Source organism: Sceloporus occidentalis, unplaced genomic scaffold, assembly GCF_023333645.1.
Source record: "Sceloporus occidentalis isolate IW3139 unplaced genomic scaffold, rSceOcc1.0.p SCAF_11, whole genome shotgun sequence".
NCBI lineage: Eukaryota > Metazoa > Chordata > Lepidosauria > Squamata > Phrynosomatidae > Sceloporus > Sceloporus occidentalis.
In genome coordinates this window covers 10821893-10958164 of record NW_028316991.1, presented here as the reverse complement: position 1 = coordinate 10958164, position 136272 = coordinate 10821893, and the positions used below count along the sequence as shown (strand labels likewise).

At 41.2% G+C, this 136272-nt stretch overlaps 5 protein-coding genes across 8 annotated transcripts; 2 read left to right on the top strand and 3 right to left on the bottom strand.

The window, feature by feature from the left end:
• Nucleotides 1–4776: 4776 nt before the first annotated feature.
• Nucleotides 4777–23129, bottom strand: LOC149305557 (putative C-mannosyltransferase DPY19L4). The gene is made up of 20 exons (XM_089477572.1): nucleotides 23050–23129; nucleotides 21252–21385; nucleotides 19159–19272; nucleotides 16163–16287; nucleotides 14941–15031; nucleotides 14132–14253; nucleotides 13347–13492; nucleotides 12600–12723; nucleotides 11338–11472; nucleotides 10973–11104; nucleotides 10664–10762; nucleotides 10480–10553; nucleotides 9696–9854; nucleotides 9412–9531; nucleotides 8415–8535; nucleotides 7941–7997; nucleotides 7360–7442; nucleotides 6673–6805; nucleotides 5311–5469; nucleotides 4777–4941 (listed from the first exon to the last, which is right to left on the bottom strand). Exons 1-20 carry the CDS (start codon nucleotides 23127–23129, stop codon nucleotides 4777–4779), a joined length of 2373 nt encoding a protein of 790 aa, XP_089333698.1.
• Nucleotides 23130–42035: 18906 nt separating this feature from the next.
• On the top strand, nucleotides 42036–42569 carry LOC149305556 (GSK-3-binding protein-like). The gene has a single exon (XM_089477413.1). It carries the CDS (start codon nucleotides 42036–42038, stop codon nucleotides 42567–42569), a length of 534 nt encoding a protein of 177 aa, XP_089333539.1.
• Nucleotides 42570–64572: 22003 nt separating this feature from the next.
• Nucleotides 64573–96246, bottom strand: LOC149305555 (epithelial splicing regulatory protein 1). Of its 2 annotated transcripts, none has more exons than XM_089477344.1 (15): nucleotides 96112–96246; nucleotides 95576–95701; nucleotides 91637–91750; nucleotides 82956–83070; nucleotides 77063–77161; nucleotides 76751–76805; nucleotides 75312–75422; nucleotides 74816–74948; nucleotides 74693–74735; nucleotides 74029–74330; nucleotides 73417–73635; nucleotides 70487–70685; nucleotides 69206–69377; nucleotides 65718–65871; nucleotides 64573–64656 (listed from the first exon to the last, which is right to left on the bottom strand). In XM_089477344.1, exons 1-15 carry the CDS (start codon nucleotides 96244–96246, stop codon nucleotides 64573–64575), a joined length of 2061 nt encoding a protein of 686 aa, XP_089333470.1. The 2 variants fall into 2 exon arrangements, with proteins under 2 accessions (XP_089333470.1, XP_089333471.1); XM_089477345.1 differs by having other exon boundaries at nucleotides 70499–70685.
• Nucleotides 96247–110450: 14204 nt separating this feature from the next.
• Nucleotides 110451–126265, top strand: LOC149305554 (protein virilizer homolog). 3 transcript variants are annotated; one of them, XM_089477440.1, is made up of 25 exons: nucleotides 110451–110513; nucleotides 111246–111361; nucleotides 111607–111693; nucleotides 111933–111981; nucleotides 112398–112572; nucleotides 112744–112869; nucleotides 113001–113003; nucleotides 113618–113902; nucleotides 114386–115514; nucleotides 116110–116601; nucleotides 116927–117081; nucleotides 117378–117460; nucleotides 117950–118043; nucleotides 118573–119117; nucleotides 119769–120004; nucleotides 120395–120644; nucleotides 121241–121458; nucleotides 122528–122660; nucleotides 123022–123171; nucleotides 123329–123489; nucleotides 124109–124205; nucleotides 124549–124712; nucleotides 124793–125124; nucleotides 125334–125474; nucleotides 126111–126265. In XM_089477440.1, exons 1-25 carry the CDS (start codon nucleotides 110451–110453, stop codon nucleotides 126263–126265), a joined length of 5439 nt encoding a protein of 1812 aa, XP_089333566.1. The 3 variants fall into 3 exon arrangements, with proteins under 3 accessions (XP_089333566.1, XP_089333565.1, XP_089333567.1); XM_089477439.1 differs by having other exon boundaries at nucleotides 124793–125128; nucleotides 125308–125474; XM_089477441.1 differs by lacking the exon at nucleotides 113001–113003.
• Nucleotides 126266–127282: 1017 nt separating this feature from the next.
• LOC149305553 (RING finger protein 151-like) lies at nucleotides 127283–131365 on the bottom strand. Its single transcript, XM_089477165.1, has 5 exons — nucleotides 131160–131365; nucleotides 129194–129333; nucleotides 128384–128546; nucleotides 127989–128109; nucleotides 127283–127519 (listed from the first exon to the last, which is right to left on the bottom strand). Exons 1-5 carry the CDS (start codon nucleotides 131363–131365, stop codon nucleotides 127283–127285), a joined length of 867 nt encoding a protein of 288 aa, XP_089333291.1.
• Between the last annotated feature and the right edge of the window lie 4907 nt (nucleotides 131366–136272).

The following is a 136272-nucleotide window of genomic DNA, read 5'->3' as shown; positions in this document are numbered from 1 at the left end:
ATGTGTATATACAGATTATATATAGTTTGTCGCACTTTATTGAAGGTTACTGCAGAGCTCTCAAAAAGGATTTACCCTTCCTGATTTCTTTTATTTTGTCACATTATCAAACTAATTTTCATATATATGCATTTTTGTACACCCTTCTAGGCAGAATTATTTTAATTCAGCCACATTGGAGGGTTGAGCATCTCAATCAGATTCAAGTGAGGACTTGGCCTCCAAACCTTCGTTCTGTTTCATTTCAGCCATTCAGTGGTAGACTTGCTTGTGTTATTCAGATCATTGTCCTGCTGCGTAACCCAACTGCGCTTGAGCTTTAGGTCACAAACTGATGGCCAGATGTTCTCCTTCAGGATTTTCTGGTAGAGAGTAGAATTCATGGTTCCATCAATAATGGCAGGTCGCCCAGGTCCTGAAACAGCCAAGCAGCCCCTGATCATCACACTACTTCCACCCCTGCGTTAGACTGTTGGTATGATGTTCTTATTGTGGAATGCTGGTAGTATTAGGTTTTGATGTAACAGGACTCACGTCTTCCAAAAATATTATCCCATAAGTCTTGGGGGTCATCAATGCTTTTTTGGTGAAAGCAGAAGGTAAGCAGGGGGGGGGGGGAGAGAATTGGGGTTTGTGGTATTTACTCTTTGTAATAAGGATACTACAAACTAGGAGCACTTAATCATAAATCAACATATGGAAGTTATCTATGCATGTGGCCAATAAACCTCATCTTCTTCATGAGCCATTACTGAAACATTATAACCCAACATGCTTGTCTTATAATACACGGCCCGGTGTCAGAGAACTAATAGAAAGGATTACCAGAAAACCATTTCCCACATACTGCATCCCCCTCCAGCAAATACACTTAAAGGACTAATATGTAACGTTGGTTTCCCAGGCTGAACCGAAGGGTTACAGAGACCGGCTGCTTTGTTCTTGAGACGTGGAAATATTCTTTTACGCAACGGACCCACAATACCAAGCTGCTCTGTTCCATTATGAGGAATTTGATACATGGTATTAAAATGAAATTAAATTCTCCGTTACCAAAAACAAGCTTGTTATATGAGAAGCCACACAGCTCATACATCACAAATGTGATTACACTGAGAATCCTAAAGCGGCCGACGAGAATGACATCATTCCCAATACGTTTATATGGAAACGGAGACCTATGATGGAAAAGAATCAAAGTTTTTTATTATGTTTATCAGGTTAAAGGTCGGCTGATACATATAAATACATAGCTATATATACGAAAATTCCTACCTCTTGAATTTTATTCATTTCTTCTGAAGCAGAGACCTCCGAGGTTCCAAAAACATATGTTACTGTACATCTTTTTCTGTGCTGGCCCAATGTATGGTATCAACCAATATATCATATTGCATCATTTCCAGGTTTCTGTTGACGACAAACAGTATTACAATAGTCTATCGATCATGGAAAGTTGATACGTGTCTTATGAGCATTGTCAAAGCGAGTGAAAACGGGGCTATCACAGAACAACTGGGGCGGCTATCCCAGGACAAGGGTTTCCTTAGGGGCCCTCTGGGGTGTCCACGTTGACTGTGATTTCCAGGACACGCATCATTTTTACAGATTACAGACCAGCATGTAAAGTACTGCTTCCCACTATACAGTGGCAGAGACCCATTTTAAGAGGCCATGTTCTGAAATCAAATAATAGATTGCATGGAGTAGTTGGCACAGAAGACCTACACACAGCTGATTAGATTACACAGTTTGCTATATCAGCTTCGCTTCTTGAGATAACAGCTGCTATTAAACATGGCAGAGGTGTCTATAAAAATAGCGGTTGTGACTTTGATCATGGGGTAAACACGTGGAAGAAAATATCTTGGATAATTAACTTGAGGACAATTGTATACAGTACTGTGCGAAAGTTTTAGGCAGGTGTGGGGGAAAAAAAGGCTGTAAAGTAAGAAGGCTGTCAAAAATAGACACGGTAATAGTTTACTTTTATCATTTAACAAAATGCATTTGGTGTGACCACCCTTTGCCTTCAAAACAGAATCAATTATTCTACGTATATTCGGACACAGGTTTTAAGGAACTAGGCAGGTAGATTGTTCCAAACCTCTTGGAGAACCAACCACATCTCTTCCATGGATTTATGCGCTTCAGTAGCTTCTCTCTTCATGTAATCCCAGACAGATTAGATTTTTGAGATTAGGGCTCTGTGGGGGCCACACCATCACTACCAGGACTCCTTGTTCTTCTTTACACTGGAGATAGTTCTGTCATAGACATGACTTTGTCTGTATCTTTGAGGTCCTGGTCATGCTGCAGAATACATTTGGGGCCAAACAGATGCCTCCCTGTTGGTATTACATGATGGATAAATACCTGTGCTACTCGGCATTGAGGAGACCTTATATTCTGCCCGAATCCCCAACTCCATTTGCAGAAATGCAGCAAAAACTTGCGAGGAACCTCCACCATGCTTTACTTTTGCCTGCTCGTTCTTGTTACGCTCTCCAGCCCTTCTGTAGTCGGAGAGCTTTATTGTCACTCATCCTCATTCACTCTCTCATGCTATTTCACACTCTCACTCACGCTCTCTCTGAATATCTCCCTACCTTCACTGCCTACCGCTTCTGTGTCCATCTCCTTGACACGCTTCTTCTCTGTCATCTTTCTGTTCTTCTATCTTCTTTCCACATCCGCTGCTCTGTGGACATGGCCTCCCAGTGAACTACCACAAAAATGGCGTAGCCTCCAGATACAACCTCCCTCCTGTTTCTCCAATCTGGGGAGAGGGTTCCGACATTTTGCAGAAGTTAACCTGGAGGCCAGAATAATGAAGACATATTCACCGAGAAAGGGAAGCATTTTTGCATTATTTTGGCCTCTCTGTGCACTTAGGTAAATGGGTGGAGCCACAGGGACAGCCTTTCCACGGTTCAGCCAATCAGGGGACAGGGTGCATCTGTAGGTTCCACCCTTTTGCGAAAGTACACCAGGAGGCCAGGCTCATGGAGAAGCGGACGAAGAAAGACGTGAGAAGAACAAGACAAACAAGAAGATGCAAGAGGACAAGAGGACGATGCAAGAGGAATATGACGGAACACAGAATTAGTTGGTGGCGAAGGTAGAGAGGCATTAAGACACAGAGTGTGAGAGAGAGCACATGAGTGTGGGAGAACATGAATGAGAGTGTGAGATAATTGTACAAGCCAGACAGCCAAAGACATATTTACCCCTGGCGGGTACAAGTAAACAACATTATAAGTGTAGATTAATAAAAAAAAAAAAAAAAGTTTATTGGAAACCATTCATTTCTGGTTTTTAAAACACAAACGTATATGGTAACAGGCTGTGTGTACTGCAGGCGGCGTTGGTATCTGATCAGACGTATCTCAGTACCATTTTAAAATATAAACGCCATTCCATCACACCGATACAAATACATTTGCGGCAGGAATGTCCCCCAATGCTACCTTCCATGCATCATTTCTATTCTTGCAAGTAACATATGTGTAACACGCATGGTTTTAGCTTTGACAAAACACTTTGGTTGCTGAGCCAATGCAAGTATTTATAATTATTCTTTCCAAAGAACATAAGCTCCATATGTGAGAGTCCATTAAAAAGATCACACAGCTATCCGGTCATTCATTTAAAAAAAAAAAAACAAAAAACTACAGTATCAAATCAATATCATGTTTAGTTATCTAATAAAAGGCAGCTTGAGATAATGCAAACATAATAAAAAAAGAGACAATAACAGCAAAACAGTTGTTTCAGTGCAAAAAGTCGAGTTTCCATGAAGAATAACGTTTTCCAATCGGATGCATTGATCTTTGGGTGTTTTCGGGAGGTAGACAGGGTAGATAAAGCATCGGGGTTAGGGTAACATGAGATCCTCCAAATGATTTTCAGACTGCAACTTTGTTAAAGATGATAGCAGAATAAGGTGGCAAGTAATCCATAAATCACTTAAGGACCAGCAGTCGATTAATCACCGGAGTGATGGTTAAAGCCGCAGCATTGGTTGCTATCACCACTTTGCAACCAAATTACCGCCAAGGTTTACTGACCATCATGGGTGATGCGGTTTAACAAGAACTAAAGATACATGTGTGACCAAGTTGAAAAACGTAAATAAACGCTTATATTACAGAGTTTGTAAGAGAAAGGAAAAAAAGGAAAAAAGCAGGGACTGGTCCAAAAAAAATAAAATAAAAAATAATCCTAATATATAAATTAAGATTTCCCTAATAACAGCCTGACGGTCTAACACTATCTTAAATATCCCAACAGGTAACAGACGTAACCGTCTCTCAAATGCTGGCCAATCATGCTGCAAAATATTATGCTTGTGAGTCCAAAAAAAAACAAAACATGTAATGGTAAATTAAAAGAAAAATAAATAAAAACACTCAGGGTTAGTCTACAGCAAAAGTTTTAAAAATGATGCTCAATTTTAAAATTGCACAATTAATAATTATTAATCATCTTAACGTTTGGAGTATCCACACGGGTCCAGAACCTGTTCCTGGGCTCCTGAACTATACAACCCACCAAGATTTTTTTTTTTTTTAAAAGAAGCTTTTTTGTTATTGACGAGGAGGATGGATCCCTTCGGATTACAGCTTTGTTGTATTTTTTTTCTCATCTCGGTGCGAACAAAAACACCATTGCATAAAGGTTAAGGGCCAACAACCAAGCACAATCTACACCGATGTCACTCCAACAATTAGAGGGCAGGCTACTCATGTCCCAAGATGAAGATCCGCTTTGGTTTCAGTATTGGAACGATATCAATGTGTTGATTTTATAAACAGAATAAGATTTGTTCCAGAAAATCTTTGTGAAGTAGTTGACGTACGGAGAATAATTCATTTTAATTTCTTGGCAAAACCGTCCATACTTGGAATAGGAATACACATCTCCATCTTCAGTCACCACCTGTTTGAATTAAAAGGGCAAACATTACAGATACGTTTATGCTGTATACCCGTTATTTGTAAGGAAGTACAATATATATATATTACGAGAAGTTGCAGCTCCAGATCTGCAGCGCACCGCCCCGCATGGTCTGGCATTTGGGCCACTTTTGCAGGAGCTACGAACGTTAATTTAAGGGGACAGTCAGCTATCATACGCATTAAAGTGCATACGATGGCTTGAGTGTCCCTTTAAAGTGTTATTCGTGTTAGTACTCCATTCTGAAGCAGTAGTAAGTGCTGGGCTGGTGCCACACGTGAAGCAATGGAATTGTTCTACATTTTAAGCTACAAATTCATATTTGCCACAGAGACACAAAATACAACTCACGTGGTCATTGGCAACATCCAGCAAATCCTTCACCCGGCAGCCTTTCATTCCTGCCACGTCATTGCAGATTGAGTCTTCAATGACGACATATGTGGCCTTATAGGAGGCGAGGATCTTATAGATGTCTTCAGCAGACCTCATGCCATAGATTTGATATATCTGGAGAAAAAGAAAAAACTACTCTTTATGCCCTTTTTAATAGCAGCTTGGTGGAGAAATACTTTATATTCCTAGAGTAACCATTTAATTTCCTATAACAAATGCGTATAAACAGAACGAGGTGTACAAAGTCAAACATATACATCTTAAAATAGGAAGAGTCCAATGACTGACTGCACTCCCTCTAGTGGCCACTTAAGTGAATACCAGCTACTATATTCTTACTTTTAATCCAAATAAAATAAAAACCCTGAAAATACAAATTACCATATTACAACAGCTGATTTACAACTAGGGGTTTAGCTCGATTTTCAGAAGAATGGCAATTTCGGTCGGGTACTGACCGAAATTCACATAATATATCCTAACACCCCAAACAGCCCTCTGTTACCCCCCTCTTCCAAAATAACCGTTTAACCGTTTCCTAGAAAATTCTCCTTTAATTACGCAACTGAAATCAATGCAAACATTGACCTGCGACATAAATCGGTCATTGCAGCGGAATGTTTTGTGCCGAGGCTCTGATTCACGAATCGATGTTAAAGCCTCGTCTCTGAAGGTCAGTGCTACGGGGAACAAACCGGCTCAACCATGATAGAAGACCGGCTAATACACAGAGCAATGCTACAACAGTAACTGTGTTAGTTCATGTTTAAGGGAGTGTGCCTCTACCACTTATGATGGGAGGCTGTTCTATCTATCTGCCACCCTCTTGGTAAAGTAGAAGTTAAATTACATCAACATATATTTTCATTCATACACAGTAACTGTCATTCTCCCCTAATGGCTGGGGTAAGATTGTTTTGTAGCCGGTGTGTAGAGAGGGTAGGAGTGGAAGATCAGAGCAGAGGGACTCTCAGGGAAATAATAATTTTACATTTGGAGTAACTTTTAAGAATAAGGAAAACGGTCAAAAATGTCTAAGATAGTCCTTAGTAGAAGCTGTTACCTTTGGTTGGGCCAACATAAGATGAAGAGATCTATGAGATCCTGAAAGCGTATATACGCGATTCTACATCCGACGGCCCAATGAAAGATTTCAAGTTTATTAGAGTGCCAGCAGATTTCCTATTATTATTACCTAAAAGTCACTACACAAGGGGCCGATAAAGCCCCCATTATTATTCCACCCCACCATGTAAAGCAAACCCCGGCCGTTCATTACACCGCAATGTTGCACAACCGCACTAGTCAGCGACTCACATTTTCATTCCTTTTCATGAGGTCTTCGTCATTATAAACTGGCAGACTTGTCACCATCCATCCGGTGCATAATCTAATGGTGCCCATTAGCTGGGGACTACCGGCAAACACCGCTGCAAGGGGAGCGTGACTTCTGTAACGGGAAGAAATGTGTACGTCAATGTATATGCACTGATTGGGCTGAGATAACAGCTAAAATACATACGCATGGCTAATATGCAGCTATTAGAAAATGTTAAATAAAACCGGTATTTGTTTTAAACAGAAACAGTAGATTTTCTACTTTTTAACACATTGGGTAAGGAATAGAAAACTATTTGGAAGAATGTCCATAAGGCATAAGAACTTTTTATTTTGCATAATGCTATACTAGCAGTAAAAATGGCGGGGAGGGATTTCCCCCAACAATAAACACCGAGATATGGTTATTCTTGATGATTTCTGGCTCCTCTGAATGACTCGACAGACAAACATTGATGTGTTTTTGACTTGATTCGTGGGTGAGAACGGGGTAGGTGTTACTAAATCCTGCGCTTACTTTAGAACGACTTGTTCGCTTATAATAAACTTAAAAAAACAAGGTATAGAAAACAATCTATAGAGTTCAAACATATGGATTCTGTCATTCAGTGTGAGCGGAGTATTCAGCAGGACTTTGCCTCTCGTCACACATAGATCCTCACTTACTTTATCCAGTTCATGAGCTCAATTGTGTCGGACTCATAGTGCTCCTCCAGCTCGGAAAGCTCTGTGATGATCTTGGGTAAAAACTGTCAAAAAAAGGCAGACATACAAGAGTGACAGGCAGAATGTTTTTTTTTTTGGTTTTTTTTTTTAAAGACAACATAATTACCGTATTTATGCTAACATTCCCAACCATCTCTTTGGGGTTTATTCACTAAAGTTGGAGTCGTCAGGAGAGCTTGCAAAATTGTGGTTTCAGCTCCTATTACCAGACCACATAAAATCCCCCGACCCTCTCAGTCTTTAGTGATGAGGGTCTAAACTAACCAGTAGTCTGTCCCAAATCCAACACATACACTATGGAAGCAATAGAACGGTGTTAATGGACACATTTTCTCTCTCCCCCTCTTTATACATCTTAACTTAGTTTTTTCCAAGATTTGCACAATTATTCCTTCCATGGTCTTATATTCACCCTATCGATAAGTTGCTGATTGTTGGTTATTGGTTAAGCATCCAGCGTCTATAACACGACGGCACAGATAGGGTAAATTCTATGAGAAAAACACCCGCTGATATCTCACCTCTCTCCATAAGCTGAAGCCAATTACAGTGGGAACTGCGGTGCTTAAAACAAGAGCCTAGAATAAGAAAAAAGAGGACATATCGGTGTACATTTTGATTGGTGCATTGGAAATACTGGTGTTTATTCACTAAATGGGAGTTTGTGTGTACCAATAAATATTTTATTTCACTGATGCATAATGTAGGGAAAACCCTGTAGAGTCAGCCCCGTGCATAGATAAACATATAAATGTTACAGATTTAACATCTGCTGCTTGAAATGTCTCAAGTCACATTTTAGGGACTACACGCTGATGTTTCCGATTCATTTTCCCATCATTAACTGAAGAGGAGAAATGCAGAGCCAGATTGTAAAAGCATAATATTCATTTAAGGACGTCTGCCTGAGAACTGTGTTTGTTGCCTGCTAAAAGTAATTACATGCCATTCTCTGATCGGTCACTATTAATGAACACAAATCCTCATTTCATTACCAGCAGGACCGGGTGGATGGCTTTCAGACGGATCCATTTGAAAAGCGTTATCCAAAGTTCAGGTGAACAAACCCCAAACGCAGCCAGCATGCACACATATGGTGTCCAAAGGTACTTCATGCTGAAAAACAGTAAACAAGGGTTAAATCGATTTGGAATGGCACAGAGATGCTTCTTATTAATATTGGAACCTCATTTTTAAATATATATCCACACGCTCTGGGGAAAAAAAGATCAGTATGTTTTATGCACGTCTGTACACTGCTATACTCTCTCTAATCTCTCTTGATTTTATGTTAAATGGATTTGCTCTAGAAAATACCCCTCGTCTTATATTAGAGATCGTTTTATAATCCGAGTTCAAATAGAGATTTGACTTTAGGACTAAGATCCAGATCCCCCGCAGCGCTGCAGGGACCTGGATCCTCCTCTCTGGCAGCCTGTGGATGTCTGAGCGATGGGCTTCTATGACGGAGCACCAGCGTCACATTAGCTTCTGATGCTCCATCACACGAGCCCCAGTGGAAGTGCCAGCAGAAGCGGAGGTTGTCTAGGCGCACAGTCTACGTGCAATGGCCACCGGCTGCCCCCACTAGACACCAGGGAGTCTGGAGCACGAGGGACAAGTCTGGGGATGCATTGGTAAGTTTGGGGGGGCAGAGTGGCATATAGGGTGGTATAAGGCATATCTGGAGGGGCAGATGTGCATAACTCAGGCGCAGGTTGGCAAAAGGAAATAAAAACAAAAAATGCATTTTTCTCAGTCATAGTTTTTATTAAATATGAAAAAATAGTTTACATGTGAATTAATATTTAGTAGTAAAACTTCTTTCCTATAGGGTAGTCTTATATTCGGGCTTTTTTCCTAAATTAGTATTAAAATTTTGGAGGGTCGTCTTATAATCAAGTAAATACAGTAATTAACCAAAATGATCGTCTCTTGTGTAATGTCAGAGCTGAACGTGTGTTAAGGCTGCTCACATCAGAATCAGCTTACCCTTCAAAAAGCATCGCTAGTGAACCCAGCAGGAGACCCTGCACGACATGATACACAACTTCCGGACGTTCTCCTATTCGACCCTCCTCGAGCGTCACTTTGGTGCTTGCTGGAATGCCTCTGCACGTGGGTAAATGAGAAAGAGATGTAAATGAGAAAGAGACACACACACACACACAATGTACTGTTCCATCTTTTTGTGATTCAGAGCAGTAATTTTTTTTTTTTGTAAAAACATTTTGAATGATTGAAGCACAGAGAAATGTTAGGAGATGAGTACTTACGAAAGCCTTCTATAGATGCCCTGAGATACAGAGAATAGGCAAATCAGCAATACCAGGATATAGAAAGGCAAGAGCGAGGACTGTGTCAGCCGTAAGATGTATTCCTGGGATGGAGGCTGAAAGGATTCCTGACATAGCAGCCAATTTACTGTGAAGTTCCTGGATTGAAAAGACACAAGATTTAGGGTTTGGTTTTTTTTACATTTCGCAGCGTCGGTGACGAGACCCATCGACAGGACCGACGAAATCGCTATAAACAGTGATTGCCAAGTGTTCTCATTTTGCAACCCAAATCCCCTTTCCTACGGAATCAGATAGTTTGATTGGTATGAGTGCATCACCACAGTATCCTGTCCTAAAAGTCACGAAGAATAATGTTTAATTGTCTAAATAAATAAAATTATAAACAACAATATCAGCAGGTCACAAAGTTGGGTAAGAAAATGTTGGTAAAGCCCTGCCCCTAGCCATGCGTTCAACAACATGCCCTGAAATAAAGGCGACCCTCTTTAACCATTTGAAACGACTGCAATGATGATAAAGATGAAAACTGAGTTTATATTAAAGACTTATATTAAAGCTATATTAAACTAACCACGACAGCAGGTCTTAAAGCAGTTTCTCAACACTTTTATAAAAAAAGAAATGTACCAATTTACGATCACCTTACATCTTTAACTGAAAAGTATATTAATCACATTTAGGTAGTAATTTAGAAATAAATAGTAAAATATTTTCTGTCTTCAGACTTTTATAGCAGAGATATATAACATATATAACTCACTTGGTCATGTTCAGCCCAAATTTTACTTGGAGGAATCTCAAAAGTTGTCGATTTTCGTTGTGAGGAACAACAGTCTGTGAGAGGGGGGAAAAACATTTCATTTTATAATAAAAGCAGTATGAGTTTTACCTTAACATTTCCCCCCCCCAAAGTGATCTAAAATATACTTTACAATGTCACCTACCCTCAATAAAAAATGAATTGATACCGCAATCGTAAACGCCAGATAAAAGTACATGATCTTCATCACCTTCGCCCGGAATGTGCCCTTTTTGACAGTGATCTATGAAAGCAAGGAACACTTGGTTAGCGTGGGATGGATCACAGAGATGCCACAGAGACGACTGCAGAGGTTTAGGGGTTCTTTATATACAGTAGTTTTAGAAAAAGAAGTAGTGACGCAATCAGCAGGAAGATTACACTGGTTTCCGTGGCGATTGCTGTAAACCTCATTCTCGAGGTGCTCTATGCACATTGTCCCATGGAGCGTTACCTGGAGGCTTCTAGCAATCATTGATCCCACAACAAGGCTTAACAACGGCGAGGTCAGCAGGGCCGTGTTCTCAAACTGGAGCAAATATCCCACCGCCGCAGAGAAGACATACATTTTATGGATTTCATGAACCTGCAGAACAGAAATAATACCCATTATATGCCTATTTATGCAACGGTTAAGCCAAGTATCAGTAATAACCCGCTTTTGGTACATAAAAACTATAAAAAGTGTCGGTGGCTATTCTGGAACATGTACAATGGGTAAACAGGACATAACAGTTGGATTTTGATTTACTGAAAGAACATTTAAGGATCCAGAAACCCGCCTGGCACCACGAAGCCCACCGTGACCGCTTGTCATACCTTCTCCCTTTGGACTAGCGAGAAGCCATCTAGAAGACACAGAGTCAAGGCCTGTATGAAGAGCAAGTAATGGCTATACTCCCACATCATTATGAACGTATAGGTAGAGGCGCTCATCAGCAAGTAGCAGAACCTCTGAAAGAAAAATCAAAAGGGACACAAATCAGGAACTACGGCCAGGAGATCTGGATCATGCGTGTTCGTTTTCCCATCGTATGTAAAGGAGAAACACAAGGTTTTACAGTACGTGCGACCAAACAGTAGGGGAACATAACCACAGCAAATGTATAATATTTCCACACCAATAATTATATATTTCAGATCTTTGGTGTTATATATGTAACAAGCAGGACCAATACACAAGCCCACATAATGGAAAAGGATCCTATGTTTCTACATCAATTTTTAAGCAACACAGTGATGTCCCCACTTGTGTAAACAACTTAATATAAGTGATTTCAACAGACCTTCCCGGCTCTTAACTTTTTTGCCGTCTATATATATATATATATATATGCAATGGTAATCTAAATATAAAAAGATTCAGAATATAAGTCGATACAAAGAAGGACGATAATTACATAGTATATATAAGTCAGTGGTTGCCATTATAGATATGACAGAGCACTTTAGCCATGATCAGCTGCTGTGCAATTACGCTGCGGTTCTAAAAAGAGATAACGGCTTCTTATAGCAATGAGCGTCCAGCCATTATTAGGTTAACATCACATCCACGGCTGCTTAATGATAGCGACGGACTGCTTGGAAAGGGTTATGCGGCCCAAGCGTACGACATTCGCGGGCCAAATCCAGTAATAATAAACATAAGAGCGTGATATGCTGCAAAGGGGAGAATGATACAATGCAATTCTGTCAGGTTTTATAAAATTAAAATTAGCCGATCGAGACAGCAAGTTGTATAAATGTGCCCTTTAAACTTGTATGTCTTGAGATTGGTTACTATAATGTATTGTTTTATATAGCGCCATCACATTCCGTAGCGCTGTACAATGTTTCAACTAAAGTATGGGTGTATTAACCCTCTGGCTCTCAAAAGGTTAAAATTGGGGACAACTTTGAAGATGAATTGAACTTTGAATTGTAAAGTATTTAAAGCTTTCCATTTTTATATTTTAATGCAAATGCCTGCTACTGGTGATTAGATAAACACCCAATCGTCTTTCAAAAAGGCCCCTTAGCGCGATATTTATAAATAGTACATGTTCGAGCAGACCTGCCAGCTGTTGCAGACACGCTTTTACCTCCACAGAAAAGGTGACGTTGGTTTTTAAATAGGCCGTGAGAGCCGCGACTTGGCAGGCAAAATACGGCAAAGCCCAGTTTTCTCGGAGGGGAAGGGACTGCTCCATTCGGGTGGTATCTGTCCTGAAACAAAGGGCAAAAGACAATGATAAATTAACAAACAAATATGAATTACTTATTCCACAATCTTTTCCTCTAAAACTCCTGTCTTGGTGTTTCTTCTATACGCAGGCATTTATTCAGCGCTACAAGCCAGAGCAACAGAGCAATAGTCTTGGAGGGCGTCTAACAGGCCGCCATTTTTTGCATATTCTGGCTTGAGCAGAGGAATACCAATGAAAAGTTCATCAAACTACTGGTTTGGAGTCCTGCACCCCTGGACTACATTAAGCTACGGGTGCAAAGAAGAACAGCCTGGCGGGAGAAGCCGGAGCGGCAGATTGTGGTTGTGGGTTCATTCCTTACTGCAGAAAAACCAGATGGGTTCTCATGATGGTCACTCTTTACGGCACAAGACATGCAGAGTAAAAAGCCACTGTTTTACAATCGTTTTCTACAGACAGAGTCAAGCTCTGAACTCTAGAAAGACATATTTTGTTTCTATTTGAGAAACCTAATATTTTAGTATTTTTGGAAAAAGTAGGAATAACGAATAATGTCATCCTTGATGCCAAATACAGGATGCCATGTGAGTTTGGAGCTATAGGAACGCATAAGCAATGTTAGAAGTTTAGCTCTGCTCATACCTATTAATGATAAACCAGGCCACCGTCAGCATGCCCGCCAGCCAGCTTCCGCTCATTATCCAGCTAGTCACAAACAAGGCACTGGCGTAAATTCCTTGCAAGCCAAAGAGGATCCCGATATAGAAATACACGGGATCGACAGCACCCTGCAAACAGCAAATAAAAGTTATATACATGTTATAACACCCCATTTCTCCATTCACTGAGGATGATGTGGGTTGTAGTAACATTATTTTCTCTAATTGGGATGTCCTCTGAATCAAAAACACATAACATTATCTATGTCAAACATTGTTGATTTGATCCATCGCTAAACAAGGAGCCAGGTCTGGGAATCGAGTGCAAACCAGACATTCCATTTACCCAAATCTGTAATATATGATTTACGCGTGTCCGAGTTACTGAGGCGCAGAACAGATATGAGGTGTTACTGGTTTCCATGTGATTTACGCTGTATTGTAAGTCTCTGAAGACAAATGTAGTTTAGATATCGCCCTAATTGTTGGACACAAAGAACATGTAGGGGGGCTACTACACGACTACTAAACTAAACCCTAAAGCACTTGATCTCCAAAGACATGCTTAATACATTATGTGCCTACAACCCCCCTGGCACAAGCTAGGAGCGTATGTTGAGTCTGTTCCTTTCCCATAGAGACTTTAAGAAACTATTAAAGAAAAGACAAATAGATAAATAATTAAACACAAAATAAAAAAAATAAAAAACACCCAAAGTTTCAGTTTTCAACTAAAGAAAGAAAAATGAAAGTGCCAGCTTGGTTCACCTGGCTGCTGGACATCTGGTAGAGCGCGCTGGCTATCAGCTCTGGGTACAGAGACATCTGCTGCACAGCGTTGATGGTTTTCAGTGACACCGTCTTGTTGTTGTAGGCCAGATCAAACACACCTGTCAGAAACATCGGAACACGTGAAGCACAGGCGTACAAAACACTGCCGAGGGCCACAAAATAATATTCAGCAGCTTGGGATTCCAGGTATTTTTTCAGGTATGTGTTATGCCCTTTTTTAGTATTATTCTTGTAATGTCCTACAACAGGTAAATCAGGCGATTGTATTGGATATGTGGGGCACGTCTTCCCCGCACCCATCACTCACTTTTACCGTCTACTCACTTATTTATTAAAAATGTTTGGAGTCGAGGTGTTCGCTACTGTCCCAAAGACTGCTTTGATTATAAGAATATGAGATAAATATATATTATATATATATATGTTATATTATATATATATATTGGAAAAAGGCAGAACTATTTGCCGCCAGCTATGTCCTGCCTTACAATTCCATGACATTAGAGACATACGATTTTTTTTTTTTTTATTATAAATGGTTATCCATTTGGGATAATCTGATCTATAGTACTGCAGGTTTGTGTTCATGTCCCGTTGGAAGTGACCGTCGAAGCACATGCACAGCTTTGTCTTTCAGAGACAATGAGAAAGTTATAGAAATGAACACTAATGTGGTAAAATTGGCTTTGGGGGCCTAATTACGCAAGTACCACGCAAGGGGAAACTCTATATCGTGAGCTATATTAGACAATTCGGCTTGTTGAATAAAAGCAGAAAGCATATACCTCTTTCAAAGGACGGAGCCCGGAGCATGTCTTTATAAAAGGAATAATATACAGCACCATCTCCTTGAAAGGTTATTTCTCGTTCAAGGTCCTTAAAAAAAAAAAAAAGAAAGAACAGAAAAACTAAAATATTTGCTTGACGTACAAGCTTTTTGTTCTTGGACTCTTCTTCCATGGAGAGGAAAAAAGGAACCCCCTGGAAATCCTGAGTGAGCTCTGGAGCTAAATGGGAGCGAGTAACTCACACGTGTCCTCCGAGGGCCAGGAGTTGGAGAAACATCTGGAACGTGTTCTGAGGAATACCTCTATGCATTTGGAGTACCATTAAAAGGAAAACTATTACAATACGGGGCCCGTCTGGACAACGATAGCGAAAAAGGAGAGTTTAAATGCACATTTTGTACAATCAACACCACCTGGCATATTGAGGCAATGCCGCTTCATCCAGAGGGCATTAAGCACCTGCTCAAGGCTAACAGCAACTGCTGCAAGTATCCTGTTAAACCTCAGGACTGTCATTACACCTAAACATTCATTCTCCTCCCAAAGGACCCCAATTTCCACATCCAGTGCCCCCTTCATGGCAGCAGCCTAATGACAGAATACTCAAGTCTGTTAAGTACTAAAAGCTTTGGGGTGGTTTATAAACCCTGGACATCAATGTTCAAGCAGGGCACCCAACGCAGAGGTTTGCGGATTAAATCCCGCTGCTCATCCGGCACAAAAGAGCAGCAGCCAACATAGAACCAAGCATTTCACATGGAAACACTCCGCAGCGCACGCAGGGCAGACCGGTAACGTAAAAAGGTTTACAGTACTGCTCCTTTAAACGTTCTACAGGCTTTAGTTGCTATTCTATATCAGAGTTTTGTTGGTAGAACTGATATTAAGTTTTTTGCAATTAATAAAGGCCGTCTTACTACACTGACTGGAAAAAGGCAGGCTGCTATCAGAAACATTTCTGTGGAGACGCACATCCCCCCCCCAGAGCGTTGACCTCCATGAAAAGACTATGTAGAAGTTTTACCACAAAAGGAAATAAAGTTAGTGGTGAACGGGGAGGAAACAGACGCGTCAAATGATTAACTACCGAAAAAAGAAAAAGGAGAACCATTTAGCCATCAATTGTTATAGAAAGTTAATAATGTAAAAAAAAGTAACTTTATGAGCTACTCTAGAGAAGACGACATGTAACTTGTTGGACTAAAGGATCACGACTTACCCGTCGACTAGAAAACCAGAATTTGCGCTCGTGGTACGTAGACAGGTAGACCGCGTACATCATGCCACTGGAGACCGCGGCCAGACAACCGAAGAAAAGCTTTGCAAACCGCTGCAGAGCAGCATCTGAAACGGACAGAACGGTTATAAGTCGCTCCATCAGAGCGTTTCTCATTTTCTCCTCCGCTCCAGCGTCCCTACATCTACATGTCCTATCCGACGAAGCTGCAAATAACCAACGTATAACACATACAACATCACATGGATAAGAATGGCGGCCTCATAAAGAAAGTTTATGGGGGCAAAATAAAGTAAAATTAGGTTGTCAATTCTACTGTATACAGCACTGGCCCTTTATTCTGTGTGTGTGTGTGTGTGTGTGTGTGTGTGTGTGTATGTGTATATATATATATATATATATATATATATATATATACACATACACACACACATACATGATACGGTTCAGCCTGCCTCAACTCAAGTATTTCCCAAAAGACCATTGGTGCACATAATTGGTTTTATTTTTTGGGTACAATTTCCAATAAAACAGCTACATTTCCCAATGGTGGCTTTTCTTTAAGCCCGCAGGATAACTAATTCTGAAATGTTGTAAGTAACGCCACAGTCTGATCACTCCGTATTGTGTGAAACTCAATGTGAATGATCAATTTACCATGCAAAACATCCCTGGATCAAGACATTTTACTAGCAAACTAGAGCGAACAAAGCCTTGTTACATTATGTAAATTCAATACACTGCTAAACATCTCCAACGCTGTTGAATGAAGCCATGTGTGCTTCCCCAGTCTGAAAAGACGAGGTTTAAATTCACGTTTTAGGAAATCCGTACAGCTAGAAATCCTGCTCTTTACATCACGATTAAAAGAAACGCGGCTTACGATAAACTAGACTTGTTACGGACATTCAGGTTTCATAGAGGTATTGCGGAATGAATGATGGTTTTAGCTGAAGAAGATAATTAGCTTCCTCCTAATGGCAAAGCGCCCTCCGTGGAGGCTAATTACGCTCCTTTCATGCATTAAGCTCCCAGGAATGTGTAAAGCAGATCGAGTTGAATGATTTGAGCTCCGGCTGCTGATCTGCGGCCGTTTCTGCAGCTAAACACGGCTTCCAACCATCCGTCTGCGCCTTCCAAGTGGCCACCGGCAACAGCACCTGCTATATGAGACGGTCACCACGGCCTCCTCGCGTAACACAAAAGACAAGGTTACTTTGTCTCCTTACGTTACACATAAGGAAAGAAATTAACCTGAGATATAAATCAGAGGTGGGTTCCTCTTGGACTCTTCCTGTGCAATAACCCCGTGGGCTGAAAAAGGTTAACAATGCAGTAGTTCTGAAACGATGGTCGGCCGCACAATAATAGGGCACTTCTTCTCTCTCCGGGGTGGATTGTAGAACCGGCTACAAAGACTACAGATACATGCTGGGGACAAAACGTCTAAGATCTAAAATCATCTGGAAAACTACGGATCCGTTTTCAAAAAATGATAAAGGGTACATTTAAACAGGTCGTTTGATCGGCACGTGTGAGCAAGAGAAATGTGTAGTTTAATCAGCATTTACAGCTGTATGAATAAAAATAAAAAAGGTAAAAAATAATAATAAACACCAGGTAGTGAATAAGTGAAAAAATAAAATAGAATAAAGTTACTTCCGCGGTACTGCAGCAACCCAGACAACACTCCTCTCAGTGTTCAACAGAAAAAGACACAGGTATAGGGGCGCATGTACATGTGGGGAAGAAAGTAAAAAATAATAGTGCAATATCTCAAAACAATAATGATAAAGTGTGAATGTGTAGTGAATGCACTCACAAAATACCGATGATATACAGGCTCTTCCAAATAAAATATTCTTTATTTTCTTCTATTTCTAAGATAAATATAAAAAGAGAAAAGAAAAAGCCAATGGTGCAGAATCCTCGTGTTGTGGTGTAAGGAATTTGGAATACACTTACAGGATAGTAGATTTCACCAGGCACTTCAATTAATGAAAGTCCGGAGATTGTCCATAAAACAACACTGCTTAAGTTGAATGATTTTCGGGTGCTTCTCAACGCGTTTCGCCTTGCGGCTTCCTCAGGAGAAAATCCGTAAATTCGGCTGCAGTAAAAAGTTTTGTCATTTTTTTTTTTTTCATTAATTGAAGTGCCTGGTGAAATCTACTATCCTGTAAGTGTATTCCAAATTCCTTACACCACAACACGAGGATTCTGCACCATTGGCTTTTTCTTTTCTCTTTTTATATTTATCTTAGAAATAGAAGAAAATAAAGATTCAAGCACCGTCAGCAGGTTAATCTTTCACTCGAGTGTAACTTCACGAGTTCGGAACTAATCTTTTAATAAATCACTCCAATAGTTCCTGGCTCACCTTGTGCTTCAAAATTATACTCAAAGGAGAAAAAATAATGCAAAAAGACAGTTTTTATACATTTCCTGTATCAATATAGTACAGGTGTTTATTCACTAAAAAGGAAAGTTTTCAGGGGAGATGTGGTTTCAGCTCCTTGACTTTGCTATACATTATGAAGGGCCAACCCCAGTGAGTTTCTGCTGCAGGACGCACTTGGCTGGCCCTGTATAATGCATAGTTAAATCAATGCAATCTCTCTAGTCAACTCAGCCCTTCCTGCTGGAGAAGTTTGCTAGGGTTGGCCCTCCATAGCAAACAATGAAGCAAGGGAGTTGTAACCACAATTCCCCTATAACTCTACTTTTGGTTAATAAACACTGGGAGACCAGATCAGCCATTTTTCTAGGTTTCACTTAATTTTACATGTTGGTTATCAGCACATGTAAAGCGCTTCCCTGTAGTATGTGGGATGTAGACTTACAGAACAGGTACAAGCTTTACACGCTCTGGCCAGCAACATGTGAAGTACACGTGTGTTCTGTTCCAAATCTGTAGATATCTCTGAACAATCACTAGTTCAGACTCTACCTTCACGGTAAGAAAAAAAACAACTTACACTTTGAGGACCTTCGGATCTTGGTTTTGTCTTTTGGTTTTTCAGTCTGCGCCGTTTCCTCCTTTTCGTCAAAGCTAACGCTCTTTCTTTGCCTAATCTCATCCGTTTGGGTCGCTAGAAAGAAAACAGAAAGAGATAAGATTGATGCACGGGCCACCACGCCGTATACAGACGTACTATTATCACCAGCACAATTCTGAACATCTTACAGCAAGTACCAGCGGCGGCTATAATGAATGTTATCAATTTATTCTTTTGTTGATCCATGAAGGTCCGGCATCAGATCCTCTGCAGAGCACAGAGATCTACACCATCCAAGCAGACATGTCCCTTTACACAGGTGGTAGATCAGGCCAGCCACTGAGCTCTATTAAAGTGGCTCTGCCATCTTCATGCTTTCTATGATAGTTATTCATTTTTTCTTAAACTTTTCTAAAACTTTCTTAAATTAAAAAAACAAAAACACATTGAAATGCGATACCCAGGATCCCGCACTCACCTTCCACCTCCATTCCAACTCAGTAATGCCTTTGGGCTGATCGTCTTCCTTTACAAACCGGTATACGTGTAGGGGTTAAAAGCAGATCATGCCGTTAAAACAGATGTGTTGATGTCAAACACCGGAGGCCGACTGCAACATTGATGAGGTGTCTGCGTAAAGCGCCCGGGTTCGATATATTACGCTGTATCACGCTGTATCACAAGATCTTTGTCCTGGCAGTCCTGAAACGATGCGAATAAAAGAACATATATTTTCAGTATCAAACACACCTGATGACAAGCATCAGATGGCTGATGCCCAACACATTGGGTTATAACCAGGGAAAAATACACTATACATATCATATCCCCATTATTAATAATTATTATTATTATTAACTCCAGAGTGGCCAGTGGGCAGATACATTGTATATTTCCATATGAATATGCTATACCAAAGGATCCCAAAAGAACCTCATCACTTCCAATGCTATAGGGGTGGCCGAAGAATGTATCTATCAATATATGCAATATATATGTGGAAGGACCCGATGAAGTATACATGGAGGGAAATTCTGACTTAAATCAATGTACATTAAAACATTTCTAAAATAACTCAAAATGAAACTTTACAATTAAAAAAGCAAAACAATAAAGCCGTGTGAAGGAGACAGCAGAAACGGCATGTCATTGGGCTTACTGCAGTGCAGCAGACTTCGGGAAAAGCAAGTTTAGTATAAGCACGTCAGCCATAACATCTGACATCGCACAGACATATTTATGACAGAAATAGAAAGCCCCCACCATACCTGCATCAAGTCCCGCACAGCCCTGCCTGCACTCCGCAAAGCTGCCATCCACAGACCCAGAAGCAGGAAGTGAAGCGGCAGGCAGCCTCAATCGACGGCCGATACGCCGAACCATTCAACAACCACAAAAAACTCCACAAACAAACAGTGGGGAAGCCCTTTGAAAGTGTAGCCTTTTTATGAATAAATGGCTTTGTCTTTTTTCCTCCCCTGAAGTCCCCCCCCCCAGGACCTCAGAATGTTTGATGGGTATTAAATTATTAGTATCACAGCAGTCTGCAGCTTTGAAAGTCACAATGATTTTTATACAAAAAGCATTTGTGTATATTAAAAACATTTTTATTCCGAATGCCTTACATAGTTATGTAAATAGCTATTAATAGGACACAGAAAATGTCTCCGCAAAGACCAGACCAAAGGGTTGAGTACATCGGCCATTTTTCCAGAAAACATGTACATGTTTCTAAACAGTACAGGGAAAAATCTGCCCTGAAATATGTGGGATGTATAACAGAATTCATACTTCCCACATACTGCAGGGGGAGCCCTTTCACATGCGGGCCACCATCATGTAACATTTATATCTGTCCTGGAAAACATGGCTGACATGGTCGCCATACCTGTATCTTCCAGGCTGCCCAACTGGCTCAATGTGCAGCTGTTATTCACACACACACACATGCAAAACATGTACACGCCAAGAGCACACATTAAGAGGAGACGAAGAAAGCTGTGAATGAGGTGGGGATAGGAAAGTCACGTAAATATGGTGTATACCCACACTTCTTACATCTCTCCCAGCACCTTGTGCTGACCGTACCTGACCATCCCTGACCATTCCTGACCATCGTGTGTAACAGACAAAAACTATTCTTAGCTGAACTTGTTTGTACGCTTCATTGACTCGCTTAATGATGTGCGACAAAACAAATAGTAATCTGAAAGTAAGAGCAAGAATCAAATAAAAGCAGAAACATGCCACTTAATATGATTGTTATTATTATTTTTATCTTTTATTGACAAAAACTAGAATTGATAGACCGAACGATACGTTAAATAGAGAGGGCCCTTCTCGTAAGCTTACTTTAAATTCTTTGGCATTACTGTAACTGATTATAAATGATATTTATATACATATATGATTATATATGAATATAAATGATATTTATATACATAAATGCTGGTTACAAGGCTCGAGAAGAGGTAATTATGTTAAGCACTCGGATAAGACTCTGCTACTTTGGGAAACCACTTTGTGTTGGATTCCTGGTCAATTTATAAGGGCTCATTTTTAGTGTTGACCACCTAAATCTTTACTTTTTCACCATATTTGTGATGTCATATAGGGAACATTTTTTATGTTATGTCAGGCCCAGGTTGAGTTCTATAATCCATTAAAGTTCATTTGGATTCTGTCTCTTCTTTTGAATATGGAGACTTTTTAAGCATCATTTCATATAGAAACATGTTTTCTGAGGTTTCCACACACATTACTTTTACTTTTGGATAAACGCTCACTTCCAAATAACAGGAAAAAGGAACACCAGGGGATGGAGAAATTTAGGGCCAAAGGAAGGACTGTCCGTCCTAAGCGGGGACACTCGAAGGTATGTAGTGCGCCCCACTCCCCATCCACTTCCCCTCCAACAATTGTGTGTGTCTGGCAGTAACATCAGCTGGCCCACCCCCATCCTGCAAGGGTGGGCTTCCAGGTATGGTTATGATGTAATAGCAGTAATGCAGATCCTTTACAAAATGTTAAGCACCTTCTCAAGCGTTTACATTCCGTGGTGAAAGATCCAGAAAAATGCTGACTATTACTAGAGATTACTAGAGAGAGTAAAATGCACAACAGAAAAATCCTGGGGAAATGCCCCTCTCCGCTCTTCCACCAAAGACCCCCCCGATGCAGGACGAAGGGTTTTTTCTGCTCCTGGTGAATGGGATGCTGTGGGCTGAGTTTGGGGGGAAGCAGAGCGCCTCTGGGTAGCGGGATTGAGTGGCTAACACGAGACTGTTGGGAGCCATGTGCGTACTCCTCTACTCAAATCCATGTTATGTGTTATTATTATAACATATATTATTATAATTATTACAATGCATGCACTACACTTCAATTTTTCCAATAACTAAAGATTTTGGAAATTAAGCTGAGCCAGTTTCGAACCTGTGGTGCTTTTTACATAAATACCAAAAATCAGTATTCGGGCCAGGACCTGCATCGGTACTTTTGGGATCTTGGTTTGATTGATTGGATCCCCCCATGTTAAGGGTGATTTCTAAATCATAACAAGGTGGCAACACATTCACAACACTGTTTAGTGCTATGCATTTTATTAAAAAATAGTAAGAAGTTATACACATACCTATTTGATAAATAATCCCAAATAATAATTGGCACATGTAAGTTTGGTGATTATGCCATTGCAGAGCACTGCCAATAGGGGGCAGCAGAGTATTGCATTATCACATGTAAAGGCAAAAGCACCACATTTACTTACCCTTTGATCTATTGTTTACATACACTGTATGACCAAAGGTATGAGAATCACATGACCATCACACCTATATGACCCTCTTTTTAACTGGGAGTGCTCCCCACCTTAAGGAAGGGGACCGAGGACAATGGTCCCACAAGGATCCAGTAGAACTCTCCCCAGGTACGAAGAGCAGAAACCCCATCGCGGATTAATTAATGAATGTGCTGGAGTTTATGGAACGAGATTTAGGTAGAAAATGAACAGACTAGATGGGCTGAATGCGTCTCTGTGTCCTTATCTCACTGTCTCGTGGAAAGTCAACCATGCTTGGCCCCTCAACTCTTTCACTTGTGTAAAACGGTTTATTTATCTACATAAGTCTCCCAAAGCTCGGTGTAAAGCCATTATATCTCAGAGTGAGAATTAGTTGCATTTTGTCATTTTTCCTAAAGAAATAATAATTTTCCCATTGTACAGCACCGCAGAATATGGTGGCACTATAGAAATAAAAAAATAATAACAATGGATGTGTTACGGAAATGAAATCTCTTTGTAATTCCATGCCAAAGAAATGTATGAAACATTTACACGGATTTTAATATGTATGGTAGGGAATTCAATGATCCATTAAGTTATGCTAGAAGTATAAGCATACTAAATGATAATTCTATTTTCAGAAACTCCAGAGAATAAACGTAACTAGAAGATGCCAGATCCCAGGACATTATTCCCTAGTTAGCGGTGAATAAGCCAACAATAGAAGTATTTGTTCTAGATTGAAATAGGGGGTTTGTAAGTAGTTGTATTCTTATGATGTCTGGAAAACAACTCTCTCAAAACTTCCTAAAAATATTTTTTTAAGAATTCATGTGTTTATGAGCACGTTTTGTACCATCTTGGGCAGATAATAATATTTACTAGACACAAAGTGGAGCTTACAAACACGTATTTTGCTTCTAACTCGTTGGCCGATTGGGTCACCCTTGTTTTGGCTACACACATTTGTGTTTGGTATCCTGGTTTGTAACATGCGAACTCAGCGTGACCTTGCTGCTAATTGCCTCTGTATCTCACAACATCCATGCAAGCGACTTAGTAAGCCGTTCACAGTAGCAGATCTTAAAAATAGTAAACATGCCATCGTCACTATCTCTACCCCTTACGGTGAAGGTTTGTATAGCAGATCAACACTTTGTTTGCCAAAGAGAAAAGTACTAGTCGCTACATGATAAACTAAAATGTTTTACAGGAAATCCAGGAAATGCCTGGGAATGGGGGTCTCAAGCCTCAGGTCCCAAGATTCATCCACGGTTTATGATTTCATATCTGGAAATATTGTGTGGCTGCTGCTGTACTATTCACCATAGTTTGTAATCATATCGCGCCATCCACATACCTCTCGCCAGAGGTGACCAAGAGTCTCCAGGTGAGGTTCTTCTTCTCTAGGTCTCTGGATCAGTTTCTATGTTCTCAGCGCAGAGAGTTTGGGACATTTTACAGCCACGCTAGTAGTTTCTTACACCAGCATTCTTGCTGACAGCAACAAAAACACTTACATTGCTTGCCTCAGGACTGGGGCCATAAATGGTCACTTAAGTGCTTTCTTTCTTATGTTGTGTACTTTTTTGTCCTGCATTGTTGAGCAGCAATCAATTTTGTATTCGTCACATTTTTGGTTTTTTCACCACAGTTGGTCTCAGTCCCAGGGCTCATCGCCCAAAGAAGACTTTTTGGTGGTAGTGGTGGGTTTGGACCTTTTGGTCAAAACCTCCCACTATCGCTTCAGGACCTATCTGTGAGGTCCCCAGGAAAGATTTGAGTGTCCAAATGGCCAAAGAGGAAACATTTTGTAATCCATGAGGGGAGATGAAGTCTGCTAGTGGAGCTCAAGGTGAAGAACACTGTACCAGAGACAGTCCTGAAACAACTCATCCGTATACATTGAATGCGCTTGGGGAGGGGGGAACCTTATAGTATATGTGATCACATTTAATTGTAAGCCTAACAAGCAATCATTTTCGGTATATATTAGACCTCCTAGTTCTATTCTACTCAGCACAGGATGTACCCAGATCATGGCATCAAAGACATCCCATGAAGGATGATGGGGCAGCTCTGTCATGCAACATTTTGTAACAGGAAACTGTAGCTGGCTCCAGCCTTTGTTTATCAGCTGTGGCCCAAAGTTTCCTGTTGATTGTGAGAGGAACGTATTATCTTCTGCTGAACAGCCTTGCGACCTGGATTTCACTTCTGTTCCACAGCTTGATGGCTCCCTGCCTAAGAACCCCAAATATAATATGAATGCTTCCAGCACCAACTACTGCTGAGAGTCTGTCTCATCAGATCGGCATTCCCACTGCTCAATTATGGGTCCAAATGGTACAAGTTGCCATTTAACGTTGCCAATGACCAGAGATATAAACTACTAAATACTCTCCGGCAAACTGAGCATTTCCTATTGCAATAACATTGCCTCTTCCGCCTCCAACCTTCACCTAAAGTGACCTACCCTTAAGACACCCGGTGTGCCAATATTCATTAAATGGAAATCTACTCATCAGTAGCAAATGCCATAAATGAGGAAAAATATGTACAGTCAAAACAGTAAGACAGACAACTGTATTTGGGTACTGATGTCTGCAAGTGGTAATTCCGCCCCTGTTTGCTCACTGTCTGTTATAAATAGATGGGAAAAACGGGAATGGATTTGTATACCTTCAACATTTCCGTTGCCTGAGCCATGGCACCTGAGTTGAGGGTATGGCAAAAAGTAGGGATGGGTGGGGATGGCCCCAGAAGTAGTGAGCGTGGGAGGGGGCACTCGACTTACAGAAAGAGCCACCCCACGGTGCCCAGCTACAGAGCATCACAAGGTGGCCACGTGGGAGCTGCAATGAAGATCTCGCCAGTCAAAGGAGATTGTGTGAGCTTCCCAAATAACACACAATCCCAGTACTGGAAAATTCATGCTTTCACATCAAAAAGATTTGTAGAGCTCCTTGTTAAACTGCTAATGTAAATCAGCAAGTGGTGGATGAGACCCAGAGAGGCCATAAAGCAATTTGATGCAGTCATTGCATCAGACTTTCATTTCCGGAAAGTGAATACATGTGACCCATACAGCATACAGCTAAAAATATGTGTCTGAAGCTGCAGGGGGGGGTCCGGAGCAGCGGCATATTCTTTCTACCATTTCTACCATCCTGTCCCCTCTAGATTGTAAGCTTGCGAGCAGGGGCCTCTTTACCTAATGCATAAGTTTGTCTTCTAGGTTTCTCATACCATTTGAATGTATGGACTGTAAGACGTGCTATATAAATAAAAGATAATAGTAATAATTATAACAATTATAATAGAGAGACAGGTGCAGATATTGAGACGTAAATCCCTGTACCTCCTTTGTAGAAGCTCAGAATATTATCTACATGTGAGCGTATTCCCCAAAATGTGATACAGTTCTAAAAGTCACAATCATTTGTTGAGAAAATGTATTTAGAAATAAAGCTGGATAAACACACACTAATTGTGTAAAAAAAAGCTAAAATTGGGGGAAAAATGTCAATGGGGGGGGTTGTGCCAAAAAGTATTCTTGCCTGGGGCACCAGTCGGTCCGGTCTTGTAAGTGTCCATGTAAAGTCAGTGTTTGGTCATTGTCCACCCCCAGCTGCTGTGGGGCCACCGCTCTCATAAAAACAGAATATTTTCACATATTTTGAAATATATTTTCATGTTTTTTTCACATATTTCGTATTTGAAATATAAATGTATTGCATAACAATAACTTGTTTGTCAAAACTGCTGTAAAGCTTTCACATCACTCAATGGGTTAAACAGTAGACTTTTCATTCCCATTTTCAGTTCATGTTCCAAACAATGTTTAGTCAGGAGTCAGGGGTAGCGGTCACAAGGTGATTACTCACAGGAATACCAGTACAGCCATTAAAATAACAACCTTGATTTCTTTTGTGTTCTCATAACAAGTGAAGTATTCAGTAAGTAAGTAATCAGTGCTGTGACATTCATACAATGCGCTGTGCACATAAACACAACAGTATTACAGAGAAAGCCATTTATAACAGGTTAGTTACCAGAACACGGATTTAGGTCTCGGTGCCCTAACAAACTTGTTTCTTATCCTATACATATCAATAGTTTAGGTATGTTATAAATGTAAGTGTTTGCAAATGTCAGGATACACTTAGTAGTTTTTAAAGGAGAAGTCATACCATTTTTCTGGTTAAATTCCTAATGTGATTTAACAAGTCTTTCTGGACTCTCTACATTGGTTCATAGCCCCCTCTCTTTTTAATTATGGGGCATGTTAGCCTAAATCAACCAGGCTAGTGTGCCAGTGGCCCGAAGTGGCTAATGCTGGGTTCAGTCCTCAATCCCTCTGCTAGCGGAGAATACACCAGGACTTGTTACTGCTGGCAAGGAAGAATGATCAGTGAAGCAAGCTCAGATTGCTTCACTGTCCCCTAACAAAAAAAATGGGTATAAGTATCCATTCAAATGTTCTAAACTAAATAATGGAATATCTAAAGATTTATTTTCTTACGCTTCAAACTGAAAGCAGAAAATTACACTTATTGTATAAGTGAATCAATGTAACTATAGCAAAAACACTGGGATACTGGGATGTACGCAGACCAACAACAGCGAACACAAGGTGATGTTGGGTTACAACGCCTATATTTCTTAGCCAGGCTTTTACCGCTTATGTAACCCTAAATTATTAACAAATACAAAACGTAAAACAACCACGGGGCTAGAGGCTCCTTAATTTAATACCCTGAATAATATCAGCCTATTAATCCTTATATAATACCAATAACCCTCCCCCCGAGATGTGTCCTCACTCCAACTGTTCATTAATAAAATATTAATTAATTGAAATCTAGTTAAGATGGAAAAGGTTTAGCACTTAGGGCACGTCAATAGCAGCTCTGTGCCAGGAATCCTGAAGCGTGTCCTGGCACTCGGTGTACCTGTCAGCGTCACCGTCCTGGTAGGATAAGGGTGTGCCTTAGCAAGCATGGGCCTGGTGTATTTTAGGGTGTATCTGTCAGTGTATTAGTAAAGCTTAAAATGCTAACATGGGAACAGAGAAGGGTCAGGCCGGCGTCACCAGGCTCATACGCTTTTGCAGACTCATTTCTCCGTCATTAAAGCAATGCTGCTGCTGCTTACTCAGACTCAGAAATGTGTCTGCTGATACATATCTCTATAGAAAAAACATAAACGGTTCAGGGGCATAAAAACACACACGCACACTCTAACTCACTTTTTAATTCAAGTAATAGAAGTGTCTTGTGACATAGCAGAACCCCAGCCCTGAAACACTACATTAATATATTAGTAATACTAGTGGAAGTGGAACAAAGGTCATCAAACAGCCGCAGTTGTGATTCCCATCAAATATCCGAGCAGAAATCATTATTAACTTCTAAACATCTCTGCTTCAACACATCTAAACCTTGTATTAATGCATTATTCAGTTCACGTGGACATTTCTCTTTGATCACATTGGTTTGATTTGATCTGTACTGGTTTTGACATGGAATCAGTGGATTCTGGGCTGTGAATATGCGATACACCCATGTAGGTTAGGGATCATTTTCTGAGAGTTGAATGGATACTAATGAGTATGATTTTAGTGGGTAATCTTTATTTTGTTAGATGGATCATTGACTCAATAGTTTGATAATGTCACTTTATGCAACCATTAATAGAATACAGAATACAGTATAGAAAACACACAATGGATGGCACTTTCAAGCCAGTGGCTGCCAATGACGTTATATTTCTATGTTCTTGTAGCATGTGGCTGCGCAAATCCAGATGGCCATTCTGTGCCTGTTTGGGGAGAAGAACATAATATATAGTATCCTGAACAACCTTTGCCATATTTCTCTCCGGTATGCACTACCAGGAGCCACTAGGGGGCACTGTGTTGATGACCACAGTCCTGCCCAGACATAGGCTATTAACAGACATTTCGCTCAGTTTTTGTAATTATGTATATTTTTTCAAAAAGTTTTCTCTAATGTCCCATTTGTGTGAATAGTTGTACTTGTGAATTGTTCTCTATCGTTTCACAGACCTTCCTGTTAATCATGTAAATTTACAAGTATTTTAAGATACAATGAAGTGGAGCTTTTGAGAGTTGGTCTATTGAATGGACCAGATGTTTTCTAACAAACAGTCCAAATACTCCAGGTTTTCACGTGGGCTTAAGAGGATCAGCAAGTGGAATTTTGTTTACTACTGGCTGGGGAAGCCAAGAATACCCAACTCAGGGTACGTTTCTGTAGGGTATTAATCGGACCTGCACAACACCTGTCCTCAATGGCCAGAAACAGGTTGCAGCTTTTGGATATCTCAGCATCTCAAATGAACATTCATTAAATTACTTGTTTTCAGGCAAGGATACACAGAATTTCTATAATAATAAAGAATACTTTAAAGGGGCATGTGTTCCACTTCTGGCGCTTTAGAAAAAGCACACCCCTGTACCCCCCCATCCCCCAAACAATGGTCCGACAACAGCCTATAACTATTATCATTGATATTGCTAATATTTTATTTCAGAAAAATCCTGCGCTGAACTTGGTAGATAAAAAACATTATATGTTGGAACCATTTCAGTGTTTCAATCCATCTGATACATCCACCAGTGCTAATGCCATTGACATTTACATTGTGCACTTTTGCGGGTCCTTTGAATATATGTATTGTAAGAAGCGCTACGTAAATTGTTGGCACTATATAGATATAAGATAATTCTTGTGAAGTGATGTTGACACAATGCTGAAAACAAAGGGTTACACATATTCTATAATATCTATAATTTGGTGCGTTTACTACTCAGTATGAGTGTATGTACTAAATAAACCTTTGTTTACTATACATTACTTTTCGGGACATTTTCCTTTAAAAAAAAAAAAAAAGATTCTGGAGAACTTGACATTAAGTACTTTAACTGCTTGTTGGGCTTGTGATGGTTGTATGTGTGTGTTTCCCACAACTCCGTAACGGCTTAGCTTGGTTTGGTAAATAAACATTGCCTCACCCCAGTCTTAAGTTTAACGATGTCAAAGAATGTACACATCTCTCGAGATGTCTGCACACACCCAGCGATTGCATAACGGAACAGGAAATAATGATCTCACATCACAAGTTGTTTTTTTTTTTTGTATTAACAATTCCATTCATTGGTTTTGCAAACAAAAATAGAAAACAAAAGGTTTGTGAGATATGGCTAGTGATTCATTGATAACCAGGCCACACTTGTAAGCCAAAAGGACTGCTCATATTTATAGAGGATGATCTAAATAATGCTATATGTTAATACATTCTGGCATTACTGGTGATCATAGATTAATAAACCGGTTTATTATATCTTCTTAAACATGATTAGACAAGACCCGGAGAAGATTCAGGACATTTTGTGTCTTTGGCAAATGGGAATTTTTTTAATTTCCACTGATAAATCTATATGTGAACAATCCACAAAACTCCATGGGCTAGCTGTTTAACCAATATTTACAAACCCCTTGTGAATATATAGATCAGAGCAGTGGTTTACAGACCCTTTGTGAAGGGGAACATAAGGTTTCTTGATTGAAGGGACTCCTAAGACCATCCACTGGCCATATACAAAGACTTTAGAACTTTCGCAACTTTAGACGACGCCAAGTTGGGGTAACATGTAGTGTGCTTCTATTTTAGCTCCAATGGCCACCCATCATGAAAACTATCACTTCATTGGTGCTTTAAAAAAAGCTTTGCCAAAGTTGAAATGTCTGTATTGTGGAATTTATAGATTTTAGGGTTGCAGGAGGACAGCGGTACAACTTTATGCAATGACATGTTTCTGTATGTATGATACTATGAGTAGTATCACTCTCATCAAGTCACTGTTGATATTTACTTTATAGTGAATCAGTTGCGTTTTAAGTATCGTAGCCATTTAGATACCCAGTCGGTTGGTCACCTGCTGACCTACTTACTCTATATAGTTTGTTAATTGATAATAATAAAGCATGAGTCAAGTGACACATAAGCCACAAAAGAACAGAAGATAAAGGGTGTGACTGTTATGTGCTGAATGGTTCACGAGTTTGCATAGAGCAGGAAGAGAGACATGAACCAGCATGTAAATGAATGGCTCTGACGCATCAGATCCCAAACGTCTCAAACAGTTAACCACCCGGCAGCAGAAAAACCAAGAAACAGCTAATTCGATACATAACGATCATTCATGTAACGTGTATGCATGTACTCTTATTGCTACTTGGTAATAAACCATTTCCAGTATAATGTAGCTATAAATATATATATATATATATATATATATAGCTACAATCAGATGTGTATCTTAAAGGGAAGCTCCAACTATCATATGCACTTTACTGTATATAATGGCTGACGGGTCCCTTTAAATGTACATGGGATTCTACAGAATTCCCCCACATGCCTCTGTCCCTTTCACCAGGCCCAGCTAGTTGATAAGGAGGTGATGTGTTTGGCCGAACGTATATCTTTGCATGTGATATACTCACTGCCAGTCACCTCCAGCACTGTCTTTAAGAATGCTGCTGGTGGAGGTCTTTAGAGACCCCCATGCGCATGCATGGAAAGTGCGCCCGTTGATTTAATTTGGCGCTGCTTTCCAGCTACTTTACAAAGGTATGGAGAAAACAGGAACTAAAGAACATCCATGCAAATCTTCATGTACTACAGGTAACAAAAACGTCCTAAGCATGCATTGCTAGGTAGCTTGCTGACAATAAATCTAAACATGACAAATACAGAAAAAAATGGTGGGAGTTCCTCTTCAAACATTCAATAAAATGTTAATGGTCATCAATTTGAGAATAAGTCTGGCTTCTTCTCAAGATTCTTAAATTAGTTTTATATTGTACTTGGAATTGTGAGAAAACACCTTGCACTTTGGAAGTTACAAGCTGCTTTCTATGACCAACTGTCTTTGATTGCATGTTGATTCATTTGGTAAGTTCTTGAAGCCAAATGTTCCTTCCCTCTCCCAGTTCCATAGAGGGGCTCTTAACAAGACCCTCTGTTAATTTGCAGGAACATATTGTATCTAGCTTTAGAAGTAGCGAGAGAAAAGCATTCACTCTGACTCTGATGTTAGCTGAGAGGCAGCAGGCACAGAAAGTACAATGTACCTAAATTATTCTACTGCATTTTCTTTCTCACTCAGAAAAACCTCTTAAAGATGAATACGTAACCTCCCTTCAACTATATACAAAACCTCCCTTCAATTATATTAGTGCAACTTGTACTAGATCTGTTGACCTGGTTCTGAGCATGTTGCCTGCCCTGACTTTGAGAAGTTATTGTAATGATTAGTCTATACTGCCTATGTCCAAAGTCCTGGAATGGATTCACTTGCCTTGTCTTATCCCCCTGAAGACTAGTTGCTGACTTGCCCATTGTGTCCACCAGGGTAGGCACCAACATTGCTCATGGTGGACATTTACTGGGGTCTGTGGTGGATAATTTAATGATGTTCTATGGGCCCTGATGTCCACTTATGACCACTTATGATCTTAGCTCTTGGGTGCATAAGAATATTTAACTGTGAAACCTGCAATACCTGTTACATTGTGACCATCAAAATGTCACCCTTCAAGATATCCCAACAAATCAGTTGAGCTCCCTTTTCAAATACTGGATTAACTCAACAAATCCGTTTATGGCCTGGAGATTCATGTTAATGTTTCCCATGGTTCAACCCTATCAAGCTGTCAGATAATATAACAGTGATTCATCAAACCTTGTTGTGTTAACATGACCATTCTAGATTAGTTGACGTACCATATAACCGAAATACCATGACTGCTGGTCCTTGTAGTACATCCACTGGCACCTGTGCCTTTGTTCAATACCCGATATAATTTCTGGCTTTCTGCCAGGGGGAAGAAACATTCTGTTTTTGCCGAATAATACAATCCTTATCTTTGGGAAATGTATTACTCATCACAAACATTTCCTGTATATTCATTTTACCCTCGAACAAAACAACTGATTTTTGTATTATTACTTTAGTTTCCTACATAATGTTCTAAAAAATGTATGATTGTTTGTTAGCATAACTGCGAGCAGCAGGACATTAATAAGCGATCCTCACTACTTTAAAAACATATTGGATTAGGAGATTATGCACAGTAATATTTATATATATACTTGTAGCCAAGCTTCATTTATATTGCAGTCTAACATTAAAACAAATAACATTTGATGTGTGGTTGCTAAATCATATCGAGGAAGCTTTTATGTATCTGCTGATTAAAGATATATTTATAATTATTATTATTTATATTAACCTAGTTTTCATGCACTTCCTTAAAAAATCTGATGCTTATTTTCTATAATATGCTATGATTAACAATGAAGTGATGTACACGTAAGCAGTCATATACTGAAGCATGTCGTCTTAATTCCTAACATGAACACATCACTTGTAGTGAAACAGAGACGTCAACATGGATAAGAAGACAAATGGATTTCCTCTGCAAATGTCCAGGACCTCCTTTGATGGTAATGGGGCCCTAGGACATGCCCACCAGTTTGGACCATTTTCTGTAGAGTGCCATTTATCGCAGAAATGTAATTATTGAATTTGTTGTTGGATTAGAATCTGCTATAAATTTGTAAAAACTAACCCGCCGTTTTAGTTACTTCTAGTTTATCAAACTTTACTTATCCCATTGAGCATTATTTGTAATGTTTTCTCTAGACCCATTGCTTACTCTACCTAAGAGCTGCAAAGGGAAATAGAAGAGGGTGGGGAGTATTAAATCCAACGCATTTTACTGCATGTAAATCTGTGCAAGCATTCGTTGGTTATTGCAGTTCTGTCTTATTTAACCCCCCCCCCGAGCTGTTGCTACTGAAAGGACTGGGTATTCATCAGTACACTTCATACACATGCCCAATCGGACTCTCATTCTCGTCAATGAGAACTAAACCCTTAGAAACAGCAGCAGCCAACAACATGTATGCTTTGTGAACACAGATGCTTTGCATGCATATGTATACATGCCTCCAAAGTGTCTTGGTTTTTGTGGGACAGTCTTGATACAGTCTTGGGATAGTCTTGATACAAAGTATTTTTTCTTACTGCAGTAAATACAGAATATCTGCACTGACTCCATGCGAAATAGACTCCAACATGTATTAAATATAAAAAATACAGATTTAGGGATTAGACCCTAGAGTTGATCGCAGATGTATCCGTTTCTCAATATGGTAGCGTGTTGCAAACACAGCATTGTAATAACGCATTTACCTTTTTATACGGCAGCAATTCAGAAAGCGCTTGATACATTACATGCTATACAACAAAGTCATTTTCACAGGAAGTCTTTTGCATAAACTACTGTAAACTACTTAAAAAGTAGGGATAACCCCTCCACAAATCACATGGTGTGGAAATGGTTGTTAATAAATACTCAATAGCGATTAAAAATTGAAAGCAGGAGGTTAGCTTTGCTTGTCGTGATAAATATATTTTGGCCTTTTACTTTCGTGGAAGTGATTTGGGTGGGAACAGTTTTCCTGGAAACCAAAGCATGTGTCCCTTTCACTGTACAAAAATACCAGCCCTTGGACTTCACTGTACATTCAGTAATGTTTAACCCAATTACATAACAAGGGAGATCAGGTTACCAAAGGCCGCTAACACACTGTTAAGTCTATATAAAAAAACCGATCTTATGCTAGAAGTGGTTTTTACATATTTTTTTGCTCTGCCTGAAATATTTTTAACAGAGATACAAAATTTACAGCTAGACTATATACAAGCTATTTTTTTCTAATACTCCTCAGATTTATGGAACCTGAAAACAAAAATGAGCACATCGCATAAACATGTTTCTGGTGTAACAATCACATAAAACGATGGTGGAAGTCAGCGGCAAGGTGAGGGGATTGCAAGAAGAGATGAGTAAGCCAGTTGTCATGGACGACTGGGGCTTTTGGAAGGGCCCTAAAGAGCCACTGTGATAGTGGACATTGGGTCTAAAAGACATAGGAAGATGCGGCCTGTCATGGGGGGGTGCTGGGTCTATGCTGTTTTGGTGGATTTTGTCTTTATTTGGCGGGTCAGCATTTCTTTCTTGGTCCCAGGCAGCACCATGTCTTGAGTTAGCCTTGCTGGAGTGGTCATCAAACCTCATTCACCGAAAAAAAGGAAAATGAGAAGAAAATCAAATGAACATACTAATAAACAATCATAATGGAATCCACTGAGTTGTTTATTCACAACTTCAAAGTAATCTGGATGGTTTTCTCACATTCAGTATAATATTATAACAAATGGCTATCGACTGTTCTATATCGTGAATAGACATGTGCAAATGGGCCAAAAACAATTCAGACACATTTTTTCATTCTTCTCTTCTTTTTCCTCTCTTCGTCAGCATCTCCACGGACATAACCTCCCGGCGATCTTCCACCAAAATGGCAGAGCTTCCGGTGACACCCTCTTCCTATCTTTCAAACAAAGAAGCTCCTCCATTTTAGAGGAAGTTCACACAAGGTTATCGTAGCGCAAAATGTGATGTCCTCTTCCAAACATTGGACCAACATATTGTAGCTTTTTGCTTCCTTTTCGTCTGTTTTGTGGGGGGGTTTGGCCTCGTTTTTGGAGATTGGTCAGAATTGACAAAATTGGCAAAGCTCAGTAAATTTGCAATTTGTACAAATCCGAATGCACAACTCTACTTTCTAATATGTGTGTGTAGATCTGAGCAGGTGCCTGGGTAATGTCTTTATAGCTAACATCAGAAAATGTCAGAAACAAACCCATATCAAAAATAGTAATTTAATGACCTTTGGCATGCCATGCTTTAAATGTTTCTGACCTGATAATGTTATTAAGTAGTTTTTTTTGAGGTAACATGCTCACATTTTAATAAACACTTTGTGGGCAGAGCAGCGGATCAAGTTGGTGCTTTTAAATTTAGGTGTCTGTAGTTGAGATGCAATTTGGCAAGGTCAAGAATAAGCCTCCTCTTTTATAGCTAATAATAATTATTATTTATTTGATTTATATAGAGCCAATGATTTACAAAACCAGAAATGACAAACTGATACATTGCGTAAAGAGGGCCCTGCTCACTTCAGCCATGCTATTGGTACCATGCTCCCACCCTGCTTCTAGCAACACCCCCAACAAAGGTGTCCTACTTTGGACACCAGAAATGTTGGGTATATGCATGAAGGATCCCTGGTGGGTCCAATTTGTAACCCATTTGCTAGGAGAAAAAATGATTGGGAAATTGCAAAGGCTACCTCTCGAAGCCCAAGCATGTGAAATTTATGATGACAGGTGCAATTTAGAATTAGGTGCAGCCTCAGGATTCTGCACCTGCTATGAGTTGCTCTATGGGTTTTATAGGTTCTATATTGTGACATGAAGGTTCTGAAGGATAAGTCAGTTATTAGTGGCTTGAGTATCAGTGTTGGTGCGGTGTCCTGAATGCCATATTTCACATGCCTGACCACAGCGTGGCAGGGTCAACGGTCCGGCTGCACAGTAACAGTTACTATTTTGTTATGCTGCCCGAAATAGTCTCTGCGGTATATGTCACTGCTCCGGGCAAGGAGTGGGCATCTATTAGGGGTTGGAGAAAGCTCGATTTAGATTTCTTATCATCTTTCTATAACTTATTGATGTGCAGCAGAAGGAGCCGTCATTCCTCTTTTTGCGTTTGTGATTATTGACAGCGAATTGTGCATTTGCGGTAAAAGATACAGAACATTCATTTGTGCAAAATAACTTTGACAAACAGGATGCATTTCACTAGAGGTGATGGAGCAAAGCAAGATCTTGGCATGGGTAGACGAGTCTGCGCTGTGTATGGACCCAGATAGATCTGTTCTTTAGGTGGCTCAGCTTCAGATTGCACATTTATATGAAAAGAGCCCAACAAGAGTGCATGGTGTATAAAATGTAATGTATTCCCAATACAATGGATTAAAATGAAGAAAAGAGCACAGCGGATATGCTCAGGTAGCTCCTAGTTCCTCAGAGAATGGAAGTAGGCAGCTGAGATGATGGCTGCCCTCTGAAGATCGCTAACCAGCATAGAACACAAATCGTAAATGAAAATTACTAATTTAACAAATATTGTGCTAAACTGAAAACATCCAAATCTAGGGTTTCATTGGACCAGAATTGTATACATTTTTAATACCATGCTAGCTTGTTAAATATTACTGTCACTGTCCTAGTCTGAGTAGCTGCCAAATGTAATTCAAGGCCACGCTGAAGATTGATGTCAGTCACCTGCTGTTTGGGAATGGATTCCATTCAATGACTGAGACTGACTTTATGGGTTGTTGCTAATAAATCATGGTGCGGTCTCCAGAGGAGATCACTTTTCTTAGAAAACATTGCTGAGCAAATGTTCCTTCTGAAAGAAATCATACACTCTGCACGTAACATTTTAAGGGTCATTCATTCTGCGTGGGAAATGATGATAATGGCTGATGTGCAGAAATGATAATTAGTGTTCCCCATCTTTAACTGCTTTACTAGTGTTTTTGTAACACATAATGGTTTTATAGTTTAAATTGGCTTTTGGAATGGAGTACAATTAAAGGGATAATAGATAAACCCCTGCAGCTGCCCTCCTCCGTGCTCCGATGACTGTCCAGCCAATCAGTGGCAAGAAAGCACTCAATGCATTGGAGTGTTTTTCACACATGTGCATGGTTGTCCAAATAGCTCCCCCCCCCCCCCCCCCGACTACAACATCCACCAAGCCAGCTGGAGCTGACTGATGGCCGGTTGGACACATCTCCTGCGGGCCATATAGCTGGGAGGTGGGGAAATGGGCAAATTTACAACGGGGCACCAGGAAAATGTAAAGGGACCACACAGCTATCATATGCATTAAAGCACTGACTTCACTATATAGTTATACATGTATACGTATATACTCATACACTATATATTATATATTATAATTATACTCTTTATACTGTATACTTATAGACTCATACACGTACACTTTCACATTTTTACTCTATATATTCTAGTTATACACTTATAATTATAAAATTATACACTTATTATCAATGTTATTACCATGTTTCCATCATTCACTTCATTTTTACAATCCCTGCATTCTGTACTGCCATCAATGGGGTACATCCAGTATAGCTGTATGGGCCCCAGACCCTGGAGGGGCCCTGGGACCCCTAAAGCCGCACAACATCCCCACCATTCCTTTGCTGTCAGACCTGATGATAGACAGGGTACCAAGGAGTTCAATCTTCAGCTAAACCCAAAGACAGAATGCATTGCAACATAAAGGAGCTCCTGCCACTGGATAAACCTGTGATTACAGGAGAAGGTTATTAACAAGAAGTCTTTCATATTGTCATAGACAGTCTTGCAAGCATGGTTTACTCCTCTTATTCTTGATAGAAGTGCCCTTTTTAAACACGTCTAAGAAGTGCCTGGATAGAGCGGCTGTGAATGATGCAGATGTCATTGATGATGGAAAGAAACAGATGCAGTTGCAGAACTGCTATTGGAGAGCAGGTGCGAGGCTCTCATTTATGGGAAGCTCTATTTTTTCTATTTCTGGCATAATTCTATAAAAAAAAATTCAGTTTTAAAACAAAAACACATTTTACGAAATGCTTTGACAATACATGTTTATCTCCCCCAAGCTGCATGCGGCAGTGTTACGATAATCCCAGGGGAGACGACGTGGCTGTCGTGATGCTACATAAAAGGGACCTGGAATCCAACCTGCATTAAATGACTGGGTTTCCCTTAAGCCTGTTATTTTGTATTTAAGGTCAGACATATAATTTGCTGTATTCCTATGAAATTATTTAACAGTTTGATCCTAGCCATTAATCTGCTGGCCACCAAAGGGAGTTCACAACATACCGAATCTTAACATTTGGCACAGTGATACAGAGACTCAAAGGTTAAAGTCAAACCAACCAGTAAACAAGTCATACGTTTGTAACAAAGGCTCCTGTACAGGATTCCATTAACAGGTGGCGCAGATGTGGCAATAGCGGTTGTAGAGGCTGCAGTTTGACATCAACCAAACTTCAGGGAGCATAAACGTTCTGCAGCATTACTAGGGTTGTCTGTGTCCAGCGGTGTATTTTGGTTTAAGCCGAAAAGGTCTAGGGCAGCAGGTCCGGGGGCAGCAGCCCCTCTCCTGCATAACAAGGAGACAATTGTCCTTTCGTTCCATTGGGCTCCAGGCTGAGAGACCACTCAGTGGAGTCTCCACTGGAATACCAAGACTCCTCCACTAATGATCTTAATCCCCCCACCTTCTCTGAGATCACTCTATATTTAAAAAAAGCTAATTTGTCTTTCCATGATCATGTATTTTCCCCCCCAGGGCCTCTCTTGTTAATGTTCATCTACCACAAGCCCCGTGTAACAAGCAATGAATCAGCATTTAAGATGAGGATGAGAAGACTTGGACCAGCCTGCCTGTTGAAGCCCCAACGTGCACAGTGGCTTCTTATTTATATCAGCTATGTGATTCTATTTACTTAAGTGACAATTACACAGGCATTTACCCATTTAAAGGAACAGTCTTTACCCCATATGAAATTTAATCCATCCACTTTAACTTAGTGCAGCATTATCTCCACCAGGAAGTTGCATCAGAAAATAAGTTCTGCTACAAGCAGCCAAAAAGAAAGCCGGCTCTTCCTACTATATTGAGCAATCGGCCCTCAGATTTCACGCTCTTTTGAAACATGTCCTTCATCCGTGTGTTCTGCTTTAGATTCTTCCTCAGATAAAATTGAATTGGTCCCACCAGCTAGCAATTTAAATCCAACTTTTTTAAATAGACAAAAACATATTTAATTCATTCTCCAAAGTTGGTTAACCCTTCATATAGTGTTGTACAATGGAAGAGATGTTTGATGGAAACGCTTCTTATTATAGGGTATATATGACAGATGTATGACAAGGTTCACACTTTTTTTCTCCCCAAAATAGTAATGCTCAAACAGGTCTTAGGTCTTCGGGTTTTCTGTGCACAAATCAGAATCTTGTGTACAGCATTATATATTACTGCTACTCACTTCAGCATCTACCATTGCGTAGGATGCCCATGTGGTGGAATGAGTGGTGTGAAAGGCCCATTTTTTTCACACCACCGTGTACGTGTTTATATGCAAACTATGTGACTCGGTTTAGGTGGGAGGTGTGGGCCATGACTTTTGGCTGCCACTCCTTCTTGAAAACTTCTGTTGGTCTCCTACTCGGGGAGATCCTAGAAGATAGTAGGCTTCGGTCTAGGAGGGAAGGAGCCACAAATCCCTGGCGGAAGTATGGCCTCAGAAGATGTAGATTGAGGACCTGGTATCCACTTATGAAGCACCAACCACGTTTTTTTGTTTTCACAACAACAGGGAAGCACAAGATGCTCCGACATGAAAAAGAAAAAAAAACGGCTTAAAGACCACAAAATCAAGGCCCTACCATGGCCATGCCAGTCCCCTGACTTGAACCCCATTGAAAACCTGTGGAGTGAACCAAAGAGCAGAATCCATCAGTGTCGACCTTGAAAGTTGAAGGATCTGGATAGATTCTGTACGGAGGAATGGTCTCAGATCTCTTGCCATGTATTCTCCAACCTCATCAGGCATTATATGAGAAGACTCTGAGCTGTTCTCTTGGCAAAGGGAGGTAGCACAAAGTATCGACTAATAGGGTGCCAATAATTACAGTATGCCACACATATACTTCACAATTTGTATAAACCTGTGTTGCGTACAATTGTTTTGGTATCCATGAGCGCAGAGTATACAGGGCCGGCGGAAGACTTAACGCCGCCTGGGGCGAAGTTTAAAATGCCGCCCCCCGCCGAGGGGGGGGGGCGGCATTATCTACCCCCCCCCACCGGTACTTACCCTTAAACAGTCCTGCGGCGAGTCTCCCTGTGCTGCCACGGTGCCGGCTTGTAATGCTGAGCGCCGGAAATTCACGTCACTTCCGGCGCTCTGCATTACAAGCCGGCACAGAGACCGAACAGGGAAACTCGCCGCAGAGGAGAGAGAGAGGGGCCCCGAGCGGGTAAGCGAAAACCACTCGGTGCCCCTCTCTCTCTCCTCCGCTTCAAAAAAAACAAAAAAAAAACTGCTTGGGGTGGCAAAGTGCCCGCCCTTCTGAAGTGCCGCCTGGGGCAATTGCCCCAGTCGGCTCCATTGTAGGGCCGGCCCTGAGAGTATATTTGTATTTTTTGAAGACAAGATCAAAAGGGTGTGTGTGTGTTTTTTTCCCAGTCATATACAGTCTCTTTGTTGACACACTCATGATGGTGTTTTTGTTTATGTTTGCCTCCTGCACATTAGGCCTCCTCCCCTCTTTGTTGTGTATACCGGAATGCAAGAACACCGTGTTTTGGATGTCTTTATTAAAATGTGCGCTGGAATATAAACATGGAGACGGTCAGATTTCCTTATCTTGTTGTTTAGGCGGTTGCAGGATAACAGTATGTGAGACGGGTGCAGGTTACGCGCACACCGCGCCATGCCCTCCCCCACGTGCCCCGCAGCGTGTTACAGCAGCCGATTTTGTGTTTCCGAGATCTTGCTCTCGCCCCGCCCCCTTCATATATACACATTGACAGACACACACCAAAACAAGGCTGACGTCACTAACGTACGAGCGGCTTCAAAAAAAGGAGTGGGCGGTGTCACCGTCCTAGAGAGACAAAAAGAGGGGGAGACAGAAATGGTTCTGTCCGTTTTATAAGGCCTCACTTGAAAGCCGTTACGTGTCAGACATGTAAAAAGAAATGACTTGATTTTATAATCAGACGCGCACCGTATTTGGTAACATTAGTTAGAGTTCTGGAGAGAAATAGAATTTGTTAATCAAGGAGTCTCCTTGTAGTTTTGAATTGGTACCGTCCGAAAATAGGGCTACGTCATCCATTGTTTACAAACCAAGCAGAGCCGGTGAAAGCCGGGCGGTGTTATCCCGACGCTGGTGGCGAAGCACCGCTCTGAGACTCTACCGGCTTTCTCTCTGCCGTTGCGCTCTCACCTGTCACGGGGATCCGCAGGCATGCCGTGTCGCAAGGAGAGTTTTCTTTTTCTGGAGCGGTCGGTCACTGTGGGCTCCCAAGAAGTGGATTCCCTGGTGGCTCGTATAGGGGAAGCCCTGCAGCTCAATGCCCAGCGAGCCCCGGCCTCCTGCAGCCTTACATACGGAAACCTGAAACCTCCAGCCATCACCCGGGCCTCCTGTTCCTGTGTGCGTGGCAGGGCCACGCCGTACCCGGTATGCACACCCCGAGGGGCTGGCCGGTATCCCCACCAGCATCAGGGGGTCTACACAGGGCCAAAGCACCAGGACTATGGCGGAAATAAGCAGCTGTGCGGCCGGGGATGGCTTCGGGCTGGATGCCGGAAACACAACCAGCAAGCGGGCGAGATGGACGGAGAGGAGGAAGATCCTCATCAGCTGCTGCAGGAGCTTTTGCTCTCCGGGAATCTCATCAAGGAGGCGGTCAGGAGGCTTCATTTGTCCGGAGACAGCCCTCCGGGGGGGTCCGTACAGTGCAAAGTTAGCGAAGCCTCAGAGACCACCGTCCAGTGAACGCGCACCCCAGGAGCCTTATCATTGTGGAAATAAAACACTGGCCCCGAAGGGCCACATCTGTTGTACAAGCGATTACTCGAAATACAGGCCTGATTTGACCAGCGCTCCTAGTGTAGATGCGGTTTCTTTTAAGCAATATGATCAATGGGGGATGCCAAGGCCGTCATTAAGAGTATGGACCCTCTGTCTGCTCTTAATGCCCCCTTGCTGAGGGCGATTGAGTAACTGGGTGAGATCCCCGAATAAACCTAAGGACTGTGATTTGACTTATTGGGCTACTGCCTCTGGTGGGCTGGCCACTTCAAAGAGTTGCCTGCAGCTAGCTGCATGGTCTGCTTTGTTGCCAAGGTGTACTGTTTGCGATCAGATCACCCACTTGTGTTTGGATGTCCCACAGCCCCATTTCACAGAATACATCGGATTAGGGGGTTCTCCTAACTTTCTGAACCTATTAGGTCAAAGTAAAATGTAACAACCAAATGGGTGGGATAACTGTGAGAGTGAAAGGATCTCAACATTTGGTCATCTGGTGGGCGATGTCATGATCACCAGCATTACAAGTGTGTTCTCCTGCATCTTAAGAAGCCGTTAGATGAGCCTTCTCCTGAGATGGCAGTCAGTGTGCATCATCGCCATTCCTACCCTCCTTTCCAGCCACCAAGACTCAAATAGGCTGTGAAACATCAGGGACAAGCGATCCAAACCCATCTGCCACCGGTTCCTGAAGAGCTCAATTACATGTGCAATTCCTTGATTATTTGGCGGCTTCTTTAATGGCAAAGTCCTTAGGTCCTCTTATGTGTTTACAGGATACTTGAAATGTTTTGTTGGCTTTTTATTTTTTTTTGGTGTGGGGTAGGATTTAGGGGGTTGAGTAATCTGTTGCTACTGTTTATTTGTTTTGCTCAGAACAAGGACATTTTGGCCACACAAAACAAATGTAATATTTTGTTAATTTTTTTTGTATATATTTGGTAAACATTTGGGTGCATGGATTTATCTGCCATTGTTAAAGTGGGTTGGCCAGCTGCAGGGGATGCTGGGTAGGGGCATGTAAATGAGCACATGGTGTTTTCCTTATATGGTATTACGCAATTGTTCTGTGTCTTGTTTACAGGTTCGAGCCCAGGGGCTGCTTTCTGCTTGTATTTGCTATATTATTATTTCTCTGGCAGAATAGTTAGTAAACTCCAAGGTCAACCTCTGCCAGGTAGACCTGGGATAACCCTTTAAACACAAGAGCCACATGTGACACAAATACACAATCCCAACATTGTTTTCTCATTGTAGCTTCTATTTGGAAATCCCTGAAGGTGAAATAATGTGTTGGTCAGTATCATGGTCGTCCACATTAATACATATTTAGCTTCCCTCCTACGCTGTCTAAATCCAGTCCATAAGGGTTGGATAAGCTTGCTTTTTTTCTTTCTCTTTTCTAAATTTTATATATAATTAATTCTCTGCTAAACACACTGTACTTTGTTAAAATCTCCATAGTGTAAGTGGAATGAGGACTGCTCGGAACACCCATGTTCTAAAATATTTGTAAGTTACAACCAAACATTTCCATTTGGAATAGAAGAAAGACATCTTTTTGTTGTTGATTAATACGATGCATGTTTCTCTAAGGGGGCTCACCTCGGTTAAACGGCCGTATGTAATCTTGCTTTACTACCCTGTATGATGATGTAATACTAAGGAAGGTCAATCTGTATTGTATGCTATGTGTGTGTAAAGGTTATACACAGTGTTGCCAGTCCATACAATGTGCCCTTCACAGGCAGTAGACTTCTCAAAGCATAGGATGAAATAGGTGCTTATTATTTCTTCTTCCCGATAGACATATTTAAATAAATTCCATGTTTAAAGGGGCTTATCGTTGGGATTGTTTAGACGGTTCTGAGACTGTCTGTTTGAAGCAAGTTCTGCGCTGCTGCTGCTATTATTTAAAAAGGGGGTTTGCAGATCACAAGCGTCTCCACGGCTGGAAATACGTTATGCAGCGGATCGGCTGACAATACAGCCTAACATAGCAGTTGTATTGCCCTTTAACTAGTCGAGTGCCGGATGTCTGCATCCATTTGGTTTTTAGATGGGGACAAAAAGGAGCTATGGTTTGTAAAATTGAGTCTTGGAGACAATCTATGGATGTTGCCAGTGCTGCATGAAAATATCAGACATAGTCGGAGGAATGCGGTTTAAGAAAACCCGTTTAATTCGTGTGCTGTGTATATGTATTGAATTCAGCAAATATTGAGCAAATCCAGCAGCCATGGACTCCAACCTATTGTTGCTTTGTCAGCCAAATAAAACATGTTCTCCTCCGCAGTTATTTGGGAATTGACTGTTTGTTTTTGTGTCCCCCCCCCCCATATTCCCCCAACTAGAGGCAGCTCTCCATGCTGCAAATGTCTATTATTACATGAGGATCACGTGCATGAAATGGTTAACCATCTGTTGCTATGCCGATCTGCGGCTCGGATATCTGTAGCGTGTTTTGATTTTGTAACCCCATCAAAAGCCATGGCTACATACAGAATTGTCTTTGTTTTAGAGTTCATTAATGACTAGCCGTTTGTGGATGTGTCAAACCCTGAGCCACTGGCTAACACTCACATGGGTTGTCTCCTTGTTCCTTTTTGCAGTAAACAAACAAAAAAAGCTAAAATGTGAATACTGGTGTTTAGGAGAAGGAAGCCCAGACTCCGGGTCGTAGCGATGGATAATGTTTTGGGTTTTTTTTTCTTCTTTTTAGTATTTTTTTGTTATTGATTTGTACACAGCCATGATATATTGCTGTTAAGCTAAAGTAAAACAATGGTCACACTATGGTTAAAGAGAGACCACTGGAAAGTGTACCCTTCGTAACGAAGAGTTTATGATTCTGTTCCTGTATTTTCAGGATTTATGATTAAAATGTATAAAATAAACATGAATTTTTAAAAAAAAAAATGAAAAGTTGTGTTATTTAATGGCAAACAGTGTCTGAATAGTGTAAATATTTATTTAGCAACTTTATGGTATGTGCATAAAATGAAATACACAAAATAAAATCAAGGATTTTTATAAAAAAAAACACAGTAGTAAAACGTATTGAGTGTTTTTCATAGGAGCTCATAAATACAGCTTTAAATTAACATGATTCGTTTAAAAACAATTTTGTGTTTGCACCTTTGTCCCAGGCGTTTAAAAGCTGTAGTACAGCCAATGTTTGCGCCATGGGGTCCATGTATAAAGGCAAAAAGGTGATTGTTGTTGGCCTTAATTACATATATCTACCCAGACTCCTGGAAAAGCAGGTTGTCTGGCAGACGTGGATGAGTGTTTAATACCATTTATTTTTATTTTTTCTGTGGAGCTTTTTTTTTTTTTTTAAATTATATTTATTGATGCTCAATTATAAGCGTTTCCTGGCAGTGCAGAAATTAGCTTTTTTACTATAGATATCTTAAGAACAAGGTTTATGCTGTTACTGGTTGTTTTTGTTTATACCAGTTTGTAAAAACCCAATTCATAGCATTATCTTCTGCTGGCCCCTAAACACCCCTAGGCAGGGGGTCATAAGCTGCATGAAATTCCGGCAGATACGTGTATATTGTCACGTCCTCAAGGCTTCAATGAATAGAGCAAAACACTTTTTTGTGAACATCTGGCTAGGGGAGGAGGTGAGAACTGACAAACCAAGCCTGTGCTATCTCCATTTCGACATTTCACCTTCGTTTTACGGTTGTGTAACTTAAGACATGGCTGATGGGGAAATTATGATTTTTAAGAAATGGAATGAATGTTTTGCATGCATTTGAGCCAATAATGTATGTTGGGTTACCAAGAAAGATATTGGCGAAGGACAAGGCTGCTGCTTCTAGGAAACCCAGCTAGAAGAGCAAAAATACATCTTCATTTTAAACTTAATGTTACAAAGTAGCAGTCGAGATTCTACAGAAACAAAGTGTGTTTTATTTTATATCGCACTCCAGGCATTTGCAACTTTTTTTAAGGATGTACTTCTGCTGTGGTTCTACACAACAATGCGTCAGACATCCTTATTACTTGTCTGAATTTGCATGATAATTCTTCAATGCTTCCCCATAATTACATTGTTTTGATGGTTACAAAAGGAAAGGATTAAGAAGTGTAGACAAAATAGAAATACTTTGTTATGCAGGTTTATTACAGTGTGTGTGTGTGTGTGTGTTTAAGCATTTTACAAGCAGTACAGCCAAGAGGCTAAATTTAAGACCCAGGAATTCTTCTTTTTCACAGTCTGAGGCCGTCACTAGATACAATAAATATTAGGAAACACAGGAAAAGGAGAAGCTGCTATTTGGAAAATCTATGCAAAAAAAGTTTCCTTGCTGGCTGTAGGAAGAATAACAGTGTGTATTTTAACCACATTATCAGACTGTTTTCCTCCTAATGTTTTTTGCTTACTGGTGTTTTAAGGCTGGACAGGGAGTTCAGCCAGTGGTAAGATCTTGTAATCATGTGTCGTTTGATACACAATGAGCTTTACAGCTGCTTTACCCGTTACTCCCGCGTTGCAATGCTTTCTACTCGTCATGCCCAAGTTATCACAGCCCACAACACCGACAGGTGTGTAGACCACGGCCTCTGGAGTGACTGATGTTCACTGTACGTCTGCTCCTATTGTCCTAAATTTATTAAAATTACCTGTAGCTCATGCTTTTTATTTTTACGTCAGTTAAATTGTTTAATACACCTCTGGTTTAAGATGAAAGGATTATTTTATCTCTGCTTATGGCTGATGCCAAAACCTACATAACTAAGCAGGAGGTCCGCCGATAGAGTAGGAGCAGTCTTGCAAATTCCTTGAACAGGAGGTACAGACCGCTGCTCCCACTGCTAAACACTTAAGGTGGGGTTCTGACGTATTTCTAAGATTCAAAGCACTGTAACATGGATTTGGAAATATGTAAAACAATAAAATTGGATGAGGTCGTGCAAATTCAACGGAAAATAGTCTCTTGCTTTCACTATCAATATATTGCATTTTTTATGTTATACCAGTTCAGTTACTGCCAAGGCCTTTAATTCTATTTTCAATAAAGATTAATATATACATTTCATATTGCATTCTCAATAAGTCATGTATATGGGTTTCTTGGTGGAGTAATTTGGGAGCTGGGTGGGCCAATGTTCCATCCTTCTTCACTCTGCAACACACTGGACTTCACACTGGATGTTCAGACTTAGACTTTGAGGCCTGCAGCAAGTACAGGAGAGTGACATTTGAACGCCATCATTGGAGAGAGGAGGTTCCTCTGGGCTCCTAGTAGAAGAAGAGGTCCTGATCATAAGTATCCTTGAGCCAAGTGTGGCATTACCTGCCTGGCACTGTGTGCTGCCTGGCAGAGGTTTTCCAAAGCCTGCTTTAGATGGGTCTGGCAGGGATAAGCTAGTGTTTCCTGCGCATGTGCACTGAGTCTGAACAGACCCCTGCCCACAGTGTTCGGCGAGACAAAGCTGGCGCTGACTGGCCAAAACATCTCTATGGGATATAGCTGAGGGGTTCTACAGAACCCCCCACGTATTTGTAAGCAGGACACCAAAAACACGTTAAGTGCCCATGCAGCTATGTTATGCATTCAAGTGCATGATTGTTGGAGTCTCCCTTTAAGTGAAACGAGCAGCAACCTTTGATTCAGGTTGTAACTGTGTTATGAACCATTAAATACAATGTTATTTGTGTGACCTGCACAGGAGGTTAGCCAGATCTTGGTAACCGTGATAACACAAAAGCGTATCCGAGGAAAGTTTTTATCTAATCGTACTTTTATGTGAGGTAGTTCAAGTAAGGTGTGGTTCAGAGGAAAAGAAGTAATTAATACAGTTCAGACATTTCCTAGTAATGCAATGTCCTTGTGGTGTACGAGGTGATTCAAGGTGGTGTAAACAAAGGAGAAAACCGTAAAAAAAAATTTGTCTCTGATACACGGAGTGAAGCTGCAGCGTTGGTTGGGAGGCCCAGACGTCTACAGCGGCCTCCGCTAATATTGGCACCCTTGGTAAATATGAGCAAAGAAGGCTGTGAAAAATTGTTTTTATCATTTAACCTTTCTTGGTCTTTTCTTCAAAAAACACACTAAAATGCTCGCATGGATATCAAACAATTGCAAAAACAACACAGGTTTATCCAAAAAGAAAATAAAAAAGGAAATGTTGCGTATATGTTTGGCACAACTATTGGCAACCCTATGAAAAAAAGTATATTCCCAGTGATATTTTATGATATTTTACATTTATTAGTATACCTGGGTCACTGAGCACAGGAAATTGTGTAACCATGACTTCCTGTTTCACAGGGGTATAAATATTAGGTAACACATTCCCTTGGTCAATTATCACAATGGGAATAAAGCTACGAGGTGCAGCAAAAGGTTGTTGAGCTTCAATAAATGGGAAGTGGCTATAAGAAGATTGCAAAAGCATCGAAATGCCCATTTCCACCATCAGGCAATAGTTGTTCCAATCAACTGGAAAAGTTATGAACCAAACTTGAAGAGGACACCTTTGCAAGGTGTGCATTTATTTTTAATTTGGAGCGAAAAGATCTCAGCAGAGTCTGGAGAGACTCTTGGAAACGTGTTTACTTTTTTAAAGAACGCTGCCATCTTGTGAGAGGCAAAATTAGCGACACCATTTAAGCTTAGAAGGCAATCGTTGATCATGTGGGTAGTAAGTGAGAAAAAATAAATTTAGAGCTTAACACGAGCACCACAAAAATGTTAAAACACCCTTGTCATAAACTGTACAAAAAAAGAAGAAAAAACAGCTTGTTCCTTGCAGAATACCATTTTTATAGGAAAAACGTAATAAATCTGTGAACCCAATAACCTGAAATACATTGCAAAGGACAAAACCAACAATACAGATTGTCTCTTGCTTGTCTCTTGGCATTCTGATCGAACACCTTTACCATTGGCCAATGGTGAGTCTCATGATGCTGTTACAAGTTAATGGTAGAAAATTGCCACTTATGATGTCAGGCTTACACCACATCATCCATATAGCCACCTATCAATGAATTAACAATTGCATTTTTGCAACTTTTTTTTTCTCGATATCCACATCTGGTTTGAGTTTGCAGTGTGTTTTATTTTATCACTGTCTTAGACTAAAGTTCTCCATCTCAATTTATATGGTAAGGTTAAAATAAAAATCTTGTTCAAGATATCCCTATTTGCATCGATCCGGATGAAGGCAAAATAACAACAGCAATTTGGTCCAGATGATGTGCCAAAAAGCAATAACATTTATTCATAGAAGCCTCGAGAGCACTTGTGTTTGCCACCTCCATAGGTGTAGCGACTTCCAAATTTTTTACGGCCGTCACTGTGAAGAATGTCATTGTCTGTTTTATATGGAACCATGGCTTCTGTAATCCTAAATTATTTGCTGGATAAAATTTTTAGATAAATCCCTTTACCTATCCACACTTCCCTCCAAAATAAAAGTGTCCCTCACTGGCCATTTGAAATGTTGGAAGGTATGACACACAAAGTATAGTTATCATTGATTGCAGTTAACGTGTGACCTTAAACACATAGCTTGATATGCATATTTTATTCGTCAAAGTTGTCTTCAGATCTAAACCAAACCACTTCTTTTGGTTTTGTAGAATCTGTAGTAAATTCCTACGTTAAGCAGGGATGGATCTTTTGTTGAATAAGGACAGGGATAGAAGTTTGGGACAGCTTTGGTTGAACATCATGGTAATAGTTTTAAGGGGAATAGCCCCTGTCCCCAGGGCCGGCCCGACAATGGAGCCGAGTGGGGCAACCGCTCCAGGCGGCACTTTTGAAAGGGACGCCGAGTGGTTTTCGCTTACCAAGCTGTCAGTACCCGCTCGGCGCCCCTCTCTCTCTCCTCTGCGGCGAGTCTCCCTGTTCGGTCTCGGTGCCGGCTTGTAATGCTGAGTGCCGGAAGATTTCCGTCGCTCAGCATTACAAGCCGGCACCGAGACCGAACAGGGAGACTCGCCGCAGGACTGCTGAAAGGTAAGTACAAGGGGGGGGGGACGGAGGGAGAGGAAGGGTAGATAATGGGGGGGGGGGCGGCAGGGACGGAGGGAGAGGAAGGGTAGATATTAAAATTCACCCCAGGCGGCATTTTGCCTTGGGCTGGCCCTGCCTGTCCCTTAAAGCCAATTTTGTAGCATTGCTACATCTCTGGCAGCTGGTGGGTAGCTAGAGATAATGTGGTTGGTTAAATAAATCATATGCTAACCTGAGAGTGTCGTATGTAATATCCTCCCCTATACTGTCTGCAGTGCCTGCCATCTAATGCAGGCTATGGAGACTCCATAGTGTTGATGCCCCAGTTGGGGAAATCAAACATCTCCCCCTGTACCCGGTCCATTGAGCCGTGGGACACTGGGGGCCTGATTGCCCAAGAGGTCTGGGCCTAGTCCGCGTAGGTCAGGATACATCACTAATTAAGCCTGTAGTTCTAATGCTTCCTCTAGAAAAGCTTAGAGAAATGGAAACGATTTAGAGCAATGTGGTAATAGAAGACAATCATTACCTTCCTACACATTACAGTGTTTTTTTTATACGATTCACATGGTAATATAACATTCACATGTTCACATTATCTACAGCTTCTTGTCCTTGACGGCTATGAGGATTCTATCCCTGTCCGTGTCTCTTGCTGTGAAGAGGGGGTGGCAGCTGCATTGCTGCGGGCAGCGCCTGATAATATACTTGCTGCTGTCGCTGGGCAGAATTGTAGGAACTGATTTTCATGAAGCAGAAACAGAATTTCATGGCAAATAAGAACGATTCGATCTGTCTAGCGTACTCATTTTTCATGATGTAGAGACTCAAATCTTAGTCGGTCCTTGGTCTTATCACGATAGTTTTATGCCTATCCTATGTATGTTTAAATTCCTTCACTACCACTTCTGATGGGAGGCTGTACAGTTTACAACCATCTCTCTAATGTAAAACTTCCTAATATTACATCTCACCCTACTATGTCCATCAACTTAACTTTCCAGCCAGTTGAGGAGCTTTCTTATGAATTCTACTCGGTAAACTCTCACTGTTTGAACCCGAGTCTCAGGGTGATGGAGCAGATCCTCAGGGTCACACAGTCTGGAGATGATTCCTTCCTATGTTACACTACTGGAATCAAATATAAGACTCCCAGTTGGTGCTTTTGTTCCCAGTATGTTATGGTTGATATCCCTGCTTGAATGACATAATAAACACGTCTTAATAGAAAGTTAAAAGTAATTGAACAGCAACTGCAAGCATTTAATATGCAATCAACAAAAATATTGTTAGGATTTTCAAAGCGGCTAGCTTTGTTAAGTGGATTTTTTTTTTTTTATGATAGGAATGTTTTCATGTTTGACGAGCCCCCCCCTCCCCCGTAAGAGAATCTGTACAAGCCATTGGAACAACCAACAACCTCAGATCATCCGGACCCTAGGAACCCATCCCCATACAAGCAGCCCTCGCCTACTGTTTCACTTCCCCCTCGACCACCGGCTAGATTGTAAGCTCCCGAGAGCCGAGCCCTCTTCTCCTTTGTACTAGTTATTGTGTGTGATTTTAAGCTATTTTACTGATTCTGTTGTAACAGTTGTTACAGAGCAGAAGCAGTTCAAGGTCATCTATCATTCAATACCTTCCCTGCGTTGTCAAAAAAAACAACATACAGCAGCAACCTGATACCATACAGTCCAGCTAGGGAGAAAGCCACTGTCTAATTAGTCTTCTAAATGGTAGTAGGTGTTTAGTTTGCTAATTTTTTTGCTTGGAATTGTGTAGGAATCCACTGCTTAATGAGATAGCATGCCACAGCTGCATTTGTGTAAATAAAAGCGTAAAGCTCATTGAGTTTCCGAGAGCCTTACTGAATTATGGCCCTAGAGGTATCCTGACAAGTGCCATACCACAAGTGGTGTTAGAAGTGGGATACTATTGGCACAGACGTTGACTCAGGAAGCCTTAAAGATACAGAACCCACTGGAAAGCAAAAAGTACAAACAGCCATGGTTGAAGCATAGAATTCAGAACACGCCAGGCTTAAAGAGGTAGTCCATACTGGCATTCCACCCAGGGAAAGCCTTTACATACTGACACTGCTACCAGGATACAGGCAAGCAGCTACCTCCAGAAAATGAGGATGATGTACAGGCATATTATTTAGCGTTTGATCCCAGGAAGGATGGCCAGCGGATCAATGACCTGGAAGAGGGGGCTGTCGCTGATTATACTTAGCTTTAAACAGAATAATAATGCCAATAATGGGGGTTGTGGCAACAGTAAGAGCCAAGCAGTTTTACAACTGGCTCTTCCACAAGATAAAGGCTCCTGGGTCACACATGTTTGATCTTATACATTTGGCAAGGAAATGGCTGAGATTAGAGTCCCACATTGTGGAGACTCCTGCGCTTGATCGATTCTTGACCTGGTTGCAGTGTACCCTTTGCCCCTGGGTATCGCAGTATTCTAAATCGCAGTATTCTACAATGTACCTATGTAATTATATCAATAAACTACATTCTTCTTTTCCTAAATGTTTTACTCATTTTTATATAGGACACAGCCACGCAAAAAGTCTTACTAAAGCTCTACACCTAACCAGTCCTTTTTGAAATGCATACATACTACACCTGCATATACTTCTAAAGTAATATTATTTTTCTTATTTTTTGGGGAAAACTCACTTTTTACTGTTTTTGAATTCTATAGAACTTTCTGTTACAAATAAAAACCCTGAAAAGATGAATGTTATATTTCTAATTCCGGCATAGTGTTAATTTTAAAAATCCATTCAATATTTCAAGTGTGTGCTTGTAGACTTTTTTTAAAGATTGATTTTGAAATCATCACATCCTCTTTTTCTTTTAGGGTTAGATGACCTGCAGAAAACATATCCCAACAGAGGGGCAGATGTGCCGGGAGAACAACATGCTCATGAGAAAGCATAACAAGCATTACGGTATTGGTGGTGATTCATTTACATCAGCGCATTCCCAGCTGTCACATAACCCTCCACATATTCACTCTTCAATGATTCCAGAGGCAGCTGTGACAGAATGTTTCCAGTCAACATTTGATTAATGGATTTACCCTTTTCACCGAAAATCAGGATATGCATTGCTACTGAGATTTAAAAGGGTTAATAATGGAAGGGGTATGTGTACAGTGGTCTGCAGTACAGGCAGTCATGTATTTGTAGGGTTTGCTGCCCGAGGCCTGACCCAGGCCAGTGCCCCCAGGTACCCCCTCCAGACCTACCCCAGTGTCTTACGGGGAGTTCCAGGATATGACATCATTAGTTCATTAGTTGGCTTACAGGTAAAGTGGACCAGTTTAGGGACATGAAAAAAACTCATTTCAATCAACCCATTAAGAGTTGTGGTGCACCAGGGAGGCAAATGGTCCAATAGGGGTGGCTCAAGGACTGCAGGCCTAGGGCTAGTTAGCCTAAGCAACAATATGCCACTTTGTCCATAATGATTTATTACCGTATTTTGGCCAAAGCACACAGGCTCACGTGCCACATGAAGGCATGCTTTAGGGGTGATACGAAAGGAGATCGGCAAAAAAATGGCATGGGGTGCATTAACGGGCAATGTTTTCAAACATGTATCTGTGGCTTAGCCGTAGTGTGTAAGATACGATTACTGAAATCTCCCATTAGTAGGAAAAAGCTTTGAGAAATGCCTTGTGTATTCAGGTGCAGGAGGTGCCTGCATCATCTGGAGTGAATGATTGTGTATCAATCGCCCATAGACACAAACTTGCTTGGTCTACCAGGAAGTCTGACCTCACACTCTTAGACGACAATCATATTTGTTCTAAAAACAGAAGGGACACAACACATTACTCATTGTGTTAGTGAAGAGGCAAAGATTCGTTAGCATCCAGCAAATCTGAAACACACAAAGACTTCTTGGTTCTTCTGCATGATAGAAGTCAGTTTACAAGTGTGTATAATTAGTGCTTAAAGCTACGAGTTAAAACGGCCGTTCTTTTATCGGCCCCTTCCTGTCTCTGTATACTCAAGGGAATAAAGTACAGTGCACTACTTTGGATGTGTAAGGGGCTTGTGAAGCTTTATTGCACTGGCCTGGAGTGTAGCATCATGCAAGGTCAGCGTGACTGGACTGGCTGTCAATCACCACAATGTATCTACGTCTAATTTTGTAAGCCCAGTGACAGCCCTGCCTTAGTGCATGAGGCTATCTTAAGCATTGCCCCTTTATGCTATTTATAGCCTCATTCTGCACAATTCACTCACTTTGACAAAACAAGTTAAAGTTCTTACCTTTCATCATGGAATCTCTGCTTTCTCAGCACTGGTTTGCTGCGCTTTTGCATGAAAACTCCTGGCTGCAAAAAAGTGTGTGTGACATATTGAATCCACCCCCTCTAGTGAGCCCTTGGCCCCTAGAAACTGTGCCACTCACCCACCAGCATGGTCCAATCCCTCTCCTCTCCCTCTTGCCCCTCCACAGGCTGTTAAGAAGCAAAAAACGGCTTTGAAAGCCCCAACCCAGGCTCCCCTTGGTATACTGTCAACTGCTGGTCAGTCAGGGGCCTTAGGGGCCTGTCAGACACAGACCTAACCCTGCATCAGATAGTCAATCTGGGCAAGAGAGACAGTCTCCTGCTGCCCCCTCTCTTCCATCTCCCGGGCTGTTGTTGTTAATCCTGGTCCGAGGCGCACCAGGCCAGCGCTTCAGTCCCACTTGTCCAGGCAGGAGTCTGGTCCTCTCACCACTTCATCCAGCACAGAGACAATTTGTCTGTCTGGAACTCCTTCCTACAGCATTATAAAGGCAAATCAACCAGTGGCTCTAACAAAGACCTCAGCCTTGGGATGGATGCTTCAGGCTTCATTGGCTTAGGGGCGTTTTTTCAAGGTCACTGGATATCCAGTGGGTCCACTCCGGCATTACATGTAATTTGGCCTTTCCGGAGTTCCACATTGTCTTGTCTGTGATTGTCTGGGGTTAGGACCTCTGGATTCCAATATGCTTTTTATTTCTGTTACACTTCTTTTGCACGATCATGTTATACATTCTGTCTTGGATTTTTATCTGCCTCAAAAGGAAGATATCCTAATGCTTTGGCTTCAGTTTGCCAGTCTTGTTCTAGTTTGGTCCAATGTGGTCCACCAAAAACTAAACAGCACTATGTCCTGCTTCAAACAGCAGTTTGGGGGTCTGCCATCCTGATTTGGATCGGCGTGAGGCTCACCTCTATCGCCAAGACAGGGTTCACTTCACCCCCATATAGGAGAACCTCATCAGGGTTGGTATTGAATGAATATGTTTAAATTAAACCCCTACGATCCCATTATGAATCTTTAATCTGTATCTTTCCATTTCTTCTAAGGGCAAACATGGGATTTGGGGGAACCAACCGTCTGTTTTTATGCCTATCCTATGCATGTTCTAGCCTCTTCCACATCTGATTGGAGGCTGCTCCATTTATCTACTACCCTCTAAAAATGGGCTATGACAACTACAAATCCAGAACTCGGTCAGAGTGCTGCTTTTTATGTATCAAAAGAGTCTTCCTCTGGGATTTGCTGCTGCAATGAATCAGATCCGATGTCTGTATCCTGTTTGTGACTTGGAGGCTCCGATACATATCCCAGCGTAGGTGTTAAATGAAGTCCAGTAATTATAACTTGTCACCTCCACAGCTTTCAGCTCCATTTCTCTTAACCCCTTGGATGCCACAGAGCAGATACTGCTTTTTTTAGGACCCGTGACCTGTGCAGATCCATATAGTGTATTTCAATGTAATAATAGTTATTATATATTATGGTGCTTAACAGTATTACTGTTAAAACTATATTGCATGCTACACGAGGTCCGGGAAGATTATTTTGGCCCACTGAAACATCTAACAAACATCTAAAGACACCCCGTGCTTTACATGGGTGGTGTATTATGGGCATCATGACATCACCTATGTGATGTGGGATTGTTGTGATGATGTCAAACTTGTTCTAATCCCCAATTAAGTTTCTAGGTAACTCGGTAAATATGAAGTACTTCCTTGGGCTCATTCCTTATTGTGCATACACACATTTGTTCAAGAGCTCTTTGTCAAGTTCCCTGTGGACCACCATACAGTGTCCTGGAGATAAATTGTGGTGTAGAGATCTCAGCTTGATGACCAATACTTTATTTAGGTTATGCAATAATGAAAAAAAGCAAAACAAAACAGTGTGGGTTACAACAGCACGGCGGGAGCCGCAGATGGACGGCCAAGTGTCTAGAGCAGTTTAGTGCAGATAAACATGCTTCTGAGCCAACAAAGATAATTGTATCCAGTAGCCGTAATAGTTCCGTCCATGCTCCGAATAGCAGGGGGCTGCTCCCTCACTGTTTAAAAATAGGTTGTTTTGGATTATCCAGCAGCGAAACACAGAATACAGGAGTTTTGCAAGGTTAGAAAACATTTTTCTAATAACTCATTAGACATGAGTCACTTTCACAAGGTTAAACATAAGTAAACATTTCAGAGAATTTTACCAATCTTAGATCTAATGTAGGGATGTTTTTCTTAACTGAGGTGGTGGTAGATAAGGGGAACAGTCTTCCTGCCAAAGTGGTAGATGTTAATACAGTGAAGGAGACAAATAAGGTTTGAATTTTTTGCAGCAAGAAAAAAATTATTATTTTCTGACTTCAAATTCTATTCCTTGATTAAGTAGGTATTGTGCAGTCCTGGTGCAGATACCACCAGGTTAGGTATTAGACTTGTGCATTTGGATTTGTGCGAAGTTTAGACGACTGTTAAAAAACACGGAACGCACACCAACTTAACAAACTCTTCGTTTGTATGTTGTTTCCCCTCCACTGTCTAACGCTTTCTCACACACTCTGTCCCCTGTCCTCTCCGTCAACCGCTTCAGTGGCTCTGCTTCTTGTCCTTTTCGGCTTCTTGTCCTTCTCTGCTTCTTGTTCTTCTCCTCCTTCTTCTCTGTCTCTACAGATCCATCAGGATTATTCTGGCCTCTTGAAGTACTTCTGCAACAGGACAGATCCTCCGCGCCCCCCTGCGGGCAACCTCTCCCCTATTCCTCCAAACGGCAGAGAAGATGTGCGTGGAGGCCCCGTCCTGTTTATGGTTCATCTGTGCAAGTGTGTTATGTGTTTTGAAATGCCTGGTGGCCAAAGATATTAAATCTGATAAACCGGGCCCTTTCCTTTACCCTGGATTAGGCCTTCCAGTGTTTGCTTCTCGACTGGATTCGTGTGTCCACAAACTGCGAGAGTATAAGAATGTAACACGTGGCCACAAACTGCGAGAGTATAAGAATGTAACACGTGGCCACAAACTGCGAGAGTATAAGAATGTAACACGTGGCCACAAACTGCGAGAGTATAAGAATGTAACATGTGGCCACAAACTGCGAGAGTATAAGAATGTAACACGTGACCAAAAACTGCGAGAGAATAAGAATGTAACACGTGACCAAAAACTGCGAGAGTATAAGAATGTAACACGTGGCCACAAACCGCGAGAGTATAAGTATGTAAAACGTGACCGCAAACTGTGAGTGTATAGAGCGTAACACGTCAGAGTATAAGAGTGTAACACGTGGTCACACATATCCAGCAGCTACACCACTTAGCAATCATTGTCCTGAAAGTGCCATGGCTGGTTTTCATTCCTTGTCCAGCTCTGATCCTTGACTTGTATATGTATTGACCTAGGTTTCTGCTATAAACATTCAGAACGTTAAGGTTGGTCATTAAAGCCACTTAAAAGTTTTATTATTACTACCTTTAATCCCTCTCCCTGTCCCATTGAACTGCAGGCTACCCGGTACGTATAGGCGAGTCTAGGTCTCTTCTTCATAAGTGCAGCTATGACGTCACATTAAGTTTGCTAACCTCATTTTTTATTTAGTTCTTTAAAAAGGGACTATGGGTAGGGTTACCAGATATCTTTGTAGGGTTAGTCCCCTGATTGAGAGTTTTGTCCGTTGTTTCTGTCCCCTAAAGTCAAAAGACGCAGACAATGCCATTGTGAAAATTCCTGCCAGTAAATTTATTTATATGAACATTTAAAATCACATACATTTTGGGGGCGGGGGGGTCTGTCCAACAAAGCTTCTTTGGTGTCACATCCGGCACACAGTACAAGGAGTCAGGGAGGCCATGAGAAATCCACAGTGTGTGCTGAGCATGAAAATATGGAAGGGGCTAGGGTGGTGCGGAAAGAGTTAACTTGTAGTGGATGGTGGGTGAGCTGGTGCAGTACTGTAGGGGGTGGCGGTGGAGAGAGTAGGACTGTAGCTGGGGTACAGTGGGCTGGAGTACATTTTTTATGTTTGTCCTGTTTTAACCTTAAAAAAAACCTACAAACAACAACATACTTGCAAGAACAAAGGTAAACTTCCAAGCATTACGAACTGGTTAAGGTATTTTTTTTTATACTCTAGCCCACTGTACCACAGCTACAGTCCTACTCTCTCCACCGCCACCCCCTACAGTACTGCACCAGTACTGTAGCTCATAACGTACTAACTTTACCAGACAAAATCATGTGGAAAGAGAGCCCTCTAGTGGCACCATTCCATATTTCAAGAAAATCCAAAGTTTTCAAACTATGTTTCCACCTTATACGAAAAGCCACACATTCAGCTTATGAGACCGGTGAAGGTCTTTAAGAGAATGGCTTAGTTGTCCCTGCCTAATCCCCATTTGGAAACCAAGTTTGTACTATGGAGCCGGCTTATTTTACAGGCAGGGTCACACTGGGAATAGCACTGCTAAATGGCATACGTGTGGATGCCGGTTGGGTATGCAAGGCCGCATACTTCGCTCTTACACTATTGTACCATACAACGCCGTGTATCTAGCTGCCAGCCACACGCTGAAGTATTAGATCTGGCTCCTCATTTTCATGACCCCAAAAAGCACCATTAAGTCTTTGAGATGAAAGCATTTCATTCCTACTGTTTCTGGCTATTTTCTTTTAGCATTCAAAAGGACCCATATCAGTTTTTGATTGCATATACATTTTTCATTTTATTGATGTACTCCTTTGAAGCTTTACATTTTACTTTACCTATATTATATTTTTTTCTCCAGAACATTTGCACTTCCCATTTGTTATTAGTAAATCTATTTGTAGTGTTTGGGTTTTTGGGGCATTGGGTGCTAGAACTCTACTCTCTAGGGTGAAGAAACTGAAATCTGTCCTTCTGCTGCCCGTGGCACTGATGTACTTTCCTGTACATTAAACCAGCAGCTAGACATGTCATACTACTGAAGAAGAAAAAAATACATATCATATGACATTAAATTATGCAATGTTCTATATTAATGCCGCAATTCATGTCAAAACCAGCAGAACCTCTGGCCAAATGTGATAGCAAAGAACACATGAGAAACGGGAGGTATCAAGGTGGATGCCTGAAGACACTCCAGGATGATCTTCATCATTTAACAATTTCGTACCAAAAACACCGGTCCACCCAGTCTTATCCACGTAGATTAAATCTTCTCAATAGAGACTGTAAAAATAATAAAACCAAGCTACCACATAGAATCTCATAGCAGATAAGAACCATACAGCATATCTAGTCTGTCCATTTTCCCTGCTGTAAAGACCAAGTTGTTGGTCTTGTCGTAGAGTCAGAATAGTCATATTTTTGTACCACACTTGTCTAAATCCCCTTTATTAAACTGTATTAACATTTGCCACTTCTGCTGGGAGACAGTTTCTCATATCATTTCCTTCTTACATTGCATGTAAGCCAACCCTTCAGTGACGTATCCCCATCTAGACCAACTAGGCCTAGGACACCAGGTACAAAACCAGGTAGCAGACTGCGGCGGGCAAGCACCCTGCTGCGTATGGGCCGGTCTCTCCGCCTGGCCTATTGATGCTATGATGCGGTGCCAGCTTTGCACAGCCTCCATAGCCTTCATTAAAGTCTCACTGGAGATCTATAAAGTGGTAGAACCACCTCTATCTTCCTGATACTAATGCCTCTTGCTATTCGACCCAGCACCCTGTTTGCTTCTTCTGACACTTTGTTGCAGTGACTGTTTACCAATAAAATAATTATATATAAATAAGTCCCCGTCTTCTGTCATTCTTCTAATTCACTATGTGCCTATGCTCACCATCGCTGTCATCATCATCATCAAAATGCCCTTTGTGCTTTTATGCAGCGGTAAAAGTTTTTGCCCCTTTTGGTGCATTATCTTTAACGACCCAAGAACAGATTGAGTCACACACTGGATATGACTCCTTGAGAAAGGTTCAGCGTCTTAATTAAACTGGACCTCATCCTATATCAGGGACGACCAACAATAGGTACATACAGACCACAGATATCAACATGATAAAAATTAAGATACAAGCTGAACTTTGGTCAGTGACCATTTCTGAAATGTGGAAAGCGAGTGCTGCATCGTGCATCTGGTCTCTCAGCTCTATTCAGCATACGCAGGCACCGCTTTGTTCATTGTCAGCAGGGATTAACTATATGTTCTCCTGTAACATATCGTGACTATGTGTGGGTATGCCTCTGAGATATTGCACAATCCATCCAAAATAAAGTAATGATTCCATGCAGAATGTGAAATATATATATATTTATTTATTTTTTTTAACCAAAATCCGTGTTAAAACCTAGATTCAGAAGAACCCCTTCCTTGGAGTGCATAACCCATGCCCCCTTGAACAGTCAGGATATTTTCATCATTACAGGCTAGGATTTGATTGTATGGCAGAATAGTGTTGGAAGACAAGTCAGCTCATTAAGACAAGCTGGGCTAGATATGATCTGATAAATGATGCCATTATTAGGTAAATATGGAAAGTAGAATACTGAAAATTATTAGATACTAAAAAATGTTTATTATGAAATAACATACACACAGACAGTCCAGCCATCTACAGCTAAGAAGTAGTTTTAGGCAGTGTTATACATTTAGGCACAATGCATTTTTTTTTTTTAATTATTGTTCATTTGTGCGTTAACTCATTGGTTTCTTTTTCAAGCAAAAATTCCATATAGATCTTGATATGCAACATTCCTGTTCATCACAATGTACAGTTCCAATCATGTTTTAAACTAAAGAGGGAAAGAAAAGAACCTATTTCTTATTAACCTTCCGATACAATTGTCAGTCTTCTTGTGCCAGACAAGTATACCCAGACATGAAGAACTGATAAATGTGTTCTCTGTGCTAGAACATTACCTATAATGTAGGGATAAAGATTATTTTTGTACAATTATGTCCAACACGAAATAATGCTCTGAACATGTGATTTCAGAAGTTGTTTAAATGAAGTTTGGCATAAAACTGAATTGTTGCAAATCACTTGCGTACCAGAAGTTTTGTGTGGAATTTGCAGTTGAACACTTGGCCCCAGATGTGGCCGCGGACCAAATAGTAACGTGCCATTACTGAACGGACACTAGGACATCGTCCGTACGTCAAAAATAAGCCACGGAACCCAGGCTGCAGAGGAGCTTTTGAACCAAAGCGCTGGATTTGCATGGCATCTCGGACAAATGCTGGATATGAAAATCATATATCATATACATCATAGAGGATATAATTGAACATTAAAGGGGGCTCATCATATATGTTGCCGATTGTAATATAAAAGAATCAGGCACATCAAACAGCAGAAAATAAGTGAAAATTCATAGTCACGGTCTGTGACATCCCAATATCTACTTGAGTTAACGGTCAACAGACATAACCCCTGCATTGCGTCAGTCACGGTATGGCGAGAAGACTGCATTACGCAATACATCGCCTTCTTACAACATCATGTCTCATTTACGCACAAAAACACAAAGACTTTATTGGTATACATTAAACATTTTTTTTTTTTTTTTTATACAGAGAAATCTCTGAAAAGTTATATACATTTTCTTAAAAAAACAAAACTTTACTCTGTGTTTAACATGAACTGGGTCATCACAGCAAGCATTGCCAGCAGTTCTTTATTTTTAAGATAAAGGTAGTCTTAAAATAAAGCAAACATCATGAAACCACTGATAAAGGATCATTTCTGTCCAGAATCAAGTGCTTTTGAATACTGAGCGTAAGGAAGCCCAACCATTTATGTTTTTATTTTATTTATTATTTTTACCAATTCATTTTTGCTTAATAGCACAAAATAGTTTAGTCGCATTTCATTGACGAGAAAAAAAAAAAAAAAAAAGGTTAAAAAAAAAAAATAGGGAAAATAAATCAAACATTACACAGAGATGAGTATATGATCCATGAGTATTTAGCAGGTAAATTACGATAAAAATACATTGCAGTATTAGCGTGCATTAAGGTCTCTTAGAAAGCAAAGATCTGAATCCACGTAAATAACCAACAATTAATAGCACTAATTAATAGAATTTACTAGTCCATTTGTAGGCAGTAGTTTCATTACACAAACGTAATCTCTGTTCAAAAGCTACTGTTAATATATACACATAATACATAAAAGAATGTAACAAGTATACGATGTACAACAACAAAAAAACAGAGTGCATTATCGTGAGTTGGATAAGACTCACGGGTAGTACTAATCTTAGGCTTCTATAACTTTTTCTAGTTTTATTTTAATAAATGAAAGGAGATGGGACGTGGAGCAAAGAGGAAGAGGTTAGTTTGGTAACAAATACAATTTAAGAGTTAAACAAAACAGTAAAAACGAAAAGTGTTTGCTGCCAAAGAGACAAAAAGAAAAGAAAAAAAAAACAAAAAAACATGAATGCGTGGAACACTCTGTTTTACGCTGACATTTAAAGTAACGCTTACAAAACAGCGGTCCGGTCCAAACTCTGAATTCACTGGTTTGGCAGGAAAAAAAAAAAAATTCAAAAAAGTCACCAGCTGTATTAACACACTTGATGCAGCAGTGAAAAGGATTAACAGGGATACTCAAAAATAAACTTTTATTATATACCTTTTATGCATTTTATCGCAATTCAAGAAGTACTTAACATTTCATCATATTTTTCAGCTGGATCGGTGGAACCAGGTGCAGGCACACGGTGCACAATCCAACGCTTAGTCAATTGTACAAACAGATTACAAGTCATCTGGGTTTGCCCGGGGGAAAAAAAAAAAGAAAAAAAAAAAAGCTGTGCTGAGTTTTGATTGACAGATTCAATCTTTGGGATCACCCAGGCTGCACACTGAAAGGTATGTCCAGTTAACTGATGCCTGTTGACTGGCAGCTCCCAACCAGTAACGTTCAGAAGTACTACAAGCTTCTCATGCCGATAGTGGTTTTCAAAAAGGTCCATCCTACCCCGATGGGCCGACTTCAGAAGCCAGGATGGGATTAAGGGGGGGGTTTGGCAAGTTAAAAGGCTACAGTGAATCAGTCCTGATGAACCTATGATAGAAAAGGAAAAGAAATACAAAAATTAACAGTTTTATCCTAAAAAGTGAAAACAGCCATTGAACATAATCCAGTCATATTTTATCTTAATGCCAAGGGTCGGTTTACATATTATATCACACTGTTCTAATTGTGGACTAATGTTTTCATAAAGGCAGTGTTCTTAAAAAGGTACTGTATGACCCATTATGTTGAATTTAATCATTTTGTAACTAAATGCAGCATTAGAGACTTCCACAGAAACCAAGGATTTTGCCAGGAAAACAGACAGGTTGTTGCCATAGAAAGCAAACAGGCTTCTTACACATTGGTTTCTATCTGACTAAACATTACAATGACAGATCTACTAAAGTTTATTTTTTTCGAATGTTACAGAACTCAATGTTCCAAGTGGAACAGCAGTTTTAAAAATCACAGGTCGCAGCAAAATGTGTTTTGTGTAACTGCCCAAGCAGCATAACTGGTCTCTAAACCACCGGGTGGAATAAAACATTGGTGATCCATCTCCAGGCAAAAAGTTAATCTTATTTCCCTTAAGAAAGCATGAAGAACTATACAGCGGTGCTCTACGCAGCTTTTACCCTACCTTATCATCCCAAGTACTGGCAGGACCCCTAAATACACACCCATTCCTTGGGGTGAGTAAGCAGAGCCCTCGCCTGGTCATTTACTTGCAGGAGTCCATCTTCAGGAGCATACTGGAGGGGAGAGAGAACCGACGAGTAAGTTGTGTAGCAAAAGAGCATGTGAAAAAGATAGGTTTGATGAACATTCGTCATTAACCCATTCCAAGCAACAGCTCTCAAAAGAGCAGCCCAGCTCGTATCCAAACAATGGAATGGTAACCGGTTAGAGCGGAATGGCTATTACATTCTGAATTACAGGGAGCCTGACCATAATGAGCATAATATAATATAATATAATATAATATATATTTGCCTTTCAGTCCAACAGGGGAGCTGGAAGATCAAAGTTTAAACCCAAGCCTGTTAGTGGTAAGGTAAATATTCTCTCATATCTACTTATATTTCATACTACAAACAGACCCCCCTCCCAGTCTTAAAAGCTGCAATAAAACCGGATGTTAAACCAGAACCCCCACCCAAAAATCTGGCTTAAGTATAGCACATAGAATTTATATAAATAAGTGCATATATTGACTCTTACAGTTCTGGACGTAGAACTCTTTGATCAGCAATAACCCACCTATACGACTTAAATACATTTTTGAAATTGTCTTGTGTGCGTTTTCATATAAGAACTGTCTATGTTGGGGGTGAAAGCAGGGCCGACCCAAGGCAAAATGCCGCCTGGGGCGAATTTTAAAATGCCCCCCCCCCTATCTATCCTCTCTCTCCCTCTGTCCCTGCCCCCCCCCCCCATTATCTACCCTTACCCCCCGCCCTTGTACTTACCTTTCAGCAGTCCTGCGGCGAGTCTCCCTGTTCGGTCTTGGTTACCGGCTTGTAATGCTGAGCGCCGGAAATGAGGTAATCTTCCGGCACTCAGCATTACAGGCCGGCACCGAGACCGCAGAGGAGAGAGAGAGGGGCGCCGAGCGGGTACTGACAGCTTGGTAAGCAAAAACCACTCGGCGCCCCTTTTTTCTCTCTCTTTCACTTAAAAAAAAAAAAAAAAAAAAAAAAAAGACTTCAAAAGGTCCGCCTGGAGCGGTTGCCCCACTCGGCTCCATTGTCGGGCCGGCCCTGGGTGAAAGGTTTAAAGGGCAGTTCTACCCCAAGTGCACCGATGTTCTTACCTGATAGCCTTGAAAGAAGTTCAAAATCTCTTTGACCCCAGAGTTGTACGCCAGCCCTTGCATGCGCACCACTGCAGCACCTGCCGGAGGGGGTATACTGCTGGTGTTGGCGGTCGCTGGGAAGAAACCAATGCTACTCGGAGATCCGGGGGGGCTGAGCAAGAGATTTAAATATAAAAAAAAGGGAAACCGATTAATGAAACATTTTCACATATGTGAGATAACCTAAATTACAGTACGACATTGTAGATCAATAACTGAAAATCCTAGTAAAACATCAAGCAGGGGCAGGTCTTTATATTACAAAAGGGAAACTAAATAAAAACTGAAATATATATATTTCACCCATACACACACAGCCCCACCACTAAAGCCCAGAATAGTACTACCTGCCAAGTGTTTTTTCCACTACAAGAGCTCAAAAACATTTAAAGAGCAGAGATTTTTTTTATATTATATAATATAATATATATATATATATATATATATATATAGTTCATTTTCTCCCCCAACAAAAACAACAAACAATAGTAACAATACCTGTATTTCAGCCTTTAACCTAAGAACGCGATTTCCCTGAACCTTGATCGATGCGAAAATAAAGCAAAGCCGGGGGTATTAACCGCAGCTTTCTGATTTAATGCTGTGCTACCAGAAACTCACAGAACAAAGCGAAGTGCAATTCCCCAGACGTGTGGCTACAGGACCGGAGCAGACTCCGTGTTTACCAGTCAGCGGTAACTTCACCCCGCAGCTCAGGCGTAGCCAACGACTATGGGCTACGTGACAATTATAGAGGGAGGGGAGCCCTTGCTGGCTTATGTTCTGAGCGGGTGGACAGGAGACGGCGCAGGATTAATTAGGGAAGGGTTACGGGCAACGCACAGGAGAAACCCGGCGACACCAGACGGGATTTCAAAAGGCATCGGGTATTTTCACCCAAGGCTTTGCATCAAACCAGAGAGCGAAAGGTCCGCCTGCTGGCATTAGGCCCATTAAAGAAGAAGTCCCACCTTACTTGCTACCAATCTATATGTAACCCTTCTAACATTCACAAACAGCAGCTTGCTTGCGTGAAAATGCATCACCACCGTTTCCTTGATAACATTTATATCATACTCGTTTTCGATCATTAAGCCACAAGTTTGGACAAATAACGGGAAGACGTTTATACCCGCAAAAGGAGAGGAGTCCGCGGGCTCTTTAGAAAAGCAGGTCTGCGGATCAGTACGCAACGGGAACTAATCTTAACTTCCCGGGAAAGATTGCATGATTATTCCTCTTTGATAGAAGCCGGATAAAACAACATCTTACATTAAAACTAACAAAACCCAAAAAAGAAAAATAAACATGCCAATTAAGTTAAAACTATATATGGAATATCATTTAAGTTGTTGGATTTTAGTAGGATTAATGTACACTACAGTATCTCAGACTGCCGAGTGTTGAGAAAGTTTCCGTCTTAAAAGAAAAACACCTGCTGCCGTTTATAGAAAGTTGCTGAAATTGCCGGAGATTCCTTCCTTTAACACGACGTTCTCTCACAGACTGGTCAGACCAGTAAAAAGATGTCACGTGATCAGCTAGTCCAGCAAGTCAATCCAAGGCAGGGTGATGCAAGTCAACGTGCATTCGTAAACCGGACATGCAGACGCCTTAACGTCGCATTCCAACATTTCCAGAAGAGGAAGGAGTTTGTGATCAATACGTGTTTAGGGTTAAATATTGTTTAAATGTGAAAAATAAAATGTCTATTAAAAAATAAATGAAAAAAGCTTACATATGCAGAAATCCTGCAAGGCTTACCACACGTTTAAATGCAATGATGGTATAAAACCTGAGAAGTCCCTTTAAATTTCCGTGTGCATAAGCATTGGGGATCCTGTAGAATGCACCCGATGCATAAATACATGTATGTGCGTGGGTTCCCTTTACAGAAATACTCCAACAAGTCTAGAAATATATACGCAGCCACAACAGTCTCTTCCTCAACAGCCACATTCCGCCAAGCCCAACTAATGATGCTCCAGACACCTGAAAGAGAGAAAGCCTGACCTTCAACATATCTATTTGCCTCGGGGCAATTATTTGGCAGGCCAAAGGATTTCAGCTCCTTACAGAAGCTTTTACTGCAACAGATTTATTTACTGTTGGCCATTAACTACTTAGTGAATTTCAGGGAGAGCGGTACTGGCCATTTCACTTAATTCCTCGGGACTCGCTTCACATGCCCTCTCGTCCCATTTGCTGCTTAAAATCAACCTCAGGAGCCCCTGATTGCAGCTTCACCCCACCACAGCCTGAAGATAACCCAATGACAAAGGAGCTCAGAGGTTTTGGCTTTAAATGAATAAGAGTGTATTATTAAACATAGTAACTCATCAAAAAAGTAACTTGTGGCAGCAGTTACCATTAACCAGAATGTGTAATAATAATAATAATAATAATAATTAAATAATAATAATGATATGAAATATAAAATGCATCAGTGTTATGGATGACAGCCCGGCACCCATACACTGTTGGAGTGAGAGTTAAACTGCGAGTCTCCCATTTCTACTATTATGAAGGACCAACACCGTGTCGGCCCTTTATAATGTATAATTCAATGTGTAAGGAGACTGAAGAAACCGATTTAAGTATGCATTAAACAGGGCCTGCCAAGATCATAAAAATTGTATTCATAATGGATAGTGAAGGCAAGAAGCTGAAACATAAGACTCTCCCGCAAATGTTCAACTCTCCCTTAAGTGAATAAATCCCAGAGCTTGTTTAACGGGTACTCAGCTCCCCTCTCCTACCCCTATTTATTCTTCTAGATTAACCAATTCCTCTCTCAGCATCCGGGGTTCTCAACCAATGCTCTTCAGTCAACGAGACTCTAAGCATAATGAGAACATTTAGAAGAATTACAGCGTATAAAGGATACTAAACACGTTTAATAAAACTGCTAACGGGACTCCTAGTCAAGTCCATAAACTGGTAAAGGGGTATTTATTCTGTAAAAGCCCTACACAAGATAAATGCAATCAACACTTTTTTCTATTTATTAGTACTGTTTATGCCAACTTTAAAAAAATAAATAATAAAAAATAGCATTTTGACAGCCGACTCACTCACATACAGCAGGTTAAAGAATGCCGGGGTCTTGGTTTATGGAGGGTAGACTTAACGGTCTGGCACGGAATAAAACAACGTACTGAATACAGAATGGTTGTTTTGGGTTAGGGCTACTTTTTTTGTTTAATGGATTTTAAATCGATTTTCCAATTGAACAGCCATACCAAGGGAAGATCATCATTTCAGCTTCATACATACATACATACATAACCCAATACATCTGGTTATTATACAATACAGAACATGTAACCCACATCCTACAAAAGTTACCCCGTAATGTAGAACATAAGACAGAAATGTTGTCCACCAAGGAACTTCAGACCGAATCTCAAGATCTTGCACGCAACTCTTGCCATCTCCACCCTTACCTGGGGTAGTACGCAGTGTAGTTCATGAAGAGCTGAGCACCAGCTGGGTAATAAGCTGCAGACGGCTGCAGTCCTCGCGGATTCAGGAGCAGGGAGGGCTGATACAGGGCGGCCGCTTCCGAGGGGATAACCGCTGCGGGTGCTGGGAACGTGTAGGATGGGGGAGACAAGCCTAGGGGAAGATAGAATAAAATGCGTGACTACAGGTATTATCCAAAAATGGATATTTAGAATTTACTAAAATTATACAACTACAGCAGCAAAAAAAAAAAAAAAAAAAGGGGAGCTGATATTCACTAAAAAAATGTTAAGCATCCAGAGGGTTTTGGGACAATACCCAGGAAAGGCACACTCCAATACAAACCTAAGAATTTTGGTGGGTATGTGTATAAATCTCCTCTCTTTTATAGTTAAAGCTCACATCTAAAAACTTTATTTGATGTTACGGGGGGGGGGGGTTCGTCAAGGCAATGGCGTAATGTATGCCCCATAAAAAGCGTCGCCCACTAGAGGGACTTTTGCTACCTGGCCTGCACAAGGTGGTCAACATGTTGGTTTTCTTTTAAACTATAGAACTACAAATCAGAGTTACAGATTCTCACATGCAGGTACTTTTAGGATCTGTGTACACACACACACACACACCTCAACAATCCTGAGTTTTTATCGATCCTGTTCCTTTTGTTGACACGTCAGCAAGAATTGCATGGTGCGTTAAAAAAGGTTAATTGTAAATAAAGGGAACTATACTGGTTCAGAGGATGTACACGGCATTCTAAAGAACCAGTGCAAAAGCCTCCTCCTAAAACGGTAGAAAATATACTGAATAAACGTATGAAAGTCCTAATGCATAGCATTCTAGCCCGGCTTCCATCGGCCCATTGCCTTGTCGCAGGAGCTAATAGGTGACCATTTCATGTCCTAAGCACCGGGAGGTAAATGTTACATTGACAAGTACAAGGAACAAAAACTGCACCAGTATTTGCTACTAGCACCAGTGCTTGATTAAGGATAGGCTACAAAGACAACCATTTATTCAAGAATGGCATCTAACCCCTTTGCACCAGGAAAGGCCTACTGGCTTCCAGTACCAAAGTGGCTTAAACCGTAGCACAGACATCTCATTCATGTCCGGAACGATCACTCACCAGAAGAGTTGCACTAGATGATTGTGCATATAAAAATTTGCCAATAATAAACCAAATACCAGGAAGGAAAGCAGATCAAGCACCTACCAGCTCAAAGCGTAGAGAAGCGGCAAGACCCAAAACCCAGACTTACATGGTAACTTACATGGCGGCGGGGACAAGCCATTGCGATTTAAAGTTCCCCCCATTAAGACAAAGTTCATCTCCTCAGCAGAACACTGAAACACCTCCACATATCTGTCCTTCATGGTCTTCTTATGACACTTCTGTGCGGCCAGAAAAGCTCGCTCTGCAGACTTCATCTGGATAAAGGAATCTCCTGACGGTCGGCCCTGGAGGAAAAAAAGAAAAAACAACGAAGCTACAGTTTGTTAACCAGAACTCGACTATCAATAAAAACCAAGAAAACCCTTGACCAATCCCTCCGACACGCAAGGTTCTTCAAGATCCATTCCCACCAGTCTGCAAGAACCACTAGGTAGCAATTGTAGCTGGACTTCTGCCCACCCTGAACTAGCTTTTGCTTATGGGTAATATATGCTACTTTCAGACAAGAAAAACATTTTTACAGTTCACCCTTAAAAAAAAAAAAAAATAAACCCTGCTTCTATCTTCTCCACACACACTTACGCAGAGAAATAAAATGACATTAATAGGAGAATTTCCAGACGGGACACGTAACTTTATATATCTTTTTCTAGGTTGGAGCAATAGCGCGTCTTAACGTCAATAAAGACTCCATTTTCTCTTGGGCTAATACAACATACATTCTTCTTAAATAGATGTAAGGATGGAATATTTCACCCCAGTCAAAGCAGCTTCTTGCTGGTTTCAAACATCTAAAAAATCCACCCCCGGGGTAAGAACTATAACACCCTCCATTAAAAAGTAAAACGGGCCATAACTGATAGCGAAGAGATTCTGCTAGGGCTTCGCGTTCTGCGTGTGAGTGCATGTCTGTGGATATGCGACTGCATGAGTCTTGCCCTGGAGGAGCGCTCATCAATAAATCCTTACATGCATGGAGAACAGGAACTCTCTTCTTGCTATCATGTTGGAACTGGGACATCTGTTTCCAATAGTTGTTCACATTTTGGGTTTATTCACTAAAGGGAGCACTGACCAGAGAGAACCGTGTGTGTCAGCTTCTTGTGTTCAGTATACATTAAAAAGGCACAACTCAACTGAGCTTCTCTGCAGGACCAGCCTGCCTGTCCCTGCATAGTTAAAAACGGTGATATTTCCCTACATTGAATTATACACATTTTACAGGGCCAGCTGAATTAACATGCTAGCATCTGTCCTTCATAATGAATAGTGAATCGAGAAAGCCACAGTCTCAACTCTCCCTTTAGTGAATAAACCCAATTGCGTTTGGCTGTCAAAGCACAAGCCCAAAGACAAGGTGACATCTTCCAACACTGCAGTTTCCATCCAACACTTCCGAGATGGTAGGAAGACTGTGTGCACATAAATACAAGGATTATCCATGAGGACAGCGTTCCATGCTTGAAGACAGGGGTTGTGTGTACACCAAGGCTGTCTCTGTCCAAACAGAGCTAGAAGACGTTCACCAGAACAAATATTTAGCTTTCCGCGCAATCGATACTGGAGAGCAAGGATCCTCTTCAGAAACTCAATGACTGCCAACCACTTTCTGTCCTCATCAGACTCCCAGGTTATACACGCAGAGGTTTACAGTCCCTAACAAAGGACATCCATAAGTCTCACGCATTGTGTCTTCTTCTAAAAGCATTAGAGAAGAGGCACCCAAGTCAGAGTCTTAAAGTTTTTAAATAGGCAAGAGCGATAGTTAGATGAAATTACTTCAGATGAGTTTATTTATTGGAAAGAAGTCAAACCGCACTGTGGTTCATCTGGATTTTTATGATGTCCTAGCTTCAAGGAACACAGGTTTTTATTGGCATCCATTATGTATTAACTACAAAACGTAGCGGCATAAGTACAAGACGATAGGAGGGGACCCCCACCCCCAAAAAAAAAGATAGTCCCGACCAAATCATGTGGATACATTGAAGACAATTGGGCCAACTACTAGATGCACCAAACATTTCGAGACATGGCGAGAAGCCCAGAAACATGCACATCTCAATAATCAAGCATTCAATGAAAAGTACGCCTCAATTAAAAGTTCACACCTAAAACATTAAATCAGTGAACTGCTTATATAAATGACACCTTGATTAGGGTAATAAAAACTAAAAGTAAAAGAAATTGTGTTTGCATTCAATGAGTAAATTCTCCAGGCTAATGGGGCAACGTTTACATAAATGGACCATCTATATAATGCTAATGAGGTCTGGGGCAGTCGCATTGTTCCAGCGCTATAGAGAATACCAGACAATTTGACGCTCACCTGGTGAAATAATAGTGCAGACTGGAGGATTTAAATGAAAAAGCCCAAACTCTGGTTAAATAAATGTCTTGGAATGGAGGGATATGGCAGAAATTTTAATCATCAAACAATGTTAGAAGAGAACTAGATGGTTACAAAAACTTGCAATCCATTGTACGTCAGTTAGCCCATAGAGGTATCATCTTTACCAAATTTGCTTTCTTTCTATGGCAGAGTACACGGGATACCTGGTTTCCGGTAAATGTTTGTTTGATATTACCATTTAGAACATAGAGACTAATTTGTGGCTCTGGTTTAAAGAGAAAAAAGGCGAGTTTCAGAGGCTATGCCCAGAATGAAATTAGGCAGTCCATTAGGCATTGTAAACCAATGAAACATTACATTATTATTCTCTAAGTTACTATATTAACGACAATAATCATTAGCCAAACGGTTAGCTCAGGCAAACCATAGCTCACAGCATGTGGTGTTCGGGTGCTGGATAGAGCATTGAAATAATACCCTTGTAGCTGGTTAGAATCACTCAGGATAGAAGGGGCTGCGCTATAATTCAAGAAAATGAAACGTATGCCTATACTTATAGAACATCCGCTACATTTCATGGATCCAATAAATAACGACAGCTAATATGTCACAGAGTTGTAGATTATCTGAGCCGTTCGGCTCTGCCCACCCCAAAAACGTACTTGATGGTTCAGCACCATGTGGACTCCGTGCGTCCGGATGTCAGCAGAGAATTCACCCAAGAACTCCAAGATATCCTCGATGGTAGCAGCATACGGAAGGCCTCTGAGCCGAATACAGTCTCTGATATTGACTGGAGGAATAAACGGCTGAGGTAGTACGGGAATTATAGGTGGTGTTTGGAGTGGGATGAGTGGAGCAGAGGAATATCTGTTCAAAACCTGCAAGCATTAAAAACAGTATCATCCATCCGAGTCCCATCACACCGATCATCAATGGTGGTTATTTATAAAGAACTATTGCAGAGCTAGAAAAGTGGTCTTCCCATACAACAGAAACAGTCCATTGGCTTACAAACCACCGATATGTTACAGGGTAATCAAAAAGACCCCAAAAGAGCAACTAGCAGGTTATAGGACATCAGGTTTTTGGTCCTTTTAAATAAATGTTGAAGAGCCCTGGTTTGGAATGGTAAATATACCTTAATACAAATAAAAACTATTATCGCTGTTTCATGCATTGCTTTATATAGCGGAGGAGCCAAGGCCATTATAACGTCTTTACGGGGCCCAGGGACAGTCCGAGAACACAGAAGACTCGCACGATTCACTGACCTGCTGCACTTCTGCCGCTGTACTCCTGAAGAGTTCAATATACCGCTTGCCCAGCAAGTCCTTGTGCTTTTTCAAAGCATTCTGAGCATATTCCTCGCAGGAAAAGAGCACAAAAGCATCTCCTGTTGGCCTGCCATCAGGATACGTAACAAACAATATCCCCTCCTTTCCTCCAGTAACCGGACAATGCTGTCCAAAAAACGTCAACACTTCTTCAGCCGTGGCCGTGAAGGGCAATCCGCGCATGCGCACTATCACCTGGTTCTCTTTAGACAGGAACAGAGCCACCTCATTGGAAGTACCTGGAAGAAATTAAGCAATTTAACCATTTCAACCATAGTCATAAGTTTGTCATGTGACATCAAAAGCAGCTACTGGTGTGATGTCATCAAAACAGAAAAGGCTTGCATTGAATTTAACGCTTTTGTAACAAAATGCAGCATTGAAAACTTTATTCCTAATACCGTTGAACGCCTCAACTTTTACCAGAAATCATGCTTTGTGTAAAAATTTGCATCCGTATTAGCAGGAGTTTCTCATTAAACCTTCGGATGAAAGATGATCTGCTACGGTTCATTTGTTTAACACACCAGAGCGCACAACTGAACCTTGTCTCAATGGAACCAAACCTTTAATATCATTCCGTATAAAATAATAAAATTACCTCCAGCGATTTTCAGAAAATCTTCTCCAGTTGCTTTATATACCTGGAAATGAGAAAAACTATTAATTATACGCCCCAAGCACTTGTTGGTAACCCCACCGCCCTGGGGCTCCATCGACATACCTCTATATATCTGTTCCCCATGTGGTGCTTGTGTCTCTGCAAAGCCAAATCTCTGTGCTCCTCGCTTACAAACCGCACGAGAGCCTCCCCGTTCCTGCGGCCCTGCGCGTTCAGGCAGAGAGCAGCGCCCCCTCTAACGGGAGAGAAACAGGGGCAACAATTAGTCCAAACGGTGCGAGCGAGTCACGGTAACCATGGCTTTAGATACGGATTTACGATCAAAGACCATGATGTAAAAGCTAGACATACGGAGAGAATGGAGTCAAGGATCTGAATGGAAGGGGGGGCACCCACCGTCATGTTGGCTTATTGACAACACATACACGCACCCTTATATCACACCCCCCCCCCCCCCAATATATAATATACATGCCCTGAATTTAAGACAAGACCAAGGACAGGTTAAGGTCTGGGTCTTCACATCGGAAAATGGCCGACTCGATGGGCCGAACGGTTTTGCTACATGAAATGTTCCTTTTACGTCACGCAGACTCACTTTGCGATGTTTAGGCCTTTGAAGAATCGGGCAATGTCCTGATCGGATGACTGCCAAGGCAGCCCTCTTGCTCTAATAATTGTGTTATCATCAATCACCTCCAGCTTACTGCTGCGGGATAAATAGACAGGCAAAACATTTGTTATTAAAATATATCTGTGATAAACCGGGGGGAAAAAAAAAAAAGCCACACTCCGCTCCCAAATAAACGGATCCCCCACGGCCTTCCCACCCAATCGCAGGCATTGTGTTGAAAGCAGGTTGGCAGCCCCTGGGATTTCAGGGCAGCTTCGGCGATGAGATTCAGGGTAATCTCACCTAGCAACGCGCGGACTTCTTTTACCAGTACACTGGGGAGGACTGGGAAACGCGTTTGTAGGTTTCATTCAAGCAATAGGATGCGGGTAAACAGTAGCTTGCATTTAATTATAGCCGTACTAAGCTTCACTTAAATGGTTTTCAGAATGAAACAAGATTTCCGTACACTGGCAGATCCCAGTTGGTGAAAAGGAATTTCCTTTATAAAATAATCCTCGTAGTTTTGGTTCAGTTAAGGTGTCAATGTTCTATTTGACCAAAAGTCACAACCGAAGGGCTGGTTTGGCAAAAGGCGTTCCTTGGGGGCAGAAAATCACAATACTAGTAAAAATTACAGAATGTCAAAATTCCCGATCATCAGAATGGGGCTCTGTTACTTGAGCGTGCCGTGTTCCACTATTTTAGGAACAACATGTTTGCTAGTGGAGAAGAAATGTTAGAACATTTAGAAGAGGTCATAGTTTAAGACTAGAAGGCGAGAGGTGTAGATATAATGTAAGGAAGTTTTACGTTCCTGAGAGGGCGGTAGATAAAGGGAACAGACTCCCAGCCAAAGTGGTAAAGACTAATACAGCAAGGGAATTTAAACATGCGTGGGATGAGTATAAAGCTTTCCTGAATCCAAGACAAGACCAAGGACCGATTAAGAGCCGAGTCTCTACGTCAAGAAAACTGGGCAGAACGATTGTTGTCTGCCATCAAATTCTAGGTTTCTATGGGCATTTTTAATTAAGGAAGTCGATAATGTCGCTTAGGTGTACAAACCTTTGCTTTATTATTCATGTTATATTATTAGGGATGCCTTTAAGGCCGACACCGACACCTCACATTAACTTTTTGGTGTGGTTAGTTGGGTGTGCACCTTATATTTACTTGGCTCCAAAAGATTCAAAGACATAGCAGGCAAAGCTCAGGTTGGAGTTTATTTTATGTCACACACCCCATCCATATTAAAACAGAATCCAGACTTTAAAAAAAAAAAAAAAAGATCCAAACAATGATTAACACACAAAAAAACTCAATGAGTTTGGAAACCAAGACCTCAAGCCTTTATTCACAACAAAAATTATATTTAAAAAAGTGTATATAATTAAAATATATTTAAAATACATATTACTCACCATGTACCAGATTCAAACTTGTAGTTTACACGTTCAGGATCTGAAAACCTGTGATCTGAAAAGCGCAACACATGGTGAAGAAGTGTTTTTGTAAAAGAAATAAAAAATTTATTATATATATATATATATATATATGCAACATAATACTTTGTAAGGTTTGTTTTTGATAATTGGCTGAAAATCCTAGACCTGTCACAACGAGCGGCTCATTATCAACCATCGAAAATTCTCCAAGCCATCAAATAACGGAGGTCGGACGTATGATCCACCATGATGATACCTGGAACAGTAAATAAAAACGAGAGAACTTACTGTACGGTTCTGAAATGAGCGTCACAATTATGTCTCCCATGTCTTCCACCTCGGAAATTCCATAGGGCTGCTGCTTGTTTTGGTTTTCAAGACCCAGGTCTGGAAACGCTCATTAAGGAAAACGAAATGTTTGGGCGAGATCCCAAAGCTGGATTCTTCACGTGAAGAATATCTGGGCGTTCTGAATACACAATTAGCACCTCAATATTATATTCTGATTTGATAATATCTGTGGATGGTGGCTAGAGTCCGGGTTTTAAATGCAGATGAATTATTCTGGAATTTGTTTATAGATCCCCACAATTAGCAAATCATCGTCTTTGCGATGGACTTTTAAGAGGTTTCGATTGGAAGATGCCCACCGTTACAGGAACCTAGTCACCCTAAAGTGTGCGTCTTGGCGCCATTTAACAATACCAGCCCTAAACGCTGCACTGGAGAATCTTCACAAGGATCAGAATTAAGACCCCCAAAGCCAATCGTACAAATAAAACGGAGTTTCTGCAAATCTTTGCTTCTCCGTAACGTTTAAATAAGACTCTGCACTAGAATCACTATCGTAAGAGTAATCCATGGAACGATTCAATCAGTAGAAACGTTTCGTTGGTTGCTATGGTGACAAGGCCGTTTTCACTGCCCCAGAATAACCCTTTGTACATATTCTTGAACGCTCTCAGTAGGGACCTTTTAAAATGACCCAGTAATGGATAGGCGCGCGTATTATTCTTGGTTTTGGTGGCTTCGCATACAGCTGGGTCCTTGATGTTTTTTTTCATTAAGCTGTCAGCTGCGGGGGAGTCGAGGCGAGAAGAAACATTTCATCGCCTCGCACCAACTATACATTATCAATCGCTAGTCCAGGTGAGAGAACGAGACTTCCCTGCCTGCCGCCATTACAGCCGAGAAGCATTACTATATAAAAACTTCTTGGGGATCTCACCGAAGAAGCAGAAGATAATCACATGTATGCTAGCAAAACATCAGTGTCCACATAACACACATTTAAAGGCTAGTCGCATTGGCTAGAATAGGTGTTCTACTGAGCATGTGCGAGAAGCATACCATGGTACGCCCAATGGTTTCAGTAGAGACCGCTGGGGGAGGAGTTAACAGCCTACACCAATTTTCATGCACCAGTCTTTGAAATATGCATTAAAAATGGAAAACGGCTGAAGTCCTTAAGGTAGCGAGATGAAATGTCAGTGTAGCAAATAAACCCCACTTCCATGCCCAAAAGCAGCAAATTTTCTAAGCCATTAAACTGTGGTGTAAAAGAGAAAACATGTATCATGCAACAACCTATTGGCAACAACAAGACTATTTCAACATGGCATGGCACGAAGTGGAATACCACCACATGACCTACATCTACGTCAAACAATCTCGAACAGCAAGCTAATTATATAATAAAAAAAAAAAAAAAAAAAAAAAAAAAGTGTAAAGCACTCAGTCTACATTAACACCTTAACGTTTAGAATAAAAACAAAAAAAAACAAAACAAAAAAAAAAAAGGATTAAAACATGTCTTTAGCAAATCAAATTTTCACTAATGTGGCGTTTTGGATAGTTAAAAAAATAATAAAAAAAAAAAATTGGCTATTCAACTAAATGTGATTTCTCTCCAGGGAAAGGCGTTTGCACAACTATTTGTGTATGAATCACCCGGCGCAAACTGCATTCACCTCGCCCCGAGGCTCAAAACAGACCAAACTTGCTAGGCAGGGTTTGCATAGATAGGAACGGTCACGCCGACTGCTGCCACGTTCCTTATTACACAAATAACCATTTCAGAGCAGGCTGTGCGACAGGCAGCCATTACACTAATCAAATGGTTAAAAAAGCAACTTTAGAATAAAAACGTCCTCCAGAACCCTCCGCAGCACCGGACTCCCTCCACACTCCATAAAGTTTGAATGGTTCAGGCTCTCACAGCGATTAAACGATGGGACCAACAATATTTGTGCTTTTTGCATTTACACACAGTGCAAAACTTGGTGCAAACACAAAAAATTCAAAGACTACATTGTATCAGTGGGGTGATAATATAGGCAACATTTTGAGAATTTTCCCGATACTCTACTGAAACACGGGATTGGGACCATGTGATGGTCTCACAGATCTCCAACGCCCTGGAAGCCTTGGTGCCTGCTACAGGTACATACGAGCATTCCCACGACATTACTAGGGACTTTAGATTTGTGGATCTAATCTCCTGGGAGGATCACCGCCAAACAAGCTGCGGGATATCTCTCTGTAGTCTCTCGTTTCTCCATTATATTTCAGACTTCTGGCTTTCTATTTTAAAACCATAAACTTATGTCCCAAAGGGGAAAACATGAGGAAAAGTACTTTAACTTTCTGGAACAATAAAATATATTTGTAGAGAAATAAAAGCTCAGTGGACCCGACAAGGTAAACGTTGTGTTGGTGCTGAGGTCCAATATATTCATGATATGCAACGTCCACAAATGGGTGACATTATTTGGTCAAGTTGAAAAGTTATCAGGCCAACAGGGTATAAAAGATAAAACACTAAATAAAATGCCTTGGGACTTCAGAGGTTGCACAATGATTCCACTTATTATTTACAGATTATTACTAAGATACATAGCTTTTAAAGCCAGGGCCAGAATCTGTTACAGGGGAGAATTCCCCCATTAGCTTTACAAACGGGGTCATTTTTCCTGAACGAAGGAACATTTCATGAGATTGACGCATACTCCGTTTACGCTGAAGTCCACGATTCTGGCAATTAGGACTCAGCAATTTCAGGTTAATGTTGAAGGCTTCTGAACATTTGTAAAAGTGGAAAAATCAGAGGCCCAGAACTTAAGCGGACGGCCAATAGACCACAAAGTAAAGGCGATGGCTAGCTATTGTACGAAGAACTCACCCATAAAATTTCCAGCTGGAACCATACTAAACAAACAAGGGACAGAAATATCCAGGATGTATAAATTCAAAAAGCCGTTAAAATAGGATACAGAAAGGCACGGCGAGTAAATGCTGCATTACAGCCAGGAACACAGCTACACCATTACTTAATCAAATTAAACACGTGAGAAAAGCACACAGGCATGACCACCACATGAATTCTCGCTGCGGTCACCAATGATCAAGCAGGGAAGCTCCTCATGACACCACAGGAGCCCTGAACCTTTGAAAAGTGTGGTACAAGTCGGAGCAAGAGCAGAACCCAACAAGACCATAACTCAACACAACCATCATTGAGGTCCCTTGAACCTTGAGGTGCACCTAAAAGTAATGGTGCCCATGGCAGGTATATCGCTCAGCAAACGCACCAGATTATCAAGTTATCATTAAATGCCTAAAAATAAAAGGGTTCTGCACAATTACAAAATTTCATGGAGAAGTTTTGCATAAAAAGAACTCTGCACGTACACAAATGTTGCAACATAATTTCCCTTCGTTATTATGAGGTCTGTGTAACCAATACACAGGCTGGACCATGAAAGCGGAGTAAGGAACGCAATAAAAGCCGTTTATACCAAAGATCCAACACGGGACGGTGCATAGAGTAATAAAAACAGGAGAGGAAGGACCTTTCTATTAATTTAGGGAATATCCAAGAAACAAATACACCTTGCAGGGCAATGAAAGAACAAGGATACACGGCCAGGGTAGGTCAACACATGCCATGAATCAACAGAGGAGTGGCAAGATAGGACTCCTGTTACAGGCTGCTAAAATCAACACCGCTGTTCCAAGCAAAGCCGCCGCTCAGCTTTTACAAGAAGTGCCTGCTTGCTGGTACGAGTATCGTGTTTGCCTTGTTAGACAGAGCAGACCTTTCTTGCCACTGCTCGATGTGAGACAATGCAGCCAAGTCCCAGGACAGCCTCCTACCCTAATCTCTTGCCGCTTTCAGTGCCATGTTTCTAGGCCGGTTTCCACAGTACACAGATAAACGCAAAATACGAGGGCAAGCGACATCCAGAGCTCTACCTGCCACGGACAAACTCATTAATCGCAGCCAATACCCCGCTGGACAGAGCATCAAACACTTCTGCTGCCCGTCAAGACGAAGAAGCGATCAGCATCGCATTTGGCGGACAAGTTAAAATTAAGTCCAATTTATATAAAAAAGAGTTTAAATATTTATTAAGCTGGGACGAGGCATTTCTTTGTTCTGATCTTTATATTTTCAGGTGAGAGACTGCAACTTAAAGTAGGACTGATTGCTGATATCTGTGTTCTGAAAGGGTGGCATCATTTTCAGGGATTTCCCATACTTGTGAGGCCACACGCCATACACAAAACTTTTCTAAAACTTAAGACAGTAAGCCGAACAGTCCCATTGGACCCGTTTGAGCTTCGTGGGCCATGTACAATTTTTATTAATTATGGACTCTTTAAATGGTCAAAGACTGCTGATATTAAATAGCAAAGCCCGGTACAGTGTGGCCAGTCTACGCCATGACATCAAGAGGTTAATAAATATCCTTATTTCAGACATTAGTGTTCTGTACAGTGCATGTATATCCAGCTCCACACATTCTGAAAGGAAATATTCCAGATCCACACCCAAAAAAAAAAAAAAAAAAATCAGGAATGGTTCCTATAACTAGTGCATTAACTCGCAGTTTTAGTACATAATCAAGCATAAATCAGACAAAAAGGTTAACATTCAATTGCCACAATAGAAAACAAGCCAAGAAACACAGCAAGCTGGCTCATAGAAGAACACAACGAACATCAAAAATCTGGTGCCCTTGTGCATAAAAGTATACTTTTCCATGGGAACGCAAAAAATCATCCATATTACACTACAGCACTGCTTGAATTTGGTGTATTAATGGGACATTGGGAGAGTCCTGAATATGAATCCCATATACACTGGACCTATTTATGAAAAGCATTCCTGGGTCAGAGCAAGAGACATGGCAACCACTAGCAAAAATTACTATTTTTTATTTTTTTTTAAATTAAATCTGCAGCCTTAACATGGATTATGATGTCATTGCTGATAGATCAGACGTCTGCAGCTGCGTACAAAGAATAGCATCATGAAAGTCCATAAACTTGCTGAACAGAAAGGTGAGCCGCACCTAGGTAGTCGGTTATAAAAACTCTGGCGTTTTCAGGTCTTTAATGCGTAATTAAGAACTTCACTCAAAGGAGAAGCTTTGGAGACATAATCTTTGCTTCACAATGGGATGCGCCAGCTGTCATTTGTGAACACTTTCAACTGCACTTATTCCTTTTGACATATAAACTATAAATCCTATCAGCAACCCACTTTATCGAAGCAGCCATCTTAGCTTATCCGGTGACTAGTTACCGGTTATCTATCCTCTTCTTTGGGCAGTCTCTGTAAGGTATACGAGCAGATACATCAGGACTGCTGATAAATATGTCCGCCACTAATTTATTTTTCCAGAACAGTCCTTTTAGTCTAAAGATATTCCCGGAATAAATTACACCAATTAACAAAAACCACAAGCTACACCTATATTGAATGTCGCAATGCAATGAGCATACCAGATTACCCTTAACCCCTTAATGACAAAGCCCGTACATGTACAAAATGCAGTTTTCAATGGGTTTAGGGACCGCCCATTGTCCTTAAGGGGTTAATAACTCCTACAGCCGCAACCACTTAAATGGTATCAGGACACAGCTATAAAAGGATTGTTTAGAAGACATGGCACAATTTTAAGATTTCTAAAAGAAGTTCTTTTCATTGCATCCAAAAATAATTCTTACCCCTTAGCAGCCACACCATGGATTAGGGAGCTTGCCCTCCATCATTGACTGTTATAACAAAGAGAACACCTTCTTCCTCCTCAACTATAACGCGTGGCCAAAGGACATTATGCGTACTTACAAGATGCAGCAGCGCTCACACAATAAGTAACTCCAAAAAGGATACAACTCCTCATTGCCACCACGTCCAGCTCGCTTATGTCACCCGACCCAGGTAGGCACTTCTTGAATTCTTTTTTAAGGTCGAAGAAGGAGTAGAAGCATTCAGGAAGCATGATGTTCTGCGGAAGACAACAAAAGAACCAGTTATGTCACCTAGAAAGTTGAACCGTTAAACCAGCGCAAAGTACGAGACAGGGCCGGCCCTATAATGGGGCAGACTGGGGCAATTGCCCCAGGCGGCACTTTTCAAGGGGCGGCACTTTGCCGTCCCAAGTGCCGCTGTTTTGTCAGCTGATGCGGCTACCGGCGCCGGTTTTAACATAAATGTAAAACCGCCGCCGTTTAATTACTTGCCTGCGTGCAGCGTGCCGATCGGTTCGGCTCTTCGTTCCACCCCCTTGATGCGCCGTGACGCTCAAAGGGGCGGGCTCACGCAGAGCAGGTTCCCGTCACCGCGTGACAAGGAGAAGATCTCGAGCGAGAAGAGGCTGAAGAGCACGTCGGTGGAAGAAGAAAAAGTAAGTATTTAAAAAAAAAAAAAAAAATTGAGGTGATAAGCGGACCGATGGAGTCGCGGACAGACATTCATGCCCCTAGAGGGTTGCTGTGGAGAGGGGAGTCAGGGGACATTAACAATTGAATATCATTGAAACGTATTTGCGGGCCTACTCTATTTCAAACTGAATATTTTATGAAAAAGGAAACTGAAATTGGTTCTTTGGAGCAGTTGCTGTTTGGTGCCACCATGTCTGAAATGTGTGCAGGTGGTGTTCACTCCCCTTCTTCCATATTGGCGATATTCTATTTAATATGAAATGGGAACCAAAATTGGTGGTACAAAGCAAACAGCAACTGCTCAAAACAGCACAAATGTATGACCTCAATACCTCAGCACATGAGAGGTGAGCTGTCAGCTCAAGTGTTAAGCCTGTTAAAATGGCTGTTTATGGAGGTTATCATGAACCTCTGAAATCACTGTTTTTTCCTCCAAATATGTATAGGATTTTTTGTAATAAACCTTCTTGGCCTTGGAGCAGGTTTAATGTTAACATACACTGGCTGTGCCTTCTGTTTTTGAGGTAACTACAGCTAATAGGGCTTGTGGTTATCTGTCTTATCTGGTTATCTAAAGAAAGGCCTAATTTTAAAGGGTGGGAAGGACATAATTTTAAAGGACATATTCATGCCCCTAGAGGGTGGCTGGGGAGTGAGGACACAACAGGGTGGTTAGGACGATCTATACACAAAGGGGGGGGTGATACACATGGGTATAGGGTGCATTATAATTAACCAGTACAAAAGGGGGGGCATCAAAACACAAGGGGGGCATCAAATAAATCAATGCACAAAGGGGCCTGGCAGGGGGCACAGTCAGATACACACAATAAGCAGCAATGTGGACAGCATTTTTTATGCTCTTGACAGGTGTCAGTGCCTGTCCTGGTGTGTATTTGGTTATCTGTTTCCTGGCACTTTACTTACTGTAGGGATAAATAGAACTTTGTAATTTTTATTTATCCAGAGACAAAACGCCTTCCTGAATTTCTAGTCACGTCAAAGGACAAAACTCCAGACATCAGTGTGAGGGAAAGTGAAGGTATTGTGTTATTTACTCTATTTCAATCTGAATATTTTATGAAAAAAGAAACTTAAATTGGTTCTTTGGAGTTTGTGAAACACAATTGCTGATTTCATTATAGAGGGGACTATACACCACATATTGCTCCTTACTATACTTACTATATCTTTGTTTTTCTCATTATGTATTTGCGCCCCATGTGGAGGAGTATGCCTTTTAACCCCCTATATGCCACTCTGCCTTCAGAAATGCTCTGCGGGGATCTGGATCTTAGTCTCATAGTCAGACCTCATTTGAGGCAACAGATTATAAGACGAGGGGTAATTTTTAATAAATCTATTTAAACTATATAAATAAAGCTAAATAAAAATATGGAGTTTGCAGTTGCATGTAAATTATCACTTCCTAATTTTAGTTTTAACTATCATGATATAACATAATGGATGTAGGACAGTTTTTGCAGAATTTTTTTCCCCGAAGCGGGGGGGGGGGGGCAGCATTTCACACTTCGCCCCAGGCAGCACAATGTCTTGGGCCGGCCCTGGTACGAGACATGATATCCCAGGAAACCCGTCCTATCCGATGTTTGTACAACGGCTGCACAAAACCAGAAGTGGTTGTAATGAGTTCTTACACGGTAAAGAAACATCGCCGCGGCACGTGGATACTACTTTCAAACCAAACCACTTTCTCTTTGGTCTTTTCAACAGCATTACACACACACACACACACACACACATATATATAGTGAAAATGATATTTATATTAACAATCTCACATGAATTAGAACATAACGAAGGTACACAAACACGCAATAAACACGCCATCGCACGCCATTAAAGTTTCTAGCTATTACGCTAGACATTTCTTCCCCGTGTAACCACCCCCTGTTGATTTCTACAACAGTTATTTAAAAATGTATAATAAGTTTTAAAAACGTGGCTAACAGGAAGTGGTTATATGTTATGTCATCGGGAGTATAACGCGTGCCACTTACTTTGACCCGGTATACTCCGGACGCAGGCGTTTTAACTCAGATTCCGTGTTTTTTTTTAGCAGAATTCAAATTAACTAGTAGTTTTAAGTGATAAGGCTCGGTCTACAGACAGGACAATGTTGTCCATCTCTGAATATCAAACACTTCATTACAATGTATGGTACGGTATGAAGAGGCGGGAAGGCAGCTCATAAACCGGAGGTCGTGTTTGAAAGCTAAAGAATAACTTTATAGAAGTTTGTCCTTGTGTTTTGTTTGCTTTTACTACCTGTGACCGTGGAGCGGACAAAAAAACAGTAGCTCTATTATTTTATACATACATCTATATATACACACACACCTAGATATAAAGCAACTCCGAAACAAACATTTCCCTTAATTTTCTACAATAAGCCGGTTTTTCTGCTAATCAGTTATCTGACATTATAGGACTAGAGAACGTAAGACGGAAGTGTCTGCTAGCGTGTTAACATCAGAGAAGATGGCGGTAAGGGTTATGAGGGGTTTGGACATAACTATGGAGACAACTTACTGCTTCTAGTAAGCTTCTCACCAGTTACAAAGCAAGTTATCGATGCTTTAAAAGTTATCTAATAAGCCATTAGGAAGCAGAGGCGAGGGAAATACCTTCCAACCAACGCAAGACAGGCCAAGAGCGTCCAAATCACAACATGTAGACCGTTTTCTATGTCTTGTGGATTAATGTGAATTTCTAAGAGGGGATTTGCTTTTAGGTTGGGAGACTAATATTACAGAAATTGCAAAATTACAGTGAAATAAGACACATGCTGCAAGAGAAATGTCTAGGACACCCCCAATAGACTGCACAACGTTTCATCTGCAACGTAAACATCGGTAGCATCGGTATGCGCATGTCCAGGTACAGACGTGGATGTTATCAGTAGGAAATGCGGTCATATTAATAGAATCCTGAATGCACAGATCCTCAGAGTTCTTATAGTAGTCATAAATGCCCGGTGAATTTATATTATGGCAGTTTTACCCCCCACCCCCAGTTGAATATTAATAATTTGGTTTGTTGGCTCTAGTGAGCAGGGCTCTCCATCCCTACCCTCCTAACGCCTGGCATAGAGTTTAGAGAGTCATTTGTAGCGTGCGCCATACTTTGTGGCAGAAAAGGTTGACCTATGATGGACATAGGTATAGAATATTACGCAGTTAGCTGTGCAATGAATATGACCAAACTAGGTAAAGATGACCCCTTTATTGACTAGTTCCAGCTATTTTGGCTTGTTTGATACTGTATCAAAGTTACTTATTTTAAAAGAGAAAAATTACGTCCTTTACGCATTCAATAAACAAGAGCAGAGACCGTCGTGCTCCATTCCAGAAAAGGGTGTCAGAGATAATTCTCTCTATATACCCGACTTCTGCCAATCACACAGAACAGCCATCATCGGCTCTCTGTAAAATACAGCTTGGCACCTACATAGTTTATAGCAAGTCAGAGAAGACAGGGAATAACCAAACGCTGGTCCCAGGCAGGCTACTGTTAACCCTTTTTTACTGAAAGATAGGCAGGGAGATCAAAGCAAAGTTATTTTTTCGGAATTCACGATACATCAGGTTGTTTGGTCTAAATGACTGACACTAAAACCAGTTTACGTGCTACTTTATTTTTACCTTACAGAGCGATCATCTGATTCTGGACCATCGCTGACTCTAGGAAGTCCTAAGTGCCCCTGCTAGTACCAAACACACAAATCACAGAAAAGAGGTGCAAGACAAATAAGACACAGCAAACACACAAAACCGAAACAGCACACATGAAACACCTTTGGCAAGGGTTCTGAACCACTACACACATGTGAACTCTTCCTCATCTACTCAATGGCCAGGTCTGCCAAGAAGACATCAGCCGCTGCACATCAGAAGCCACAACGCGAGGACTGGTACAATAACAGTCTTCAATCCCCCCTCTTGCGTAAAGTCTAATACTTGTGAAAACTTGAATAATGGGGAGGATGACGATCCACACTGTACTGAGGGTGGCTGGCAAAGAAAGCCAGATGGGCCAGTGGCCGCGCCCGTATCCAAAGTGCACATACAATCAAGCCGCACATATCCTTTATACATCAGTGAGTGGATGCTGGCCTTAAAGTGCCAGGGCTGTTTAGTAATCCTTTCTCCAGCCCTGGTGGAGGTTGGAGCAGACAGGACTGGAGGACTCGGGGCTTGAATAAAAAACACCCCAGGCCTTCACATGAGCTGCCTCTTACTACACAGCACCCATGCGTGGCGCACCCACCCCAGAAAGAGGGTCAATGGTTTCAAAACGCCTGCCTTTGAACGCTCTCCAAAACATTACGAGAGTGCAGCAGGTTAGTACCGCGACATTCCTGCCAGTGAATCATTTCATTCCAGCTACATCACTGTGTAGAAGAATGCATTGATTTTCTTTTATATACACATTAAATGGCAAGTAAAAAACGGGTTTCAAAGTCTAGGTTTTAGAGGCTTTCCTCAGCTACTGAATAAACACAGCAATGGAGCAACCACGTGTTACAACAGAGGCAGCAGAAGGGGTTAAAAGCCTCTCCCCTGTTTACCCAGAAGGAGACACAGGTGGCATGATGTTAAAGGACTGCTGCGAGGTCCCCCCCCCCCCCAGTCCTGCAGGGTCTATTCCTACGCCATTATAGAACCCCCGCAAAACAAAGAACAGCTGGCGAGGGAAGACAACTTTCCTGTTCGAGGGGCAAAAACATGTCAAAGGACTCTGTCTTTGATGTTGGACAAGCATTTGTTACGAGAGACTGTAAAATACTGTGAAAATGAAATTATGAACAGAATTATAAAATTGATATATAGATATATATATATATTTCTAAGGAGTACATAATAGAATACTTCTATTTTAAACATCCTACAGGTGATCAGGCATGGTGGTAAGATTTTTAGGACAGCCGCCAGCTAGATGTTTCCTTGAGTCAGGATTTAATGGAAGGAAAGTAAATTAAAACCACAACGTGGCCATAAATGATCTTAATACCGATTACTGGAGTCCCCAGAGTTTTAGATCCTACTGTACAGAGAAAGCAGCTACAGACAGATAACCATTTTATGTCCGTATAGCGCCAGCAGACACGGTCACAAACATGTGCACACATGTGGACATACGCATACCATGACACATACCTACACATGTAATATGAGCACTGACTCATGGGCCCTCACTGCCAATCGCAAGCCCATTGTACTGGATGTGGACAAGAAAAGCTCGGAAACATCATCTAAAAAGGAATGTACTTCGAGGAGACATACCATGGATACAAATCCCTGAGCATAAAATACAGTACCCCGTACAACGATGATTGTTTTATCTGTTCGTTCCAATAAAAGTGGTTTATGCGCTGCCGTCGTAGTCGGTCATGATTTGTGACTTTCCCTGCCCAGACACCGAGCTCTTACTTTATGGCAAGGTTATGACGCTTGCTCCTCTATACAGCTAATGAAAGTCCGAGTCCTCATGTGTGACTGAGACCGAGCCACTTTATCGATAACCACCTGTAGTGAGGGCGTTTGTCTAGTGGATGGGGCTAAGGTCACAGGACTCAAAACACAAATTTCCGATATGTGGCTGAATTTGGTTGGAGTTCAACTTTTGCTTATTTTAAGCCACCTTTCTACGCTTAGTCAGCTTATTATTGACCATCAATGAGAATCTGCTTAGGTTCAACATGGTGAGAAAGAGGCATGAAACAGCAGACAGATTTTGCTAAAGAGAAAAAACGCCGGAGTAAATACCAACCCTCTTTTACAAGGTGAAAGTAGGTGGAAACCTCCAACCCACTGTAATATTTACTAAAAATCATCCACCCCCCACGCACCGCAAGGATTTGCAGGTAGTAGTAAATATCCTGAATTGGTCCCCGCTTGGACATTGGTTTTCCGCTTCCACATGTGATCATTTTATTTGTTGGCCTTTGAAACACGTGTTAAGATCACAAGACAATGGGGCTCTTACGGTATAAAGCAGGCTTAGGGAGGATTTTCGGGTTGTTCACAGTATTTTATTGGAGTGTTTGGACACCTAGCAATTAAAATATTACCATTTCAGGAAGAACATCTGAACTGCATCGCTCGCCCCTTCTTTTTAATTAAAAAGTGGAGATAAGCCACGCGTCTAACAGTAGTTGTAGGGTACATTTAGCGAAGCTTACTCCCACGCTTAATAAAAAAGTGTGCCTGAGACAGGGACAAAGATTCGCAAGAAATGGAAATTCATTACAAAACCGTTAAACATTAAATGCATCTGCAATATATACAAAAGGATTTTTTTTACTTTAAAAGGGGCAAACCAGGCTCTGGCTACAACAGAAGCTCATCAGCATTGTCCCTTTGTAATACGCAAGGAGTCGAAATGACGACAACTTCTCTCTGGTGAACAGGACCAATTACGTGTGCCACGTAGATAAGCCGACACCAGGACACTAGTGAAAAGGTGATCCTGCACCAGAACAAACTCAAATAAGAGATGCGCTGCATAGCTATAACCACAACGGCCATCTCCAATATTAGATAAACCACAAAAAGCGTAATAATATACTACACCAAGATCGTATTGCAAGAGCATTGAAGAACACATGGAGACAAGGTCAAAGATTGCTCCAGGGTTAATGAACGAGGCATTGGTTTCCCTATTGAACACTGTTCTATACCCCAAATGAAGCCCTACGGTAAATAACCACGTTGCAAACCACCCCACTAACCCCAAAAACGTAAACCGAACCACCGAACCCTTATAACTGGCCCTCGTAGCCTTAGCCTAGCAGAGGCCACAACGTTTTATCCCGGGACATGTCCACATAACAGGGATATTTAAGATGTGGAGCTGAAACTATTGCTCGCTCCCCTGCCTTACACCTGTGAGAGTTAATACGTATCAGCTGTAGATAAGGAACAATCCCTTCTTGTCCCGGCCAAGCTTATATCGCAGCTGAGCTTATCCTACCACCACCTCACGTGGGGGGAATCAGTCAGGCTTGTAAGAGGTACTCTTAGCACCAAACGCATGATGGTGGACCCCCCCCCCCCCCCGAACGCAAGCAAGCTCATTGCCCATCTTGCTCCGGTTACCTAAAATATGTACCAAGGACATAGTCACTCATATTTACTAAATGGCATTATATCACAAGACACCTGCTGGAACTATATTACACCTCACAGCCAGCTGAGTTTAACGTTGGGAACGGTTATATAATAAGCTATTGTATTCAGAAAAATGGGGGGGGGGGTTGGAAGATGGTTAACAAGCTTATTTAACTACTTGCTAACCAAGAACTTGGTGTGTTAGGGGTACATTTGACTTATTAAATAGAGGGTCTGCAAGAAATGCCCCGGGTCATAGAAAAGTAATTAAAAAAGTATGAAGATTTGCATGCGAGACTTGCTAAAATATATATGGATTTTAAATAGGGGGGCAGGGGCTTCCAGGAGATAAATCCAGCATGTTTGGGGGTAAAAAAGAATAACTGGTTATATTAACATGCAGCCAGGCAACATTAGGCCTGGTGGGCGCAGTTCCCTTCCACGAGGACGATCAGGCTGCAGTCCAGCCGCAGCGGACCTAGAATACTAAAGAAATCACAACAAGAGCAAAAAGAGTAGAAGATCGCACATTCCGTACATCTGCATGGCAAGAGGCATATACAATTATATGACGCTGATGTCTATGAAAACTTATTGAAGGACAAAGGAGACAAGGTCAAAGATTGCTCTAGGGCATCCAGTATACTTCTTAGCCAGAAGAATAACAATCCTACTGGTTACGCTTTGATAAACATTAAAAATGTACGATTTAAATGACTTTTCCCAGCCTAAACAAAAAAGCCAAGATATCACGCGAAGACTGAAGTCTCCATGTGCAATAAGTTATACACACTGCTTCGAACACCTACATAAAACCATTATATTCATAGGTTACAGTACGTCTGCTCGGTACTTTTTGTATCAGGATATGTGGTATGTCACACACCCTCTTCCATCGATGTGCCAAACAATAAAAAAAACACACACCCAGTGAACATGTTACACAACCCAAGCATACGACGCAATGAATATAAATATAAATGTATTAGACCATTACCTTTTTGGAGGCCTCGGGATGCAGCACTTGTCTGATGTGGAGTTGCCCATCGGTAGCCAAACAAAATGAAGTGCCCACTCCGATGTTCAGCTCATTACCAACAGACTGATTAAACTGTGATCAAAAACAAAGAAAACACGTCAGATTACACGGGCCAGTCTTTTAATCCAAACATGGCATCTGAAGGATCGTATTAACAGGAATGGAGACCAAGGACGGATTTTGTGTAGGTTTCTATATATGTATATTCTACGGTATAGACATTCCAGGTACATCATTATGTTTACTCTGCTAGAAACACCAGCCTTTTAATCTATTCCACGCTATGCAGGTCATACTCAATACACAAAAACCATCATTAGCATCTACCCGACTTACTTCGGCAGGAAAAAAAAAAAAAAATACATTTGGAACTTAATTATAAGGTCACTGGACATGCTCTGCTAGACCATTGCCCTTTATTAAAACACCTTCCATAACATACACAAATTACCCTGCATGTAGTCTTCTAGAAAATCAATATGGCGGCACAGACTACTCGTTTTGTTGATTTTACCAATGTATGGCAGGATTACAATACTACGCATCAAAAAGCCAAAAGACCATGATTATGACCGGTTAATTTAATATAACATAGGATGAGTGCTGCTTCAGGTCAAGAAAGCCTGGCATCCTACGTTGGGCAGGTAGACTCCACAGAGCAAAGCCAAAGCACATCACGCAAGGAGAGAGAACCTGTAAGGCCAGGCCCTTCATTCCATAACACAGAATGCCTATGGGGATAAGGTTTACACGGGTGAGAGCCCAAAGCCTAGGAGTACCGAGATAAACAAGCACCTACAGCAGGGGTGTCGAACCTGCGGACCTCCAGCTGCTGCAGGACTACATCTCCCATAATGCTCTTTCCGCTCAATGGCTGGCAGAGGAGTATGGGAGATGTAGTCTTGCAGAAGCTGGAGGGCAGCAGGTTGGACAGCCTTGACCTACAGGTATGGCCAAAACGTGGGATTGAGGACTAGCTGGCCCTTTGATAGCTGGTAAAATTCTACAGATCATTTGAGCCACCAAAGCAGTCTTGTACGTTACCTCATATACCTCAAACAATTAAGGTACGTTTGTGAGACTACAAAAAATGATCTCTAAATAACCGTACGACAACACCCAGGTTACACCCGTCTCTCCGATTAGAGGACGCTCACACACATCGCCAAACAGCTGGTTCTGCTGCTTTTCTTCTGCTCAGAGTATTAACCCTGTAAGCAAATTACACCCCTCCCCCCCACAAACATTTTTGCATCTGGCCCAACCAGTCTTTCTACATGTTCCCAGTACATGTTATGTGTTTACAAGCGTGTAACATATCTGGTAACAATTCACTTTATCTGGTTTAACACTGGATACAATTATAACATTGCACTATATGAACACACTAATGGCAGTAGTAGCCTTACTTATGTTAAAATTGTGTTATATATATACACACACACACACACACACACACACATATATACACCCAATGTCACAATGGGACTAAATTATTCCAAGAGGAATCGGCATCATTGCCCTAGGCTTAGTGAGGCGTATTAGAGATTTGGAAAGAACAGCACTTTGTAAACAAATAATTTGCCCATTTTGATAAATTTGTTAATCTGCAGTGGCCGGGAAACGTCAGCTTCTGTGTACCACGTGTCTGCCGGGACAAAACTCATGGATGTTTGATCTGTGGATACTGACTGCATATATTATTTATTCTGCACCTTTACCAAGCATATGCGACACATTACAATATACAGCATAAAAGTGCAATAAAAGGTTGACGTGGCCCTGAGGCGTTGTGACTTTTTCCACCTTTCAGTGTTAGAGGCTTTGCCCTTACAGAGGAAACAATGGTTGGGTTATAACAATATTCATCATTCTAAAGAGTGTCACAGAATTCTGTAAAAGGGGTTACTTCAATAGCTATAGAAGCAGGGCAAACTGGTATATTTAGGGTTAATCAAAATAAGAATTTTTAAATTGTGGTTAAAGAGATATCACCCTTGATTTATAAATTATACTATACAAAAGAATAAAAAGCAGCACATTAAACACACGTGTTTATGTATGTATGAATGTATGTATACACACACACACACACACACACACTAATAGTGTGTGCAATAAAAACTCATTATGGTATATCCCAGGAAACAATATTTATCTCATCATAACAAAATATTGTTACAATTAACAAAATTCTAAAAAAAAAAACAAATAAAAAATGTAACAAATACTCCAGCTATGACACGGTTAACATAAAATAACAGATATACATTAAAGGGAAAAGGGTGTTACGGGGCAAATAATCCCAATGTCTCCTTTTTGTCAATTTTCTTATAACAGAACAAAAAAAAAAAATTTTTTAAATTATTTTCTTTACGGAATAAATGTAGAACTATCTCCATAGAAGACACAGAATAGATTACTTTCAGCTACCACTTAACATAAATGTGTTTGTTTTGCTGTGAAATATTTATGAATTATGTATGGTAGATCCACAGTGAAAGCAGCCATGTGCGCACAATAAGGCGATCTGTATGGTTACGCGGCTTAGCGAGAAACAATCGTGGCGGATGTTCTAAAGGCGTCTTAAAGAATGAGCTGTCACCCCACCGGCAGAACCTCCACCCGGATCTTTGGCCGGTGCGACTATTAAAGTTCCCAGCAGCCGGATTACGGGCGGATAACAGCTGGAGTTGTGCAATCCCAGCCACCTGTTTAGTTAATGGTGGCTGTGGGTGTGATGACACCAAACCAAGTATGAAAAATATAGGCATTGTGTAACCAAAGGGTTAACACTCATTTATAATGGAGGAGGGGAAAGAAAAATCACAGAGGGGGGAGTCTATTCAGAGGAAGGGAGAGGAATTGTCGCTGATTTAACTTTACATCATACAGGGTCTGAATCCCATTGGTCCTGGACCTTTACAATGTATAGTAAAGTCAATGAGCAGAAACCACAACCCTCCCTTAAATGAATAGAGCCAAATGTAGGAATATTCACGTACATTCAGTGCAAATAATTGCCATTATTGACAGGTGTGAAGGCAGGGCCCCCCGAGACTATATACACCATCGTATCTATACTGGCATGTGTAGACTATAAGCTCTTTGAGCAGGGCCCTGCTCACCTGTTTCTGTAAGCAAAACTGTTATGTTACATACTGCTTGTTATGTCCTGTCTACCCATTGTACAGCGCTTCGGAATATGGTGGCGCTATATAAAACAACCGTGTGATACACTTCATATAATAATGACACATGCATACTAAGGTACACCAGAGGAAAAAAACATAATTGGCTGGGTTGGGCAGGGCGTTTCCATTGATAGGTGGAGGCGGGGGGAGCTGCAGAACCTGCTGTGTGTAACGTTTGGCAAGGGGAATGTGTGTGCAACAAAATGGGGATGATACAAGACCCCCCCCCCCGTGTGTGTGTGTGTATATATATATATATATATACACACACACACGCTTCTATATCATATACTGCTATCACAGTAACATTAACCCATTAGTAGCTATGCATATATATATAAATAACACAGCCATTGGAACGTTAATTTTACAATATAAATTTAACAAAAAAAATAAATAAACTGGTTTCTTCCAGCAGTAAATTATTTTTATTCATATAGAAAAAGGTCCCAACACGAAATATCTGACTCCAGCCAAATATCGTTTCTAATAATCTGTAATCTGAATGCTGACAGCGGCCAACACAACCGTGACAAATCTAACCTGGATTACAAACAGTAGAATTTACTAAACACCGGCGAGAGAATCCGCAGCTCTCCAGGAGCAGGGAGCCCAACTCCAGTACTGCCCCAAATGCCACATCCACTTCGCTCCAGGCCACATCTTCCCAGCAGTTTTAACCCCTTATGGACAGGTATCTCACCTGCTGCAAAGCCTGATCAAGCTGGGGGGCCGCATATAGGCTTTCTGGCTCGATCTTGGCCTCCTTGCACTCTTCTGTCAGCTCCAGGTGATCGGGTCTGACTTTGACTTCATGGAGTTTCCCAGCCTGTAACAGATCAGAGATAAAGCCCGGCTTTATTACCATGAAACACTCCCCAGCCCTTACATAATAGTGACAGCGAAGTGTGCACCCCGGGAGTGGGGTAATGAAAACGAATCGCGTCAGCCCAAGGTTAACAGAAAACGCTTACAAGCCCCATAACGTGTGCCAAAGCGCCAACATGCTCCGTGGCGGTGTACTGCTGCGTTCCAAAAGAACGTTCCGCGGGTGTTCCCGGCACAAAGGGCCCTCCGAGGGAGAGCTGCAGCTTAATCTACACGGAGGCAGGTTATAAAACGGCTTTACGCTTAGATTGAGCTTTTTCCGTAACTATTGGCGTAAGGAGCAGGTCTTTGAGATGGGAAGCCCAATAAACTCATAAATAACCCTCTATGAAGCGATCTATTCGCACCCACCTTTTTGTTGGCCAGATCTATCACTTTCCACAACAGCTGGATCACTTCTTTCTCATCAGAGCCCAATTTACTCCCATTAGCACCAGCAGTAGTAGTGAACAAAATCACCAGGTAATCCGGGGAAGCTGCAGTCATGGTTTTTTTTTTTTTTTTGTCTTTTTTTAATCTTTTAAAAAATAAAAGTCCTAATTGTACGCCTATATACAAAAAAAATATAAACTTTCACCTTACCCCCAAAGTGAAAAAAGAACCCAAAAAGATAACACCCTACACCTTGAATCACCTCCACCTATAGATATTGAACGAGACACCCCGGGGAACCTGCACATACTCTACAGGAGGATCCAGGTTGGGGGGAAGGGGAGGGAAAGGCAGGTTTTGCCTCTTTTTTTGTTTTGCACTCCACTGTTTGAGCCAATAAAATGAAGGCTGCACCTCTACAGAGCGCTTTCCAAGGGCTGGTGACTTGTCATTGGGATGTGGCTGTCCCTCCCCCTTCCCACGTGGTCACGCAGGTAAGAAATACCTGGCCAGATTTATTTCGGCTTTTTCCGCCAATGCATTCGGCGGAGCTCGGCTGAGGCCTCTTTGGCTCCCCCTAGAGGAACGCCGAGTCATGACCGCCCGGCTGCCAATCTGTGTTGAACACGTTTCCCTGACCACCTGCCTGTTGATAATTGGCTTGTATTGTTTGTTGCTTTACTCCGCTCTGGAGGAAGTTTTGGAGGGTTACTCTCAAGGTCAAGTAGGATAAATATGTTGATATAGGGCTCTGCATTGATATTCTGGATGAGCTGGAACTTATTCAGAGTGATTCTAGGCATTACCCAGGGGTGATCTCTCTTTAAATCAACACCAAAAGCCCCAAGTATCCCCTTTTGGAACCCAAACCAAATCCCTCCATCTCGAAGCACAGAAAGGTGCCTCAGCAAGGTTAAATCCCGATCACATTGACAGCTCTTGGATATGTACTACTAGTGTCTATAAAAGTGCAAGCAAACCCCGGAGAAGACAAATTAAAATACTTCCCAACTGTCCCGCTTTAGGAGGAGCAGTCCCACTTTAAGACCCAAATCTGTCTCTCCCTGTTTTGTAGGAGCTCAGAATGTTTGCTGGGTATAACAATGTTCTACAGTCCTAAAAGTCCCAGCATGTTTATAGAAACATTCACAAATTGGTTTATCAATAAAAACAGGTCTTCCCCATTTTTATTGCTAGCATCTTACTATAATATCAAAATATAAAAATATTGTGTAATTAATGAAAGTCTATGGAGGAAAGGGTTTAATTGAGCAAAAAGGGCTTATTTAGCATTTTGTTTATGCGTTTATGTGTGTGAGAGAGTATGGATGTGTAATTGTGTGTGTGGGTGAGAGAGCATGGATGTGTACTTGTGTATGTGTGTGTGAGAGCATGGATGTATACTTGTGTGTGTGAGCATGGCTGTGTACTTGTGTCTGTGTGTGAGAGAGCATGGGTGTGTACTTTTGTGTGTGTTTGTGAGCATGGATATGTACTTGAGTGTGTGTGAGCATGATTATGTAAGTGGGGTGAGATGGAGTGTGAGTGAGTATGAGTAAGTGTGTGTAATTTGTGTAAGTGTGTTTACATATGTTTTATGTTAGAAGGGGAGCAAGGGGCAAAGAAGGCACAGACCAGTTGTGTGGGGGCAATGATGACATAGACCAGCTGTTGAAGTTAGGGGGCCCGGGGCAATTTTTCGCACCAGGGCCCGGTGGTTTCTAGTTATGCCCTTGATGTTTAGCAATATAATTGTATAGTACATTATATAAATGATATGATATTAATACATTATATAATACATGCTTAGCATTATTATCATCGACACTCAAAACGGTATTATTCATAAAGATCAGCGTTCTAGAACATTTTCACTATCATTGCCTTAAAAAAAAGGATTATGTAGTTTTGAGGCTTCCTTGCTTCGCTGCTGGTGTCCATTGGTCTTCTAGTGAGTAGGACCGTCTTCCCTTTTTGTCTCCACATTGTTATGTGAAGCGCTACTGACGATGTCCTGAAACATATTCCATGAAAATTATATAATTGTGATTGTGTGCGGATTTGGGGTCTACACTTGGTGGTTATTCCCTTAATGTTTGTATTAGAGTCGAGAGCTGACCACCTGCCTGTTGATAATTGGCTTGTATTGTTTGTTGCTTTACTCCGCTCTGGAGGAAGTTTTGGAGGGTTACTCTCAAGGTCAAGTAGGATAAATATGTTGATATAGGGCTCTGCATTGATATTCTGGATGAGCTGGAACTTATTCAGAGTGATTCTAGGCATTACCCAGGGGTGATCTCTCTTTAAATCAACACCAAAAGCCCCAAGTATCCCCTTTTGGAACCCAAACCAAATCCCTCCATCTCGAAGCACAGAAAGGTGCCTCAGCAAGGTTAAATCCCGATCACATTGACAGCTCTTGGATATGTACTACTAATGTCTATAAAAGTGCAAGCAAACCCCGGAGAAGACAAATTAAAATACTTCCCAACTGTCCCGCTTTAGGAGGAGCAGTCCCACTTTAAGACCCAAATCTGTCTCTCCCTGTTTTGTAGGAGCTCAGAATGTTTGCTGGGTATAACAATGTTCTACAGTCCTAAAAGTCCCAGCATGTTTATAGAAACATTCACAAATTGGTTTATCAATAAAAACAGGTCTTCCCCATTTTTATTGCTAGCATCTTACTATAATATCAAAATATAAAAATATTGTGTAATTAATGAAAGTCTATGGAGGAAAGGGTTTAATTGAGCAAAAAGGGCTTATTTAGCATTTTGTTTATGCGTTTATGTGTGTGAGAGAGTATGGATGTGTAATTGTGTGTGTGGGTGAGAGAGCATGGATGTGTACTTGAGTGTGTGTGTCTGTGTGTGAGAGAGCATGTGTGTGTACTTTTGTGTGTGTGTGAGAGCATGGATGTATACTTGTGTCTGTGTGTGAGAGAGCATGGATATGTACTTGAGTGTGTGTGAGCATGGGTGTGTAATTGTGTAAGTGGGGTGAGATGGAGTGTGAGTGAGTATGAGTAAGTGTGTGTAATTTGTGTAAGTGTGTTTACATATGTTTTATGTTAGAAGGGGAGCAAGGGGCAAAGAAGGCACAGACCAGTTGTGTGGGGGCAATGATGACATAGACCAGCTGTTGAAGTTGGGGGGCCCGGGGCAATTTTTCGCACCAGGGCCCGGTGGTTTCTAGTTATGCCCTTGATGTTTAGCAATATAATTGTATAGTACATTATATAAATGATATGATATTAATACATTATATAATACATGCTTAGCATTATTATCATCGACACTCAAAACGGTATTATTCATAAAGATCAGCGTTCTAGAACATTTTCACTATCATTGCCTTAAAAAAAAGGATTATGTAGTTTTGAGGCTTCCTTGCTTCGCTGCTGGTGTCCATTGGTCTTCTAGTGAGTAGGACCGTCTTCCCTTTTTGTCTCCACATTGTTATGTGAAGCGCTACTGACGATGTCCTGAAACATATTCCATGAAAATTATATAATTGTGATTGTGTGCGGATTTGGGGTCTACACTTGGTGGTTATTCCCTTAATGTTTGTATTAGAGTCGAGAGGAGTAGCTTTTGTCAGACTCGCTCTACTTGTCCTCCGACTTTTCTAAATGATCTGGAACAGATCACATGAGTTCTTTGTGCACCACTTGTACAAGTAAACCGTGACTATTCTTACCGAGTGTGTTTAGTATTCTAAAGTAGACATCAATGGAAATCTGATAAATCCTTTCTGATTGTGAAGACATGGCTACTCAGGACCGTTGGAGGACAGCTAAGAATACGCTAGGGTGGACTACAACCACAAATCCAGGCATGTTGAATTAATACCCATTGTTCTCAATAAGTCAGACCCTTCTTTTGCAGTCCACGAGCAGCTACAACGTCAATATCTGCCCATCCTGCAGCGATAGAGTTGGTTAGAGTGGTAGCCATCGAAAGAGTGAAGAACAATTTGGTAAAGGTGATGCCTTTATTGGATGAAGTATAATGGCCTGCAAGCGTTCAAGACTGTGGGTCTCTAATATGCCCGAAGAAGAGACCTAGTCTTAAAAGCTTGTAATCCATTATACACATCAGTTGGCCAATAAAGGTATCATCTTTACTAAATTTGCAAGGAAGACATTGGGAAGACTGCCAGAATCTGAGAACCTGGCTCATGTCCCAGCGTCACATCTCTCTGGCTGTTTTCAAAGCACTAATATTATCTTTTGAGCTTCAGGCGACAGAATTTTAATGGAAAGTCAAAGCGTTTGTGCTTGCAAAATTCCATGTGCGTCGTAATGATCAATGTAGATAAGACTTTGGGGCAGATTTACTAAAAAGTCAAAAAAAGAGAGGAAGAGGAAAGAGAGAGAATAGAAAGCGATTATGTTAAAATTGATTTCATGTTATTGCTTTATCATTCTAAAGATGTACGCTTCACTTTGTTTTGGACAGATCTACAGCATGTTGCTTTAAATAGCTAGTTAATTGTGGAGTGGTCAGAGGCCAAGATGTTTTACTGAGGGTGGTAGATAAGTGGAAAAGCCTCCCAGCAGAAGTGGTAAAGGCTAATCTAATGAGGCTATTTAAGCACGATTAAGCTCTGACGCTTTACATCAGGAAAAGCGAATTCAGTGAAAGTCTGCGCTTTATGTTGGGATATAATGCCTCCTCTGTCATTAGGCAAATTCTAATTTCACGCCGACTTATCTTAAATCAAGCAAAGTGACATTAAAGTGCCCTACCCAAGTGCTGAGCGCGAAACAGCCTCACTGTCAGCCAAGGATTTCATTTGTAAATACCGGTGTAGGATCTTATGCTCAGCTTAGGAAACAGAAACGAATTCACAAACTTTGATTCTAAATCCCGTATTAATTAAAGTAATGAAAATCTTTATTTGCCTACATTAATTTCCATTAATAAACAAAAAACTCCATGCAAATCACACTAAGCAGGTGCTGGGTTAATGGAAAAAGAAGAATGGGGTTGGTTTGGGAGCCTCTTTCATCATACCCGTAACACTCGCTTTATAATAGCTTCCCATCGGGGCAACAAAGGGAGGATGGGAGAGACAGAGAGACAGAGAGAGACAGACACAACGACAACTCAAGTGCTCCGCTTCCTCCACTTCTCTGAATTACCCCAGGGGAGGGCCCGGCAACATGCCGCCCAGGGTGCAAGTTCAGCCAGATGGGCCAGTACTAGCCCAAAGCACACCTGTCAGACAGCACACTCAGTATGGGCTACCCAGTCCAAAACACATCTACCAAACAAGATGCATGGGAAATATGTACATGGAGCACACACATTGTTACGGTAGACACAACAATGACTTCATGTACGTTTGCAATTAAAAAAAATTTCAGGTAGTGCCCCAAAATCCTCCAATAAGGACACCCCAGGGGCAATCGCCAGGCTGTCCCCGATCCCACCTCATCTCCAAAGTGCCCTCTCTGATTTCTCCAAACAGCCCATTCACCAGGAATAGGGGTATAGACAAGTCCATGTGAGTCAAGAAGGGCTTTGCAAGGTGAGGAGGGGTGCTGGGGGGGGGGCATTCTTTTAATTTTGTGGACAGCAAGGGTTAAGTGGGGGATGAGTATAAAAACATACTAGTGTGAAATGGTGCAACTGCGGAAAAATACACATTTATATACATACCAGTATCTATTTATCCAAAGATTTGTACTCTGATATATATATATATATATATATATATACACTAATCTACACATTAGTGAATAGGACACTAGGATTTGTTGATATGGTTTGCTGCTTTTGTTACTTTGGTGTTCTCTGCTTTATCACCGGTAAAATAACTTACAACCGAACCCTGATTTAAATGTGAAAAGGTCACATATAGCCCCCAGCTGTTGTGCAGAAAGAAACAAAGCTAAACCCAAGCTAAAGGTGTCACTAAGAAAAAACAGCGGCTGGGATGAGCCCTGGAGGGATGAGCCCCGGAGGGAGGCTCCGGCGTTTGTCACCCACCTCCAGGGACACGTCTGTACATCTCCGGCACAGAGGGACACGCATAGTACTGACATACAACGCGATTTATGCAATCCGATCCTGTGCGCTCAATATAACTATTCCTCTGACAGTGAAGACTCTGCTTCATATCGATACCTTAAATATAAACTACTGTTCAAAAGTTTGGGGTCACTTCTACCTGTAACATAATTGCAAAAGGGTTTTCTAACGACCAATTAGCCTTCTAAATTTAAACCTGGATTAAGGAACACAAGGTGCCATTGGGACACAGATTATTTCTAAGCGTATATTCCTATATACACACACTATATGAACAACGTATTGGGAGATCTGGCCATTACACCAACAGGGACTTTTATGACATCTCATTCTAAATACATAGACAGTAATATGTAGTTGGTCTCCCCCTATGCAGCTATAACAGCTTTCACTCTTGGAAGGCTTTCCACCATTCGGTTCATCTCAAAGGTGTTTGATGGGGTTGAAGTCAGGGCTCTGTGCATGACAGTCAAGTTCTTCTACACTAAACTCATCCAATCGTGTCTTTATGGACCTTGCTTTGTCTGCTGGGGCACAGTCATGCTGGAATAGAAAAGGGCCTTCCCCATACTGTCCCCTTAAAGTTGGAAGCATAGCATTGTCCAAAATGTCTTGGTGTGCTGAAGGGGACATACCAAGACTTTTTTGGCAATGTTATGCTTCCAACTTTGTGGGAACCCTCAACCACTGTGCTTTCTCTTGGAGGCTAGTTTTTGAGGAATAACAATATTATGTATTTACATAAAGTTTTTTCACTCTTATTGGATACCAAGATGCTGGACAAGGTGGGGAGGTTGCATTACACTTAACAGTTCCATGGAACCAGAGATCCCCGATTCAGAAGCTCTACTAAAAATGGGGATGCATGTGCAGATAAATGCTGCAGCAGTGGGTATGTGGACACAACTTAATTAAAATGTTCATCACGGTGTGTAAAAGTTACATGCAGAGGGATGGCCACACAACATTCCTCCACTAGTAAAAATGTCACTGTCCTAGAGACAAATATTTTCGTGAAGCACATCATTAGTGGTGAATATATTCAAAGTGTCCCAATATGCTATGATCTATAACGACTTACACTGCCAGTGCACACTACCAATAGAAGTTCTGCCTCTGTAATAATCAAATTAGCAATACATGCAATCCTCCATAAACCTGATTGGAGGTTCGGGAAGAGTCCTATAGTCACAATATGGTCATAATAAGTTTGCAGGGATGGTGCCAATAACGGGCAGTGATGCTCAACATTAAGTTCCCCCTAGAGATTGAGCTGCAGCAGGTAACAAGTGTCTGGAGCTCAATTATTGCCAGTTGTAAACATGCAAGTGCCACCTATGCCCCAAACAGCTTGTCACTTGCTAGTGCCATCTTTGTCTACAAACAGCTTATCAGTGCAATATTTACACCCACATAACTTATCAGCACCAGCTTTGTCCCTTAACAGCTTAACAGTCCCATCATTGTTCCCAAACATCTTCCAAGTGCCATATTTGTCCCCAAAGAACTTAGCAGTGTCAACTTTGTCCTCAACCAGTGTTCCAGTGCTAACTTTGTCCCCCTCAAATTTTCCCAGTGCCAACTTTGTTCTCCAAACAGCTTGTCTGCTTACCTGGCTGAAGACTTTTTGCTTTACCTGTGCCTTATTCCCTCCACATAACAGCAACTTGCTGGTGGTTAAACTGGATTCTTGGCACCTGCCTGAAGAAGAACAGAGCCCCCCCATCAGTAATTTTCATATTCAGCTCTGCCAAATGAGATTATTGAGCATGTGGGCTTAATTCTTCAGCCGGGTAGGGGCATTCCTTGTAAAGTGCCATCCTAGGCCTAGATGGCCTAAGCCAAGATACAGCCCGGAATAAAAACACTGATATCTTGGAGACTTGTCTGCAGCAATAATGAGAACTGGGTTAGTAGATTTAGATAGAATGAAATGAATGTTCCAAGCGTAGGATTTATTGACAGTAATAACTTTGATCCATTTACTATTGGCAGACCATTTCATTGGTGAGCAGGGATCTCTCTGCTTGATGTATCGCTTTGCCTCAATCTTTTAATTTTAGTTTTGTCAGACCCTCTGAATGTATGCATTGTAGCGCTGTGTAAGCACTATATAAATTTAATTGCATGAAGGTAAATGCTATTCTGTGTGCACACCTACCAATACACTTTGGGTCACTTTTTCTAAAATGGGCTCTGATAGAAAATATATTTTTTGGTTACTTTAATACTGAGGTATTTGTCTGAGCTTTCCCTATGAACAGAGAGTTATCGGTCTGCCCAAGAATGCATCATTACTTGTATTTCCTGAGCAAATACAAAGCGCTATATATGAAGGCCTCAGGATATTTGTACATTGGGACTCTGTGTTTCATAATTTTGTACCTGGCACTATTAGCTCTTTAAGGATATTTCTTTAATGGTGTCTTTGGTGTGGTGGTGTTCTAAATTACGATGCAATGTACTTATACTCGCTTTGTTTAAATAAGTAACCCCCTAAAACCTAATGATCCAGAGCAGGTGCTTGCTCATGTACTTAACCCAAAAGTGAAAACGGCAAAATGATTTCAGCACCTAACACCCTGAAAACTCAACCTCCTGGGCCCTGGATCCATCAGGTACAGCCCCGTCTGTGTCCTTTATTGAGAGAACAGTGGAGAGCTCCAGGGCCCTTCAACACAGGGTCCAGCTGCAGCATCCCCTCCGCTGCCCCCTATACTCCTGACACAGCTTTCAGTCTCAGTTGAAGGTGATTAACTCTTAATGCTCTTCTAATTGGCATAGTAAAAGTACATCAATATGGACCTGCCACTCGGTGGTGTATAACCCCTAGGTCTCTGTCTAATTTTCCTAATGGCTGTCAAGCCCTGGACTTCAGATAATGAGCAGTACTTAGATGAAACGACTTATACTTAAGTCCTTAACAGCTGCGCTGTCTGGAATTCTGGACCCCGTCTTACTGCTGTTTCAACCTGTTTCTCAATTTTAAGGTCAAAAGGTTGGATGCAAGTGTTGCTAATAACGCTCTAAGGTAAGGTGTGAGGGACCTATAAGCAACCGGAAAAACCACCTAAGCAGCATTGCGGGTCCTTTTATTCAGTAAGTTTAATTTTGTTACAAGGTATCCGGTTTCAGAGAGGGACTATATGGAGGTCTTCTGGACTACACACCCTTTTCAGCTTCAAAGCCCACTGACTGACATTGAGCAGACTGAACTTAATGTTTTCGTAAAGAAATGTTATTGTGTGCTCCATTTATACATTCCAGTTTGGTTACACCTTCAAGCAATGGCTTGGAGGCTCAGAGACAATAGCCTCTGTAACAAAAGTTTCCATGGCAAAAGTCAGTAGACAATCACACAATCTTACTATCTTCCCACATTATTATTATTGTTTTTATTTATTGATATCTACACTACTGTTCAAATAGTTTGGGGTCACTTAGCTGTTTTCATGGAAAACAAGGACATTTCTAGCTGCAACATACTTGCAAAAGGGTTTTCTAATAATTCATTAACCTTTTAAACTAAAACTAGGATACAAACACAACGTGCCATTGGAACACAGGAGTGATGGGAGTTATAAAGGGCCATTGGAACACAGGAGTGATGGGAGTTATAAAGGGCCTCTGCCCGCCTATGAAGATATTCCGCTAAGAATTCTTAACATTAACAGCGTCTGCACTGTTTTTCTGATCGATTTTAAGGGACAAAAGTTGCTTTTCTTTTAGAAACGAGGGAAATTCTAAGTGACCCTAAACTTTTGAAAAGTAGTATGTATACATGCACTATATGGAAAAAAGTTTTGGGACACCTGACCATTACACCAAAAGGGGCTTTGATGACATCACATTCTAAGTGCATAGACAGTAACATGTAGTTGGTCCCCCCCCCTTTTGCAGCTATAGCAGCTTCCACTCTTTTGGGAAGGCTTTCCACAAGATTTTGGAGAGTTTCTGTGGGAATTTTCATCCAGTAGAGCATTTGTGAGGTCAGGCACTGATGTTGGACCAGAAGGCTTGTTGAGGTATGAAGCTGTGGGTGCCCCCTGATTAAGGCGTCCTGTCTGGTACTAAGACCGGCTCTGACAACAACTCTCTGAACACAACCTTCCATTCTAGGTGCAAGAAATATTGCTTAAACCTACCTCTTTCAATTTGTACATTGCATTTTTGTATGGAAACACCCATAACTTGCTCCAACAGGATCTGCAAGTCCTTCAGAGGCAGGGGCATAACTAAAAAACCACAGGGCCCCGGTGTGAACCTTTCCCTGAGGCCCCCCAACTTTAGCAAGCAACATGCCCCACAATGTCAACTTGTCAGTGACCCCAAACAGCTTATCTGTGCCATCATTGCCTCCAAATAGCTTGTCTTTACCCCTCTCCAACAATTACAATTACAATACAGTATGTAAACACGCTTACACAAATTTACACATACAAGCTTCCATTTACTCATACTCACTAACTTACTTATTTGAACACATGCATTCCCTCTACATATTCATGCTCACACACAAACACACATACACATCTATGTTAACAAACACTTACACATTCATGCTCGTATTTACAAACACTTTCACATTGATGTATATCAATGCTTACATATACTTATACATAGACATATATGCTTACATACCCTTATACATAGACATCTATGCACACTTATATATACGCATTAATGTTCACACACACTTATACATACAAATTCATGCTCATATAGACTTATACATATACATTCATGCTCATATACATACCAACCAAACATACCCCCTCCTACCCTGAGTCGTGCCTGGGGAGCCACTTAAATACATTGTTGCAATATTGCTACATCTTCATCATAGTAACACTGCAAAATACTGAATTAATATGTTAATTAATATTAATATTTCATATCCACTGTGAAATTCAAATCATTTCCTAGGGCTATATGAGACAACATACTTAAAATTTAATCTGACCATTTTCTTTCTTTATAGGTTAAAAACTGAAAAACATAACTTGCCTGAATACTACTACATGCTGTAAAAATACTAATATTAATATTCATGGAACATATGGTACTGAACTCACAGGCTGTAGGATGAAATGCCCAATGCCTCTGTTAACAAATAATTTTACTGAGACTTAAATATATTCCTCTACTTACATTAATCATTTTTGGGCTAATATTCAATGTTCAGGACCTCCTTTTGCCAAAAGCTTTACTAAACAGAAAACATCCCAAGCCATGCATTAGTGATGAGAAAGGAACACACGCTTTCTTTTATACAGTATGTCTGACCTCTAGTGGAATGTCTGTATTGATGACGTGAATTTCCTATACCTAAGGTTTGTCTACAAGTTTTCACTACATTGTGCTGAGGAAATGGTATTTTTTTCATTTTTTTTATCTTTCTCACCTAGATTATGTGAAGGATATTGTTCGGTCGGGAGAACCCCATTGCGTGTAACCATACGCATTCCCAATAGATTCTAACAGGTGCGCAACACAGAAAGTGATACGGAAACATCAACTTGTTATTAATTCATTAATACATTGACTTGTAGGTAGTACCATTAAATATTCCTATCAATTTAATACGAATATTAATTGTTCAAAGTTTCAATCGGGATTGTAGTCTCAACATGGGCACATCAGGCCAATCTAATATAAACATAATACGTAGCAGGTAACTCTTCCTTGACCGGTTCCATTGGAGGTCATACGTAACAAATCTGGAAAAGCGCCCTTTATCTGTCTCCTTGTAGGCTATTTGTGCCACTCTCTAGAGGTGACTCTAGCCATCGATGAGGGTAGTCTTCCGTACATACCCTCCTACACTCCCTCGTTGGTGTTCAAAATCTACCCTTGTGTAGAAGAGTTTTCCACTGGACCCTGGGACGAACATGTTTTGTTTAGTGGTATTTTTTATTTGTTTTACATTTATGTCAACATGGCATTAGCATACCGGGTACCTTTGCTCCTCCCTGGTTTTCTCTAGTCCCACCCCTTCGGTGGGTATCTATGCACACACGCTGTACCTGGTCTTGTTGTCTATGAGCTCTCGATGTCTCCTACTACCCATACTGTACCACTCTGCAAGTCCTGGCGCACTTGGTGCCAATGTAGGATATATCCCGGAGTTGCGCCGCGTGTGCTAGCTATACTGAAGGTCGGTCTTTTTTGGCGCGCCCTGTAGCACAGGACGTAGAGTGTAGTTGACCTACTCGTTTCAGAAGCTTCTATTTGGCCTCCTATGTCCTCCATGTAATGTTACTATGGGTACCAACATCTTCATATGTTCTGCTCCTTTGCAATATGTTCCCACATATTGAATGTACACTGTAACTTTGTATGTGAAGCTCTGCATTGTGTTTTTCTTACCAAACATGCAATAAACAGAGAATTGAGAAAAAAAACCTCTTCCTTGACCACCATGTATGAGAGCTGATTACTAGGCCTCCACAATAGTCTCTTGTTGAAGGAGAGTCATGTTCCTCTTCCTTAGGGTTAGCCCCTACTCTTTTAATAAACAGTGTTTGGCTAAACAGTTTAACTTTGCAAGTTTGGGAAAGATGGTACCTTTATTGGCTAACTGACATATAATAGATTGCAAGCTTTCAAGACTATCTAGGTCTCTTCTTCATGAAAAGTGTCAATATGCGGGCAGGAGGCCTTGTTGTATATACACAAAACATGTTTCAATGACAGAGAGAGCTTTCTTTTTTTATTTTATTTTTGGTGGCGACCCGGAGACCCAGAGAATCTGCACTTCTCCCGGAGCCTCTGGGCAAAACTCAGAGAGTTTGCAGTTATGTATGTATATAGTCCATCATTTAGGGGGAAAACTTGCAATTTTAGGCAGGACTTTCACAGGTTACAGTAATATATCACATATTTAGGTTTTGCAGGCACAAAATGCTTCATTACATGTCACACAGTATTTATTATTTTTAAAATGTTTAGGTTGTGATCGGAAGGTTTTTGTTGTATTGTTTATTAGTGGGAAAGGTAGGAAGAGTTTTTATATTAATATATAAATATATATTTTGTTTTACTTTTTAAACTTTCTTGGACGGGAGATCATGTTGGGGTCTTCATAAATCTCCCATACCAAACAGTTCCACCTAGCGTCGTGCTGAAATCATTCTCTCTGCCATGAGAGACCCCAGATCGTTGTTAGATTTCATCCTAGTGGTTGGAAGGGCTGTTTCTTTAGGATGTAATAGAATGTCCTAACATTGTGACTCCTCCGATGGCATCACTTTCGCTAAACAAATATGTATTAATGTTGATAATTCCAATAATAGAGATCATTATGCTTTAAGTGCCATTTTAGGCATTGCATTCATCATTAAGCTATGGTACATTGATAAACAGCCTCCTGTGAGATACTCTGAACTCTTAAAAAAGATGACCACCAGAAGAAGAAAGAAGACAGAGGTTTCCTCTAGACTGTAAGCTCGTTTGAGCCGGGCCCTCCTCACCTGTTGTCTCTGTAAGTCAAATTGTTATGTTACATACTACTTGTTATGTCCTGTCCCATTGTACAGCGCTACGGAATTTGATGGCGTTATATAAAACAATAAATAATAACAAGCAAGAACAATAATAAAGAGGTATTGTAAGACATACCCCCCAACATTCTAAATGTCTAAAGAGTGACAATTTTATTTTAGAGTGGGTGGTCACAGACGTAGCTGGAGATCTTCCTTGTTGAAATCAATGGGAGCGCTTCTCGTGAATGTGCAATGGAATCTAAGCAGTACGCAGCGCTCCGCAAGCCAATGCTGACGCCGACCGGTGCGAATACATTAAGTGGATGGAGAGGTGTTTGGACAAATACCTCTTCTGCTTGGGTGATAGATGGGATGGGATGGGGGGGTGCATATGGGGATTCTGCAGAATCTCAATGCATTAGCAGTGGGGGACACCATGAAAATTAAAAGTGCCATTGCAGCTATCAAATGCATTAATGTGTATATGATGGCTGATGTGTCCCTTTAAGGTTTTAGAGGAAAAAGATGCATATTGTTTGCAGTTTATCTGCTGAATTATATACTGGTACATATTCATTTACATTTCTAGGACAGCCAAATAAGCTGTTGTTAATCTACAACGACCCCACTCCTCCTAGACGGTCAAAAGCATCGTTCACTTTAACACTAACGGCACGGAACTATTCACTGATCATAGAATTTTGCTGCGGGACACTAGACGTGGTGCACCGCGCTAGCGGAAGTCGGCAACGTAGGGCGGAAGTTTCGCCTTATCATTCGTCCGCCCACTCCAAAGATGGCGGGGGATCCTGCAATGGAGCTGCTTTTCCTAGATACTTTCAAACACCAAAACACGGAGGTGAGGAGAAAAAAGACGGATAAAGGAAAATATAAAAGCGACGTGTATATAGCGGGGAACTAAGGGTGGTTCAGCCGGAAAGTGGATGTTCATAATTAATAAGAGGCAATGCGAGACCCTGTGGGGCCTACACGCCCCCAGTTGCAGTTCAGACAGGGGTCTGCCCCGGAGACCAGTGTTAGGACTCTGAAAATAGATGTCTGCCCCGGGGCTATAATAGAAGAGGCAACCGGTATGCCTTACCTTTGTGTTAAAACATTTAGTCCATATCATGTGTAAGCGTGTTCTGAACTATATCTTCACTGCATGTAGAAAATGAATGTCATCGTTTTAATACAGTGTGTATCTGTGATCGTGTCGGTTCGGCATTTGCTGTGAGGGTAGTAAATAAGTGGAGCAGCCTGCCAGCAGAAGTGGAAAGGAATTTATACATGCTTAGGATAGGCATAGGACTAGCCTGAACCAAAGACCGAGGACTGATTAAGGTCTTTAAGCTGATCTATTGCAGCTTCTGTTCATATCAATATATTTTATTGAGACTAAATAGGTCATCTGCTTAAAATAGGTATAGTTAATATTTGTAGCTGCTTCCTCAACAATGTGTACAGCGATCGAGGATATCTGTCACTTTCCCAAATTAAACATTGTGCGTTTTTTTTTTGTGAGCTCCTTTTCCTTAAACATTAATCGAAGCAATATATGTAAGCGTTTGTCTGTTTTCTTTTTGTTTAGCAAGGTAGCAATGTTGATGTGGTACGATTTCCGCGTGTGGTTTACATCAATGAAGTCCGGGTTATCCCCCCAGGAGTGAGAGCGCACAGCAGCTTGCCAGACAGCAGGGCTTACGGGTGAGTTCAGGCAATCTCGTTACATAATTCCCGGTGTTTCATATAAAGGAAGAAAGCGCGTTCAGGTATGCAGTGATTTGGATCGCATACAAATTAACAAATAATGTTGCTGTTAAGCTGCATAGAAATAATTTGGTTTTGTGTCCTTGGTATGTTGGAATAGTCATCATATGCAAAAGTAATTTAATATGTTTCTTTATCTTATTTAAGAAAAACACAAGCACATAGATTTATTTTTATTGCAGAGAAACCTCGCCTCACACATTTCATTTGGATTTGTTTTTCAATAATGTCAACAAGCCCAGTGCGACCGTGTTTGACAGGCTGGGGAGGTAAGCATGAATTGGTTGGTTAACCAGAATACTTAGAATGACCCCCGTTTTCAGATAATTTGAGTAACATTTGAAGCATGTTTATTATGATGTTCATAGTTCTTAAGGCATCCAGAAACGCGCATCTTGACTGTGAAGCTAATGAGCTCTAGATGACTGTGAAGCTAATTAGTTGAGAGGTGCTGACCTAAGCATTGAATATGTGTGTATAATATGTATTCTTTGTGTTTACAAAACAGCCTGGATTATGACGAAAGTACCTCCATCATTTTTCGACCAAATGCAAAGGTAACTGAGGGTGCTTTGGGGTAACGATCGCATAATGGTAAAAGAATACATTGTTGTGCTTTCTAGTTACATGTAGGCGGTTTTAGAACTACATCATCTCCCATAAACCCCTGTCACCACAAAGCCAATGAGAGGCTGACAGATTTATGAGAATATGGGTAGTAATATTTCATGACACCGTTGGTGTAAGCGTAGCCCATGGAGATATATTGGATGCAGGAGGCACAAGAGCTCTTCAGGATGCTAATATATGGGTACTATGTCGGTGATGCAAAATTGCTTGATTCCATGTTGGACTAATCCTAGCGGCGTTCCCACCTCTGTATCATTGGTTGGATGTCAGTTACTAGGTGCTGCTCTGCATTTCATGATTTGTTTTCCATTTACTAGTCCATTATGGCTCACTTGTATTTCAGGTTAATACCGATGGGCTTGTGCTGAAGGGATGGTATAATTGCCTTACACTAGCAGTCTATGGATCTGCAGACCGAGTAATCATAAGTCATGACAGAGATTCTCCCCCTCCTCCGCCTCCCCCACCGCCGCCTCCTCAGCACCAACAAGTTGCCCAGAAGAGAAATCAAAAGCATGGTGAGTACTTCTGCAAACGAGACCCACAATCTGTAATAATGTTTTTACAAGGTCAAATATGAAAGAATGAAGCAGAAGCTGGGAAAGAAATGTATTTTTTAGAAAGAGAAACATTGTTAAAATATTCATACGATGTATATATTTTACAATACTTGTTTTCTTTTTCCCCAGTGGAGGAAGATAAAGAAGATCAGTTTAATGGTAGTCCACCAAGGCCACAACCAAGAGGGCCCCGGACTCCTCCAGGTCCTCCACCTCCTGATGATGATGAAGATGATGAGCCTATGCCAGCCTCGGGTAAACGCAGATAAAATTAATTTTACTTAAAATGCTGTTTCCAGTAAATTGGTGTCTTAAGTCTTAAATGTGTATTTGTAATATAAATATGACTTGATACTCTAAGTATCCATCTACAGTAGCAATAAAAGTAAGTGGACAACATTAATTGTTTGTAAAATGTGATCTGGTCTACATCTAAGTCACAAGTAGAGACAAACACAGTGTGCCTAAGCTAATAACACACGAACAATTATAATCCTTCATGTCTTTATTGAACACATCAATTAAACATTCACTTTGCTGGTGGGAAAAGTAAGTGAACCCTTGGATTTAATAACTAGTCGTATGATACCTTGATAAACTTGGGAATTGTTTTCTTGATCATGGTAAGCTGTCCGGGCCCTGAGGCAGCAAAGCAGCCTTGTGGAGAGTCCATGTGCTCTTTGGCAAACAGATGTTAAATTGGAGGGCAGCGACTTCCTCTGTGTTGTCCTGCCATGGACTCCATGCCTGTTCTGCGTTTTGCGTATAGTGGATTAATGAACAGAGATGTCAACCAATTCCAATAATTTCTTCCAACCTTTTAGCTGTGTGTCAAACACCAAAGACCTGCAGTCATTGTTACTAAATGCATAAACATCAGACTGACAGGTGGAATTCTCATTATTGTTACTTGTGACTTCCCTTTTTTTCTTTCCTGATTTATTGAAAATTGTTAGTTTCTGTTATCATCATCTAATACATATTCTGCTCCTCTGTTTGGTAGGTGAGAATAAGGAAGATGAGGGAGAACAAAGAGAAGGTTATTTTGAACCTATATCTCCTGATCGAGTGTCTATTCACCCTGATGGCAATTATTCTGATGATGATGATGTGGATGACGACGGTCAGGATGAGACGGATGATGATGATGACGACGAAGATGATGATGAAGATGATGACGACGATGACGATCTTAATGCTGAAGAGGATGAGGATGATGAAGATGCTCAAACAGGAGACAGCATAGCTGAAGATGATGAAGAAGAGGGAGATGATGAAGAAATAGAAGGTGATTAGTCCAAGCTCAAAAACCCATAATATAAAGTTATTGGAGCATTTAATAAGTAATTTCTGATTTTGATATAATATACCCGTTTCTGTGATGTTTTGCTAGTTGTAGAATAGTTAAACTAGCTTAAAAATGTAATTTATTTTGCTTTTAGTGGTATTCTCTGTCTGATGGGTCCTGTATTATTTCTTGACATTAGCCATAGCTGGATGCAGCCCATTGGCATAGCTAAAGCTATGTTAACTATTGTCAGTATTTCTGTGCATAACATTTATTGTTCCTTTACCCATTTAATTGCCTTACTGACCGTTCCAAACGTTTTTTTGAATGTCCTTCCTCCACTAGACGCAATTTCATATCCACAGCTTTTTCATGTATTGGTCTTGTTTAAGAAAAAAAGATATGGCTACTTTTAGATATTTGTAAATCTTTTCCTGTTTCAGTGTTTTTAATTGGCATTGATCTTTGTGTTTTCTTTGCTAGGAGATGATGGCTACGAACAAATCTCAAGTGATGAGGATGGTATTGCGGACTTTGAGCGTGAAGCTTTTAAGTATCCAAGTTTTGATATTGATTATACTCCTGAAGACTTAGCCTCTGTCCCCACAATGGCATATGACCCATACGATCGGGAACTGGGGCCTTTTCTGTACTTTAGTTGTCCATATAGGACTGCCTTTGAAAATGAACTCAACAAGTTCCGTGACCAAGATCTAGAGAAAGAAAGCATTGGGGCTGCTGAATTCTCTGTTAAGCTAGTAGAACTGCTTGAATTACACCAGGATGATAGAAGTGCAAAGTGGATAACGGCTCTGGAAGAAGTGCCCTCCTTAACAGTCAAAGGTTTGAGTTTTTTGCAAGTTAAGGAACCTGGAAGCAATCATGTTAATCAGTTAGTTGAGTGGGCAATGCAAGCCTTGGACTTGCAGCTGGCTCTGCAGCAACCTATAGCATTGAACGTCCGACAGCTCAAAGCCGGGACCAAGTTGGTGTCTTCTCTAGCAGAGTGTGGGGCACAAGCAATAGAATCTCTTCTGAATGCAGATGTATTCGGCAAGCTGTACAACTTGCTTTTTGCCGAGCATGTGTCATCGTCGTTAAAGTTAAATGCTTTTAAGTCTTTGGACAGCCTCATCAGTACATCCGAGGGCATGGAAGCATTTTTAAAAAGCCCTCCTGGAGTACAAGGAAAAAGTGGTTACCAGAGACTCTTGGAATTAATTTTATTGGACCAGACTGTGCGCGTGTTTACCGCATGTTCTGCTGTTCTACAGAAATGCCACTTCTATGAAATCCTTTCTGATGTAAAGAGAATAGGGGACCAACTTGCAGAAAATGCTGCACCCCTTTCCACCCATGATGACACTGATCAGGATACGGAATCTGGCCTGGACGGTGATGCCGAAGTTCCCATGGATATGGATAATCTCTTAGAGACATCGAATATTAGTGAAGGAGACATGGAAAAAGTGGTTGGCCTCTTGAATGAAATTTTACACCTTCTGGAGACTGCTCCCCACACTATGATTCAGCCACCTGTGAAATCATTCCCGACCATGGCCCGCATAACCGGTCCTCTGGAACGGGATGACCCCTATCCTGTCTTATTTCGGTAGGTGATACAGTTCATTTTTTTTTGTAAATTATTATCCACTTGGCCTCTCCTTCCAGTAAACAATTTTAATTCAACATTTTATTAAGTATGGGTCTGAATTTGTCACTGTGTAAGAAAACATTATTTAGTAGTTTACTATCTCTCCTCTTTCTTGGGTTTGGAGCGTGAGGTCTGTTTCAGTGCTCCATCACGGTGCGATGATGTCATATCCCAGCGCTCGCATCAATGGCTGGCATGCTTTGTAAGGGAACAGTGCAACAGAGGTCGATTTGGGGCCTATTTAAAAAAAAAAATAGCTGGTCAGTCAGCAACCTGGTCGCGTGCCCCAACAGAAGCCTTGGCATGCCCAGTGTCGCACGCATGCCATAAATTTGCCATTGCTGCCTTAGATTAAGGGTTCAGAAAGGCCCAACATTTTGGATATCTTCGATAGAGGACAAGTGCCTCAATTGAAAATATATCAACTATTGTTTTCACTTTTCAGGCATTGACACACGTAATATTTTGCCTGTTTGTGTCCCTCAGAGTCCTGCTTTTTATGCTTTGTGATTGTTCATTACAGTCTGCTGTATAACATCCGGTCTTCCATCAGGTATCTCCATGGCCATCAGTTTCTGGAGTCTGCCACGTTGCTTCTGTCTCTGCCTGGAACTAGTTCACATCCTGGAGTGGTGCACACCATTAGGGAGATACTGCGCTTCATGGCTCAGTCGCAAAAAGGCCTATTGTTCCTCTTATTCGAGAACGAAGCAACGAACCTCATAGCCAGGGCTTTGTGCCAGGCATCTGAACAGGACCAGGACGACAATCTACAATCAGAATCCAGCAGTGAAGACCCGTGTGCCTTGTGGCTTCTCCATGCTACTCAGGCCCTCCAATATATCTCAGAGCTCTTTCATCACTTTCAGCTCTGCACAGCCAGTGACGAGACTGACCATGCCAACCTCCTGGGTATTCTGCACAACCTTTATCTGATCAGCTTCAACCCTGTTGGGAGGTCTGCTGTCGCCCATGTCTTCAGCCTCGACAAGAACCTGCAGTGCCTCATGACGCTCATGGAGTTTTGCTCTAAGGAAGCTCTGGGGTAATACTTGTAGAGTCGTACGATTATTCTTTACAATGCTAATGCCTGGTTTCAGAAATTATGTAACGCTGCCTATAACAAAGGCAAGTCTGTTCCAATGTAATACATTATATTGGACCAGCATAGAAAAGGATATGGGCATATTTTGCTTGACTTTAGAGGTCTCTTCTTCAGATAGGCGTCCATAGACTTTTCTATTACATTCTATCTCTGATTAAAAGAATTTTAAAAAGGATTCCGTCTTCCATTGAGCGACGGAAGGAGGCTTTACGGATATATAAATAAAGAAATGTGATCGAATGATGTTGTGATGCGTTTGTTGCAGGGACACAAAGTCAAAGAAATCAGTGGCCTATAACTATGCATGTCTGCTTGTGCTACTGGTGGTCCAGACTGCTAATGATGTTCAGACGTTGGAGGACCATTCAGCTCCTCTTCTAAAGCTCTGCAAAGCTGATGAGAACAACACAAAGCTACAAGGTAGGTGCAAATTGCTCAGACTCACCTGTGCAGATTTACCTGATACCTGAAGAGCATTTATTCCGCCCAGCTTTTAGAGATGAAACCGCGTAACTAGCATGTGATTAGTAACAATTTGTAGATACCACTATGGCAATGTGAAGTAAGACTGAAACAGGAAAACTTTTTTTGTGCATCAGTTAAACTTAAGTTTTGGCATGCATACGTTCTTGTTATTACTTTGATAATTCTATATTGTGTTTTATTTCAGTTTAACACAATTGTTGTAATCTTACCCTGTTGTCTTTTTTTAATAGAGCTTGCGAAGTGGTTAGAGCCGTCGAAAAGCATTCGATTCGAGATAAATTGCATCCCAAACCTGATTGATTACATAAAACAAGTAGGTTTTGTATTCTAATTGTTTCTTAGCCTCTTCAGTCTCACACATGTTGCTGGGTAGCATTATACGTATACCATGCATGTTTAAATTCCCTCACTGCATTAACCTCTACCACTCCTGCTAGAAATAAATTGTGAATAAAATTCTGGGTAGTGGGTAAAAATGGGTTCTGTACCCAAAATGTACAGTATGTGTTTCTGCCTTACATGGTTTCCTCTGAGTTCCTCTGTAAATTTTCCAGCAATGGCTTTGTAAGGAACCTGTCAGAGGGGCTGTGTAGATTTAATGCACTTGACTCCAGAAATCAAGACAAAAGTATTGGCAAGTATATGAGCTTTCTAGCAGTCAGTGCAGGCCAAGCAGCTTATACAAGAGTCCTTCCGAGTTTAGGAATTAACTCCCACCCAATGAACAGCAAGAGCAACAAACTGTCTACACAATTTCATATTTTGTTTAGTAGTTTATCTATTTCTGTTCTTGTATTTCTAGAATTTGGACAATTTGATGACACAAGAAGGTGTTGGGCTTCTGACTGCTCTTCGAATTCTTTGTCACATAGCTTGTCCCCCTAATCCTGTTGAAGGTAATTGGTAATTACATGTTGTTTCTGATTTTGAACACTAAGGCTTTTTAAATAGGAACACCAGTTTATTTAAAATATATACATGTGTATGTATAATGTCTTACACAAGTACAGCATCATTAAAAATACTAAGTCTATTCATCATACTTTAGTTAAAGTAGATGATTGTATAACCAAACTCTCCATGAATATCAACACATGACAGTATAGCCATCATTACATTTTAAATCATACGTTATATAACAATACATCCCAAAATGTTTGTTGTAAATGCTTAACATGTACATCTCCGATCAAGAGTAACTAGTATGGAGGCTTGGCTCCATGTGGTACTAAATTGTCGCTGAACAACTTTTAAGCCTATATATATTTAAAGATGTTATTGACTTTTAAAGCTGGAAGCATATACTATAGTGTAAAATACCATGCAGGTCCCTTTTTAAAACCAGCTATTATAAAGAGGACTCCCCTAGTCTTCAAAGTAACCAAAAGATTAGTTTAGAATGTGTTAACACTTCTAACTTTGCAGGTCAGCAGAAGGACCTGAAGTGGAACCTCGCTGTAATTCAACTTTTTTCGGCCGAAGGCCTGGACACCTTCATCCGTGTCCTACAGAAACTAAACGGCATCCTAATCCAGCCGTGGAGACTCCATGTGAACCTGGGGACCACGCTGTACAGAGCCATCACCATCTCCGTAGCCCGCTGCACCCTCACCCTGCTGAAGACTATGCTGACTGAACTTTTGCGTGGCGGCTCCTTTGAGTTTAAGGACATGAGGGTTCCTTCGACACTGGTCACTTTGCACATGCTCCTGTGCTCAATCCCTCTCTCTGGCAGGCTGGATGGAGAAGAGCAGAAAATTCAGAGTGACGTCATAGACATTTTATTGACGTTTACCCAAGGGGTTAACGAGCAGCTTACAATTTCAGAGGAGACATTGGCCAATAACACTTGGTCTCTAATGCTGAAAGAGGTTCTTTCTTCAGTCTTAAAGGTTCCGGAAGGTTTCTTCTCTGGGCTCATCATCCTGTCTGAGCTTCTGCCGTTACCTCTTCCTATGCAGACCACACAGGTAACATGACTTCTTTTTATGATGTGGAAAGCTCAACCAAGACATAGAACCAAAGACTGTAAGATTCCACTGTAATCCTTAGCTTGAAGAACTTTATAGTTGATGGAGTAGTTTAAATTCAAATGCTATACAAATAATTAACTTAAGGGATCCAGGAGCCAGTTATTCTTTCTCATAATTGCCCCACAGTCAGAAAAGCTTATTCAAGTAGAATTAGGGAAAAGAAAAAATGTCGGTGCGCTAAGCTAGTCTCAGGCTCAAATAATACAAATGTATAATACGAGGCCTACCAAACAGCGTGGGCATGCTGCAAATACAGTGTATTGGCTGTACAATGCATACAAAAAACAAATAATTTTGTATTCAAGTAGAATTAGCAAAGATCATGGACTACTTTGGAAATAAGTTGTCATCTATTCAGACAAGACTTATAATAATCTAACCGCATTGTAGAGAGCTGCTGAATATTATGGCACTGTATAAATCAAAAATCCATTACCAATGGCAGGTTAGTAATTGTTTTCTGGTATGTGTTTTACTTTTGGGGAAATATTCTCCTTTCTTGCACACATGTCTGACGGCTCCCATCTTCTGGGTGTTTATAAGGCTGCTGAGATGCTGTCCTCACTTGGCTTTGTATTTGTGTTTCAGCCTCTGGAGTCTCAGGACGTTGCCGTAGCTTTGAACACCAGAAAGTTGTGGAGCATGCACCTGCATGTACAATCCAAGCTGCTCCAGGACATCGTAAGGTCCATCTCTGGGACCTCCTGTCAGCCCCTGCAGCATATGATCAGACGCATTTGCATCCAACTTTGTGACCTGGCCTCACCCACGGCTCTTCTGATCATGCGAACAGTGCTGGATTTGATCGTCGAAGAACTTCAAATGTACTTATTTTCTTTATAGACAAAGTTTCTGTTGTGCCTTTATTTACTCTATCTGAGTTTGGGATCTTCCCTAAACATTTCTAGGTTAGCCAAAAGCACACAAAAACAGGTGCTTGTTACCACTGAAAATTAATTATAGCCAGCATAGTGCTCTTTAAAATGTCTTTTTATCCTGAATCATAGCACAGCTTACAATTCCCGAATAAGAAATGTTTAATTGATGTTTCTAGTAATTTTATGAGTTGTTACTCAGCAGATGCTTTACACGAGTAGTCGAGTATGAGTATAAGAGTAAATCACAAATAACACAAACACAGTTGCCCAGTGATTTTGTAAAAGCCGCCTCCAATACATAACCTCCTAAGATGTGCTTACCTTGATGTGTTTCAGTGGTCCAGAAGAGAAGGAGAAGCAGTATACGGGTCAGACGGCTCGTCTTCTGGCGCTTCTCGATTCCCTTGCTTCTTACAGGGCTTGTAAAGTCACTATATTACATCTGCTGAATGGTGGCAAAGGAGACGAGCGCTATTCTGAGCTTTTTCAGGATCTACTTTCCTTGATGAAGTCTTCCAGTGACAATGTCATCCAGCAGCAGTGTTCTGAATATGTTGCATCCATTGTGCAGTATCTCTGTGACCAGGTACTGTTTGTTATAAACCCGCTATTCCTACTTGTTATGAATTGGTAAAGGTTAGCTTGGGTGTAAAGGCTGAGTACTGATGGGACTGTACTAGACTTATAGTCATTAGTGTGATGTTTAAAGGTAGCCAACAGACATTGATTCCTTATGTATTATTGCTGTAGCTGTCTATGGTTAGTAAATACAATTAAGTCTAAATGTTGCGCGCGGATGTCTGGCGTTCCTCTTCAGTGATGGAACTGAAAATATCTTATATACGCAGAAATATATAAAGTGTTGGGGTTAATTATATTATATGAAGACTCTAAGTAGGCTTCCCCAATTCTGGATCTTCTCTCCGGGCCTTTTCATAGTGAAGTCAGCTGTAAAACTGCAGCTTTTCTGCAAACTCCTCCTTTAGTAAATACGACATACAGACACAAATAAGAGAGACGATAGGAAGACAAAGTAATGTGCAGAGAGACCGGCACATCTCAGGAAATCTCCTATGCACCTTCTGGTTACGGGTTTAATAAAGTTGCTCCGTTTCCCAGCTTTTCCAGTAAATATTTGTTTCTAGCCCAAAATGAACTTCTTTGACGGTGTCTACCTTTCAGGATATTGCACTGATTCTACCAAGCACGGGCGATGCGACCGTGTCAGAACTGGAACGGCTTGCCAACTCTCTACCGAGCAAGGATCTGCTTCCTTCCATCTGTGACAGTTTGTTCGAGACCTTGAGCAACAGTGATAGTAGCTACACGTCCCTGCTTACCTGCATCAGGACCATGATGTTCCTCTCAGAGCACGACTATGTTTTCTACCACTTAAAGAGGTACGAGAAAGATTACGATGTGTTTATGAAGTTGCAGATGTACGTTCTATTTTAAATTCCCTCCTTGCTGTTGCCAGAGGCAGTTGGTTAGTCTGTCTGGTGTCTGATGTCTTGTGCAGACACCACTGATGGGTCTCTGTCAGTGCCACAGAAGCTTCTCACACAGACCTGTTCCTGGCAATTGTGTGTTAAGCATATATATTTTGTTATCATAGCATGATACCTCATATGTAAGAACTCGGCTTATTACCGAATGTAAGGAACGGGCCCGTCTGCTGTTGCGGGGTGTTCAACTCAGTGCGCTGAAAATACTTCACCTCGTTTGGTAATCTGTAATATCTTTGCTAACAACTTTACAGAAATCTGTTGTAGCCTGCCGCCAGAATCATTAAGAATCATTAAGGGTCGATCCCAGTGAGCTTCTCGTGTTAGAGCAGCTGGTTTGGCCCTGTATAATGCATACTATAATCCACAAGATCTTTAAGGGTCAGTTTACAAATCAAATAGCAGTTAAGGTTAAGCTTTGTCGGCTAGGAATGTGAGATCAGCCCGTTGGTTTTCATATTGTGCATTAATATTTTCTGTTTACGTTGTATGGCGTATATTTAACCTGTGTGTTAAAGATGAGGGTTACCTAAAAGATGGTTTATCATCATCATTTGTTGCTATACTTTTTTATTTTTTTTATTTTAATAAAAAATAACATGATCCCTGGAAGCAGTTTTTTTTTTAATTTATTTTTTAAACCGGACATATTATAGTAATAATTGGTGTAATTGTTTTATTTTGTAATTAATATTGTTATTTGTTAGTAATATTTTTTATATAGCAAAAACAAATGCTTTACATAGGGTTTCAGATGTTAATATCCTTGCAATCTGCTTTTTGCGTAAAGTCAAATAAATCATTAGTATATTCACCCGAAATGGGCTTTCTTTTTTACTGGTAATAAGCCTTACATGTTAATGGACCAGGCAAACTAATGGACATCACAAGGAAGATATGAAATGTATATGTTGGCCGCCAATAGTCACTAAATAACGGTACGTGTGTTTCCTCCTCTTCACAGCTCCCTTATGAAGCACAGCAATTCTTTGTTTGCCCTACTGAAAAGAATTACCTGCGGCTTTGGAAAAGATACGGGAGAGCTGGCTTCTTTGTTCCTGGACTTCATGAGACAGATCGTGAGCTCTGATTCCGTAGTAAGCATCATCAGACAAAAGGTTACCAGAAATCAGCTCATCTTTAATCAGTTGAGAAATATTGATTAGAAGTTTTAATGTTTAGTTTGCAGCTTCCAAAAGCCTTTACCAATCTAACACGAGTAGCTGTGATGTTATATTTTTTTTTATATACATGTTTGAATGCCTTTACCTAAAATATGTCTTTAAAATTTAAATGTTTTTGCATCTTTGGATTCAGTGAGGTGACACAATATGTCTGTAGTAAAGGAAATAATTGTATTAGTCTGTAGAATTGTGGATAAGCCGTGTTAATAATAATGCTGTTTCATCGCTTGGTAAATGAGTCGCAGACTATGTAGAATGTTTGGTCTTTCTTTAGGCTTGCGGAGAAGAGGGTGGAATGATGGAGGTAGACGGATCTCATCCTTCAAAGACAATGGGGCTCAGCCCTGCCGAAATAAAGCACTTACTTCTCAACAAAGGAGAGCAGTCAGAGGATTTGCTTTTGGATCTGGAGAAACTTGTTTTGGTAGGAATGGTTTTACGGGATTGGTACGATGGTCATTGAACAAGGAACCGTTTTATAATAACTGGTTAAACAAGCTAGGTTTTGGCAGTATATCTGGTCTGGATGGGTAGAGTAGAATAAATGCCTGCTCGGCTAACTGCTGTTCCCCCTGACATAGGAGCAGTCTAAGGACGATGACTCCTTGGAGTCTTTGTTGGACAACATTGTGAGTTTCCGTCAGATAGTGGAAAATGCCAAGGATCCGACGCCACTCAGTGACCAGGATGCGGAGCCGGCTCTGCCAGCGGCCGATTCACTGCAGAATCTGTTCAACAACAGGTAAATCCAAGACTTGTGTGCCCTTGGGGACCTACTGTATGTTAACTTTTTGTGTGTTGTATGCGTCAATATCGTTCTGCAGATGTGCTCTCCAGAACTGCATAATAACACTGTAGAGAGATCTGTAAAGTGGCAGAACCACCTCGCTCTCCTTGCTACTAATGCCTCTCGCTATACAACCCAGCATGATTTTTCCGACACTTTATTGCATTGCCTGCTTAACTTTAAGTCGCTGGAAATAATTACTCCTAGGGTCCCCCCTCTTCTAATTTACTTTAGTAATTTGCCATTTGACTTGTTCCACCTGGAATGGCTACTATGTGGCAGACCTTTGTATCATCTACAAAAGCCATACCGTACCATTAAGACCTTCTGTAATATCTCTTAAAATATATTAAAAACGACAGGTCCCAATACCGATCGCTGAGGTATCCCACTAATAACAAGTCCGTTCCCCTTTTTAATGCACCATTATCTGCCATCTTTCATATAGGAGTATTGTGGACACTCTGTTAATATGTGGGGTCTGTAGCTCTTCAAAGACACAGGTGTGAGTTTTTGCTACTAGCTGTTTAGTGGACGTGGATTTACGAGCTGTTACATGTGGAATCGTTTTCAGGACGGTGTACATTCTCGCTGAGGTGATGGACGAGCAACTGAAATCCTTGTCGTTCTCCCCGTTCCAGCCAGAAGAAGCTGATGCAGACCTAGACATGGTATAGACCTTCCTTTCCATATGTTAACCTGATACTAGGGAGGCAATATATTTTACTGCTCTTGGATTATTATATGTTATCATTTATAATAACTGGCATAACTAGTAGCTCTTCCTGACTTTTAGGGGAGTGTACCCCTTTATCAATGTCTCTGCCAGAGACGTCCATGGGCTTATATTTTGTGTTACTTGCAATATTTTCTTCCCCGGAGACCGTTTATTGCCTACAGCTGTACTGGGGTTCTATCTGTTAATGGAGTACTTGGGGAGCTCCCCTTTATTATCTTCTATTGTCCCATTAATGTGTGAATATTCAAGTATGAAGATGTGTTTTTAACTTGCAGGTGAAGGTGGATTTGATCGAACTATCTGCAAAGTGTTGCAGTGATTTTGATTTAAAAGCGGAGTTAGAAAGATCCTTCTTGTTGGAGCCTTCATCTCCGGGTCGAACAAAAGCTACCAAGGGTTTCAAACTGGGAAAATACAAACATGAGACCTTTATCACAAGGTGGGTTAGATCTACTATAGGCAGCCGACCATAAGCCATTTGAAGTTTCATAGCTATATTTTCCTTTTGCTTCCTTACAGTGGAAAGTCTGAATACATTGAGCCAGCGAAAAGAGCCCACTTTGTACCCCTGCCCCGTGGAAGAGGCAGAGGCGGGTTTGGACAGGGAATGCGGCCGCATGATCTCTTCCGTCAGAGGAAGCAGAACACGAGTCGGCCTCCGTCCATGCACGTGGACGATTTTGTCGCAGCTGAACGGAAGGAGGTGGCACCTACAGTTGGAATTCTTCCTCCTAAACGGCCGCCAAAAGTAACGCAGAAGGTGTCGTCTCGTGGTGGTTTTCCTGGAAACAGAGGTGGGAGAGGAGCTTTCCACAGCCAAAGCAGGTTCTTCACGCCGCCTGCCCCCAAAGGTCAGTCGCAGTGAGAATGTAGCGCTTTTCTTTTTGGGTTTACCTTTTAATGATTCTATTTTAGCGATCTCCCGCTACACCCCCAATCCACTGCCTTTGAACGCCCAGCGAGTCGCAGTTGCTTCCTTAAGCTCAGATGGTCCCTTAAGAAAAGTGTTATTTAGAATGTTCTGTTCTGAGTAGTTCTTTTTCTTTCTTTCCATATTCAGTAAACTATAGCCGTCGGGAAGGGGTTCGTGTCCTGAACTGGAACGCGCAGACAGCCCCGCGAGGTACCTATGTGGAAAGCAGAGGCGCACAAAGCAACTTTGAAAGAGGACCTTTGCCACCTCTCAGACAGAGCTCCACAGGTTTGTTTCCTCGCTCTTTTCTCAGATCATTGCCGCTGTTATGGAATTTTACTAGTTTAATTTTTAGGCAATCTAATTGGAAGAATGACTGATTGCAAGGAGAGCTGTTAGATTCATAGGTTGTGCATTAAGTACATATTATGATCAATACTATGATGAGCTTCAACCGTAAGCAGTTAAGTCAGAAAACGGGTCATAAATTCTGGTCTATCAAGACCATCTAGTCCAGGGGCATCCAACCTGCGGCCCTCCAGCTGCTGTAGGACTACATCTCCCATCCTCGCCAGCCCCTTAGCTGAAAGAGCATTATGGCCGCGGGTTGGACGCCCCTGATCTAGCCTATTCTGTTATGACATTTGGAAGCGCTGGCTGGCTTGCCAAACGTTATTGATCCTTGATGCAGTAGAACCAATTGGCTTCGGGAGATCTCCAGTTAAACAGCACTGGTATGGACCACGCAGTCTGAATTTCCTCTTGAGGAGGAGTAAAAGGTTTTTTAATTGAGAACTAGACCGTCTCTTTCCATAGCATGATATATCCATACGCCTAGGGACTTATATTCTGCGGAAAACGAGTGTTTGAATGTCCATGCCTGCAAACATCCTGAAAGGAAGCCCTTGTTTTTGTTCCCATAAGGGTACCGGCCAAATCCCCGTGATCGCACTGCCAGGGGTCGTGGAGGCATTGGACCGTCTTGGGCAACCGCTACAGGCAGCGGGAACAGTTCACGTGGCAAATTTCTTGGAGGAAATGGCAGCAGAGGCCGCCACGTACGTTCTTTCACGCGATAGGAGGAACTTTGCTGGAGATCTTGTATATGCAAATATGAAAGCATTGAAAACTAACATACTGTAGCACTAATGGAGCAGTGAATGAAGTGCTTAAACATGGCATTAGCCACCCCATGGGTTTGAAGAAACATGTTTTTGATACACACGCTGAACGTTAAACATTTTATTTTTATGTACAGTCTAGTCATTTTTCTGTGCTGGCCATTTTTTCCCTGCAGCTTTTTTTAAAATAAAAAGATGAAACCTTTGTCATTTATCTCCTGGAAGTGTCGGCTTTTTCAGGGGCGCTAAACTGCTAAGGTCATAATAGAAATAAATAAAAAGCTGTAGATTTCTCAGGGTCATGGCCAATTACAAATGTTCTTGCTGCTTCAAGTATTTTTACTTTTAAAGTTGTAACATGCTCAATGATATAAGATCCAAATTTTTTTTCAGTCTTTAGTAATACTTTCAGTTGCAAATGTTTGCAGTGCTCTACTTCTGGACATCAGGAATTCTTTTTTATTATTATTTTTTTAGTTATTCTATTATGATCTTAATGTGATTGTCCAATAATCTGCAGAGGGACATCCCTTCCATCTTCTTTGGCACATATACATTAATCATTCTTGCCACATTTACGTTGCAATGTTACCTTGGCATACAAGAAATGAAAGTCATCCAAAAAGCACATTTTAAAAATAAATCCCTTTTCTTTTATCCAACAACTTTGTTTATTCAATAATTTCCTTTTTATTTATTTTTGAGCTTTTAATAGAGCATCTGTTACCTTGTGGTAGAAGGTGGCATTCGCTAATAAGGTCGTCTACTGTGAGCAAAGAGAAAAATAAACTTTTGGGGGCTACCTTATACAATTTACTATGTATATCCCCTACAGTGACAGTATACAAATATTCTATTATTCAACTGCATTAAAGTAAAAAAGTCCCTCGCTGTTGCAGATTCACAGCCCCCATGATGCTGTAGTCTGGTAGATTCAATTCACGATTTTACAGGCTACACCAGAATATATTGTGATTAAATAATTGTAACGTCTCTCGGCTTTTTCTTCATGCTCTCCAGGCGTGCGAGGGGATGACCGGTGGATGGTTTATAGACCCCCTCCCTGGTTTTTGATCTGCACTCCTTCTGTAGGCCTTTCAGAAGCTCCATTAGTTCTCTCTTCTCTAGATCTGCTTGCTCGAGGTCTTCTTGATGTTGCCTCTCTGATGCCAGAAGTGCGCGGACGTCCAGCATCAGACTTGACATCTGGCTCTGACGAAGCAAATTGGTCTGAGAGACTGCAGTGCGATGGTTTAGTGGCAATGATATAGACATATTGAAAGTATGTGCTACGCATGAGTTTCCTGAAGGCGATATAACTAAAGTACACTAGCAGTAGCATCGAACACCCAGTTTTGTATGGAGTATTTTATATTGTGTGTTCTGGCTCTGAATCGTGCCCTAGATTTACATCCTATATTATGCCAAGTAATCACTGCATACAGGAACCTGACAGCAAAAGGAGTTTCTAGAAAGTTGTGTGAGATCTTCCAGCTGGAGGCCATCTTTAAAGTGCAAGAGTATATTTTAGTGGGTAAAAAATCACAATTTACAATTTCCATAACAAGAAAAAATATATTTATGCACACCTCTGTTCTGGCGTACTTGAAGAGCAGCGATACTTTAGTTATGGCTGATCTATTTTTCTATAGCCCCAATCTTCAGTCTCGTATCTACCTACCTTCATCTCCTCCACCTCGCCTTGTAAGAGGCTCTCCTTCCGCACCATGTGTCTCCTTTGGGAATCCAGACGGGACTCCATCTCCTGTTTTGTTTCTTCGACTCTGCAGATCATCTCTGACCTAACGACAATGACACTCCTAATTATGGTTATGTTACATGATTTATATTTGAAAGGGATTGGCTTAACCAAAACAATCATCATTCCTATGGAAATCAAGAAGCGATTCATTTTGTTGCTGCACAAACATGTGAATGGCACCTTGCTTATTTACTAAGAACTACACTTCTTGGTTTTTAGATCAAGAATAAAAGCATAGCAGTCCCATTTTACTTTGATATTTTTTCACTTTTTTGTTTATCTTCCCAGACTTTTCTGGTTTAGAGGATTATTACCGTAGAAGCTCTAGCTCTGTTCGTAGCTCCGCTATGCAGTTATGCTGTAGATCCTGAGCGCTAAGAATGGTATAACCACAGCCGTTGGGGCATTCGCGGCTACGGTGCTCACACACAGCCAGGTGGGCATCCAGGTTCCTTCTCTCAAACTGGGCTGGACATCCTTAATGCAAGGGAGGAAAAAGCGAGAAAACGCACTTCACTATCCAGATGGAAAATCATTAGGCCATAATACATCAACCCCTATTTTTATTTACAGCAATTAACAAGCTGCCTATGATCGGTTTCACATTTTCAACATAGAAATAATAGTAGCGTTCATGAAAAAGCGTCTTTACTATTCTCCTTCCTTCTCTCCCACATTTTCTTTCCCTTCTTTAGATACAGAAATAGCAAGATGTTCTGCCACTTTATAGATAGACCTCTGCTCAGAGCTCACCTGTATACAGTTCTGGAGACGCCATATCTAGAAAGATACATTCCGGACAGAGTTCAGATGAATATCATGCAGGATGCTTGCCCCGGGGTCCAGTCAATATTAAAGGCGCCCCTGGTCACTGCACCAGTAATATTCCATATTGTGATGCTGATATGTTTCAGATCCCGGCTGGACAGCATATCCTTCACCCGCTGCGTACCACCTTGCTCCTAAATTTGGTTGTGTGATGTAACGTATAGGTATCCCTGAACAGCGCAAGACACCTGCATTTCACACCCCTGCCCAAAACTCAGAGCTGCTTTGGTTACAGTATGGAATAATGTACAGAAGCTGTAATGAATAAAGCAGATCTTGTTCCAGGCGGTACTCACCAGCGTTTCTGCAGGACATGCGTCCGTGCTTGCAGTCTCTCTCGTGCCGGTCCACGGACTCTAGGGAACAGATGGTCGCACAGCCCCCCCTGGCATTTCTGCACCGTATCTGAAGCCGCTTCAAATCGTTCCGCATGTACCTATAACAAGGGAAAACAATGCTCTATTTACAAACATAGAAAACATTCTTTCGGCATTCATAGTTTTCCCCGTTTGAATTTGAAACTAATCCAAAGTACATTAATCGTGTCTAGAAAGGAAATGTGCTAGTCTTCAATTTAGATTGGTGAGAAATTTCACTTTATAAAGATATAGAAAAATCTATTTGTGTTTAAAAATACTTTTAAAACTTTACTAGGCCCTTTACTTTCAACTTTATTACTCTATATGAAAAGCCTCTAAAGATGCCGCATCATACAGTTTCTGTATTCCTTTAAGGAAGTGGGCACTGATTATGGGGTTAAGTAAAATAATAATAATAATTTATATTAAAGGGACAGTGACTTGGTATTAATTGGTATTAAAGTGCTGTGTGAGTACATTGTTTATGAAGAATAAACATTAAAGTCAATGGAAGCTGTCGCCTGGAGCTGGCGGTACGTATCAGGCGTAAAGATTTCCCGGATGGCAAACGGCTGGAGGGCAGCCAAAGAGCCAAATGCAGAACCCCACCATGCACTTGCAAAAGGGAAACGGCAGAAATGTAAATGGCCCACACAGTTATCATATGCATTGAAGTATATAATTCATATAGATTATTGCACAAATAATGTTTGCATCACTGCTTTTAAAAATAAAAAATCCGGGCATCCCGGCTCCTTTATTTAAGGCTGCCGTCACATATCATATGTAGAAGGCACTGATGGGTTAAAAACACTTGCTGCGCTGATAAAGTAACCGCCTTCATAGTTTCTGATTCTCTGACACTTTCCCATTGACAAGATAATAGAAATAACAGGCCTGGCTGTATACTCTAAATCGGGGTCCCCAAAACAATGCATTGCAGGGGCTTGTTAAAACGTCTGGGTCTTGGTCATATTCATTTACAACGCTGTCCAAGACAAAAGCACAAATGATTTCCATTCTATTAACAAATTCCACCCTTAAACCTGATGGGCATGTACCCTGAGCACATGTACAGGCTGCCGGGGGATTAAATGACGCTGGAAAGCTAAGCAACACGTACAGGAATGTGGCACGTCGCCAACGAGCGATTCATTGTAGTGGCAGCTCCAAGAAAGAACACGATCGCAGTGTTTGAGATCTCGCTGAGGGGCCGTCACTAACCACCAGATCCTTATTACCCATTACCATCCGTCCTCCCACGGCACTGGCAATAAAAAAAGGTCTAAGCAATAAAACGCTCATCAATGTCTGAAATAGTTGTGAAGGAAGAACGGAGTTATCATTATTTGCATTGTGTGTACAATGAGTCGGTACATAAGGTGAGATTCAGCTACATAGGGCTCCAGGTTGGGGAGATCAGAGAAGTAAGCTGTCGCCGGCACATTGAGCAGCACCGCACCTGGGGGCCAGTGGCTTTGCGGCAGTCCCTCTAACCCACTTTAAATGCATATGATAGCGAAGTGTCCCCGTTATATTAACACATTTTCCCTCCTGCCAATCCATTGAGGGATTCAGAATTCCCTCGGCCTCTTTCCTGCATGCCACTGCGAACGCATTATATGAACTACCGACAAGAGCTTAAACTTTAAAGGTGTCTATGAGAACAGTCAAAAAAGTCAAAAGTGGTGCTCTGGAGCACTGCAGCTTTTTCTAAAAGTAAGCTCTTTGTGTACAACGTGTCCTCGTATCTACATCTCGTAAGCTTATAGGAACAGGTAAAGTAAGCTGCTGTGATGTGTCTTGAGAATAGATCTAAAATAAAGCATGAAGATCTGCAAGCCAATGAAATGATGTCAGACACAACGCAGAGGGGCTAATGAGCGAGAGCATCCTTCCATACCTGTGCAAGGGTCTCAGATCAGTCGCAGTCAATGGTTGTCTGTCTTCGGGGCAGTTATTGTGGTGAACCAGCCAGCCATGTATACAAGACGCACAAAAAGCGTGTTCACACGGGGCTTGTAAGGGCTCTTCCAAAACATCACGGCATATACAGCACAAGAGACCCTCGTTCACATATCCCAAGAAGCGTTCTACATCATATCCCATCCCTATGTCAGAAGAAAAACATAGCACGTTCAAATAATACGCAATCAAAATAATCATTATCTCCTAAAGCAATGCGGCCTCACAACGTGTCACGAAAAATATTTTTGTGTGTTTTAGTTCTAGAATTTCTTACTGTAATATCCATTAAAATGAGAAATATCATCATCACCCTAAAAAAAAAAGTCTTACAAAGGTGGTTAACTTTGGGAGAAGTGCAATTTCATGAAGCTTGAGCTTTTTAGGTATGTAGAGAATGCTGAAATTCTAAATTTAAGTGAAAACGAGTGAATGAAAAAAAAAAAAGGTATTTACAAGAATTGCCAACTGGCGATAACATTAAATAGATTTCATCGGTGTAAAGGGAAGCGCAAATAACACCAGTGCCTCCCCCGTGCGTATATACTATCTTTCTCAGTTTAGATGGTTCAACTACCAATGGAAGACATCGACGTGAATCCCCTTTTTCCTTTTGTGTTTTATAAATCCACAGACACAATCCTCATCCGCAGAATGAATGCAAGGTCTGTGCCGCGGCTGATGACCAAAGGGACTCTTAGGACTTCAGATCTTGGAAAGTAACTGTAGCAGGGACTTAACTACCAAAATGTGTGATGGGAGCGGATCTCTTATGATACAATCCAGCTTCAGATAATATCAAAACTGGAGCATTCCTCTATAACACTTACTTGATGAACGTAGCAGAGTCCGGAGGAGTCTGCGAGACCTGGAAGGTAAGACGCGAGGGACTCGGTGATCTGCCTTGCTTTATGTGTGTTCTGCATTGTGATCCCAAAGAAAGAGGATGGGTGGCTGTGTTTCCTAAGAGACAGATCCCCAGGGGCCAGGCGGACAGCGGACGAGCAAACAAAGTGTCCCTGTTCACATCTTCTAATCACATGACTCACTACCACGGGTGATAATCAGACCAGTTACATATTAACACCAAAGATTCAGACAACACATAGTTCATTTTTATGCCGATTAGCGCTTGTTATTAATTTCACAATTCCTGCATATCCCGTTTAGAGGGAAGCAGTTACTGTATCTCGCTGAACGGATGAGATGCTTTGCATTATTAATAGGGCCTTGCGAGCTAATCTCTCAGATAGAACACCATAGAAAATAACAGAAGTATTATTCTACAGTCTTCTGTATGATTACCAGATAAAAGTATGTGCTTTCTTGCCTGTTCTACTGTTGTTTATAAATACATATATATATATATATATCAGGGGTGTGGAAATAAAAAAAAAATCTACTTGTCCAAGGGACTAAAATTGTAGCCCATTTGTCCCTCATGACAATCTATTTTAATCAAAACTGTATTTATATAAGGTCTATGTATTAAATAAATAAATTAAATAAGCCATATATATATTAACAGCTAAATAATGTTATATTAAAGTTATATGAATAACCCCGTGTCAGCAGATGTCAGCCAGCATAACAGCCCTCCTCATACAGAACCCATCATCCTGGGGACTTCACCTCATGAGTGTCTCCTCACCTCCACTCCAACACGTAAGATCTGCTCCCCTGACTTCTTCCTCCTCCAAGCTCTGATGCACGCAGCTGGAAACAAGCAGGACTGCGTGAGGGCATCACGCGGAACATAAAATGACATCATATTCGGCGTAGCCACAACCATATCTGGGAACTCTCCAGGTTTGACCCGGAGATTGCCGGGTGAGCACTGCTTCTCCTGTTCTCCGAGTCAAGACCCAAATCCTCCGGGTCTTGACATGACCCGCTCCCCATTTTACCTTTAAATGGAGGTGTGCCGTCAGCGGGAACACCCCCAATGTCAGCGGGAACTCCCACCGACGTCACGAGACCGCCCCCTAACGTCAGTGGGCAGTCCTAGCCGCAACCTGCAAGGGAAGACTCCAGGTAGCCGGAGCCCAGAAGTTCCCAGTAATGGCCACAACACAGCACGGGGGGAAGAGGCTTCAGTGGCAACCTGGCACTAATTGTTTGCGATTCTTGAAAGGGTTTCATGGCCACTTTTAAGTATATGCGTAAGCTGGCAGAACATACCCTACATCAGCAAACTAGTTTCGATCCCAAAATAACATACAGTTTATTAACAGAGACAGGAAAAGAAGTCAGAGACAGGAAAAGAAGTCAGAGACAGGAAAAGAAGGTACACTTAGCTTTGGGTTACTTGCGCAATGCAGGGAAAGCTCATGTCAGCCTCAGGTACAAGGCGGAAGAGAAAGAACAGCCGAAAGAACATAAGACTAGGGTGGCCACATTTTTGTTTCAGGGACACACTATGAAGCAGATGAGATCACACACACAGTATATATATACGGATTCACTGACATAAAATACATTTTTTAGATATATATATATTGTGACATTCATGTAGGATTGGTGGTGGAAGGGAGGTATGTTTCTCCTAGATTCCTTTCCTATGTGAAGTAACACCAGAGTCTTCCACCTGCGAGGTAATTAATTCAGGTGAATGAGAGGGCAGATATAAAAGGGAAGCCAGGAGGGCAGGTAGCTCTCTGGCTGAGGACACAGAAAGCCTGTCTGTGGGAGAGACATAGGAGTAAGGTGAGTAAAGGTTGCTGGACGTATTATGTTAAGTTGGCAGAGAGAAGCTCTCCAGCTGGTAGTGAGGGACACCCCTTGTATAGTAAGTGCCGGACAGGCAAGGTAATTCTTTTGTTGCTGCGTTGTTATATTTCTTTTGTCTTTGCAACCTTTCTAATAAACCTGACCCTGTGTCAGATTGCACGAACTTACTGCTGTTTGCCTGGTTTGAATGAAGATGGCACTTGTCCCTTGACCTCAGCGACTGGCGATCCCAGACCTATCTCACAATATATATATATATATATATCACATACACACTGATTCACATATACTATTAAATATTCATATTCAGAAGCCTTGGAAACCATGCTGTTTTCAGATTTAATAATATACATACACTCATTACAGACATGAGCAGATATAGAATGTTAACCCCTCTAATACCAGGCATGAGTAGATTCAGAGGATTAACTCCTTTATTACCAGCCACACACAGTCACAACGACACAGTAACAGACACAGTCTGAGAAACAGATACAGTCACACAAACAGACAAACACAGTCACACAAACGCACATACCTGGTGCTGGCTGCAGCTTACTCTGAGTTGGTGTGAAGGAGGGACTCAGCCTATCAGGAGAGGCTTCTGAACTCTGAGGCAAGCATAAGAGTTGAGAAGTCTCTCCCGATTGGCTGAGACCTCCTTCACTCAGACTCCTCATTCCTGGACAAGACATTGTGTCTGACTTAAAGTCCGGTACATGTGGTGACCCTAGCTCAGAACAGCATAGAGAAAGAATAGCTACTTAAGCACTTAGAGCCTTAGAAAAACAACTCCCATCACATGATGGACTCTGACAAAATAAAGTCCTGAGCACTCAAGCTAATTATCAATTCATTCATGAGTCCAAAACAAATAATAAAACCAACATTTTGACCCACCCAGGGTCCTCAAATCCCACAGAAATAGGCATCCTGGGCATGAGATACAAGGTTCTTTGGGACATTCCTGATAACCTGAAATGTAAGATTCAAATATTTATTGTTCCTTTCTTGTGTGTACATCCAATATCTGTAAACCTCTAAGACTTCGGGACTCTACTGAGGAGGAGGAGAGCTTAAAAGCAAGGCATGGGATCCTCAAAAACCATCACAAAGGACACGAGTACATCTCCAGATCAACAGGCCCCTCTCACCTCGGCTAGGGTCAGGGTTCTAGACCGCACCATCAGAAAGATACGGGTTAAATATGGGATTCATGGCAGAATAGCACCTCGGAACAGATCGATCACTAAACAGAACACAATAAGAATGCCATATTGATGATCTAGCATGACTGGGACAGCGTCAGCGTTTTGGAATAGTTTCTGGACCACTTTCCATTATTTCTGCCATGAATTCTTCTTTGTGGCAGACAGTCTGACAGAATCTAGAGAACGTCAGGCCATTTGACTGTCTGCGGACTCTTAACGCTGTCCTCGCTCAGGCGAGGCGATTATCCGAAACACAAAACCAAGTCTGCATCAGGATGGTTGAAGAACGAGAGATGTAAGATTTTGGAATGACCTCGCCAAAGTCCAGACCTAAAACCCTGCTGAGGCCGTGGAAGAAAACAAACCAAGCCGTTGTCAGTTTAGTTGAGACGCAGGACAGAACTCCTCCAGCGCTTTAAGAGTCTGATCGATAATTACACGAAGCATCGGATTTAGCAGTTATTGCCGCTAAAGGTTTTGAGTCTAAGTGAGGGATTATTTTTTTCATAAATTAAATTTTTTGCCTGATTAAAAAGGTATCAAAACTTCTGCACACAAATGTAAGCCGTTATGTTGGGAGAAACAGAGAAAACGTGCTTAGTGACGTTTAACGGACTCACCTCTAAGAAATAATACATTTCGGGCTCTTTAAGCACATTCGTAAATCTAAATAATTGGTGGCGGCTGCCAGCAAAGCACCAAGCAGCGTGCGTTGGTTCCTTTTGCTGCAATACTACGTCTGTATGTTACGTATAAAATGGTTTAAAGGATTCTATACAAGAAGACGAAGAATGCATTATAGAAACTTCAAACTATTCACTTTTTTGGCATAGTATGGATGATGTGCCAGATCAGCAGAATTCCACAGCAAACTAGTGACTAAACACACTGCGGATTTACTTATATACGAAAAATGAGTTGACATTAGACACGTTCTATCAAACATTACGTTTGTTCATATAGCGCCAGCAGATTCCGTAGCGCTGTAACAATCAGTGCAATAATTTAAAACCGCACACATCGCCTACTAGCCAAACAAAACAGTGGGCAGGGAAGGGGCAAAAGAGTACAGGGGACTCTGCGGAATCCCTCCATGCCTTTACAAAACAC

Bases quoted from the DNA above. Each gene is read 5' to 3' on its own strand.
- LOC149305555 (XM_089477344.1), bottom strand. From the start codon at position 96,246: ATGACTGCAGCTTCCCCGGATTACCTGGTGATTTTGTTCACTACTACT. The intron at 74,949-75,311 runs GTGAGTCTGCGT...CTCTCCCGTTAG, and splicing joins AAAGGCCTAAACATCGCAAA to AGGGGGCGCTGCTCTCTGCC. The intron at 64,657-65,717 runs GTAAGAACATCG...TCTCCCCTCCAG, and splicing joins ACTTCTTTCAAGGCTATCAG to TATGCTCCTGAAGATGGACT.
- LOC149305554 (XM_089477439.1), top strand. From the start codon at position 110,451: ATGGCGGGGGATCCTGCAATGGAGCTGCTTTTCCTAGATACTTTCAAA. The intron at 117,082-117,377 runs GTAGGTGCAAAT...TTTTTTTAATAG, and splicing joins GAACAACACAAAGCTACAAG to AGCTTGCGAAGTGGTTAGAG. The intron at 122,661-123,021 runs GTAAGCATCATC...GTCTTTCTTTAG, and splicing joins TCGTGAGCTCTGATTCCGTA to GCTTGCGGAGAAGAGGGTGG.
- LOC149305553 (XM_089477165.1), bottom strand. From the start codon at position 131,365: ATGGGATATGATGTAGAACGCTTCTTGGGATATGTGAACGAGGGTCTC. The intron at 129,334-131,159 runs GTATGGAAGGAT...CCCTTGTTATAG, and splicing joins GATCTGAGACCCTTGCACAG to GTACATGCGGAACGATTTGA. The intron at 127,520-127,988 runs GTAGGTAGATAC...TTGCTTCGTCAG, and splicing joins GCGAGGTGGAGGAGATGAAG to AGCCAGATGTCAAGTCTGAT.
- LOC149305556 (XM_089477413.1), top strand. From the start codon at position 42,036: ATGCCGTGTCGCAAGGAGAGTTTTCTTTTTCTGGAGCGGTCGGTCACT.
- LOC149305557 (XM_089477572.1), bottom strand. From the start codon at position 23,129: ATGGGGTTTCTGCTCTTCGTACCTGGGGAGAGTTCTACTGGATCCTTG. The intron at 14,254-14,940 runs GTATATGCTTTC...TGTTTCTGACAG, and splicing joins GGCTCCGTCCTTTGAAAGAG to GTGTGTTTGATCTGGCCTAC. The intron at 7,443-7,940 runs GTGAGATATCAG...TTTTTTTGACAG, and splicing joins GCTTCAGCTTATGGAGAGAG to TTTTTACCCAAGATCATCAC.